Below are 117,052 nucleotides of genomic sequence, written 5' to 3'. Positions count from 1 at the left end.
TGGCGGCATTTAATGGATCATCTGACAATTATTTATGATTTGCTGCGTGGTACAGCTAGTCCAAGAACTTTGCACTAGTATTTTCATATCTCCATGTTTTATATTCTTTGTTTTACACCCTTACCATCTGTAGTACAACCCCAATTGCACAAGAAAAAAAAAAAAAAAATAAAATAAAAAATGGGACACTGTGTAAAATATGGATGAAAAACAGAAGTCAATAATTTGCAGATCATCACCTCCAAATTCTGAGAAACAAGAGAAATCACTGTGTGCATGGAACAAGACCAAAAGTCAAAGTTGATCTTAAAGGCCACAGGCAGCACTGCATTAAAACAGGCATGATTCTGTCATTGAAATCACTTCATGGACCCAGAAACACTTACAGAAACCATTGTCTTTGAACACAGTTGGCATCCAAAAAATCAATTAAAGCAAAGAAGAAGCCACTGAAAGCGAAATTCTTTGTGGAAAGCATCCCTCAGACTAAAGAGGAGAAGGACCTCCAATAGTATGGAGTAACACATGTGGAATTACACATCTAGAAAGGCATCATCAGTGCTGAAAGGCAGGTTTCACAGCACCATCCAGATGATATTTTTTTAAGGGAAGGCCTTGTATGTTTCAGCAAAACAATGCTAAACCGCGCACTGCATCTATTTCAGCAGCATGGGTTCTTAGTAGAAGAGTATGGGTGTTGAACTGGTCTGTCTGCTGTTCAGATCAGCAGAAACATCGGGAACATTAAACAAGAAACACAACAAAGAAGATCCAGGACTGTTGCATAGCTAGAGTCTTATTTTAAACAAGAATGGGACAACATTCCTCATCTGGAAGTCTAGCAGCGGATCTTTCAGTTCCCAGATGTTTATGGGGTGTTTTTAAAGAAGAGGTGGTAAACACGGCCCTGTCCCAACCTTTTTTCAAATTCTACATTCGAAATTGCCCTATTGTTTTTGTTAAAATGGTACATGAGATTTTTTTTTATAAGATTTGCAAATCATTGGATTCACATTTCATTTACATTTTACACGGAGTCCCAACTTTGTTTTGGAGTCACGGTTGTAGAATTTTGGGCCTGATTATTAAAAATGACGAATCTTTACTGCCCTCTAGTGTTCAAAGCAACTTTTAAACCCGCGAGTTATGTCAATGTAGGCAAAACTTCCGGTAAATTCTTTTCAAAATAAAGAACCAAGTGAACCGTTAATAAAGGCGCTGACTGAGTGTTTTAAATTATTAAAAGATGACGATGAAAATCGCTTGGGGAGATTATTTCAGCTCCGTTGGAAACAGAATGATTTTGTAATTCTAAAAATAAAAAATGCAGAACCCAATTCTTTCAATAAAGCAAAAATAAATACGTTATTACGTAGAATCGTTGATTTTTTATTTACAAGCGCTTTAGAGGAAGCGACACCGCACACACAAACAGGCGTGGACAGGCCCTGCCTGATCCATCATGCTCACATCCCTTGTCTGTGACGTCCATGTTTCCCCCTCACTCTCCCACTGAGTGCATCTGCTGTCCTATCTAATCTTTGCCTAAAATCACAGCGATAATCCTGCATCCATCTGTTCCGAGAGAAAGAGAGAGAGAGTGAAAGACAAAGCACCGACAATCTGAAAACCAACACCATTTTAATGCGTCATCATGCTGTAGGTGATAAAATCCTGATGACACAATTGCGCTTAAATAGTGACATCATCTTAAATTGCTTGAATTTTATTATACACAAGGTTATCTCACATGTACACTTTTATACATAAAATATTTTCCATATATTTGCATTTTTAAATACGGATCTTTTCTCGTCTTTTTCAAATTTTTTTTTACACCAATTCCCACCAGATAACCACACATTTCATCGAGGATGGGAAGGAAAACATTGGAGCAGCCATAAACTGAGACAAAGAAGAAGAAAGCAGATCAAAGATACACTGATACAACACACACAAAATGAACTTGTTCACAGTTATCGTCATTCACGTCTTTAAGACTTTTCTCTCAAAAAATGGCAATTGACCTTTTGCACTTTTTTCTTGCAATTATTCGACATAGCAACACATTTAAAAACTAAACCCCCAAGTCAATCAAACATGTCCTTTTTAAACATTCCAGCACTGCAGTTTTATCTCGCAAACGTGACCCACTGAGTACCATCAGCAGATGTACTGTCTGTCAGCACGAACAGATGTGTGAGTTGTGTGTGTGTGTGTCTGTGTGTACACAAGTCCAATACTACTGCAGATTACCTCGCCTGTATGTGACTGTACTCCATTTCCCAGATGCCAGTGCGCTTGACAGGCAGGAAGCTGAGGTTCTCTACTCTTACAGGATATAAGTGAAGCTGAACTTCACACATTCTCTAATAATGTTCGCCTATCAAACTCTGCACGATTCACTGTGCACTCGCATGAAATTAGCCCCCCTGTGTGTGTTTGTGTGTAAAAGGGAAAAATAAGAGGGCTGGCACAGTACTGCACCACTGTGTCCATTAAATATGCTCACTGCACAACGTTTCAGCACCTGCACCCAACACAACGGCACACTTGCTGTCACTCACACACACACACACACACACACACACACACACACACACACACACACACACAGTCGATCTGAAAAGCTTGGATTTACCCACACAAACATGACTGATGTTGAGAGAAAGAATAAGACAGAGAGGAAAAATGGAGGGAGAAGCCGCCAGAGAAACAAGAAAAGGCATAAACAGAAAGCGCTACGAGGCCTAGGAGTGTTACAACTATGTTCCAAGCTGAGGAACAACTATACACACTGAATGGAAAGTGGGAATTTTCAGATGATTACTGGCGACTGTGACCTGTAAGCCTGGCTGGATGTGAGATGCAGTGAGACACTGTAGGCGGCGAAGTCAAGCACACAGGTGAAGGGAAGTTTGACAGCTTTACACACATGTATGTATGACTTTGCAACACCTAAGCACCTTTTTTCTTTTCACTTTGAGTAGGAAGTTTGAAAGTTAAACTCAGTGGTGCCGTGGCTGGTGGCGTCTGTTTAGTTTATCTGGGAGCTTTGAGAGCTTGGATTTGGAAGTGTGAGGTTTTTAAAACTGAGGCTCTGAAGGTGCTTTCCCAGCAAAATAAAAGTAAATGCATGACTCACACATAAAAAATTAAAAACAACAGAATCCCAGTGGCTTCAGCAAGTTGCTATACAGGCAAAAGCACACAACTCTCTCTCTCTCACACACACACACACACACACACACACACACACACACACACACACACACACACAAGATCTCCTAGTTGCGGATACAGAACTCCTGACCAATCACAATGAGCATCAGGATCGGGATGTAAGATGAGTTCTGATGAAAATGAAATCTGTTTGTTTGTGTATATTTAGCACTCTGCATGCACGTGCTTGCGCGCGCACACACACACACACACACACACACACACACACACACACACACACACACACACACACACACACACACACACACCTCTACAGTGGAATGAATCGGATCCACTCTTTTGATATGTGCTGTTATAAATTTTAAGAAGCACACAGCAGGTCTGTTCAGTGACTCTCTTGCAGTCGTTCTCCAGAAACACCCTTCCTTTTTCATTTTTTTTATCTTGTTAATATTATTTTTTTTAAACTTGTGTCACATCAGTCTTCTATGTGAGCTCCTTCTCCACTTCTCCCCCGTACATGTAGGAGTTATATCCGGGCGGCTGCACATACTCCTCAGACTTGTCCCAGTCTGTCACCCATCCTGCCCCTGCTCCTCCTCCTCCTCCTCCGCCGTTGAAACCAGCCCCTGATTGGCTTATGGCTCCGTACTGCCCCCCTCCGCGGTACATCTCTTCTGTTTCATTGGCCAGTTCATCCTCATCAATTATACCGCACTTCTCCTCACTTGTGTCCTCTATGTCTGCCCAAGGCTGCTTTTCTCCTGATGCAAAGATTCCTAGTGAAAAAAAAAAAAAACAGAACAGCAATGAAACTGCACTATTTTGAAGATGCCTTGCAAAACTGTAGAGCCAAAGTCCTACCATAGAAAACCACTCCTCCATAATGAACAAGTGAGGCTATAAGGAAGACGTACTGCCACTCCTCACGCGTCTGAAATGATTCAAAAGGTATTTTAGCACAAGAAAGACCAAGAACAAGTCTCCCTAGTGTGTCTTTATTCATTAAATATCATGAGCTTTGTGGTCAGCTTTGTTGATACACGTGAATGAGTCACCTTGTGTTTGGTCATGGCACCAACTATGAGAGGACACACCATTCCAGATAACGTTCCCACTCCGTTTGAAATGCCCATCAGTATGCTGGCATATCGAGGCGCGATATCCAAGTGATTGACATTAAACCCTGAGTGAAAGAGCAAAAACAAAGAGTGATTTTTACACTTAGGGGATAGAAAAAATGATATTCTGTATATGTTAAACACATTTTCATCTTAACAACGTTCACTTCAAACAGTTTTACAAGATAACGATCTAATATCTGTCTGTGTGTGAAATATGAAGCCATTTCCAGGGAGTAGCGGGCACAGCTTGTCATCCACAAACCAACTGGGGATGCCACGGCAGTTATGTCCATCTTTTATATACAGTCTATGCTGCCAATGAAAACATTACAGCTTATTAACAGACTCATGTTTGCAAATTAGGTCATATTTTAAAGTCCTATCCATGTCAAGTTTTATTCTCATTATGTAGCTTTATTGTAATCAAACTGTCAAAACTCATTAATTTTGATTGGTAAATTTACCATTACACAAACTTAATACCCTTCCCTGTACCCTAGCTAACTAGTATGGCTAATTCATTTACAGTCATGTAAATTGGAACGTTTTTAACAGGATTTTAAAATACTGTGAAAAACTCCATCATCAGTAGCTTGTTGAACAACCTTCAGAAGCAATAACCTGAAATAACAATTTTCTTATGACTTCATCAGTCACTCACATCAATGTGGAGGAATTTTGGCCCACTATTCTTTACAACTTTACAAAGTTAATTGTGATTTGCATCAGCTGATTCATACGCACCTCTCCTAATGTCTCACCACAACAATGCTTTCAGGTTGAGGCGTGGACTTTGACTGAACCATTCAAGCACATTTCTTTCTTTCTTTTTCAGCCATTTTGTTGCAGATTTTCTGTTGTGCTTGAGTTCATTGTCCTGTTGCATGACACAATTTTAGCCAAGCTTCATCTATCAAACAGATGGCCCCAAAATTCACTCTGTATACTTTGGTATGCAGAGGAGCTTGTGGTTGACTCTATGACTGCAAAGTGCCCAGGTGCTGTGACTATAAAACAATGGCTGGGACGACTAAAGGGGAGATCACACACAACAAACTTAAATAAACCATTGTGCAGATTTCTTTGTTTTTAAATATTGTTGGAAACATTTGGGAAAATGTAAGTAGAAAGTAGAAAATGTGTCATTTTCATACTTTTAAGTTAAAACTTTAACGGGAACTAGTTTAGCTCAGTGGTTGAGCGGGTTATCACACCCCGCGAGGCCTCGGTTCGATTCTGACCCTTGGTCCTTTGCAGTGTGTCTGCCCTGTTCTCTTTGTCCCTGCTTTCCAGTCTCCTCCTCACTTATAACTATCCAAAACATTTGATTTACCGCTGTCCTGCTCACATTTAAAGCAATACTTAAAATTCCATTGCCTCTCATTAAAACCTTACTTTCACCTTCATGTAGCAACAGTAACACGACAGGTCAGGTTTTCACCTTACATGTTTGGAACATAGATTACCTGAGATAGCAAATCCACTGAATCCCACCGCCAGGACCAAGAAGGAGATGGCAATACCCTTTGTGTGAGAGTAGCCCACCACCAGCAGAAGGGTGGCTTCCATCCCAAAACCTGCGGAAATTCCAAAGAAATCCACATCAACACAAAGGAATTACGGACACTAATAACAAACCCTGTTGTAACGATCAAGGCAGTGCCGATATGCCGTAATTTTCAGTGTTTGAAGCTGTACACGTGTTTATGCACACGCTGATATGACCTTTAAGTTGTGCTAAAATATTAATTTGCTTCTAATGCTGGCAGCTGCTGTGCTTTAAATATTCTAATTGCAAGCTGCAAAAGCCCCACAACTGACAGCATAGTTTCATATGTTTAATTTCAGGAGAACTACAGCATCATTAATAAGTTCATCTTTACACATTTATTTATTTATTTTTGCAATGCTTCTAATTTAGCTTTAATCACTGTGATGTGTCAGAATATTATGGAAAGTACTGAAATAATTGTTTAATTTTTTGCAGCCATTTCTGCAGCAAAAATGAAACGCTATCATAATTTCCAGCTGATGATAGGATGAAGTTTTAGTGAAATAATAATTTGTCAATTTTCTGAGCCGTGGTCTAAAGATCTTTAAGAGCAGTTGGTTCGTAGACCTCAGTGCTCTGGGAGGAGTGTCAGATGACAGTTGTGGTCTCAGAGACCAATGGTGCTGTCATACCCATTTAATAGGCTGTGTTGGCCAACTAAGACGGTTTACCAGAGCTGAATAGAGTTATCCAGTTTCTGCTTATACACCATAAGCCACGCTCTTATGTTTGACAGCCTCACCTCCACAGTTCATGAGCTTCCTGACGTTGGTGGTGGACATCAGGTTGTGGGTTCTCAGGTAGTCAGCCAACTGGCCCCCAATAGGCACGATGATTGTCATCACCAGATGGGGCAAAGCTGACACTATGCCCACCTGAAAGTCATGTATAGGAGAGGCAGACAGTGTGCACATGTGTGCGAAAAAGACAAAAATTGTGTTTTTGGGGGGAAAATGAAGGGAGGATGATGGGAGGTTCAAATTTGTTCTGACCAAGTGGGAAAATTACAGTTGTACATTCTTGGACCCTACAGCTTGGATGCCATGCTAACTCACCTTGCTGATCTCAAAGCCAAAGACTTCTTCAAAGTAGGCTGGCTGGCTGATGAGCAGCAGGTAGAAGGTCCAGCTCCTGCAGAAGTTGGCCACAATAATGGCATAGACTGGCATGGAGGTGAAGAAGTGTCTCCACGGGGTTTTAAATTTCTACCACAAAAAGTAATAAGATATTAATGATATGCACCAACTCCACCAATTAAGAACTGCAGACTCAGCCGAGTGCATGGGTCTAAATACACGTACTTGAAGGGGATTGAGAAATGATGCAGACTCTCCGATCGCATCTTCAATGTATTTCCTCTCTTCTGGTGAGATGGTGGGATGGGCTGCAGGACTCTCGTATGACACCAGAATCCAAAACAAATACCAGAATATCCCAAAGCTGCCTGGGAGAGGGAGAGAGAGAAAGAAAGACACAGACATAGGAGACAAAGAGAAAGTTTAAGAAAAAAGAAGGAGAATGAAAAGGAGTTGTGGAAATTTAAAGAGAATCAAATAGTGGACATTTAGGAAAACGTGCATGAGCACTCTTGGTGAGGAACATAGTAATAAAAGTAACATAACACATATTTGTGGATGAGGGTACTAACCATAGACATAAAATACAGAAGGCCACCCAGTGTATTGCACCAGTATCCCAGCTAAAGGCATGGCCACCACAGCCCCAGCATAGGATCCTGTGAAGACACACACACACAAAGAAGGCACAAACCCTCTTTGTATATTTCTTTCTTGCACTCAACATGTTTTAGATGCACTCATAGTCTTTTTAAACTCTTAAACGTTGGATGAACTTCTACCAGTTTCATCACAAACTTGTCTTCAAACCCACAGAACCTGTGCAGACATTGTAGATACTGATCTGTGAGGAGACAGGAAGCTGACATTACCACAAAAAGCTGTTGTGGCTAATCGACTTCGCTCAAGAGGAGGCGCCCACTTGGCCCAGATCCCATGGCAGGCTGGGTATGATACGCCCTAAAGGACAGAATACGGTCAGGGAAACACCTGTGCATGTGGGAACAGTGCTACACAGAGTCCAGATGTGGACAAAAACTCATATTTACCTCTACAAGGCCCTGGCATATCCTGACAAGTATGACGCAGCTGTAATGGCAGCGAGCGGCAGATGGAATCAGCATGTTGAGCGTGGATGTGGCCACGATGGCAAAGCCAAACACTCTTAAAAACACAAAGGACAGTAACACTGACATCAGAACATGAAAAAAACCCCAATACATAGTAACAAAGGACTGGCATTTTCTATGAATGCTGGTTCAGCTGCTTTGCCTCTTACTGTTCTGATTACAGATTTGACACCATAAATGTGGAGATATTAACCTGTTTGCTGCAAATTTTTGACATATAAAGCCACCCGGGATTTGTGTGACGATGTAGCCCCAGAAGAAAGAGCCGTGAATCATCCCCACTGTCTCTGGATCCCAGGTGAACTGTGCAGCCTGGAGAGAAGAAAAAAAATTACATGACTTTAGCTCACTTCAAAACAGAGGAGATTACCTTAAAAACTTAAGGTCAAGGGCAACTCTGGTCCATCATCCCCAACCACAAAGCCCAGCAGTTGGCTGTCCCTGCTATATACATTAAAAAGAACCAGTGGTTCAGTATCTTGCTCAAGGATACTTCGACGTGCAGACCTGAGTAGCTGGGGAATCAACTCACAACCTTTCGAGTCGTAGATGAACTGCTCTAACTCCTGAACCACAGTCAAGGCAAGGTGGCACAGAAATTTTATAACACTACACAAAGTAAAGTTTGTTTATCAGCAGTGAAGATGACACCAACATCAAAACGCTCAATGTCCCATCTAAAGATGCCTTATATAACTTTTCAGCTTTACACCCCAGTTTAAAGCATGCCCTAGAATAGTCTAAGAGTCTAATACATGACACTACTTATTATGACTTATTAAGTCATTTAAAAAGTTACAAAATTACAACATTTTATTATTCTCCAACCAACTACATTGTAAAAGGGATAGCCTCAACACAACACACTGCATACTGTGATTAATATAAACCACTAGATATATTCCAAATGAAGATGTAAAGTGATCCCATAGAAAAAGACATAACTTTGATTGGTACTGTGAAAATACTACATGTTGCCTGTGTTCCAACACAATTATTGCAGATGTGGTTTAATATCAAATTCATAAAGTAGGTCTATAAAAGCTTTTCATTTCTCTTCTGCTACTCACCACAAGTACTTCCTTGTTGCCTTTGTAGACAGTATGATCATTGACCATGCTTACAATGGCCACACCCAGGTTGCACCTGATGCCAAAGGAGATGCAGAAGCCCAGGCCAGACAGGATGGCGATGATGTACCGCCGGGGCAGGCCGAAGCAGGTGCAGTCCACCACAGGCAGCTCCTTCTCCTCCACCAGCTCAGGACGACCCTCCGCCGACAGCTCAATAGTTTCTCCATTTGGCTGCCGTTTCTCAATCAGCCTGATGGGAGTCAGAAGAATATGTCAAGCTTTTGGGGTAGAAGTGAACAAAATGATGCAAAAGACAAAATTCTGTGTATTATAATGTGTTGCAATGAAATCGATGCCTTTTGATCTTTAAACGCTTATCTTTATACCTAGCCTCACAGATGATCTAACAAATCCAAGTAAAACAGCAAAAAAAAAAAAAAAAGCAGGAACGTGTGAGCTTCCTTTAGAAAGGAGCTATGAAAGGTTCAGTCTCCAGCTTCCATGCTGACATCACCTGGAGTTACCAGATTATTTTGAGCCCGTGACAAAGAGTTTGAATCTTTTCTTCATGCATGTTTTAAACTGCAAAGATTTTGCACTCTCTCTCTCTCTCTTTCCTCCTACAAACGCACTCCTCCAGGGTGACATCATGCTCCACACCGGGGTCACGCCTGACTCAGCGCGTCCCAGTGTGTGGAAGCAGCTGTCACAAGCCGAGGAGCTACGACAGCCGCGTCGTCTCTGCTTCAGGATCCAAGGAACCTACTGGTGCTGCTAGTCCTCTCACTCTGATAGTGTCCTCACCACTAAATGCCTTCACTTTTTATGACATCATTCAACCGAATCTGCTTAACAAAAAGGAACTTTTGTAGAAAATCAGCTTTTAAGGAGTTACAATTTACTGAGCTGCAAAGACAGGGGTGTAATGAAAATTTAAGCAAACCTATTTAAGCAAAAGTGTCTAAAATGTGTTTGTTTGTTTTTTAACTGCTTGGTTTTAGCCCATGTGAGGTGATCTGTTTGTTTTCCAGGCTATTGTTCAGTTTGTGTGACCATTTTTGTAAAACAACATGTCGAGCATCCCCCCAGACAGAAGTCATACAGTGAAGTCAGAGAGCAGCCATCTGTGTATTACAACCTCCATACTCACAACAAAAACACACACTTCCATCAGATTTAAGTAAACAACACCTACAGATATACATTAGACAAAGTGGCACCATTTTTTTCAGTGAATGTATATATCAGTGTTCACTGTGTGTTATATCTGAGTTTGCAGCAGAGCACACTCATGTGTCAGCAATCCACTTTCCATTGAGGTGATCCAGTTAGCCAGTGAGCTGGAGAATCGTGCACAGAAAAAGGCACAATCAACACGCGGGTCAGATTGGCGAGGTGACGATGGTTGTGTTTTAAAGAAAGCGTTTCATCGGTGTTCGGGGCTTACACAAGGTTAGAAAGCAAGTGTGCAAAGTCAAGACAAGTCAGCCTCTGATGCTGATTAATTATTGACCTTTTTTTTTGAGGGAGATAAATTATTTACTCCAGCTTTTACACCACAATCCGCCACCATTTATCCATCTATCGTCATCCACCGCTGTCATTATATTTCTTTTAGTTATGCCTGTGAATTCCACTCCCTCCCCCATTTGCACACAGCGCACTCTGTATAATCTCGATATGCATCCATGCAATCTGTCAAAAACAAACTAAAATGCGACACAAGAAGACAGGTCAGTGCAATTACGACTATAATTAAAACTGCCTACATAAAGAAATATTCTACTCTTCAGTAGATAACAGAAAACACAATGGAAAGCAACATTTATGGAATTTGTGAGAGATTAGAGAGGCTGCATCCCATCTCCCTCCCTCCCTCTTAATCTGTCACTACACTAAGATTAGGATTACAAAAATGATTTACTTCCGGAAATGAATATGGATGGACAGACTGACTCTGCTGGGCACGATTCAGCACGTTTCTCCCTCTATCACGGCACGCTGTTGAGTTCATGCTGGTCATGTTTTTTAGTCCTTCTGTAACTCAGAAAGCCTTTTTTCAGCTTTTGCGTCAAGCAGCAAAATTTCAGGCTGTGCCTCACCTGTTAGTTAATAGTCTATTTTTATAGAATGGCCCATCTGACTGACTTGGAAATGGGACCATCATGTGTTCATCGCTGATCTTTCACACAAAGAGCCCTGACCTAAGGACGTGATTTACCGTCTAAATCCCAGTGGATCAAATACAAGAAAATAAAAAACTGCAACCAAATCCTGGAAGCATTGAAAAGGGCGACACACGACAGAAGCAAAGTCGCGTACATAAATTTGTTGAATCAGTTGTTCACGCTCCTGCTGCTAAACAAATGTGCTGACTTGTCCCCCTGTGTGGAGCTCCTCCCTCATAGTTGTTGAAGGCTGCAGGATCCTCATTAAACCTCAAGACAGATTGCAGCTTGACACCTGCCCATATGCTAAGAGCTAACGAGGCTACCCCACAGCAAAAAATGGTCGTTAATTACAGATGCTTTCCACTAAAAGGCAGCCTCACCCCTGTGTGCGTGTACAAAGCTGAAGCGAGGGAATTTCCAGCTTAGAAGCAAAGACTTAAAAGATTCTTATACACAAACTTCTTACTTCTTAACATGCTGACTGGTAAAATTTACCAGCTCTGTGTTGAAGAGGAGACACAGGCTTACAATACTGCGAGCTTCCACTCATCTGATGGAGCTGATTGGTCTCAGCTGTCAACAATTAATGAGCAAGCGAGCATGAGCAGGCGGGAGTCCTGCGACCTGGGGCTCTCTGAAATATCATAATTACAATAGTAGCAGGCTCAGTGGAGGCACACGCTTCAAACCGAGCTCATGATTTTCACCTAGACAAAAGAAGCAGAGTCCTAAAACCTGTTTAACCCCAGCGTGAAGACTTCAGTACCTCCTGAGTTTAACTGGTGTAAGGTGTTACGCAAATTTGATTATTTTTGATGTCAAGAAATATTAAGAATGTTATATGAAACTCCTTAAAACAAAATAAAAATAAAACACAGTTGTTGCTAAACTGTGTTTGCAAACACTCTTTGATTCTGTAATATTCTGTCAGCTTTGATAAAATCACAGCGACTCTCAGGTGACTCGGGGCCTTTATTAGACTCTGTATTAAAATCACCAATTCACAGAGTATTCGGTGTAATCCTCTCATATGAGGATGATCGAGACTGAGAGTGAGACAGCGAGGGAGTAAAAATATTATATAACACCAGACACCCTGGTCGTTATTTCTCCATATTTGTGAGTTTGAATTGATCCTTGATTTTATTCCTTTTCTTTTCTTTTTCTTCTTTTTTTTTTGCCACATTTCAGCATTTTGGGGGATGCAAAGTAGCTTAAAAATTCAATTTTTACTTTTTCTCTGAGCACTTTGTAGTTTTAATAGTGATTTTGTTGTTGCCCCCCTCCTCTCCCATCCTTTGCGAGCCTCTCGCTCTCCCTGAAGTGAACAGATTGGGTCTCGGTGGGACTCTGTCACCCAGGGAGACACCCTCCTCCCATCCTGTCACACCACTTTTTTCTCTCTCTCTCTCCTGCTGACACACACACACACACACACACACACACACACACACACACACACGTTTAACAGTTACACGTGTGACCTTCATAGACGTATTATCTAAATACTTACACAGTATAACTCAATCACAGTATGAGTGCTGTCTGCACACGCACTAACGAACACACACACAACACTTCTCGCTACGTTCACCAGAGAACAACAATTCAACAATGAGCTGCACGGGGCCGTAATATGATAATCGAACCACGTATTAGCTTACATTAAAATATTTCTTCACAAACTGAACAAGTGAAGCAGACACTAAATGCTGAAACCGACAGCATGGACAGCATCGCTGCCAAAAACCAGGCATGCTGAGTCGTTGCAGCTGACTCTCCAAAGTGGCACAGCTATTGTAGATGAATCTCTGGTCATCTGTGAAGACTGTTTCACAAACCTGTGCTCGTGTTCCACACAAAACAACAGAGACAGATGAACGGATAAAAGATAAGAATAGGAAACATAGAAGTGTCTCAAATGTGGACTTGGTGTCTTGTAAGATTTTGCCTTTTGTGCTCAAGCTTGAACCTCTTAAACTTGCTTCTTTCCTTAGACATAGCTTTACAGTGATATCAAGACTAACAGGAAATCCATGACAAAGACATCCTACATATGATACAAAAACTAATGCTAAACGCTGGGATTAAATGATGGCATGCTTTCCTCCCTGTGCTTCACCACAAGCAAACATCAAATAATTATCTTTTCGCTTCACCGTTATTTGAAAATTTTATTCAGAGCTCTTCTGCAATGACACTGAACTGTAGTAGCTGAAAAATGCACTCCACTGCAAGTAAGATGGATTAAAAATGGATTACCTGTCATATTCTGTATTGCCTCGCATGTAGTACAGCACAACCTCTCATTGTGTAGCCAAGCAATCCTGCAGATGCATTTAAAAGTCTTTTAATAAATCGAGGCGGGGCATTTTTATGATAGCGTCTTTGGGGTACTATTAGTAAGTTTTGCACACAACCCAAATTAAAACCAAGAAGCAGTTGTGTGATTATATTTCATGCAGAGCTATGAGAACAGCCAGATTCGGGAGATCCATCTGAAAACGTTATAAAAGAGCAAATAATGTAAGCAGAGATGTGGAGTGACCTTACAGCGCTGAAGTTTGTGCTTACCTAGTGGAGTTTAATATAGAAACAGGAGATGCATTCTGATGGAGAAAATGTTTAAATAATAGATGAACTCCTGGCTGCTTTCATCAGGAGGGATCACGGTTTTGTCTGTGAGGTGGTGAGATTGCACGCAGACACACTCGTCTGCTTACACAGTGCAGGGATGCCCAAGTTTCACCACGCATTCACACATAGCTTTATATACACACACGCATACACAAAACCATAACACACTGCTCTCTTATTCTTTGGCTGCACTTGACACATGCAACCGCATAAAACCACGAGGTCACGCTAAGCTGAGGAAACGCCCACTAAAGTCAACCTGAATCCAATCCAACACATCACATCTCTCATGGAATCAACTGTGGCGGTGATGCGCATGTGTGGACCAGTAAGAGAGAAACGAGACTGGCATGTGTGTGTTAATCTAAGAGACCCCAGTAGGCTGAAAGTTGCTGGTGTCTCAATGGATGGAGGATGAGGAAGAAGGTGGAGGAAGGAGGAGGAGGAGGAGGAGGCAGTGGCTGGAGGAAGTGACATGGCTTGCATGGGATGGAATGAGTGGGAGGGGAGAGTTTAGGGATTTGCATGGCTCGACAGCTGGACTGAAAAACAGGCTATTTCAGGACAGGATTTATACGTTTGGTTGCTACCTCAAATCCTGGGAGAGCCAAAGCTTAAAGCAATGGTTATTGCATGAGGTTCTATGATTGTCTTTAATCTGCCTTTTTTTATTTATTTATTTTTTAAACTGAAATATTGTCAGTACATCAATCTGTGTAGCAACTTTCACACTCATGTGTATTTTATTTACACATATGCAGCACTTTGAAATGTTCATAATCAGGGAGGATTATGAAGTTTTCTTTTCTTTAAAAAAAAAAAAAAAAAGTACCTGCATGCACCTCCAAAGACATAAAGTATGTATGATACAGGCTGCAGCAGTGACATAGTTGTCTTTTTTATACCTTTCTTATTTATTGGTGCAACTAACAATTATTTTCAGTCTCAATTAGCCTACATATAATTTTCTTAATTGATGGCAACGATCAGTAATCATTTGGTTTGTATTGTCAGGTAGGAAAAAAATAGGTAGGTAGGGGAAACAGTTTCAAGGAAACGTGTCCACTAGGTTTTGTGTTTTTTATCACGCAGGTGATTATTAAAATAACAGATTATATTTCTGTCACTCAAAACTCAAAACACAGCCTGAAATATTAAAAAGCTTTAGAAATTCACATCGTATAGTTCAGTCGTTTCTATTCATTCCATTCATTCAGTATAATCCAAGACACGTTTTCATAACAATTCAAATGAAATCCTTCTTTCGCTTTAAGACAATCAAACAAACAAAACACTGCTAATCATTGTTTTAAAAGTCACATTATTTGAAAAAAAAAAAAAAACATACGGCAAAAACAATTTGGAGCGCAAGAAATGTAGTTTATACCGGGAAACTAAAGATTTAGACTTTCCGGTTTTATCTGGCCAGCGCTTTCATTCAGCCAGGTCGTGCCAATAACGCACGGAAACATTATGTAACCAGACTTTCTTCTTCTCTCCAACACCACTTTGAGCCGGATCGAATCTCACAACATCGAACAAAAGCGCAAACAATAAAAAAGCATAAATGCAATAAAGCATCAAACCACAAAAAAAGAAAGAAAGAAAGAAAAAAAACACTCGTTTTCTTTCACTGCCAACTTCTGTCACACTATGGAGTACCCGTGATGGGCTTCTGTTACAGCGACGACAGTGTGTCATGTTTTTTCCTCCTAATAAACCAAATTATTCAAAATATTATGGATTTCATCCATTATAAAACACTTCTCCTCTCACTTGTGACAATCAAAATTCCCTACTGCGCAAAACGCGGACTTCTGTTGCTATTTTTTGTGAAGGGTTAAACCCAACACATTCCTCTACAATTAAAATAAATAAAGAACCAACTTTTTTAGTGTTAAAAATTACTGCTTGGAGAGAGATGACGGGTGCACCAACAGCACCGCCACCAACAGCACTGATCTGTGTTGCAAGAAAAAACGCGTAAAAACGCGCACAAATCCGGGGTGAGTTGGGAAGATTTGAAATATCAGTGTACCTGTGAATTTTCCCCAAAGTTTTGCCCGCGACCGCCTTAAACCTGTCTGGTCGGATCTCCATCTTTGCAGCTCCTTGACCCGGCCGGTGTGCTGATGTCCCGCGCGCCCTCCTGTCCTGCCCGAGCGCGCGTCTCCCTCTCTCTCTCTCTATCGAGCACAAATCCCTCCTTCACTGCACTGCCCCCTCCGCTCCGACAGGTGTAGGCCTTTCAGGCTCCGGGCTTTCTTGTAAAGGGATCGAAAGCATCTGGTCGATATGGACTCTCGAGTTGGGTAAGATTTCGTTTATGCTTATTCCAAACAGTAGATATACTCACTGTTGCCCTTAGCGATAGTGCAGGAAAACATGAATAAATAAGATGGTGGAAAATGATGTCTTCTCTGTTTTGTGTGTGTGGTGTTAAAAAAAAAAAAAAAAAAAAGTAGCAGGGCTGATACTTCAGTAGTCTTTCAGCAGGTTTCTCACACGTGGATTAAGTTCCTAGTCCCAAAATCTATGAAAATCTGAATTCATGTTCATCTGGGGTTTTTGTCACCGCCACAGGGAGACACTGAAGGTGGAGCCTCAAGCTCAAGAACCCTTGTTTAGGACAAGGCTGAATCCATGTCCAGGAGAAATGCCACCTAGCATGTTAACATCTGAATGACCTATTCTAATCTTAATTTGTCTGTATGCCTGTGATTGTTATGTTCAACATGAAGTCAGTTTATAACACTGATAGATCCACAATTAAGTGCTTTTGTGTCGGATATATGTTCATATATGAAGTATAGATAGATTTGTAAATTTTAATATTATATTTAACATTTCAAGGTTAAAGGGCAAAAAATGTTACTAAGGTGTGCAAAATATTTGTGGATTGGCCCTATTAAAAACCTAAACAAAAGTGCTTGTATGAATGAGGCAAGTTGTGTAAAGTGCTTTGAGTACTCAGAGTAAAAAAGTGCTATATAAGAACCAGTCCATTTACAACCCACCCATGTTTAGGTATTCTTTTCTTGACCAAAACAAATGAATGTTTGTGGATCATAATAGAGCAGAGAATCAGGCTGCTGCCACCTAGAGGTTTATTAAAATACAGTAAAAATACTGCAACACTGCACATTTTTTGTGAACACATGTAAAAACATTGCTGTGGTCTTATGAGGTAAAATGATAGAAATACAAAAATAACCAAAACCAAACAAAGAAAAAAAACCCTGTCACATTTCAAAACCAGCCTAAATCATTACAGAAACATTCAAACTACAGCACACACACACACACACACACACACACACCACAGTTACTCAAGGCAGAATGTTTTCATGCAAATACATATTAGTCCTTCAGCTAAAAAAAGATCCAATAAGCATTTTTATGAGCTGCTGCATTCACCAGACATGAAAGTAGTGACTGTCATCAGCATGTTGCATACGTTTCCTGCTTTAAATCCTTTCAAAAACACAACTTTATCGTTTTATTGTTTATGTACAACTGTTTCTATCTTCTGAACAGCAAAGCTGGTTCAGAAAACAAATATAGGGAGGCACTAGGAGGATGATACAATATAAATACATAGTTAAAACAACTTTTCAAAGGTTTACTGAATATAAAGACATAAAATCCAAGGATAATGCTGTTCATGGCTCTGCTTGCTTTAGTTTTTTGTCTTTCTACTTTTCTTTCTATTTGTATTTTGTCCTTTCTCAAACAACTTCCTTCTGACCACCATGCTCACACCCCCGTGTCTTGTTCCTCCTCCTCCTCGTCCTCCTCCTGGGAAAGGAGCCGGTAATGTTCGTTGCCCACCGACAGGAAGGCAGGCCTGGGATGAACCTCGTCTTCCCCGAAGTGGACTGGATGGAAATGGGAATCTGGCTGCTCGGTAGAGCTGCACTTGGTGTACAACTCACGACACATTTCCTGGCCGACTTCAACCTGGGAGGGAGTGCTACGGCCCCAGCGGTTCTTCACTAAGGAATAGATGTAGCCGACAGGTACAGGCAAGCTGGCAAATACTATAAGCATGATGATCATAGCCAGGGCCCAGCCAGGGTACTCGAGAGTCATCTCAGAAGCCTGAAGAGAGAGACACAGAACACCGGCAGAATTACCTTTGGCTGTTAGATAAATGTTTTACTTGTGGGATTTTAAAGGAGCTATAAGATTAAAAAGATAAGAGATGGTTAAGCAAGTCGTTACCAAAAGCATAAAAGTGCAGTTAACAGAGAAGCAGGTTGACGCTACAACAAATGGCTAACAGGATTTTCTCTAGAAACAAATGAATAGCTGCAAAATTCTGACTATTCGCAATTTTTATGAAGAATAAATACAGAGATATTGTTATGCTATGTCACTGCAGATGAATCCAGACATAAGTATTTGGATTCATCTTGGTGTGAGTATAACCACTGCACAGCTGTGCCAATGAAACCACACGTTCTCGTTTACTGATGATTTTGTTACGAATGAAAGCTTCAGAATGAACGCTTACTGGGAAATATGTCACCAGTCAGCAGGACAACAATCCTAAACATACAGGGAGTCAATATGATGCAGAGGGAGAGGTGATGATGAGGTTTAACGCTATAATGTCAGATGAGTTTTTCAGACGTCCACATCATCAGTGTATTTGTTCTTCCCTGCGTAACCTGAATAAACTGCACAAAAATGCCATATGTAGAATAAATATAAACACTCCAGTTCAGGATTCCTAAGGTCAATATTATTGTCTGGCCAAGTGAATCTCCTAATATTAGTATAAATTAGCCACTTTCCTTTTGTCGAGCATCACAATAAAGGAAATGAGAATCCAAAACATGGAGATTGTGGTTGCACTGAAGGTCTGGGAGATCATCAGAGTTGATACAAAAAAAAGTTTCTTTTCTACTTTTTTGGACACTCTGTGCTAAAACCACAACATCTTCCAGCAAGCCCAGCACTATATGCACGTGTTACACACACTGTGGGTCAGGAGGTTGTCTACTGAAGTGGAGTGGGATGTTTGATCCCAGTTTGTCCAGTCTTCAGGACAAATACAATGAATTCTGACTTTCTCCTGATGTATTCATTAGAATGAGTGTGAGTGTTTTGGTGAATAAGTCTTGTGTTAAAAATCACAGTGAGTGCTCAGAGTAGAAAAGAGCTATGCAAACACCACCTGATATTTTAAAACAGTAATTGGCTATTTGAAGTTTAAAATCATGTGATTTGATGGAAAGTTGAAGTCGAACATCTCACCGTGCTTTGATTCCAGGCGGTGTACGTGGGCCCTTTGAAGACCATGCGGAGCAAACTGGCTGCCAGAAGACTGACCATCGCCAGCAAACACACATATTTCCAAAGGTACTTGTACACCACCGGAGGGCGCCATCTGAGCATTACTTCAATATCATCCAGAAAGCTGCAATAATCAAAATGCTTTTCTTAAAATGCATCTTTTCAAACCAACATATAAAGACATAAAAAACTGTAAAAATCAAAGATAATGTTGCTTACCGATCTGTTCCATAAACCCACGCCACACTAATGGTTTCAAAAATGACCACAATGACCAAAGGCAGGGTTGCAGAGTAGTCATCAAACATGGTCACAAAATAGTTGCCAGAACGCTGAGTGAACAGTAATCCAATAATGAACCCCAAAGCACAGCTGGACACTAAAAGACAGAAAACATTTGAAGGTCCTTCAAAGACAACGCAGACTACATTTATCTCACATAGTGCACCACTGCAGTACGAGAATCATGCACTTTTTCGTTTTTTCTGTAGTTTTATTTAAGAAAAAAATAACAATAAAATACAGTAGCTGAGTTTGAACACATGTCAACTGATGTTCAGTACCCGTGAGTAGGGTTCGGTGACGCCCCAAGAGGCTGAAATTGTCCATGAGAGGTGTGAGGATTCCCTGCATTGTTCCAAACATGGTGCTGAGGCCCAGGTTGAGCAGCATGAGGAAAAACAGGGTGGACCAGAAGGGGCTGGCTGGGAAGAAGGCCATCACCTCAGTGAATGCTATGAATGCAAGGCCTGTCCCTTCGACACCCTGAACGCACACAAAGGGAAGATAGTAAGATAGTGGAAATACGTGGGAAAAAGCAGATCCACTCAGTCTAACAGACAACAAATGTGTGTTAACTGTGATGCTGTTTCTAAAGCTAACCTATACCAGTAAATTACCTGCGCACCTTTTGCATAACATGCTCTTTAACACAGAGAATAGGTCTTTTCTTTTTAAATAAAATAAACACTGTGAGATAACATGACTCTTTGTATGTCTTGTCCTGTTTCTTTAGTTTCTCCTTTCTTTCCACGATCACAGCTTGCTTTCATTTTTCCAAGAAAACCAGCAAGATACAATGTCCAATACATTTTCATCGTCTTGCCTGCTGGATACTTTATAGCACCTCCCAGATTCCTCGTAGGTCCTGGGAACATCGGCGCTCGCCTACATACAGTTGTTACTGAAATGTTCAACTTTGATTTTTTTAACCGATCCAGTATCTTGTGCCTCGTAGGGCACCTGCAGTAAAGTTGTCTTTAAAACACTTTGTAATCCTGGATGAGTGAAGCAGCACATTAGAAACTCGGTTTAATACCAGTGACTGCTCTTTATTATTGGACATACCTCTTCCTAAAATGTATTATAATACAGAACATATATACATAAGAAATCTCAGCTGTTGTCCTAATTTTCACGCATGCTTATAGATGTGTATTTCCATCTTGTTACCGTTTACACGCTACTTGTTCCAGTTTCATAGATCCCTTAAACTACTGCAAAAGTCAGATCTGTTTTTTTTTTTACCTTTGACATGTTGACGTTTTAAACTTTGTGCCTCAAGTTGCTTGTTTTTAATCATGTTGTGAAGCAAAGCTGCTGTTGTTAATATCTCAAGATTACCTTGTTCATCTCCTGCTCCAGACTGCAATCGGTGATTTTAGGACCCACCATGGAGCTGTAGAGATGGTACCACTCTCTGTATTCAGCTAAAGTCACAGAGCTTACATCTGTCATGTTGAACCATGGCCACCAGTGCTGGTTCGATCCACTGGACGCCAATGAGTTTAATACACTGAGATTTCTGAAAAGGTTAAATACAAAAATAATAAATAAATCTAAGATAAGCAATCAAACAAGCAGTCCACCATGGTAAATGGCCTGCATTTGTATAGCGCTTTACTTAGTCCCTAAGGACCCCAAAGCGCTTCACACTACATTCAGTCATTCACCCATTCACACACACATTCACACACACATTCACACACACATTCACACACCGGTGATGGCAAGCTACATTGTAGCCACAGCTGCCCTGGGGCACACTGACAGAGGCGAGGCTGCCGGACACTGGCGCCGCCACCGGGTCCTCTGACCACCACCAGTAGGCAAACATGGGGTTAGTATCATTAAGATTGTTATGAAAGTTTGCCAATATAAAAGTGCTCGCTAGTTGGATTTGAATTACCATTTCAATCATGCACACACATACGTACTCAGCCACGCAGCGTAGTGCAATGTTCTTGGCACGGAAACCGAGCACGACGAAAACCACTAGAGAGGCCAGCACGGATGTCATGAAGTTGATGCAGGAGACCATCAGCGCATCCCTGTGGCAGTTGTTGTGGACTGGATTGTAGGAGGAGTACGCGATAACAGAACCATAGCCCAGGCCCAGGGCGAAAAACACTTGTGTAGCAGCCTGTCGCCACACCTGCACGTTACCCCAGATCTCCAGCTGCAAATATGACAAAATAAAAGCATCTTTAGGTTTACATGCTTTCTTCAAAGCTTAAAATGTTTTATTATGGTTTTTTTGCAATCACTGAGGTGTTTGTCTTTTGTTAGTTAAATGAAAATAAAGAAAAGATGTCAAGAAAAAGCAAGAGAGAGAATATTGCTTACCTTAGGATAAAACATGTAGGTGATTCCTTCCAAGGCACCGTCCAACAGTAATCCTCTGATCAGGAAAATAAAAAGCACCACATAGGGAAAAATGGAGGAAAAGTACATCACCTAAGATTGGAAAAAGAAATGGATAATGATTTCAACAGTGCAGCATTTTGTAAAATGTGATAATTTGCTTTTCTCAATCTCACTTCACTATTAAAAATTAAAGTTTAGCAGTTTATCTGCCAAGCACCAAGCCTCAAGTTCTTCAAATTGCATACTTTGATTTTTAAGCTTAGTAATTCGAGTGCATACCCAGCAAACATGATGGTCATGGTACAGCACCAAAAAAACTAAACCGTACTTGTTAGGATGTTTATGGTGTTTTCATGTAAAGATTGCATCAGTCCATCTCTTACAAGGTGGAAAACACAAATCAGAGTATTGCAAAAAACCAAAAACTAATATTCATTTTTTAGAAATTTATTCACATTAACAGTCGCTTCAAGGTGTTTTATATTGCAATGCAAGGACAACACAATATTAGAAATAAGCCCGACAATCACACAGCATGTATGTGGTTAGTACCTTCCCATGAACAATGACCATAGTTATAGGAGACCTATGTTAAATGAATAAACAACAATACTTTTAAGTTATTTAAAAATTTTGTGCATCTGTTGCATGGTGAACTTAAAGTATTGGACAGTTATTCCCTCTCTGTTCATGATGTCAGCATCAGAGTCAGGAATGCTGTTCACAGGATAACTGGAGGAATCAAATGTGGGGGTTGTGAGTTTGACTCACTGCAGAGTTGTGTTTTCTTTTTTAAATTTGTTTATTTTATTCCTTCTATAAAGTGAAAGTAGATAATAATTCTTGAACACAAACTTGGTACTACTGCAAAGTTAAGGCTGTCTAGGCAGTCCTAAAGATGTAACTTGAACCATTGTTGTGGTAAACGTCCACGATGCAGTTTCAACTTTCATTTTGGAGCAATTTTTCCACCATGACTAGACACTGAGAAAAGGCTGTCAGCCAACAGTTATCCAATGTCAACATATTTGCTGGGTAAGTGCAATATTTGGCTCAAGATTATACAACCAAATGTAAAACTGTGGTTGCCATCTTAGCCATTTATGGCACCTTTCTACCCAAGTTGATCACACAAAGCGCCTCCTACTGCAACTTTTTCTAACATTCACAGAGATACATCAGGAGCAACTCTGGGTTCATAATCCTGCCAAGATTACCTTGACATGAAGCCTGGAAGAGCTACCAACATTTCGATTTGCAGACATCCTGCTCCATCCTGCTGAGCCACTGTGAGAAGATCCCGCTAAAAATGTTTCTGCCCATTTTCGAAGATGTGTTGTCAGCACAGGTGTCCATGTTTAAGATGGCTAGCTAACAGCAGCAGCTTTTCCCCAGCCATTGATTTTGCATGTCTGTTTCTTAGTGTTAATGTGTACTAAAATGTTATAATCACTGTAGAAGATTATAGTATTGTCAGATACACATAAAGTTTAGAATATTTGAAAATGCAATTATTAATTTCCATCAAATACATTTAAGACAAGCTGTCAAGTAAGCACAGTGAATATATGGAAATGTACTAATGTAAATATCTGAACTGAGAGGCAGAAAAGGGGCGAGCTGCAGCTTATATTTAACTGAGAGATAACACTAACATTAACACTAACACTTTATATGTGTTAAGGTGGGACTGGTGTTCATGTACCTTTGCAGAAGACTTGATGCCCTTTATCATTGCCAAGGAAACAATTGCCCAAGCAGCCAATAAACAGCCTGTCATGATGGGGTTAAACTCTCCAGATTCTTCAATGGAATTTGTGATGTTAAGAGCTTTCCGAAACCAGAAATACGACGTCGGGGAGCTGCCTGCGCATTCTTTCACTGTTGATTGAGAAAAGAAAACACTGTAGGCTTCATCAGGCATCACTTCATTTCACTCAGTCATGTGATTACCTGTGTCATTGGAGGTTACATTCGTTGGACACTTCTCCCATGGCAGAGGATACTGAAAGGAGTTACCCATGTAGAACAGGCTCCATGCAATGATAACGTTATAGTACAAAGCCACATAAAAACAGACCTGGGGAAGAAGAAAGCATTTATATCAATAAATAATCAGTATTATGAGATATTAGTTAAAGTATGCCGCAAATTGTTTGCAGCTTCAGTGTAATGCTGTGATTTCTTTTATATGTGTAGCCTACAAGTAATGGCTAACCCAGGGAATGTAGCCATAAGGTTTGACATTGACCTTGACTATGACAAACAGAGGTTAGGTCTCTTTAAAGAAAAATAAACACGTTTTATAAAAAGCACAGGCTATCTAGTCGTACATTTCTGTTGTGTGTACGGACAAAAACGTTCTTGGGTACTCTGTGTTTGTCCCAACTTGTTACGCAACCAACTGCCAGCACAGACGTACAGCACACTACCTTTCTCATGTTACAGCATGGGTGTGTCTGAGTATATACACACACATGCAGCATGGCTGAGTTGTTTACAGAAAGGTGATAAAGGCGGTGACACGTGACGCAGGATTGTGCCCAGATAAGTGAAGGTGAAGAGATTAAAAATACTGACCCCGGCGCTACTTTTGAAACCCAGACTTGGAAAAAGCAAGTCAGCTGTCAAACAACAGCAGCTCTATCAGAATACACAGATACATGAACGTAAACAGAAAATGGTCTCAGACAGAAAAAGAAAGAAAAAAAGAAAATGCTCACCATGCAGCTGGAGTAGCCGATCCCTTCCAGCTTTGGAGAGATGTGCTTCCATACACCGATGCTGCCCTGTCGAATGCTTTGGCCAGCAGCCAGCTCCATAAAAAACAGTGGAACTCCCACAACCACCAAAAGAAAAACATACAGCAGCATGAAGGCGCCTGGAAGGATCGAAGGAGGACATATATTTTAAAGGCAAACCCAAAGTCACCTGTAGTTCCAGGGGGGAAAAAACTTTGCATTTGCACATGTTACAGGCAAACACAATCTAACTAAGCACCAAAAAACCCCAAAAACAGTTCTTGACTTTTTTTGAACACAAACTCATAATTTGCTATTAAAGCTGGGAAAAAAAGCAAATTTATGTGCCAGCAACCTCGCTCTAAAAGATGCTTGGAGTCTCATGTTCTAACCAAACATGCTGCACGCATGTGTTGTAAAGCTCTAAATAAAATATGGTTTAGAATTCTACTCTTCTCCAGAAAGAAAAGTCAGTTTCACACAGTGACATTCGCAGGATCTCAGAAATCAAAAATACAAAAAAGCAGCATAATGATGCATAAAGCCATATACTACAGCACTGCTGGGACAACGTTGTGTAGATAGATAAACCAAAGGTTTACACTGTTTGCACTCTTTGGAGGTAAAAAGCACTGAAAACTGACACTGATCCTCATCTCAACTTTGAAGCACGGTGGAGGTAGCATCATGGTTTGGGCTGCTTTGATACTTCAGGTGTTGAATGCCTTGTAATCACTGACAGAGCAATTAATTTAATATGTATCAGGGCACTAGCCCATGTTTTGGAGCTTAAGACAGCTTGAGTGAGTCAATAATAACAATAACAATAAGTCCACACATCAGCCTCACATATATTATAAATAAAATAAACTCAAATTCATTTTAAGTCATTGTTATTAGTATAAACAGCTTAGGTGAACTACCATGTGGTCAGGATGTTAAAGTATAGCCATTTATTGTTTTTGCTTCCCTTCATCGTGTGATTAGTTCATGTTTACGAAGCAACAGCGTCTTGCTCATCAATAAATCCTTTGTGAACTATGGTTTGACATTAGATCATCATTCAGCCTGTATTGCTATATATAAACTGTTTACTTTCCAGTATTGTAATATAAATAACAGTTATGCATATGAAAATTCAAAAGAAGATTTTACCATTTTATTACTAGCAGGATATCATATTGTTACTAATATATTACTGTGCTAATTATTAATTAGTTTTACCTCATACGCATACATTTGTTTCCAAGTTTTTACCCCTAGTTTCTGGTCTGTTATTACCCAATTGTATACGTTTCAGTGTAATATTATGCAGCTATATATACTTTTGATACAAAATAATTACTTTGGTGTTTGTAATTTAGTGGCAATAACATATTTGAGCCCGTTTCCACCTTATTACCCCAATATTACTGCTTTATTACCAAGTTGTAACACAATGTGTCATCCATCTGTTTATAGTATTAGGAAGTCCTGCAGTTCATTTATATTAAATTCCCTTTCATTCAAGTATTTATTTCTTTTCATGTGTTGCATCGCTTTGGCACCAAAACAGCTACTAAGTTAATCACTTAAACCTGTGAGTTTATCTTCTCTTAACACTCACCTCCTCCATTTTGATGGCAGAGGTATGGAAACCTCCACACATTCCCTAAGCCCACGCTGAAGCCCACCTGGGCTAACACATACTGGATCTTAGAATCCCATGCTGGACGGTCTCCGTCGTCTGTCGCAGCTCCATCGGGACCATCCACAGCTGTGAGCTGAGTTTGAGACTGGCCTTCTTCCATCCAGGTTCTGCCCTCGCTGCTGTCCAGCGGAGGCTTTTCTGTCTTGTTATAAAGAGAAGAAGTAATATGATAAACTAAACCGATTATCAGTTGAAGCTTCATCCTGACATGTGAGTCTGCACAAAGTCAAAGTAGTTATGCTGAGCAAATATGTGTGGAAACACACTACTCTGTGCACAAAATTATGTAAGGAAAGAATTAAATTAGGCTAGGAAAAAACTTAATTTATCAGGGACAACAAAGAGGGAAAGCACTTGTTGTTATGTTGTTATGTTGTTATGTTGTCATGTTGATGAAGGTTATATCACTACTCCTTATCAGTCATTGAAAACACAGCAGTGAGACAATGCATTATGTAATCCAACATTAAGGCATTATCTTTGCTCTCACTCGTCTTTCTCCCATCACTACATCAGATGTATAAAGAAATGCTAATGCAGACACTGAATCTCCTACTGATGCTCTTTTACGTTAAAGTCATTCAACTGGCATATTTAGCACTGAGGTGAAGGCCAACTGTGACTGACCTTTCAAAATGCTTCATCAGTACGTCCAGGTGTTAGTAATTCATTAGCAAGACTGACGTAATGGCAGGTTTAAATGCACACAGAATGCATAAATAATGGATGTGTGTTACTTACTGTGCTTTGTTATTATGAAATTATCCAGATAAAAAACTTTGTTGCATCACCTCAATTCTCTTTCATTTAATGTACAGATAGGCATAAACACCAGGGTCATGGTGTGCATTTTAGAAAAAAAAGAAGCATGCAGCAACACGGCAGATCACCAGCTGAATACTAGAAGTCAGCTCAGATGAAAGGGACGGATCCAAAATGGCTTAACACAAGCCAAGCTGGCTTCAGAACATGACCTCTCCTGGTATCAGCTGGTTAGAATGGAAAATTACAAGACCCAGAAAGAGTTCATGGCTGTTGAAGACACACGGCCGGATAGGGCAGGTGATTTCAGAAATATCCATGCCCACATGCGTAGAGTGTGAGACTGTGACAAATATATGCATGCACAAATAGAAAGGAGGGAAAAGTGGGGCGGACAGAAGCCATACAGTGATGTGTGGTTGGGAATGGGAGGGAGAAATCCACTGGGAGGTGTTAGGCTTGCATTGGTTCATACTGTGGGTGGTGCTGAGGTGCATGGGTAAACCACGAAGTGGGTACAGTTGGTAATAATACAGGAAAAAAGTTATTAGAATTCAGTTATCAGGGTATGCTGAACAAATAATTAAAAAGTCAACAGCTTTATTAAGCTTTAAGGATTCATGTGTTTGAGCTACAAACTATAACAAGATTTCCAGTGGACTATACTGAAAAAGTCTACTTCACACACTCCTGTGAGTTCATTTGATCACTTACCTTAGAGCAAACACACTTTTCTATAGAGCTGAAGTGACTAGTAGATTATTTGACTGGTTAGCTCCTTGGAAAATTTAAAGAAATTACAAATACGGTTAAATATGAGAACTCAGACTGCGTTGATGAATAAAGATGGTCGTTGACTGTTACGCTCATTGGAATTGTACAAACTCTGTTTTTGCCTTGTAAACTGTACTTCCGTGTATGTTTGCATGGTTCAATAAATCACTGCAAATACTTTTTTCTAGTGAAACATAAAGAAATGAAGGTTGGCTCAAGACTTTTACACATTACTACATCTCTCTAACATCAAAAGAAGTCATCGGCATGGGCCTGCAAGTACAAGTTGATACTGTTCAACTCTTCAGTGTTTCACTGTCTTTGCTATTACGAAACCACAAGAACATAACAAGTCTGTATTAGGTTTTGTAGTTTACTGAAAAAGATTATCAATATATACACATTTGACATATGTTTTAAAATGAGAGGGCTTTGTATTTGTATTCAGTGTTTATTTCCACTTCTTGCTGATATGTTTTTAACTTTGAACACATTTTCCCACTTCAAAATACATCATGCAGTGTTTCTCAAAATAACTACTGGGTTTGCCCCCCTTTCCTTCTCTTTTGCTATACTTGGTTAACCCTAATTGTCCTCCTTCCACCAACAAACCCCAACACACACACACACACACACACACACACACACACACACACACACACACACACACACACACACACACACACACACACACACACACACACACACACACACACACACACACACACACAGACTGGCACACACACAAGCACACATGCACTGGTTGTAAATTTGTGTCTCCTGGTCAGTGAGCATCTGTCCCAGGAACTGTTTGGAAAACAAGGAACCACTCTTCTATGTTTCTACTCTGCACAAAATTATGCAACAGTGGTTCAGCTGACCTTAAGGTGTAAAATTACTCAGTGAGTAAATATATGAATACAGCACAGTGAATCCTATGCATAGGACTTACACAGATATTCACACATTACTGCACACATGTAAATCTGGAACATGTGGTTTAGTTCTTTAGGTATATGGATCTGAAGTAAAGTCATTACACTTTATGTGGCTTAATGTGTCAAAGGACATGAGGTCACCATGTAGGTTTCAGTTTACAGACTCCCCAACCCCCCCGTGCAAACAGCTTGAATAAAACTCTTTTCACACCTTACACTTTACATTTAGACTTCATGTTTAAAGAAGAGTGGAAGGTTTGTTTTCTCATGCAAAAATCTCTCCAGCTCTTAAGAGTAAAATAAACATTATGCTCATCAGATCAACAGCTAGCTGGCAATACAAATTAAATTGTTTTGCTTGCCAGCTGCTGCAAAAATGAAGAAAGAGCAAAACTGTCCTGAGAGCTAAAAGGGAGTTAACAAAAGAGCCATAACCTCATGTAATATTGCTTTGTCAATACTTGATCTGTTGCAATGCTGATGTTGGTCTTTTGTAGTAAAAATGAACATGTATAAACATGTATGCAACCACCTGTAAAAGGATACATCTGTGTTAATCACATCAATCAATCTTCAGTCATTACATAATATCACATTACACTGTATCTAAAGTCCTTTAGCATCCTGGCATTGCACAACTGAAAAAGCTCGATCATGACAGCTACTTGCTGCTATACCCATGATGTAATATGAGCATGGAAAATTTCCCTGAATGCAGCTGGTTTTACCACACAGCTTAACACAAAAAGGGTTGTTCATTGCTGTTTAAAATCCAATTTGAGTAACATGGGGCTACAGATGCTCGTGGCTCCGTTGTAAACGTCCCATTTAAAAACTGATGAAACTGGTGATTATGATGCTAGAGAGCAGCCTTTCATCCCTGAGGGTGTTTGCATCCACAGATCTGATAAATGTTTAACAGCTGTGCCAGATTTTATCATCTGTGCTCAAGGTTTAAATGACTAAAACAGACACAACCTCCAAAACAAAACAAAAAGAAGATAAAGAGAGACTTTTAAAAAAGTTAACGACTGTATATTTGGCTGCAGCTTGCTTTATACAGCCATCCAAACTGTATGTCACTGAGTTTAAGTTTGGTTGTGTAGGTACTGCTCAGCATATAAACAATGAGTGCATTCTTGTGTAAGAATGCATAGCGGAGCTTAACTATAATGAGGCAGCATACAGCCCTAACGCTGACTGATTACATAACTGACAAAGGAACCAGCCAGCGGTATACAGTGCAAATAATAATAATAACAAGAAGCCTTTTTTCGCTGGAAAAAGAAAGCACGACCAAGACATACACGGGGAGTTCTGAGATTAGAGCTCACAAAGCCACACCATTAAAGAATAACAGTCAAACAACGATGTGCTGTGGACATACCATGCTGACAGCACGGTCCCACTGAGGAGTAGAGTTTCCAGTAGTCCTGGTGTTAGTTTCTCTGCTCGTCTTCCCACAGGGCTTCTTTTAAAAGCTTTGCTTTTTTGTTTCTGATAACAATCGGGGTAGCAGATAAAATTTATACGGGGACAAAAGCCTTGACCAGGTTTGACAACTTGTGAACACGTTTTCGAGAGCTGGAACAAACCGTGGTCGTGAAGTCAAGAAGAAACGAAGGAGAGGAGCTGAGCCAATGGGAAGACCGAAGGGGCTGAGCTGCCCTTCCCCAAAATGGGAAGCGGGGCACACTGCTGCTGGATTACTGTGTGGAACCTGCACGGCTTGACTGTGAGCATACTGAACTGCTCACACTAGACTTAATTATAGGCTGCAGTCATACGTAGAAATAAAAGCCATTAGTAGATTAATTAAAGCTCAGCCAGAGATCGCAGAAAAGTGCGCCGTCTGTGCCTAACTTTACGCACAGAAATGCACAGAAATCAACAAATGGCTCATAGTCTGTGTGCATTGGGAATAACTCAAATACTAAACTGTAATACACGGGGTCGTGTAACGAAGCTATTTTACGTAAAGTCATTCGAATTTGTAGTTTAAAAAACAAGCGGGGGTATAGGATTAACATGCTTTAACTGTGCTACTTCAAATGCAATTAGATTATCACTACAAATAAACAAAATTGTGGGCTCTTTGCATAGAAATGGGTACTGATATTAAATATATATGACATGGATTACTAGGATTAAAAAACAAAAACAAAACCTGGTTGTGTCCACAAAGCTGAATCCAGCCACTTACAGTATAGTATTATGAATTATTTTTAGTAGTAGAGTAGCTGCACTCCCCCTGGTGGAGAAAATGTGTCACAACGACAACTTCTTGTGGTTCCGGTAGTGTGATCAGAGGAGCAATGAATCAGAGCGGTAATTCAAGTGACTGAGCATATTCATGAACATTTAAAAGGAGATAAAGCTAATATCTGCCTGTTCACATGTTGTGATGAGAAAAACAGCCTAATTGACATTCTTTTTTTTCTTTTTTTAAAGGGTCAGTTTCATTAAAAAAATGTGGGTGTTGGGACAGAGATTTGCACACTGGACATCTTTGTACTGAAGTAGTAACCATGCAGCTAGAATGCACATTATAAGTGCTCTTCGGTGAGGCAAAGCTCACAGCAGGATAGTAAATCCCAAACTAATTGTACAGCTGAAAATGTCTTGTATTAATCACTGTCACATGCAATAATAGATGGAAAGTAAATCTTTCTTAGAACAGCCCAAATGTGGAAAATGTCCTGTTGGTACACATGATTGAAACTGAAAGTCATTGTTGTTTTCTGGCATGAATTCACATTCAGTGAAAAAAAAAAAAACCAAGCAAACAGACAAAAACAACAACTTCGTTCTATAGGTTGATCTAATCATCACATCAGCTGACACCCAGTCAGGAAAAGACCACAGGATAGTTTGTTGTGGAAACCATATGGGACACAGTGTCTTTAATCACTAATGTCAGACCACAGAAAGCATCAAACACAGAGTTGATTCTCTGCAACCTCATGCAGTATCAACACGCTGTGCAACAGCCAGGTCAGACATGATGAAATTAGCTGAAATGACCAGCTGGTGTCACTACTTTACAGCTTAAAAGGCCTCTGTTCATTTTCTGCTGCATGCCTACCTGCATAAAGTCAATGTGGAATCCTTTTGTGCTCAGAAACAAAACATTAAGCTTAGGATTGTATCTGCCATCTTTCATTTTGTTGTAAACCATCAATATTCACCCTAAGATTGATAAAGAACCCTCAGCCAAGGTGTGTGTTAAACAAGGCCTGGCTGAGTTAAGCATCAAAAGTTGTTTTCTAAAATTTAAGTGCCACATTATTCTGTAATTTATAGATTTCTTATCTTTTTCAGGCATTAATTCTTTCAGTTATCACACACCAGGTTAAAAAATGTGTATAGCGAATGGTTAATAAATGGTTTACCCTTTAACTATTCCCTTTGGCTTCCATTGGGTAACAAGAACCCAAGAAAGAGACAACTAGAATAAATCAATAGCATCCTGGATATTTAATTTATTATTATATTTTTTGTGTGACTGTGCAATTAGCAGGTACATATGTGAAATAAAGGCAAGTTCATGAATACAAAGTAAAAGACAAATAAATTAGATCTTTACCAACAGCTTTTATGGTGGCTTTGGCCTCGGCTCAAATGAAACTTAATTTCTCTGACTTAGTGGAGGTGGTGCGCTTGAGTAAGACTGTGCCACATTGCTGAGAAAGAATGCAGTGCAGATCACGATATGCTCCGGGCATTAGCCACAGGCAGTTGTTGATTGAAATAGCTGTGATAAGGAAGGAGAAGTCCACAAAGATACAGAGAAAGATTCTCAGGGAGTGAGGGACAGAGCCAATCTCTGTATCTGAGAGTTATAGGAGGGAATAAAACAATGCAGCGTAACTACGAAAGGACGCCAGACTTGTTTTTCTTGTTTCGCCACATCCCAAGGAGGATAGACATCCTCTCACAAAACAGCCAAACTCACTACAGTCACTTGAGCAGGAGGAGTGGTGTCTTTGCCCCGGATTTAAACACGCGAGACGCACCAAAAGGTACGGTGATGTATGTCGGTTTAAAGATTTAACTTGTGTAAACTGTGTGTGTGTGAGTGAGAGAGAGGGTGAGAAAGAGACAGCGAGGGGAAAAAACAGAGCGAGGAACTAAGAGAGGTAGATACACCTGTCAGATCTAGGACGCCTATCTTGTGTCAGTAATGTGTTTCTCAGAGGAGTACATTTGGGACGGTGTACAAACAGGTGCTCGAAACACCAGGGCGTGTACTTGCTTGCTGTTAATTGCACGAACTGCTGAAGGAGAACAGCAGAAAGATGAGATGTCAGTATAGAAAGCTACTGTAGAACCTGTAAAGGACAACCTTTTAAGAAAAATTGAGCTGTGGTGCAGTTTCTCTGTCGTGCTTTGATGGTTGCATCATCTGCATACCATCTGGTGTCTGAGGTTTTTCCTGTAGTGTGTACCTGTCACTTACCTGCATGTGAACATGCCAGTATGCACAGTGCTGAATACTCGGCATTCTTACAATCAGCCTGTGGTATGTGCCATTGTTGTGCTCTTAATCCTCTTTTCTTTTTAGTGTAATGGGTTTAATTAATATGACGCCAAGATGTCAGGCAGGCAAAGTTTATGAGCATCTTTTATATCATCGGAGAATTTAATTGAAGACTAGTTATCTACATGTGAACATTTAAAAATGCAAAGCACGAGAGAACAAATCTAACAATTTAAGTGGGACAAGAAAGGAGACATAAAAAAGGGTAAATGTCATTGCTGTGCAACCCAAACATTATTCCCTGTTCTGTGTACGTTACATTGAATTCTGTTTATGTCCACATTAAACAGATGTCAACATCACCTCCATTGGTGCTGCCTAGAAGGACTTCAGGTGTCCGAGTTATGGTCCTGAAAGGACAGCAGGAGCTTCCTGATGGGGTTCCTAAGAAGTCTGGCAAAGGTACACTCCTCTCCAAGCATGTGGTGTTGGCAAAAACATGCATTTCCATCTTTTGCATATGCTTTTTGTAAATTTTGAATTAATGTTGTTCTATATCTGCTCAGAGAATGGTACCAGTGGGGAGTCGAATCAGATGCCTCCACTGAATGCAGACAGAGAAGTGGTACGTACTCATACACCCCGTTTTTTGTATATATGAGTTGGTACAAAGAAGACTTATTATTATCAACACAATCAGGAAATCACACACATATGAACAATAACCCCAGAAATCATTATCTAAACTTTAGAAATAGTAAACTGATGTGGTGTAGTGTTCTTATAAAATGACAAACAAGCGATATGATGAGAGCCTCATGTGTGAATCATTCCTCAGGAGATTATGAACCACTGCTTTGACGATGTGGAGCGATTCATGTCGCGCTTACAACAGGCGGCAGAAGCCCAGACTGTCCTCAACCAAAGGAAAAAGAAAAATGAGAGGAAGACCAGGAAGGATAAGAAGGCCCAAGAAGGTGAGGACTGTGCCTCGACAATTTCTGCTCAAAATAAATGACTTATATTGGCAACAAAACCTGTGCCGGTCCTGTTTCTTCGAGTGATACCATAGAGCCAGATATGTTTTGGATAAGGTTGAAATTTAAAATGTAGGTTAGCAGATGGAAGTGAGCTTCAGACATGTGGAGGAAGGAGCGACTCAATATTTGACACACTGAAACTCAACAGGCAGGATGCAAAACAAACAAACTTTCGGGTAACGCAGAAAATTCCTGCACATCGTGAGAATGTCTAAGACACAAGGCATGCAAGTACCTGAAGACTTTTATGCACTGCTGTTTCTTCATATGGCATGATATTATTATGCTTTATATTGGGCACTATTAACGTCTGAGTCAGGGTTTGTCACTAAGTATTTCTGTTTTGTCTAACTTGCCAAACTGATCTGGGTGTTTCCTAAATTAACACTGGGATGGACTAAAGGCAGACTCTTATTAGTCATTACTTTGTCTTAGAAGAGCACTTGCTGTGACAAGCCAGAACAAAAGTCATGGTATGTTGTGCTTCTAGTATTCCTTTTTTATTTCTTCTATCATTTGTTTTTCAAATTTTTCCCAAACTAAAGTGTTAGACAATGATTAGCATCCACATGACAGTCTGTATCATGTTCCAGATATACCCAGTTCAGTTCAATTCAATTTTATTTGCATAGTGCCCAATCATAACAACAGTGTCTCAAGACACTTTATATTATGTAGACTAAGGAGCCCACAATAATACAGAGAAAACAGAAAAAAGACAATAATCAAATGACCACCGCATGAACAAGCACTTTGGTGAAAGTGGGAAGGAAAAACTCCCTTTTAACAGGAAGAAACCTCGAGCAGAACCAGGCTCAAGGACAGGCTGAAGGCTGAAGGCTCTGCTTCCCATTCTACTTTTAAATACCTTAGAAACAACAAGTAACCGAGGATTGAGAGCAAAGTGCTCTATTGGGATGATATGTTACTATTTTGTCTTTAAGATAAGATGCGGTCTGATTACTCAAGATCTTGTATGAGAGTAGTAGGATGTTAAACTTGATTCTGTAAAACTAATAATTGTATGCTGAGGTTATAACAACCTTATGTTTTATATCTATGGTGTATATATTTTGCTGTTCTGTGTGCAGATAGTTTGTTGACCATGAAAGCCAGTCCTCCACCAGAAGAAGAGTTTGTGAACATCTTTCAGAAAATCAAGTACTCCTTCAGTCTGCTGGTATGATTAGACTACGTTATATTTAAGCATAAAAAGATTTGTTTGATAAATACAAACAACAAAACTGATTTTTTTCAGGACCGCCTGAAGTCATCCATCTCACAGCCCAATGCCCAAGAGCTGCTCCACCACATCTTTGTGCCTCTCAGACTAGTGAGACCTCATTTAGTGCTTTTTTCTTTGTTCCTCTTTCTTTGATCTTCACTGTAGAGACACTCTCTCTTACAGATGGTGAAAACCACTGGGGGACCAGCATTAGCTGCATCCATCATCAGTCCTGCTTTGACCAGTGGTGCCGTTAAACTGCTCCAGGAACATCTGACTTTAGAGGAAAATGAGCTGTGGACTTCACTGGGGACCAACTGGACTTCACCCTGGTCTGTGTGTGTGTGTGGATGTCAGTTTTACTAGAGACTGTGCATAACACGGTTTTAATGACAGGCTCATTCCACTTTCTTCAGCTCCCACCTCGGCGTGACTGTTCCTCCATATACACCTGTCTTTCTGGATGGGTGGAAGCCTCAGACTCATGACTCTACTGGCCAGCCTTTTCAAGATCCCATCGAGCTTCAGCACAAAGTAGATGCTTTCAATGAAACCAAGCAGAAACAAAGCCAGCAGGAACAAGCTCAACAGGCAGCACAGAGCCCCAGGTAAGCCACTGAAGAAGGGTAAATACATACAAATAGAGGAAGACATTATTATGGTTTTACAGCAGTTGTGATTATTTTTGTGGCAGCTGTATTCTTACTGGCTGGAATCAAATCAGTCTAGTGCTTTAATTGACAAACTATGATTACATTTACTGATATCTGGCTCCAATTTAATGTTTTTAAAAAAAATGTTTTGCATATCTTTTAAATATTATTTGTTTTTCAGAGACGGAAAAGGACATGCACACGGTGAGAGCCATTATCGATGCAGTTACGACTTTGTCGCCAGAAACAGCAGTGAACTCTCTGTGCTAAAAGGAGAAACACTTGAGGTACACACCCTTAATTATGGGTGGTGATCTGAATACAAAAGTAGATTTCAGATCCAGAAGTATGTCACACAACTTGGTTGATGAGAGTCATCTTTCCGTAGGTGATTGACTCATCAAAACGTTGGTGGAAGTGTCGGAACAGCTATGGCGAGATAGGATTTGTTCCCTTTAACATTTTGGAGCCTGTGTCTGCTCTGAATAACACGGGGAAAGACGGCTCAGTGGTGCACAGTGGGTCACAGGTATAAGACGACACACAGCTACACAAATACACAGAATTTTATTTGTGCCACTGCCTCAGAAACTGTACATACTGTGATTTCTTGGCTAATGTTGTCATGTAGTTTTTGTTCATTCCTGCTTTTTTTCACAACAAAAGGCAGGTCCTGTCCCTGGCTCAAAGCGCTACTCATACACCCCAACAAGCGGGGGTCCCACTTCAACAAATCCAGCAGTGCGACCTCAAAGCATGGTTTTACCATCTGCAGGGATGCAGGGAGATGAACCTGACAGAGGTAAATGAATATGGGCAGACAGAAATCTCATAAACACATATGAAAACTAATAAAATTGACACGTTTTGCTATTTCATGACTTTTGAATTTGATGGAAAAAAGTTGGTACAAGAAAAACAAATGCCTGGAAAAGTAAGCGGTACTTAAAAGAAACAGCTGGAGGAACATTTTGTAGGCAAGGCTAACTGGCACCAGAAATAAATCAACTATGAGAGGGCATAATATTATCAAAAGATTCAGAGAATCTGGAGAAATCTCAAGGGACAGGCTGAAAATCAAGTAAAATATAGATTTGTGAAGTTTGCAAATCACTGGAATATGTTCTTATTTAAAGTTTTCACAATATTAAAACTTTTTTAATGGTTTTAATATAAATTTAAAATGTTTTTTATTATAATAGAAGATGTATTTCTGCTTTGGAATTTAAGTTGCTTGGTATTACAAAAAGAACACTTTGTGAAGGGAAGGATACGTTCATATAAATATAATTTTTACTTTAGTTTGGTATGTGCAAAATATAATTCACCAATTTTTTTTTTCCCTAAAGTCTAGTTTAGATTTTTATTTCTGCTGACTAAAGTATTTTTCATATTCAAAATTGCATTATATGACATGAATTCATGCTTTCACATAAAACAAACAGGCAAGGCTCATAGTTATTGATGTTAAGCAATTAGTGCAACTTTAGTTTGGGCAGTTATGCCACTGCCAAGAGTTTTGGCTACAACTGTACAGTTGTATACAAATGGAGTTGTTTTTCCTCTTGTACAGTTCTGATAATGAATGATGAGCTTCTACAAAGGATAGCCCGGAGAAGAGGCTCATTTCAACAGACAGCTGATAACTCTACACCTCTGAACTATGACTCTCCATCTTCTGAGGTGGCAGCCTGGCTTACTGCCAAAGGCTTCAGCCCACTGTGAGTACTCCACAAACATATTTGTTCATGTTAGCTAGAGTTAGTACTCAGGCTCCACTAAGGAATAGCATGTTCAAACATATTTTTTAAAATGAAAAAATAAGTTGTTTTTATATTATATTGGTTTTGTGCATTAGCACTAGCACTCCTGCTAGCCAGGAGATATACTTGTGCAATACTGCAGATGTAGGTTTCAAAAACCCTGAAGTTGTGTAAGGATTAAAATAGCCAAAGTATTGTAGCTTTACTGTTTATCATAGCTTTACTGGGTAATGAATTGGACTTAAAAGTCAAGTTCTTCATTAGAAATTAAAAGGTGAATATTAAAAAAAAGGATCTTTTTCACAGTGAAAGCACAAAAATGCTGATTTTGTAATTCCTTCCTGCTCAGGACTGTTAAGAGCCTGGGAATTTTAAATGGAGCGCAGCTGTTCTCCCTAAATAAGCAGGAGTTTGTTGCGGTGTCACCAGAAGAGGGTGAAAACGTTTACAGCCACATAATGGCAGAGAAGACTCTGCTTGAGGTTTGTTCCCCATTTTTTTTTTCTTTTTTCTGGATGTACCAGTTTGTGTGTATGTGTGTATTTGCAAAGATATGCTTGGGTGAGTCTTGAGTCATTTGTTTGCTCGGCCTTGACTTATGCACAGACTTACGTCATTGCCACCGCCACAAACTGATTAAAGATTTACAATGGCAAAAATGTGAGCAATTTCAAATTGAATGCACTCATGTATAAATTAGTTTTTAAAATGTGGTCATGGCTTCATTTAAGTGGAAATAAATGCCAAACACAATCTATTTGAAGTATTTGCAACATTTAAATATTTACCAGTTAACATACCTATTGACAAATTTTGTCAAAACTTAATTGGGGTAAGAACATTTGTCAACTTGTCTATTTAAAAAAAAATTGGAAAATTGTAAGTCAGAGCAAATTTCACTAGTAAAAAAACCCAAACTATCCACAAGATAGTCCATGTTTATGTGTCACATGTTGCCTATACTTGGTGTGGGTGGGCAGCTTTTGTAATTGTTCTTGCTTTTAGTAAATAGACTTCAAAAACAAATAGTTTTTGGTGATGTGTTTAAATCTGATTTTCTTTTAAAAATATGACCAAGAACTTTAATTTCATTAAGAAGTGACAATAAATGACATCTTCTGTCCTCCCCAGAATGCACGAAAACTTTAGAACTGGATGCTTCGATGGATCAAAACAGTTAAAGATTAACTCACAAAAAAAAGAGTGATGTATTGTAACAGAGTCAAAATATCCTCTAATACAGATGTGACATCAATGCTTATTTGATATAAAGGTAATGCTCATATTTTAATCACAGCGTCTGTTAATTTATCAACAAAAACAACTGATTTTAAAAGAAATTCTATTTAAATACTCTGGGAACCATTTTTTGTTGTTGTTGTTGTTCTTTGGTTCTTTGTTTTACATGTTTTTAATCTTCTTGCAAGTTTAATTGTATTCCTTCCATGCAGTGCATGATTTTATTTTATTTTTTACAGTTAATGTATTTGTATGATAGTAACCCCTCCTTCCCTGTAACCTAAAAATATATGCTGTCTTTCAATGCTTATAGCCCTGAAATACCATAATTTACAACACTGATATATATATATATACATATATGAGTGTGTGTGTGTGTGTGTGTGTGTGTGTGTGAGTGTGTGCATAAAGATGGCAATATCTATATCTATCTATATATATATATGTATATATAAATATACATATATATATAAACTGTATTTTATTATTATGCTTGTTGTTATATATAAATTATACATAAAAAGATGGCAATTGTGTATAGACTCATCACTTTAATACTTTAGCAAATTTAGGAGCAGTGCAAAGAGTTAAAACATTATGATTAAAAATAACCAAGAGAAAGCGATACGGCAAATGTAAACTCACATAAAAACTCTGATACCTGATAGCAGTTAGTTAACATTATGGGGAAACTCTTGTTTTATTTCTTGAGAGGTAGAAAGATTATTTCATGTTTTCAGTTAAAAAAAAATGTATCACAAAATTGCAAATCACGTATAAAATTGCACTTAGGTTATCTGAGGACAGAGGTCAAGTAAACAGTTTAATTATGTATACATTAAATAATAATTATATTTGTTAATGAGAATAATCACATTACAGTGGGCCAGATGTGGGGGAGGGGAACTAACAGTATAAACAACACAGACAAACACACAGACATATATATATACAGTACATATGTACTCTTTGTTAGACCAAATGCATATAACTATTAACCAGAAAGAATGCACTCATCAGTCACAACAATCAAGACCGCCTGCCTAATATTGTAGCCCCATTATGGTACCAAAACAGCTCTGATCAGTCTTCTAACTGGACCCTGTAGTATCAAGCACCAAGATGTTAGCAGCAGATCCTTCAAGTCTTAACCTAAAAGATTGTATTTCTGTGCGTTAGACTCGTTTTTCTGGCACAGCCCACAGATACTCAATCAGATTATAATCTGAGGAATTTGGAAGCCAAGTCAACACTTTGAGCTTTCTGTCATGTTCTTCATACCATTACTGAATTACTTTTGCAAAGTGGGTAGCTGTATTACTCTGCTGGAGTAGGCAGGCACTCTGAAAGACTTGCAGATCAAAATTAAAAACAAAGGTAGAGAAACATTTTTGCATGTGATCGTTTTGTGTCTCTTTGTGATCCAAAACTCACATCTGTTTGTGTGGACTTTGTATCTCATTATGGCTGTTTGCAGACTTTACAGCCATTCTGCACCTAAACATGGCTCTCTATTTGCAGAGATTTTATAACTTTTTGGTTGTTGTTCCTTTTGCTTTCTTTGAAAAGATAGTTACCTTCATGAATGAAGCAGAAACTGACAAACAGAGGGTCTGGATCAGGAGCCACTGAGCCTTTGGGGTACCTTAAGTGCATGCCCAGTAGTCCCAGTCAGTATTTTTTCCATGGTTGTAGCTGGTTTGTGTATAGCAATAATAATCCAATGCTAAGAATAAGATGGCTACTGTATATATGTATATATGCATAGTTGGTAAAGTAGCTTGTATTCTAAAATCTCACATTTGCTTTAGCAAAAATCTTTTGATTCTTAGTGCACTTAATGAGGTAAATTACTTAGAGAGAGAAACTGTGGTGGCACTGTCATTCGGCAGCAGGAGAAGAGGTAGTTATTACTGATTCTCACTGCCTTGAACTGTCAAGCATCTTCAGTCCTCCATCATGTTGCCCTGGTCGCAGCATTCCCAGTTCAGGAGATCCTTTCCCTGAAACCACAGCTGGATCTCCCTTTGAGCACCCTCCAATGAATCACTGGCATGGACAACGTTCCTTTAAGTGACCATCACACATGGTTACTGTACTGCCACGTCATAAAAGCACATACCTTCATAGAATTTAATGTTAAAAAGCAGTTTTACATCACAAATATCAGCACACATAATGAAATGAAGTAAAGTCAGGTTACCTGCTGACATGGACGCTGAAATCTCCTCTGACTGTGCCCGCCTGGGCTTCAGTTGGGTTAGTGTGTCCTACCATTTTACGTGATGTCTGGACTACATTGGGCCCCTCCCATACCTAAATAAAAGTAAAGCATGTGTTGGTAAGACTGATAAACCTACTGAAAAAGTATAACAAGAATAAGCAGAAACGTAACAAGGAGAGAACCAGGAGTATCCTTGAAAGAGGCAGACAGAGGAGCACTCACCATGACCACCACAGGCCCTGAGGTCATGTAATGCAGCAGACTAGGATAGAAGGGCTTAGCTCTCAGCTCACAGTAGTGCTGAGACAGAAGATCCTCAGACACCTTTCAAACAGAGACAGATTCATCAAGAAGCTTGCAGATCTCTCTCTCACACACACACACGCGCACACACACACACACACACACACACACACACACACACACACACACACACACACACACACACTTCAAACTATTATACCTGCACCATCTTCAGGCCAACCAGCTTGAATCCCCGCTGCTCAAACCGGTGAATTATTTGCCCGACAAGACGGCGCTGAACTCCATCTGGTTTCACGGCTATGAGAGTCCTCTCCCTCACATCTGGAAGACCTGATGTGAGCAGACACAAAAGAGGAGCAATGGCTGTTAACCATAGTGCAGGGAAGACTATAAAAAAATTACCAAAGTAAAGTCTGCAGGTGTCTTAGTTTATAAATTATGTTGTGTGATATTTATCATATCAACATATATCATAACGAAATCAGTACACCAAAAATCATACCCCCCCCCCACCACCACCACCACCACCACCACACACACACACACACATTTACGCACAGACATGAATGTGTGTGTGTGTGTGTGTGTGTGTGTGTGTGTGTGTGTGTGTGTGTGTGTGAGAGAGAGAGAGAGAGACAACGTCCCCACAACTACTATAAATAAACTAACGCGCGCATGCGAGTTTGCACCCCAAAAACAGACCAACAACCCTCACTGAACAAAACTGCATATGAGAGGTATGACTTTTGTTTAGCTACAGAACACACAGAATAGAAGCTGCACACAGCCCCTTATGAATGACTGCACGCTATCAATTATTCACACATGACTATCCACGAGAACTGCAGCCTCCTTGCATCTTTAAGACCGGCTGTGACAGCGAAATACAGCGAACACCATAGCGGGCTGGATGGAAGTCTGGTTCTGACACAGAGGTTTGGGTGTGTTGTATGGGACTTGCGTTTTGTGTGTCGGTATTGCGCACCGTTTAACTTTTGTACCCCTAACCTAGTTCCAGTTCATGACCCCGAGCTTTTGGCAAGCAAGTTTGTTTTCCCAAATGTGTCCGTTAAGTTTGGGTCAAATAAACTTTGCGCCTTGGAGTTAGACTAAAGTTTGTTAGACTCGGTGCCAACAGAAATCTTTTAAAATCGGTTTTGACAGTGACAGTTTGGCACTGTGTCACAGTCACGTATTCAAAATACCGTGCAAATTTCTAATTCGTAATTCATGAACATTCACTTAAAAAATTAAAATTTGCATTCAAGTGCTTTAAATCGCCACTTCTTAACAAACGAATCGCATAATTTCTATCTGAAGGACTAATACTTATCTACTATGCAAAACATATGGCTTTACTTAGCAGCTGGTACGAAATGAGTCACTTACTTGATTTGTTTCTGTGCCAGGTAGATCTGTATCCACCCCACAGCTGAGAAGGAAAACCAGATAACAGACTTTTTGTGGATTCTTGAGTCCTCCAATAAAAGTATTGGAGAAGTCTGTTAAAAACGCGCAGCTGCAGCATGGCCGTAATGTGACGTGCGTTTTATCAGCCTCTACTGAGTGAAGTCAACCCTCATCAATAAAAACTCACGAGTCATCCCTCTGTGCGTCTCTCCTCATTGTCACTCAATCTGAAGCATTTAACTCCAGTGATGCCAGACCCGTGTTTGCTCTCTAGTTCTCCGTACACGTGTGCGTCACTCAAAATCTCCCCTGGCTTTCAATTTTAAAAGAAACACTTCCATGCATAAATCTTATTCAGTTGATATTTTCGCCTTTCTGCAGGTGAAATCCAGCTCAGTTTAAGAGCTGAACACTGATCCTGCTCTTCACTTTGCTCTTTTTTCTTTTTTTCTTTTTTTTAAAAATGTGTATTTCTAAATAATAACAAAACATTTAGGAGACGCAAAGCAGAAGCAAAGATATGTTAAAATGGCCATTTTATGATCACTCATTGCCTCCGAAACGCAACTTAAAATTGACAAAGAACATGTTTGTTGTTGTTTTAAAGTAATCTGTACTTACCAGATGTCTGTTAGTCATTCAGCCTCCACAACTCACATTTGCAAATCTGTGATTTTCTTAAATAAGATCTGGCACTTACCGCAATTTACAATTGCAACTGTTAGGTGGTATTTCAACAAAAATATTTAAAATACCTGTGGGTGTAACTAGAGCTTCACTGAAATAAGGTTGAGATCAGCATCAAATACAAGCTTAACAATTATATATACAGGACTGTATGAAAAAGTATTTGTCGCCTTCCTGGTTTCTTAGTTTTTTGAGTATTTGTCACTCTTTCATATTTCAGTTTATCAAACAAATTTTAATATTCGACAAAGATAGTTCAATCAATTACAGCAAGTCGTCCAGGTCTGAAGCAGCAAAGTAGCCTCAGACGGTCTCACTACCACCACCATGTTTGACTGTTGGTATGTTCTTTTTATAAAATGCTGTGCTAGTCTTTTGCAGATGTAACAGGACTCAAACCTTCCAAAAAAGTTCAGGTTTTTTCTTGAGTCCACAGAATATTTTCCCAGAAGTCTTGGGGATCATTAACGTGGTTTTTGGTAATTGTGAAACGAGCCTTTGAGTTCTTTTTGGTCAGCAGTGGTATTCTTCTTTGAACTCCTGTGGAGGCTTTTTTTGCCTGGTCTCTTTCTTATTGTTGAATCATGAACTAGATGTCGTTCTGGGTTTCATGTGAACACCTGGATGAGTCGGCAGTCACCATTCACCATTGTTTCAAATTTTCTCCATTTGTGGATAATGTTGTCATGTGCTGCTTTTTCTTTGTCTTTTAGCGTATCTTGTCAGACAGGTTCTGGTTAAGTGATTTCTTGCTCCAACAGGTCTGGCAGTAATCTGTCCTGGGTGTGGCGACTGAAACTGAACTCAGTTTTCCAAAAAAAAAAATGAGCCTGTGGTTATCGTGGCTCAAGAGTTGGCAGTTGTCTTGTAATCGGAAGGTTACCAGTTCGAGCCCCGGCTCCGACAGTCTCGGTCGTTGTGTCCTTGGGCAAGGCACTTCACCCGTTGCCTACTGGTGGTGGTCAGAGGGCCCAGTGGCGCCAGTGTCCGGCAGCCTCGCCTCTGTCAGTGCGCCCCAGGGCAGCTGTGGCTACAATGTAGCTTGCCATCACCGGTGTGTGAATGGGTGGATGACTGGATGTAGTGTAAAGCGCTATACAAATACAGGCCATTTACCATAATCACAATTAATTCATGAAGGTAGGTTTGGATAACTTTTTTCCATTAATAAGTTAACTCGTGATTTAAAAACTGAAATTGGGAAGGGGGAAGGGAAACAAAGTTTTTTTTTCATGTCACAGCATATCTCAGTGGCAACAGGTCTTATTCAGTGATGAACTCAATTTTGAAAACTTTGGTTCAAGTCATTTTCAGTATTATACAGGTCAGGATAAACGTACAACAGTGAATGTCTAGTCATTTGTAAAACATGGTGGAAGGGTTGATGAAATTATGACATCATTTTGAAAGAGGACAGAAGAAAATGCAGCCAACATCCAGAGAAGAGCTTTGAACGTGCTTCAAGAAGCCCAGAGAACTATTCTTGAAGACTAGTTAGGCACATTACAAGACAGTGTGACTAAGAGTTCATGGTAAATGGACTGGTTCTTATATAGCGCTTTTCTACTCTGAGGACTCAAAGCACTTTATACAACAAATTCATTCACCCAATCACTTTTTTCCCTAAAGTGTTAAGTGCTCCCTATCCAACATCTAGACACTTTCACACTCCGATGGATGCATCGGAGAGCAACATGGGGTTAGTATCCTGACTGGAGCAGAACCACCAACCTTCTGGTTAGTAGCTGACCTGCTCTACCACCTGAGCTACAGTCACCCCAATACAGACAGTGTAGAAGAATAAAGCTGGTCATGTTGACTTTCAGTTTTGTTAGAATTGCCTTATATACTGATTTATATTTGCAGCTGTTTCAATAAACCGCTGCATAAACTTTCCTAAGCAAAATCTTTTTTGCAGTCTAGACTTGACGCTGACTAGATGGCACAGTACTAATCAGATCACATTTTGTACCTAAAATCCTCTCTTATCAAACTGAGTGCAGTTGACAAGAGTCCGCTAAGCAGTCACATTTAATGTAAAAAGCTTAGGATACACAAAGCTAGACAACATTAGAGCTATGTCTTTGCTACTTGAGTTTGTGAAATGTTTTCATAATTTATGAAAATGTATCATTGTTCTTTTCCACCTTGTGCACGTGAGTCTGCACACATTTGTCATGTGATTGATTTTATGTGATGTCATGTCTCAAGGCTTCTGTCGTTTTTTTCTTAGAGTTAAGAAATGTTCTGCCTGATCCAGTGGATCAGAAAAGGAACATTTTTTGCATATTACAAACAAAACAAAAAATAAATAAGAAGGCTAAAACATATTCTACAGTAGATGACTGTGGTGAAGTACAGGAAAACATAATCTCTAATAAAAAAATTCTCATTATGAATACTGTAACATGACCAGCAGAGGGCACACAGACCAGCCAAAGGTTTTATTAAAAAAGCACTTTATTATTCAAGCAGGTTTTCTCTTTTCAGAATGGAATGATATGAAAGATCCTAAGTTGAGAGTCTCTCTCCTTTGGAGATTAAAAAGGCAAAATGAATAAAAGCAGACATTAAAGAAAACTAAAACAAAAACAAAACTCAAAATGAGTTGAAAGTGCTCTGTCCCAGCCCAGCTTTGTTGCAGAGGCGTGGGACAGAAGGCCTGGCTCAGACTGCTCCAGGTCTGGGCAAAAGCCAAATGCAGACCAGGTTTACATTTCTCACCAAACTCACTGGCAATTCACAAGGAGGGCACTGCCTTAAAAATAATAATGTGCCAACCTTCTACAGTAAAAATCAAATAAAAACATCAGCAGCATCCTCAACCTCCAATTACCTAACCGAACAATGTGTGTTGCTCCATCCTGTTACTTTGAAAAGGTGGAGCAAAGCTGAATTGGAGGAGTGTTGGGGAAAGTGGTCAGCACAGGCAGTCCTTGAAATCATAGTCGGTATGTGGAGTAGTTCAAACAGTCATCGTGCTATAGCTTGATTGTGCCAGTGGGCAGGCTGCTGTTGCACAGTCTGTAGTAGCGAAGATCGTTCACCAGCCGCTGCACGCTTTGAGTGAACGAAGGCAGGTCCTTAGGAAAGAGGAGAAGAAATAGACACTAATATTAATTTATGAAAGAAATGCACAAAAACACATCTCCAGTAAGTAGATACAGCCATGACTGATAGAATAGTGAACCTATAATATACCTATAATATACCAAAAAACTTCTCAACTCAAATTTACAGATGAATCTGCGATTCCACGAAAGGTGAACCACGATGTGGCGCAGAAATACTGTAGCCCAGATTTAATATTTCATTTCAAGGATGAAATAGCAGCAGCAAGCTGAGAGTGTGCATCATCGCAGAGACCACCACAACAAGCTACTCCTTATACACACAGTTAAAGATTAATTGCTTTTAGCTGGTGCCATCAAGTGGCTACATCTTGCTGCAAGTCTTTAAATAGACCAATCAGCAGACATTAGGTAAATGCACGCACAGACCGAATTGGCTTCCCTACCTTAAGCTAATTTTTGTAGAAATGGATGAACAGGAAGTTGGCTGGCTCCACTATGTTGGCTCTCGGTACACCCAGTATGTCAACATTAATATACAGCAGCAAGAAGGGTGTTTATTTACTTTGTTAGACTTAGGGGTTGGTGGATGTTCACTGTGACTGATGTGAGGGCTACAAACTCATGTAAGTTCGAAGAAAATTAAGGGTGTAGTTTCGCCTGCACAACCAGAAACAGTGAACTCTGAAAAATGTCATTTATGCACATCCACACACAAAAAAACAAAAAAACAAAACAAAAAACAAAATGAGTCCAGAGGAGTGGTCTTATCAGACAAATGAAAACACCTGCGTGTGTGTATAATGTTAACTACTTATTTACTGTGCAGAAAAAAAGACTAATTTGATTTCTATGTACAGCTGTTGGAGCAATCTAAGTACTGTTGCCAAATTATTTGTGCAACAAGTGGAAATTCCTGTGTGTGCTAACAGTCCCTGAGATACATTTACCCATATTAACCTATTGGGGGACAATAACTTCCAAGCACAGAGAACACCATGTGCAGCATTTTTTTTAGAAAGTGCCACTGAACTTACCTGTTCCAGCTTGAAATTCCGTGCGAGAACAGCTCGTTGGCTGCTGTCCACACCATGGCAGCCATTGAGGAATTCTGGCATGAAGGCCGAGTAAAAGGCATCGAAGTCGACAGAGGCCATGTTGTAAATGGCGAGGGTGATTTCCTCCTGAAGAAGGTCGTGACTTTTGTGGAGAAGGACTTGCAGCAGCACATTGATGAAGTGGAAGAGCATTGAGGTCCGGAAAAGCTTCTGAAGGACACACAAACACAAAAAAAAGAAAATGAGAATGACAGTAAAGTTAGTACATGTGTTATAGAACTCACACATGTGGACGAGGGAAATGTGTGCTGCCTTGGCTGCACTGTGCAAGAATTTTTATGTTGGGACCCATTCACTGCTGCTTTAATTACAGATAATCAAAATAAATAAATTAAATTATTTAAATTAATTTAAACCTATTTATTATTAGAGTCACACTAACTAGTTAGAAGGAATGCCAATTGGTTTGGCTTGAGATTTCTGTACATCAGAAACTGTGATCCAAAAAAATTACTGACATACTATTAACATCTAAAACAGAAACAAAAAATAGAGCACTAGTTCCACCTTTTGGAATTAACAGGATGTTACATGTTAAATAAGGAGCTACATTTCATTAGTCACATATAATCTCTTATTTGGTAAATGGACTGGTTCTTATATAGCGCTTTTCTACTCTGAGTACTCAAAGCGCTTTATACAACTAATTCATTCACCTAATCACATCCATTCACACAGGAGCCTGGGATCGAGCTGCAGCCACCCCATATTTGGCCGAAGGCAGAATCTGCAATGTTTTTGTATCCACTGTATAGATCATCGGACTAGCAGCAATTATTACTGTCCAGTATCAAGTCCAATAAATTTTATTTAGACCAATAGTTTCAATTCTAAAGCTGAACTTACACTGATGGCTCTAACAGTTAGTTTAACATGATTATGAATATGCTGCACTTGCAGATACACAAAAAGTGAAAGCTGCGCACCATTAAAGCCCTGAGACTGTGGCAGACTACTTAAAGAGAACGGGTTTGTTTATGACCTCGCTCCTAAAAATCAAAGATCCTGAAAGAGTTGAACTCACTCTGTGGTATAACTTGTGCTTGCTGTTGAGAGACTCCAGATAGCACAGATTCTGCTTGAAGATGTGGATATCAGCCTGCAGGAAAGACTGTCCAAAAGCCTGAAAAAGACATTTCAGCACAAGTCAGGAAATTTAGTGGGACTAGATTCAACAATGTCAACAATCACCTCTCCTACAGTTGACACTTTGTAAAAGTTATTTCCAATGATTTTTAGAACATATTACAATTCTAAGTTCCATAAACGTCACATTACAAGTGGTAGGGCTGTTCTACATCCATGAACGCACCTGCATGGCAGCTGTGAACTGGGCCTCATTTTCCATTGTGTCTTCTGAATCTCCTCTTTGGACACTTGTTAAGACTGAAGTTTTAAAGAAGTACCTCCAGTTTTGGTGAAGTATTTGGTATAGCAACTCAAACATCTCGGCCTTGATGTCTGGAGAGGATCGCTGTCAAACAAACCAGAGATTCGTTCATTTATATTTTAACAAGATGTAGTACTGTATTTTTCAGACCATAAGGCGCACCGGATTATAAGGTGCATTAAGCGAAACAAAACAGTCAGGTAAGTCAAACTTTACTCAACTCATTCTTCTTGCTTCCTCCACTTCCGTACCATTGATTCATTAATGTTGAATTCTCTCGCAGCTGCTCTATTCCCATGTTGTTGCAGTATATTAATGACTAACCTCGTATTGTGGATGGATTATCCCAGTTGTTCTCCTGACTGAAGTTTGATCTGTTTATAGCATCCTGCGTTGCGATTGTATTTGTCCCTAACCATCAGGAACCCTCCCTTGTGGAAAAAAGTTAGCGTTCGTCCTCGCACTTCACTGTGCTTATGTTATGCTAACATAGCTGTGTCGCTGGCAATCTATTAACACATCATTATATACCAGCTAGTCCAACTTCAGTAACCCTACAACAGTCACTGCTGTTTAGTCTTCAATTATGTTGTATGTTTTAACTTTTTCAGAAACCTCTCTGTCAGAACGGTATATCATGTTTAGGTGGAAACTAGCGAGCTATCTTCCTGCTAACTTCTAACGCCGTTAAATTTAATAAATTCTGTTTTCGTGGATGCCTGGATGTCAAACTTAATTGTTACACCTGGTAAAGCAGCAATGCTGATCATTTTATTAACAATGAAAGAATTCAGACAGAATTTAGACTTTGGGACCTGAAGCGGACGGAGTTTTGGACCCAGATTACTCCGCGACCCTCCTGACTAAGGTAGCCGTAATGCTCTGACAATGCATCAAGTGGTGCGGCTTCGTAGCTTACCAAAGTCGTGCTAAAACATTTTTTGACAGATTTCTGAGCGCCGTGTACCACTTAAAATCAGTTCGAGGTCAGTAAGCACAACCAGAATCATACATAAGGTGCACTGTTGATTTTTAAGAAAATTAAAGGATTTTAAGTGGGCCTTGTAGTGCAGAAAATACAGTATGTGTACTTTCTTGAAAAAGAAGGGACATCACAGATGACATATTAGAACATACCCACAAGTCAAACAAAACAATGATGCAACTGACCTCTGCCACAACTGGGTAGACCTGCTCCATGCACAAAGAAAGGATGCTGGGTAGGAAGGGCTTAAAAGCTTGACCGGGCTCTTGCACCACCACCTGCAGGATTTTCAGGAACTTCTGCACCACCCTACACCCTGCACTGCCCTCATGCAAAATACTGGCTGCCAGCTGCTCCCTAGAGCAAATGAAAACAACAGAAGTTACTCATTGTTAAGATGACGTAACATAAATGTGACTGCAACGGGTGGCTATTGTTTGACATGACGTCGTGAGCTAGAAGCTTTTTTTAACCTGGTGAACATGCTAAGAAACGTGTGGATGATCTGTCCTGTGAAAGCAACACCCATCTGGACTCGTAACGCCTGGAACAACGTCAAGAAGAAGGCCAACATCTCATCTGTCACATCTACAAAAGAGAAGTGACAATTAACAAAACTGAAGCGATTACCTAACATGTGGATTACGTGAAATTATCTTGCATGCAGTGGTTAAAGTTAGAGAAAACATCTTCTGCAGTATTCACAGTAATCAGTTTCACTGTGGACTTTAAATATATGTGAGTGAATCAAGCTTAAATTCTAGATCAGTGACACCTAAAGACTGTGCTGTGGCCACCAAAGCCTATTTTCCACTAGTACCTACTTGGCTCGACTCAGATTTTAGGGTTTTCCATTAGGTGGTAGGTACCTGGTACTTTTTCAGTACTTACTCAGCCAAGGTACCAAGTGAGTCGACTTGATTCGAAAATGTGACGTCAACATCCTGCATGCCGCTGACTGGCCATGGAGTGACATTGCTGAGTCACGAGAGTGACTCCTTAGCAGCAGGTATACCATCGCCTTGATGTCATCCATTGTTGTGTTGTGTTTGTGTCACATACAAATAACATTATGGGCCACGTTGCTATGATCCCAGCCACACTCATGTGATACTAAATTATAATGGAAAATGGCTAAAAAAGAGAAGAGTCGAGTCGAGTGGGTGCCAGCGGAAAAGAGGCATAAGTGGACCATAAAGATGGGCTGGGCTGAGACAATAGCCTGAGTCAAGGTGTAAAAGATTTTCATTCTTAATTTTGTAATTATGTTTGAAATCATCATAAATATTTTAGATTAAGTATTTACATTTAAAAAGCGATCGAAACCATGAAAGAAAAAAAAAGCCACAAGCTTAATTAAAGTCCATTTTTGATTCAGACTGTGTTTTCGATCTCAGTACTGGGTGTAAAATAGTGGTGTTGGCTATCAGGTTGTGAAACGAACATATTTAATGAAAAATTAATGTCAGTCACCAGTAGAATACAAATTAATCTGTAAAAACAAAAAGGAGGAAATACTGCATCTTATCACCATGTGCTGATTAAAAAGTGTTTGGAAGGAAAAAGTAAGTTCAAAGACTTGTGGATATGCTGTGGGATTAAGACTGAGAATAACCCAAAACCAGATATTAAACTGACCTGGCTGCTGAATAAACACTGGGAAATGGCTGAGGGACACTTGGACAGACTCCTGAAGACTCTGATAACAGATCTGACGTGACTTGGTCGATTCACTGGAGACGCTGTCCACTATGTCTCGGAGCACAGGCAGAGTCTGCTGTATGACTGTTTTGACTACACAAGAAAAAACATAATTAGGAGGAAGACAAAGTGTGACTCAACATAATAAAATTAAAAGAGATAAGGAGTTATGTAACCTAAGTAAATACTGACTGTCATTTAGGCCAGGCTGCCGTGAAGTAATGTTCACTGTGCCTCTTAAGATACGATATTCTCGAGTGAGCGCAGCCAGCAGGCTGGCGTGGTTGCTTGAGCGCGTTTGCCACTGTTGATCACTCTCTGGTAAATTTGGCCAAGGGAGCAGCAGCATATTGGATAAAGCCCTGCACACCAACATGTGAGCCTGTACAAGAAGATTACTTCATTTACTTCATGTTCAAGGTCATACAGAAAATGTAAATTGCTGACACCATTTTAAACAAATGTACATATTCACATTCTTATGCTGTGATTGAAACATGATACTATATAATGATTGATGGAAAATAAAAGTACACCATTTACCTCCTGGGGAAGTCTGCGTGTCTGATTTTCTGTAGTAATCAGGTTGAAGATGTTTTGAACAGCTGGCAAAGTGACCAAGAACACAGGCCTCACTGTAGACGTTATGGAGACCATCAGATGGCATGCTGACAGCAGCAACTTTTCAGGTACCTGAAGATTTAAGTGTAAAAATGTTTAATCAGATTGGAAGTGGAAAAATATATTTTACAGCTCTTTAAGTTTGCAACATTTTGTTATAAATACAAGCTAGGGCAAGATAAACTGTATGAACTGTATAAACTGATGTTTCAGATAAACTTAAGACACATATGAATGTGGACTGCATGTTTTAAGCTTTGGTTAACAGTTTCTAAATTATACTTCTTCCTTAATTTTTAAACCACTGTTGCAACATGAAACTTAATGTGTCTGTGACATGCAGTTTCTTATATACTCAGGTTTATTTAAGTCAAAGATTCTGAATGAATTATTTCTAAACCTCTTTCCTGAATTTAAATAGATCATGAATAAAGGCTGGATTTGTAATATGCTTGAAACTGAAGCTACCTTGGCTGTGATGAGCGGGCTACTGGCGTCGACTGCAGATGTAATGAGGTTGATGAACTGGCTCTGGTTTTGACTGTGGACTTCACTGTAAAACTGTGCAAGCCAGTGAGAATAAGCTTGCAAAGCAGCGAGAGCCTGTGCATGTCTGTAACAATTGAAACCACACACATACACATACACACACGCACAGTTAAAACCCATTTCTTACCTAATTTGCGTAACTTTGACATGTCTAAAGTGTTTGTTTGTGGTAGCATTACTTGTATTTGGCACACAAAAACTCATATAAACTCATATCTTCTAAACATAAAACACTGAAGTCATAGTAAAAATATTCTGCAATTTTATCATGTAAAACATGAGGTTGCTCTGAATGCACAGCAACTGCACAGCGAGGGCGGCTGTTCAATGGCAGTGAAGTGTCCACAACATTTCACACAAACCCTATAGCTATTCACACTCTCAGTTCCCTGTTCTCTTCTACATGACACTGTCTTTGACTCTATAAGAGTATGATCTTTTCATTTCTAATGGTTGGATCACATATAAAATGTTACTGTTCAACATTTCTTTAAACATGATACTCACACATCAATGAGGTCTGGTTTGAGCACAGAAGGCACAACAGTCTCCAGGTCATAGAGGCTGGTCTGGGAGCCATAACAAGTGACTTCAACCAATCTTTAAAAAGAGCCAAATGGTTCTTTTTAAAATTTTACTCATTCTTTAAAACCATCAGTTAAAATATGAAGAACTCAGAATTCATACAACTAAAAAGTAACTTAAATAAAACACAAACACAAAAAAGAGAAGGCAATGTCAACTTAAGATTCTGTAATGCCGGGGACAAAAATCTGCATCAGTAACAGCGTTCATTTTTAAATACAAACATAGGATTCAGAGGGGTTTGCTATGAAGAAAGGTTAATGGTTTAATGACCCTTAGCTTAAAGTCAGTTTTCTGCATCCTTGTTAAACCACAGTTGGAGGAGGCTACATATGAACTTTTGCTAGTTAAGCTATAACACATCAAAGCTTTCTTTATATTTGACAGTGACCTTTAATATTTAAATGTATCCAGTTTAAGGTGGATCTATCATCCTATTTGCAACACTGCATTATCTTACTCATCATCTGATAACATTTTTGATTTGGCAGTAGGCAACAATCACAGGAAACCTTTTTTCTTTTTTTCTCTTGTTTTGCAGAAATGTCATATAGTGTGTAAAACCCCCCTTTTTAATATGAGCGTGCACAGAATCTGAAGCAGAAAGCCCAGCTTAACAGAGAAAGTTGATAACCATTACCTCAAACTGGAGTTTTAGGTTTTGTTGAGCCAGGTAAAGCAAAGAAAGTCTGGCTATGTTGATCTTCACTTGTAATACATGCTTACCTCTCTACCACAGCCAGGGCGTCACTGAAACGTGCAGCAAAAACCTCCCCGATGAAATACTCCGCCAAGCGCCCAACAGCCTGAAGTAGGGAGCTGAGGTCCCTGAGAGAGCAGTGAAGTCGGCGACAGTCGTTCTCAGCAGTGATATTTAGCCGTCGACCTGGATAAAAACAACAACAAGAAAAATCAAATGTTACAGGATCGATCTAATATTTTACTCTACAGAAGTGATGTCATTATAGAGTTGACATAAGAGCAATGTTTTTTTTCCCCATCAACAAATTGTACTTACTTGTGCCACTAGTCACAATAAACTGCTGCAAACCGAGGTATACGTCCAAATTTTCTTGAAGAACTGGAAACTTTAGAGCAAAAAGAAGAATAAGGAGATTGTTACATGTACTAAAAAACCCCACCTTATTATAACCTCAGAACTCAAAGGCAATTTATATCATTAATAAAAGACCTACTCAATTTTAAGGAAGCAAGTTCAAAATAAAATTAAATTCAGTTTTATAAAAAGAGTTCTAAACAAATATAATAAAGCTGCAATTACCTTCTTTGAAGTGTTAAAAGGGAAACTATAAATAACAAACAAATACAAGTTCTATACTTTACAAAAATGAAGCTCATTATGTGACATTTGAAGAAGAAACAACTGGGAATTCAGTTAAGCTCACAGTTCTACATGTTAAATTGAAAAGGTCAGATCTTTTCACAATTAACACTCAAGTGCATCACCGTGCCGCTGCCTCAACCTCCAATTGATTAAAAAAACAATAAAATGTGTTAAAACACTTTTCTGCACTCAAAACATTAAAAGCCCCTTTTCCATTAGTACATACTCGGATTGACTTGCCGCGACTCAACTTGGATCAACTTCCCATTACAATAAAATACCTCCTAATGTGTGTGGTCAATGTCATAGCAACATGTCCGAGCGTCCAGCGACATAATTAGTATGCAACACAAACACTACAACAAAGGTGGACGTCGAGGCAGGAATAGTGTTGCTCGGTCTGTGGCTTTTTGTCAGACTCTGAGGGCCACGGCTTGGTTTTTTTGTAGCCATTTCCCTGCTGATAGGTATCAAAAATGGTGGTTTTAATTTTCGTGAACGAGTTGCTCTCATGACTCCTTGAGTGATGCTACTACCAGCCAATGACACTACTACATTATAAACCCTGAAAACCCTGGCGAGTCGATACGAGCTTAAGACACCATGGTGTGTATTTGATGACAGTTTAACCTTTTAATGTACTCCTTTACAACAAAATTTACAATGCAGAACAGAAGATACCTCTTGCCATGATTGACAAGTGATTTCACTGTTTAACCCTAGAACACTATCGCCGGGTGATTTACACCCGAGCAAATACATTTACATGAATTCTCTCTCCTGCAGCTGTTTGCGTGTCGAGGAGCCTGTGCCTTCACCAGGGAAGTCTCAAATTTCCCAGGAATGGGTGGACCAAAGACCAGCTTTCCAGAGTCATTATTTTGTTTTAGGAGGGTTTTTTTTCATTTTGTTAGACATGGCACAGTTGAAAGTAAAAGAAGACCACTCTAATTTGTCATGTGTTGTCATATTTTGATATATTTGATTACTTTTTATTGGTTATATTATATCGGGTAAAAATCACCCGGCATTAGTGATTGTGTTACTATTTATAGCGATAGTGTTCTAGGGTTAAGGAAACTACACTGTGCCGATAAATGGTCATTATAAGGTTATGAGCATTTCTGCTACTAGATTTTTGCTCAAAACCTAAAATGATAAAACTGCCTAAAGCGCCTTACGAAATACAAAGGGTGACACCAACAGTGATCTCTTACCAAAGTAGAGAATGCATGGGATGGGAGCAGCTCCATCACCTTGGCAACCACCTCCAGACTCTGACGCAGGTACCTTTGCCACTCAGTCTGTTGCTATGGTTACAAAATGAAGGAGAGCAGTCAGACAGTGAAGATAAAGCCATTTCTTTCACCTGTACTTATGCTTAAAGTATTGCAAACTTAATGCTTCATGTGGCTACAGGATAGACAGATAATATGAAACAGTGCAGATGATATTTGTGATATTAATAACCTCCTAGGACCTGGCGTCCACATATGTGGACATCAATTTTGAGTTATCTAGACCAAAATACAAAATTTTGCTCTACAAGGGCCTGATATCCACTTACGAGGACATTATACTGCCACTGTTCTATCAAAATTTAAAACGAATGTCATCATATGTTGATCTCATTTTCCTCAGAAATACAAAAAAAATCAGGTAAAACAGTTTTTTTTTTAAAATCTGGTAATTCTTTGTTTTTAAATTCATTAGGTCCCAAATACCAAAGAGAAATTAAAAATGCATACCATGAAAGAGTTTGGGTCTTAGGAGATTAAATAATTATTTAATTATTAAATGTTCTTACATCATCATCCAGAGTCTCGTCGTCCAGCTCTTCTAACTGGGCTTGATTGCATCTGAACTGTATGCGATTCAGAACTTCCCTTAACAGAAGACCCAAGGCATCTTTGTACCTGCCCAGTTGGCACATAAATACATTTCACAACAGCAATTTCACACTCAAGAATCAATGACAAAATAGGACATCCTTAAATCAACTTTAGCTCATTTGTAGATGTAAATATCTCTTTTGAGCGACTTACCTATTCAGGACACTTTCTCTGTCTGGTAGCCTGCTTTTGATTTTCGTTGTTAAAAAATCCAAAAATACACTCCAAATGTCCAAACAGGCAAAATAGCCTTCATGGGTGGGCTAAAATAAAAATAAAAAATGTGTATGAGAAGGAAGTTTGCATAGACTCTTTTACTGCATTGCATAAACATGGAAAAGGTAATCATTACCTGGTTGAATGTGTACTTAAAAAGCAGGGCAAGAAACTCTACAATAGGAAACTGAGGACTTGACTCAATTCGCCTCAAGTGAACACTGACAAACAGACGCAGGAAGTCTGTAAACTTTTCCAGGTAACTGCAAGAAAAGAAAGAAATAACTGAAGCAAAAGGCTGGGACATACATCTTACATTTAAAACATGAACTATTAAATACAAAATACTTTAGATGGTCTAAATGATCAACAATATTATTACTTATCAGATTAAGTGCAGCATGTAACTTGATCATAATGTTTCATAATCCTGCGGACACAATGTTTAAGGGCATAACAATGTGGCCTATGTGTCTGAACACTCATGAAAATTCACAATGTCACAGATGAGGTGTTTAAATAAAGCTTAATGAAAGAGACACAGGAAAAGCGGAATTTGTAAAAATTACTATATCTGGTATAGTCTTCGAAATAAAATATCTAAAACTTATCACCCTGCAAGCAGACTGTTCAAATAAATATATAAAATACATAAGAAACTAATAGAATATTGGCAAAAGAAACATTCTTAGCAAAGACCAACAGGGGTGGGAGAAAAAAAAATCAATACATAAAAATAGGACAGACAAAAAAGAAAAAGAAAAAAACAAACTTAATAAAATAGCTGCCTGGTCTTTGCATTCAGTCTCTTCATATTCTGCAACCCATCTGAAACTTGTGATGCAGACTGCCAATATGTTATCATCAGTCTAACTGAGTCCATGTCAATAAGAACAACTCAACTGGCTGCCAGCTGGTTGCATTCTAGTTACAAACATAAAACAAGAAGGTTGCTAAATGCAAATTTAATAGTTAAATATGAATTTCTGTCTACGCAGACAACAACAGATATGTGATTTTGAAGGATTTATCACAGTTAATTGCTGTATTATCAGAAACAGATTGCACGTAATTGCCAACTTGACCCCATTCAGTTGCAGACTGACTCCCAACTTTTATGGCAGGTTTTAGTGACAGTGTTGGTATGACTGACTGAGCTCATAACAAAAGTGAGATAACTTTTTCCTGATTGGGTATTGACAAAGTTAACTTTCGGGACATAATGAAGTTGAAAAAAGGTAATAAATCACAATATATGCAATACTATTGATAGATGTTAAAAATTGCAATCGTATCATATGGCAAGTGAAGTTACGTGATAATGCCATATTGTGGGGTGTGACCAAAATACCACTTGGTCAGTAGCAATGACATAACATGGAGGGAGAATACCACTGATACCTGTGTCATACGTTAAGTACATGGCAGTACAGAGCGAGTTTGCTCATGCACCAGTGCTCTGGTAAAATTAAGAATTGAGCCATACCTCTCATCAAGTTCCTGTAAGCGGCTCTTGATCGTATGAGCATTATTTTCTCGTGTAAGCCTTTGAAGAAGAAAGAAGGTCTGCTGAAACATTCGCAGCAAGTACTCCTCAAAATCCATTGGCACACAGTTCTTTGACACCAGTTCATTGACACAGGTCATGGCAAGTAAACCAAGCTGGGCCCGGTCCACCTTGTTAGCCTCGTTTTGCTGTCCGTTTAGCTCTCCTCCATTTGATGTTGGTGGCACTGTTCCAGGATTACGCTGTCCATTTGAGGAGGAGGAGTTGGAAGAAATGAAGGAGTCCGTCTTGGCCTTTGGCTGAAGATCACAGCCAAATCGTGCAAAATGGAAAATGGATGCCAACAAGGTGGGCGTAATACTTGTGGACAAAGGGATCCAACTGAACAGGTGGGCCAAGCACTCCAAAACAAGGCAACAGAGCTGATGACTCTCATTGTCCAATGCTGCCATGGGCTGACAAAGCAGTTTTGAGTACTGGCTACCTTGAAACAAGCTGCCCAGCAATTCCACTGAATTAAGAAACACAAAACGTTATGGTTAATAAAGAAGAAACAAACTCCTGTTTCACAATTTTAAGTCTTTCGCATTTTAACCATTGAAAGGGACAAATAACTCACTGCTTTCCCCTGAGGTGGGTGAGGGAGGTGGTGTAGAAGCTATGACACTGTGCTTGTCCCAGTATGTCTCCAGAATTCCTGAAAACAAGTACCCAGTTACTAACACATACTGAAGGATTTGTCTGATTTGTCATGTTTTATCTTAAATAAAGTTAGCAAACCTTATTATAATTTTTATATAGCATCGCTTTACTCTTAACAGTACACCTGCATTTAAGACTGTCACATCCTTTCCAACGTGACATATTAGGATCCCTCAAAATTATATTTCAGTAAACAAAAATGTTGCGAAATGGTTTGTTTGCTAGAATACAGGGACACCTCTAAATCTTCACACAAACCCCCCCCCCAAAATATTAATTTGTTGTAGAGGGATAGGGAGAGACCCCTGTTAAGTACCACTAAGAGCTCACAAAGCATTAAAGGTTGTCCTCACCAGTCAACAGTCCAAGCACTGTTGGCACCTGCTCCAGCAGCAGTTTGCGGAGCTCCTCTTTCCTGGCAACACTCAGGTCTTCCCTAGGACATGCAAGCTCCTCTGATGTGGTTTTTAACATAACCAACCCCAGTGGAGCCAGAGCCGGGGACTGGATCAACTATAGACCGGAGATTGACAGACAGACACACACAGTTCAAAAAGTTAATTTTATCATCTACCTAGTGACCTACCTAGTTCTCCAAAATACTTTCCAAGCTGTTAAGTTAAAAGGCTGCTGACAGACTTTGTAGAAGTTGGTTAACAGATCAGGTTATTTCGTTGAGTACAATCAAAGCCTAACACAACTGTTTTAGAATAAAACAAAAGGGACCTTTACTGAATGTAATTTCCCTTTACAGAACAAATTCATTACACATACTAAGTTTGGCTGTTTAAGGCAGCATTTATTACTAAAACACACCACAAGACAAGATGATATCAAACTCTAGTTCATGTGGCTTACCACTCTAAATGAACAATTTAATGCAGAAATCATTTGGGTTTATTTCAGATATCTCATGAGATTAACAGAAAAATGTATTTGTCTTCGATTATAACTGAATTTCTCTATTTAAGACTGTGTCACTTCCTCAAAACATCTTTGTGCAAACTTAAAATGCCGACGTAAGTACAGCAAATTGATTAAACACAGAACAACAACAAAACAAAAACAAAAGACAAGCTCAAAGGAAATTGGAATAAATGTGATGAATGCAACAGAGAAAGGAAGGAGATATTTTTTAGGACTACTTCAAATTACACAAGAACATATATATTCCATACAACAGAACTCTGGTTTTGTAATGCAACTTCTGTGTCTTCATCAGCTTCATTTCATTACTTAACTCTTTCACCCATAAAGACGACCTCCCCTGTACCGATAATGACAAGTTTAGACACTTCAATAAATATCAATATCAAAGATGTGGTTTTTCCAGCTGTAACTGCATAGGCAGAGACCACCCTCACTAACTTTTGTTGCAAACCCAGTCATTTTGTTCAATAAGCAGGCCTGAAATATGACAGAAACCAGTCAGGTCAGAAAAACAGCTTCAAGGGTTACTCCTTACCTGAAGGGTGTTTGTAAAGAAATCATGGTAGAACATCGGCCAATCCTGGCGACCAATGTCTACAATGACTTTACAAAGCTTGTTACGGATGAAATAGGGCACAGATTTGTGCTGAGCAAGGAGGAGCTTGGGAAGACAGCTGCGAATCTCCATCTTGTCCTGGGAAGCAACTCCAATCCACAGCTTGTTTACCAGGTTCTGAAAATACAATTAGCAATCAACTGTAAAACATGTGTACAGATGACAACAACATATTTATACAAACATATGCAGTGCACTTCCACACTGGGTCATATCTTAGGCCCATCTTATAAGCGATTATTTTTTTCCCCCACCCAATCTGTGCACAGAACTCCACAACGGTCAAGCAAAAATATTTGTCTGTCAATTTATTGGAACGACCCTTCACTTGGGTAAAGCACATTTGCCAGGTATAGCATCCTCAAATGCTCTAGGGGAAGATCCTGCAAGCCTTTTACGTTTTAAAACACTTCTTTCGTTACTGGAGGAAATTTTCATTGTTGAACTAATGAGAGGGAGCATCAGTGTGCAGGATTTTCAGGTCTGCTGCATTTCCCAAAGCTTCTGCTCTTTTTCCCCCCTGCTCAATTACATTTTTAAATGACCTTACCAGCCTAAAAGCCAACTACACTCTGGAAAAAAGGCTTTCACTGAACAGGGCTGCTCATCATTTTCCAGTATCCATCTGTCCTTCAGTCCTGACCATTCACCATCTAAGAAAAACACCATCCCATCATGCTGCTGCTGCTACTAACAACTGCCTGTCTTTGGTTCCCTCCACACAGTGTTGGACAGTGAGGCAAAACACACTTTTTGTGTTCCATGAACCAGCAACCTGTCCAGGGTGTACCCTGTGCCTTGCCTTATGAAAGCTGGGACAGGCTCCATCTCACTGCAGCCAAAAACTGAACAGGCAATTAGGAACGAATGGATCAGACCACAGGATTTTGCTTTCCTTGTTCTGAGTTGTTCAGGTGTCTTTGGGAAAATTCTCAGCCTTTTAGTTAGAAATAGTGGCCACTCTAGTGATAAACCGGTAAAATGCTGTACTGAGAGGTGTCTCTCTAAAAATGTCCCACATCATCTCGACAAAACCACTTTTGATCTCATTCATAGTCTCATTTGAGTACTAAGTTACTTATCTGAGGACTCTTTGTTCATGAATGGCTTGTCCCTCCCTGAATTAGTTTTGCATCCATATTTAGAACAATTGTTGGTGGTTCCTAACAGCTTTCACTTGAGAATTGGAGGTTTCAGTGCTCTTGACTCCGGAATGAAACTAAAGTAATTTTATTTCTTCTTTTAATTGCAACCCCCTCCAGCTCCAACTAGACTTGAATCACAGCTTGCAGGAAATTCTCTAAATCTCATAGCTTGGTTTTAACTCTGACATACACCACGGATAGTGAGAGAATGTTCAGTCTGATGTTTTCATTTCTAAATTATGTTGAATTAAGGTACAAGTTGATCCCAATCAGCTGTACAACAACCCCACAACCCACTGATAAAAGTAGGATGTCATATGCAAGAAAGGGAATACTTCAGTAAAGGTTTTATATTAAATAAAAGATGTAATCATTTAAAATGAGTCTGAAGCCTAACATAATGAGGTATTTAAAAAAATTAAGCTTATTTATCTCAGATATACATTTTAAGTTAAAGGCAGTTTTTAAAGGGCACTTTATCCTCATACTTTCATTCTGTGGAAAATTTGTTACACTTTTAACTAACTTCACTTGCAGAATTATAAAAAATGAGGAAACAGGAAAAGGCCATGAAACACATTCTTGTTAACATACGCCTGTTCTTGCAATATGCATGTATTAAGTATGTAAAATTATCTTAAAATAAAATGTTAAAAAAAAGAAGAGAGAAAGTTCTTGCTAGTACTTTGAACTGAGAACATGCATCTTCCACCTACAGGACTTACTTCAAATACTGTGAGACTGTACATCATTACATACTCATTCCGAGTATTGGAGAGGAAGAACAAGCAATGGCGCCACGCTCCAGTCTGCTGTGCAAAGTTATTCAGCAGCTCTTCTGCAGAAAAAAGGAAGTAAGCATGAGCCCTCACAGAACTAGTTCAATACTAGCACCTCGCTAGCAATCAGACTGAAAGTAATGCGTCACAACACAGGAAGTGGATTTAAAAAAGCAAAAATGCAAAAGATTAATGTTTTTTATAGAAACAAAACTATTTTAGACCACCTTAAACATGATCCTGACACTCAACAGTATCATTGTATATATATATCCAGACTATTCAATGCAGAAATATGCTATCTTTTAAGGATTTTAAGGATAAGGGCAAGAGAGAATAGAGGAAACTCTACCGTTCATCTACATCAAAAGACAAAGGCTCCTTTATCTTTTTTTTTTTACCAAGAACTGAGCTCTACAAAGGTTTTTCTTTCACCCTTAATAAAGCACATAACAATTTTAAAGTTAATGCATGTGCTAAGAGACATTTTAAATTGTATAGAAAATTAACATATTCACAGTTTAATATATTGAAGACGTTTACATTTTTGCTCAAACTATTTACTCGCTTTTAAATTACCCCATCATTTTTTTCTGCACAGTCAGATTAGTTTACAGTCTTTCAGTGCTAGCCAGTAGCAGGTTGACATCCACACATCCACTAAATGTGTGTGGTTTTTTATTTTATTTTGTTTTTTAACTCAACACAGCTGACATTAAACTTATTTTTTTCCATTACATTACTCCAGATCATAGATTAGAGAGTGGGACAGACTAGTACTTCAGGTAACAATTAGCAAGGGCTGGGACCAATTAGAAATGTTTAAACTTAAGAATCAACTAGTCGCGCACAACCTCAGCACGCTGTGGTCAACCTATCCACAGATATACATGACAGGCCAACATTCACCAAGAAATGCATTGATCAGGTTGCTTTTTTTCACATTTAATTAACAATTTTTAGCTCTTCTTTAATGAGATATTTTGAATTTATTCAAGAGCAAAAACAGGTAATCACACAGGAAATGAGGAGGAGGAGGGGTCAACGTGCATGAAACCTTTGTACGTTACTGTGGATGATTATGTGGTATGCACATTAACCCTCAATTACGCATTCTTACACTGCTCTGTGTCGTTTCCATTTCAGACCAGCCTGATGGGAACCTTAAAATACTGCATCATGACTTCTTAAGTGTACTGTTTTGCAAGACCTTACTTACCGATTTCTCTTTTTCGCTCATTAGTTGTGCAGCTATGAAAGAACTCTGTCATCAGGCCCTCTAGTGCACGCAGCGATGCCTCCTCTGAAGCCTAACAGGTAATAGAAAGTAAATTACAAACAACATCAGCGATCCGTCACCATATAGAGCATAGAATCACTAAGTCTTTAAAAGAATTCCTTTTTTTTGTGTATAATTGTGGTATAACCACATGCTTAAATACAGAAAGAGAGGCCTCAAACACATGTTCACACACAGTAAAGAGAACAATACACTGGCATACAAGTATCTTGTTCTTATAGCTAATTATTATACCAGCTTGCTGTCTGGTTATAGCACTTAGTTATAAAAGCCAACAGCACAGGCTTAATCGTAATATAGTTTGTCAAATGTAGAGCACTACCCTTGTTTTCTCGTGTGGAGGAAGTTGGGCCCTGCCTACTAAACGCAAGATAGCATATCGAGATTTTAGTCCCTGTGGCAGGCAAGTCTGAACTCCACAAATAAGCCACAACTTGCCGAGACTCAACACTAGTCAAACAAAATATTCGGTTTTGCAAGATGGGCGTCCTGTGCCGTAAAATGGCTTTAAGAGCTGTCACATCCTGTGAAATACCTGGCCTCAGAACCGTTAGATAACAAAAAAGGTATACAGGTATAAGTCCATACAACATATCCCCATACGCTGCCAGCTATATGCTAATGTATTTATCTTTACTAATGACAGATCTTTATGTTCAGAAGTAGAATACAGATTTAAGCTTATCTATTGCGTTAGCCATCAGCAGGAAGGGAGGAAGAAACATTAACAACTGGATAAATACCAGAGTTTAAATTATACTTACCATGTTTAGCTGGCTCTGATGCTTTCTTCAGTTGACTTAGTCGCCGGTTAATTACAGTAATAAGCCAACATTAGTTACCTAGTTAGCCAATCGTGCAGCTAACATTAGCTATGGTACTGCTGGCTAACGTAACCGCAAAGGGAGCTCATCATGCTCAGCTCGACTGTTTAAACTGATATCTACATAAAACTAGCTAGCAAAGGCTGGCCTCGCTGACTGTGCCTTGAATGTATATATATATATATATATTAACCTTGCTCGAATAAAGCGGTTTTCGACTACCAGGCATAAAGACTTAACATGAAATTAGCTATGCGGAGCCCAAAGGTTAGCCGCATTGCAGCTCAACGCTAATTCCACCGTTAGGTTGAATACAGAAATATAGTTTTGTCGGCATCTAGCCGACACTTGCTCCAACACCACGGAAGTGTGCAGCTTTAATTAGCGTTTTGTGTCAAGCATTTTGATGCTAAATTACACAGTTGCTAACGCTGCAGCGGATGGCTAGCCAGTTAGCTTTTCTAGAAGGATGAAGGCATAATTTTCGTTCGCTAACTGTCAACCCCAGACATGCTCCTGTGTCCGGTCACGACAGTCTCGATTTCTAAATTCAAAGCGGGCTTTAAAAACACACAAACCTAAACTTTTACAAATCCGCAACAACAATAATTATAAAATGCTATCAGCGACAGTTCCTGTCATTCCCCTTCTCGGTGCTTAGGGCGGCTCAAGAATAAAGCTAGCTTGCAGGTTTCAGGGTCTGCATTGCAACTTCCTCTTTTGCTGCAAACAACCCAATCAGCTCTGTCAAGTTACGCAGATTCAGAAAAGAACAGTCTCCGGTTATACCTTTCAAATTAAAACACTTTACTATTAAATAATTCAAAGTTATGAACAAAGTTAAAATAAAACGAATGAATTTACTCCAAAAGAGACCTTCATATGTTTCATGTTGTCATTTCCCCTAAAAAGCCTTATGCAAAATGCTATTATAATACTGTGCTTCTGCTGAAACCTGGCTCGCCTACACAAACAAATACAGGAATTTGCCTGTCTTTCAAAGAAGTAAGGTTACATAAACAGAAGAGGACCATTGATAAAGTTTGGACTATATCTTATATATATATATATAACAGATAGTTATTAGCACTTAAAACTCAAGATTGTCAAACACAGAAGAATTTTATTCACTATACAGGTAAAGGTGAAAGATTTATAATTTACAGAAGAATAGCTATACATGCCACAACCAGACTATTTAACACTATATTGGAAAGTGAGAGGATGTCCGAGGAATGGATGTGTACTGGTATAGATATTCAAGACCAATGGTGAGTACAGAGCTGTAGTAACTAAATAGAGATAAAGCTGATTAGCCATGCCATTAAGCTATGGAAAAGAGTTGATGGAGCTAGGTTAATTAGAGCAGCAGTATGGCTCCATGCCGAGGAAGAGCACTACAAATGCGACTTTTGCTTTGAGTGTTGATGGAGAAGTATAGAGAAGGTCAGAAGGAATTGCATTGTGTCTGTGTGGATGTGGGTTAAAAGTGAAAGCACATGATAGGGTGCCAAGAGAAGAACTGTGGTACTGTATGAGGAAGTCAGGAGTGCCAGGGAAGTATGTGAGAGTGCTGCAGGACACTGAGGACTGAGGACAATGACACTGAGACAGTGGTGAGATGTGCGGCTGGAGTGAGTGATGGGTTCAAGGTGGGGGTGGGATTACATCAGGGATCTTCTTTGAGCCACTTGCTGTTTACAGTTGTGGTGAACAGGCTAACAGATGAGGTCAGGCAGGACAGGTGGTATGTTCTGGAATACACAAAATTAAAGTGAAATGAAAGGCAGTAGAAGCAAGACAGGACACGTGTCTGAATGAGAGGGAGACAAGTAACAGTTAAACTGCAGCAACGGTAGTAAAGGTAGACAAGTAGTACATACGTGCATTCAACCATCTAAAGCAATGGACAGCGCACAACAGAGGCAAAGAAGAGATTACAGGCATAGTAGAAGTGGGTGGAGACAAGGGTAACGGGTGATGTGTGACAGAAGGATAGAAGCAATAGTGAAATTGAAAGTATACAAGATAATAGTTAGATCTGCTATGGTGTGTGATTTGGAGGAAAAGGCCCTGACAAAAAAACTGAAGGAAGAGCTGAAGACTTTATGCTTTTCATTGGAAGCGACCAGGATAAAGCTCAAGTTGAGATGTTTAGTAAGAATGTTAGAGGCAAGGCTGAGATGGAGGAGAAGAGGAAGACCACAGTGAAGATTCATAGATGTGGTGAAGAAGGACATGCAGACGGTTGATGTGACAGAGGAGGATGCTGGGGACAGAGCAGTAGCATCGTTTGTTTTGGCGACCCCTAAAGTGAGCAGCTGAAAGGAGAACAAAACACTAGAGAATGGAGCAATGTATGATTATTTACAACACAGGATAGATACATGCATGTATACATAGATAACATTTATAAAGCTTACTGTGTCATACAAGAATAGAGCAATGCATATAGTACAAGAACTGTGCTGTTGTTACTGCATGGACACTTTAGATACCATGGGCTCAGTTACTTGAAGCCACACTTGCCCACAGAACATTTTTGCCAGTGCTAAGCAGCTTTAACCCACATCCACAGAGCATTTACATTTTTTGCTACTTCTGAAAAACCTGCTGCATTCTGGAATTGAAAAATTTCACTTAAGTCAAATATTACACATACAACAAATACTACAAAAAAAAAAAAAAAAAAAAAGTTAAAATAATGGCATCAAAAACAGAAAGTTACTTACAGCTCTTTATTATATGGGTGGCAAAGCAAACTCCAGAGCAGATGAATATTTTAAAGTCTTCCCTCCTTAGATGACTAACTGACTAATAATTAGCCAGTCTGTCGCAGTGCTAACACAGAGACACAGACAATCATTCACACTCACATTCACACTATGAATTAATTATATTACTTAGTTTTTATAAGTACACCATTATTCAAGCTCTCTGACAGGATTCTCTCTCTGTTTGTGAACACAGTCCCCGGGCCACAGAGGAGTAGCAAGCAACAGCAGCATGTGTGAAATATCCTGCTGCAGATGTTGTAAAAACCCAAACATCTTATCAGGTTAAAAATCTGTCACATTCCAGTGAATGATTTATGTCATAAAAGCATCAAATTAATAGAAGTCCATGTTCATGAAGTCCAAAAACTATATATGTGTATATAGCTTCAAGTGGATCCTTTCTTTTTGGTTAGTTCACTGTAAAAGACTCTCTGTTGTTGTGAGGTTGTTATTTTTGTTGACAGTGTGCTGTCTTTGTGCTTGCACGCTGTATGCCCAAGCTCTGTCCACACCATGTCCCTCAATTATGCAAGGTTTCCAGTCAGGAAAGGGAAAACGGCCTGCCACCACTAAGGCATCATCAGGCAGCTCGGCCTCTAACTTCTCCTGCAACAACGAAAGCTGCAAACACAAGACAAACGTTAAAATTATAGCAATACTAAATGATAATGTTCATAAAAATTATCTAATGCCTGCCAAAACCTATTTTTATCCTGTGCTGGATGAACCTAAATTATTATTTCCCCATTATAAACAGTACATAGCTCATGTATATGTTCAGAATATTACTCACCACACTAGGAGCCAAAAACACAGTGATATTCTTGCATTTTGTCAAGTCCACCTGTGATGAGAAAAAAGGAAGGATATAAATAAGCGAACAGCTTTTTACAGCAATGTTATTTTAAGCAAAATAAATCATTTAAAACAAACAAACAAAGCCTTTGGCTTTCCTGAAGTATTACATGTCACATTAATATGAGGATAAAAAAACTTGGAAACGCTCATAAACATGCTTGGTTATTTCACGCCTGCATTTCCAAGAGATTTTTTTTTTTTTTTTGTGAAGCAATTCTGCAAATTTGCATGCGAGCGTCACTAATACCACACGCAAGTGACACACCTTCCAGAGGTCTTCTCGTCTGTACGATACTTTTCCATGATGTCCTGCTCTCCATGCATAAAATCGGGCCAGGCGAACAAGCCAGGGGTTGAGCTCATAACCAACAGCAGGACTGAAGCCACGCCGATGGGCTTCCAAGACCTTAGGAACACATCAAAGCCCTGTTATTTATCAGTGCAAGAAAAAAAGCAGCCCAAATATTTTGTTTATACTTACTATACGACCATCACCAGATCCTAAATCCACAAGGCCTCCCTGTCGACCTCTGAGAAGGGTCATTACATTTTGTACTTGGGCTCTGCTGGCAGGAATGTAGGGAACCTGGGAGAAATTTCAAAGAGCTGATGTAAAAATGAGTAACGCAAGAGCACCGCCATATAAAAAGTTGTTACAGACAACGTAGACAAACCTGTAGCTTCAAGGGGACTTTTCGGAAGCCTGGCTGGAGGATTCCTGCCCACATGGCATATACAGCAAGCCCAGTGCCAGCGGCTATCTGAGCAACACCCCATCCTCCAATGGGCCTGGACTTCAACTCAGCAAAGACCTCATCTGGTGTGTCATCATCCATTCCTCCATGCAAGGTTTACATAAACTCAATTAAAAGAACATACTAAAACTCAAAGGCACAACATCGTGAAATATTTCTTCTTTTTGTTCTACCAAACAAATACTTTTTAAAATTATTATTATTATTTTTTACAAAAATCCTGTCTGGCAGCTTTTGGAATCAGAATTATGATCTGAATGTGCTGTTATACCAAACGCATTTTGCTTTTTCAAGGTGTGCACTATAAAGGCTCCTCTGTTAATGTGTTTGTTTTATGTTTATTTCATCATTTTTACTAGTGTTATTTCAGTTATTATATTATATGTAATATAGACTAGTGTAGTATGACCATGTGTAAGCTTACAGACAGAAGGAAAAAAGGCAAGGGGGAAATAGGAGAAAATGTAATGAAAGGATAGAGCTCAAATAGAAATGCACAATGTATTGCTTAGATGAGGATGCAATGACTCAGATGATAGACAGAGTAGACGGTGTATGGATAAAGAAAAAAATCCTAGAAGCACATCAATGGACATCATGTTACTTTCAATAAACAGAAGATAATTACCAAACAAACACACGGTTATGATTCAGTGTACTACAAGTCTTAAATTTCTTGGGTGTCCTGCACCAGCAGCATCCTCAGTTCTGCATGAAGAGCGCTCCATTTCTCCCATGTTCTAAGAAAGATTTCATCTCTGGATCTCAGACTAGAGGTTACAGATCTGTTATTAACAAACTCCCCTCACTGTTTAAGGCAGCCTTTTTCAGGTTTATACAAATACTTTGCAATTGTTTGTTGCAGGCTACTAACAATGTTTTACAAAGGCACCAGTTTTTGTTTTTTGTTTTTTATTACATGTAGATTTGTTTTCATTGTGTTTTATTTTTTTACGCTTGTCTTTAGAATTAAGGTTTTCAGAAGGACTTGTTTGTTTTAATTTAGTTTTTATTGTTTGAAAGTGTTTCTCTCTTAAATTGTCACAATATGGAGGATATCTGTCAGACGCAATGTTTAAAAAGTTCAGAATGGGTATTACAATACAAACACACCACTTTGTGAAGGCAGTCATCCCAATGTGCCGTAAAGACATGAACCAAAACCTCATAGTTTCATAGGAAATATAGTTTTTAAAGAGATTATTACATGTAGCTACATATTTATAAACCTTAAGTGCAAAGTTTTGCTAGGACTTAACAGTCGTACATTTACTGACTTATTTTACATACATGGTTTAAATAAACAGTCACACTGAAAATATTTTAAAAAATTATTTTAGATGATGCGGAGTTTTCGCGAACAGCTGTGATTTTCTGCTGTCTGCAGCAGTCTTCGGGTCAAATCCACGCCGTCTTTACCGTTTATAAGGCTACGCTGTCTGCTGGGAATAAATATTGATGTAGTAATTGGAGGAAATCATTTTGCCGTGCTCCCATATATTCAAAACAGAAAAATCGCAACAAAATTGGAATAATTAATGTGAAATACCTTCTTGACCTGTAGAAATGAGAGCGGTCAAATTACACCGTGGGACCAGTCCGTCTGCAAAATAGTCCGTATAGCGAAGAGTTTACGACAGTTCCGGTGCAGTCACACTGATAACATATTACTGGGGAAGCTAATCAAAAACAATGACTGGAGCCATTCAAAACTCTTACAATTGCTCATGACTACAGAAGGATTTAGCACGGTTACAGAAAAGGAAAATTTATTTATTTGTTTGCAAGGTGATAAGTTTACAAATTTATTTCTAAAATAAATTATTGTCAAATATTGCTACAATTGATCCCTAATATTTTTAAAATCTCAATAACTTAGCTATCTTTTCTCTGAAATTACATTCCTTTCTTTTGTCTGTCTCATAAAAAGTATTTCAGTCATAAAAGTAAATTATTACTCCACATGAATCCATTTTGATCATAGTATTTTTATTTGAAATAAGATAACAAAGATATACATTTTTAAAAATTAACAAATGCCATTCACAATATTTTAACACTCAAACACCATTAAGATCCTTTTTGATCACTGTTATCGCCATATTTTAAAAAAAAAAAAAGCCATTTTAATTTTGTTATGCTTAGTATCAAAACATAAAAAAAACAAATCGAACACTTCTTGGGGGAAAACCAGACTCATCAGTCACTGTCTGCGTCATCACTGATGATCCCCTGCAGGTTGGCCCATTCTGACATTTTCCTGCGCCCTCTGTGGGTGTTGTTTTCCTGATCACTGTCTGAGTCTGAGTTTAGAGTGCGCTGATATTCAGAGGACGGACAGTCCTGTTGTTTCTGACTTGCTGAGGCTCCTCTGCGTGTAGGTCGACCTTGGAAGAAACCACATTAAAGGTTCTGAATCATTTCACAAGATGACTGACGCTACTGTCTACACCACTTCAGTATTATCACCACAACATGAGCATTGTGCATTTCTCCATATAAGCAGGTAATAAACCACACCTACAAGTCCTAGAAGAATTCCCATCTAAAAACAAGGCAACATGTAAAATTATTCAAGATATTTTTGCAGTTGTTTGCATATCTGCTCAAAAAATATATTTAAATTGTTATTAAAATCATGATTAAATCAGATTAGCAATAAGCACAAACAACAATGTCAATTTGTTTTGTGTTAGTTTCACTCTTTGAAACATGGTGTCTGCAGCGCTGTATTTGAAACAGCTCTGAAGGAGTCATAGTATGACGAGAGCTGGTTACCTTGTGTGGTAATGATGTTGTTGACATCAAGAGCAGCCAGTTCTTGAGCTTGCTCTCTCTTCATTCTGACCTTTTTACATTTCTGAATAGTTGGCTGACCTGTGTGGAAAGACAATAAGCTAGTTACTTTAAGTCATCAAACTGCATAATAAAAAAAATAAAAAATGCAAACTGTTAACAATTAATTTTCATGCTGGGTTCAATATGGAAACAACTTGGCTACCATGTGATGACCCTGCCTTTGAGGGAAACAGCCAATGTTGTGGCATTTCCTTAAAGCCTCAAAGCCTACTTAAATGTAACCACATGGACTACAAACTGAAAACGGATAGTTTCCATCTGCAGAATCCATGTGAAAACAGGAGGTGTGCTAAAAATTTTCTAGAGTTAAGAGTATAAAAAAACAAAACAAAGTTCTGTTAAGATGATTTGCCCATGTGGTTAAATTCAAAAATGAGGTTTAGTTTTTTTCAGTTTATGGACCAAACCTGGGAGCTTTTTATACGTTCATAGAGACAGGGTGTTAACTTTTAGTTTTTTGTTTTGGGGCTCCTCTATCAAGCTCGAACAAACCCCTGGCAGTGTTTGGTCAGTGGCTAGCTTTAAGCATCTATGTGTGCTGTGATTGACGTACACTCACTGGCAACTTTATTAGATAAAACTGCTTGCTGACAAATCATATAATCAGCAAATACACTCAATGCATTTAGGCATGTAGACATGGTCAGGAAGACCTGCTGAAGTTCAAACTGAGCATCAGAATAGGGAAGAAACATGATTTAAATGACTGGTTGCTGGTGTCAGGCTGGCTGGTCTAAGTATTTCAGAAGCTGCTGATCTACTGGGATTTTCCTACACAACCATCCGTAAGGTTTCCAGAGAATTATCCGTAACAGAGAAAATATCAAGACAGGAAATTCTTTGGGCGAAGAGGACTTATTGATATCAGAGGCGAGAGGAGAACGGCCCGATTGTTTAAAGTTGACAGGAAAGCAATGGTAACTAGAATATCCACTTGTTACAAACACCACAGCCTACCCATTATGACCACAGTGTACCCATCTTCTGAAGACTGCTTACAGCAAGACAATGCACCACGTTACAAAGCTCAAATCATCTCAAACTGAGCATGATTAACTATAGGATATATTTGAGTAGAAGCTAGAACCAGCTAAACCTGGTTTCACTCTTCAGGGTTGGGTAATTGCTAAAGAATTAAAATCTGCAAATAAGGCCAGAATGTATTTCTTCATTTTTATTTGACAAAAAAAGGGTTCCTACTCACCATGTACACCAAGCTCTTCAAGCTCCTTCTTCAGAACAGCCACTTGGGAGCGGATGGAGCGACATTCCTCCAGCAGTTTCTTGTAATTTCTCCTCACGCCGCAGAGGGCAATGTAACGTTTGAGCCTCGCCACTGATTTGTCATCAGACTGCAGGATGAAGCCAAGGACAAACAAGATGTGAAAAGAAAAAGACATTTTTAAAGATCTTCATTACAGCTTCACATTATATAGTTTTCAGGGTTCTCTCTCATTTAGTCTAGTTTTGCCGATTTGATTGAAAGCAGCCAAATAAACACAATATAAAACTTTACTGAGTATAGTGCTTAAATAAAGGATCAGATACATCCAGAAACAAAATAATTCAGGTTCTCCTTTGTAAGAAATGAAAGAATGCTTCTGTTGTGTGCACCACCAAGTACAACACAGACTAAATGTGTGTTAAAGGCGTACCAATATTTAAATGAATTTCGACTTTGTTAGTTAGTTTCGTCTGACTCTCACCTTTGGTTTTCTGGTGCTCTCATCTTTCTTCACACTCTTCTTCATCTTCTTTTTATCTTTTGTTTTATCAGTCGTATTTTCCTTTTCATCGTCCAAAGAAGGTAGTGATGAATCTGAGTCTGAGTCACTGGTTTTCTTTTCCACTTTTTCTTTTGTATCTTCTGTAACACATCAGTAAACCATAATGTAAGTGGACTTCATTCCTCCCGCTGCCTCAGCAGAGCAGCAAACATTATCAAGGACAGCTCCCACCCTGGTTTCAACATGTTCAGCCTGCTTCCCTCAGGGAAGTGCTACAGGTGCATCAGCACAAAAACCCACAGACTCAAAAACCGGCTTGTATATTTGTACATTTTTTTTATATATCTATATCTCTCTCTTTTTCCCTATGTTAATACTGCCCATATGTATATAGCGCTGCAGAACTGTACCCCCCCAGCATGTTTGCACTGAGTAGGAGATGCTCTGTATGTCATTGTACAACTGTATAGTGACAATAAAGGCATTCTGTTCTATTCTACTACTTGTATAATGCTTTTCTACTCTATTTGAGCACTCAAAGTGCTTTCTTACCACAAACCTCACTCACCCAATCATAAACAGTCGCTTTTTTCCTGTCCCTAAGTGCTTTTAATCTAATGTTTACACACTCACACTCCAATAGATACACTTGGGACCACTCGGGGTTCATTATCTTGCACTGAACCCCACAATACCTCAACATGCAGACTGTACAAGCTGGGGATTAAACCACCATTTTTCCAATTAACAGACGATCCCAACTCAGCCACCCCGCATATCAAGCAATATAAAATATTGTGCCAACAAACGTAATAAATAATGATCACCTTTTTCACTGTCAGAAGACTCATCACTCTTAATTTTCTCACTCGTTTCTGACTTGCAGTCTCCATCTGATTCGTTTTCTGCATCACTCTGTGGTGTTTTCCTTCCTTCATCTTTACTGCTGGTTCTCGTCTCGCCTTTCTTTCTCACCATTTTCTTTGGACTTTCACTGCAGTTGCTTTCCTTCTCTTTTCTTTCAGACTCACTGAGTTCCTCATCAGAAGACTCGTCACTGTCAAGTTGACAATTTTCATTTCTCTTTCGCTGTGATTGTTTCACCTCTTGCTCTTCACCATCAGCTTGAGATTTGGCATTTTCTTCATTGTTGCCGCTTTCTTCACTTTCTGTTTTGTTGTCCTCTTGATCCTCAGATTCTGTCATTATCAACCCACAAAAAGACAACATTGTATAATTTACAAAGAAAATTTATTTGAATTACAATCTTAAAATGGTCAAATACACTTGCCTTTACTTCTAATAATAAGTACAAATACTGCATAACCATACAAATCACTTAAGGCTCTTAATTCATTTTGGCCCAGTTTTGGCCTCCTGCTGGGTTACAAGTTGGCTAACATACAATACTTTTTGACCAAAAAGAAAGTTGATGCTGAAGGTAGACAATTTCTAATTAGATAGGAGAGTCAGTAGCCTAGATCTTTACTGAACACAAGCAGAGGTCTGTGTACCCATTTATCAAAGGATAATTTCTATTTTCATGTTACATCATTTGTGCCATCTTTTTGAAATAAATTGTAAAACAGGCTATTACAAGTTGGCTGCAGGGTATCCTTTCTGCAGGTCTGTAATCAGAATACACTCGCAAGGTTTGGGTGCTTTAGTTGGACCAAACTGCATGTTAAAAAGCTTCATTTGCTAAAGGATGTGCACAAACTGTATATGTCTATAGGCTTTCATTTCCCAGTGTTGTCCTTAGTTAAAATGAATTAGATACTGCTGACCTACCTGATGATGAGCTTGAATGATTATTTCGTGATTTCTTTGCCCTGGATTCATCTTCACTCTCACTCATGACCTCATCGTTTCCGTTTTCTCTCTTCCTTTTGTTCTGGGTCTTCTTAGTCTCTGAGTCACTTTCACTTTTATCATTATCCTATGAGGAAAATCAACAATTATAAAGATGATAACTATGGAACTAAAATGTAAATGTAAAAGACTGACAGACGATTATTTTATGTATTATGTATACACAAATTCTGATCCGCCACAAAATTAAAACCACCTGCAAAACAACAGATAGATCCCTCTCATACTACCAAGTATGAGACAGGACATCTGTTACACAGGGCTATTCTGTTGTGTCTTGCACAGGGATGCTGGGATTGCTTTTGGTCCTATAGATTGCAGAGGTGAGGCTCTCTGTATGGGCTTGTTCCGGTGAATATGGGTGCTTCCCATATGCAGGTAAGTAAATCCCAAAACCTTGATTCTTTGATTCTCTTCACCTGGACGTAGCAGACATCCAGATGAACAGAATCAACCTTTTGGGATTTACTTACTTGGATGATTGAGCATGCATCAATGTGAACATGAAACAAGTCTGATTCTTCTGCCGAAGTGTGGGCAGGATCTTTTATATTTGCACACACATGATTTCATTTTGAATTTCACTGAACCCGTGTTCTTTGAATGTGGCACAGCTCGAAAATTAAGCAAATGCTTGATCATCTCTGCTTGATGGAATCGGGATATGAGGAGTTTGGAGGTAGCCAAGTTTGAGGGATTGTACTCATAGAGAAGAGCTCTGCAGTTGGAGAGAGCTGTATCCATTGGGAGATGGAGTAATGGTTACATGAATGATAAATGTCAAAGTAAAAGCCACAAGAGGACCTAAGGTTTCTCAAGCAGAAGTTTGCACTGTCTGTGAACGCCTTAATGATGTGGCTGATCAATGCATATCATTATCTATATGGAAAAGCAACAACAGGTACCTGCATTTTCATCAGTTCCTCTTGCACCACCTGTTTCATGAAAGTTTTTACTTCTGGACTTAATGAGTCACATTTCTTGTGTGCCTGATATCTCTTTTTTAAAATTCCCAAGGTCAGCGTGCTGGAATAAAACAGCAGAAAGATGACATCTGTGAGTGACAGGGAGGCTGTCATTTACAGTAACTGCCACATTTGAGGTTTAGGCTTTTGAACACACTGAAAAATACATCTAAAAACTGTAATATCCTTCATAACAGCCTGGAACTAATCGATACCTGCGAGAGGAGCTACTTGCACTTTTTGCAAAACCATAATATTTAGGTTTTAAAAACCAAAAATTTCACTGAAAGCTCGATACGCTAGCATCAGAAAACGCCTCGCTGGTAATGAAATGAATGATAAACACAGACCTCGTTAATATAATACTTTCAAAATATGTCCCATCTTCTCAGTAGTAAATGGCACATTTAGGATTGAGTCTTACTTTTAGAACGGACAACATGCTGCTGGTTTGAGTATTCAAACGACTCAGCTACGTTAACCGAACCGCATTGATTTCAATTTAAGTAACTGAATGCTACATAAAAAAGTTATACACACACGTGACGACAGACGCATGTCGTTTATTGTTAGCACAAACACGTCTTTAATGCTTCAACTGTACCTTAGGTCTGCCTCGTCGTCACGGAGTTGACCACACACAAACCTGCGGATACCTGCTGCCTCCTTCTCCGACACCATCCTGACACACACTAGCAGATTATTTTTGGCGGCGACTCCTGGACCTCCGCGCGTAACGGGAAGTGACGTCAGATACACCACGCCCCTTTAGTGTAGTAAACAATGACTGTTTTCTACAGTCATTGGTTCGGAGAGTGTGTGGTTTGTTTGTTTATTTGTTTTAAATTTAATCAGAGATGAATAGCATAGCACGCCTCTCACAGTGGTACAGCCGCACCGCGATCTCAGGTAAGAATGTATTTATCCGTAATTTGAATCACGTATAATAACATTTAGATATTTAATAAATCAAATTAAACAAAAATAATACATGCATCTTCCCGTGACACACTAGAGCCGTCAGAAGCATCTTTTGGGCATCTGACGGCTCTCTTTTGTTTCTCATCCGTAAACTCTCTCCATACTCTTTCACGTGATTCTTGCGTAGGTGGTGGAAGAGGTTTGTCGTGTTTGAGTCTAAAGTGGGGACCGGTTTCCTGCATAATTTTCATAGTACAGTTTTCTGGCCCGTGTCAGACTTATATGGGGTAATTTGTTAGATGCATATTCTGAAATCGAATGTTTTTTGTCGTCATTTCAGTTTATTTTGAAAGACCTAAACAGGATCTTCAGCTTTATTGTGAAAGGTTTATGTGGAAAGTAAACAAGCAAACAGCGGAGCCACACGCTGGGTTTTCTGTCGTTGTTGCCAACGACAAGGCGTAAACAGCCGCTTGTCTCTCCGTAGTGTGGTTATTTTAAATAGAAGCAATGCACCTGAGCAACTCTCAGTAAAATCACACTGCAGCTTTGTCTGAACTGTCAGAAATGCCAGGGATCAAAAATTGTGACATGAAATTTCTGTATTGAGCCCAAAACACTGGAAACGAGCTGATCTGTCAGTCTGTCTATCTGGGCTCGCATCCAAATTTACTGATCAAGATACGAAATCCTGACCAGCTCCAGAAAGATATTTTTGTATTTGAAACTGATTTTGTAGTCCATCTTATGAACAGATATTAATATTCTTAATGCGCAGCAAGTCCTTTTAGGTTCTTTGTGATATCTTTCCTTGACCTCTTCCATCTAGGTGAAGGAAAAAAGATTAGGAATAGGAATCAGGAAGTAATTATATGGACTATTTGACCACACCCCTTGTGTCGCCTGCTAGTCTTCCTCATCCATCTGTTCACTTATTTTGGGTTGTTGTTTGGCTGCCCATTAGATTTTGTTTTACAATAAATGGGGTCGTTACTCAAAATAGGTAATGCATTACACATTAGTTCTTACTTTTCTTAATAGATTTATGAAATTCTTTGCTGTGTGTGGTCTTTAGTTTGTCTTTATTGTCTTTGTGACTGAGCAAACAAGTTTTAATAAGACCCCAGAATTGATGCATGCTCTCCTCCCCCTTTCTCCACCAAACTGGGCATCAGGGCTACTTGCACTGTTCTCTCATGACTATGGGGTATTTTAAAGCAATTGCCTCACTGAATAACTGATGCATTAAGCTGAAGACCAATAGAATGATGTGTGTCATAAAGCAGTTCATTAAGCACTTCCCCTGCAACAATGTTACATGGATATGGAGATGTGTGCTTTCTTTCCTGTCTCTCTCTCAGATGTTCCCCCAGTCATTGTGAACATGGAGGCAGCTGCAGTCAGTCACGGAACACCTTCCGCTGTAACTGCTCTGGGACCGGGTACAGCAGAGCCACCTGTCACAGCTTGTAAGGCCATGATGCTTTTTTTGAGTGGTGTCATTCAAAGGTCACAGATCTGTATTTCAACTCATGTTTGTCAGTTTCTGTTAATTAGACAGCCTGCTGCTTTAACTTCATTTCCCTTCAGACGTTTTTGTGGTAGAAGGTCAAGCAGAGATCCAACTTCTTTCCAGGAGTCATGATTGTAAGCACTCATGGGATAACTCTTAGCGCAAAGACAGAGTGATTTAGAGGTCACACAAGAAATAATGAAAGAAATCGCACGCAACTCTACTGGAAAATACATCCTTTATAAGCACTTCAATTTAAGCCATGAAGCAGTTTCTTAGACGGACATGTAACATGTGCTTCTTTTGAGCAAATTAATGAATTTCCTTTGTAAAAGCTTTGCTTTTTTTCTTCTTCTTCTTTTAAGGGCTTTGTAAAGTGCTCTTTTTCAATCACCTAACAAAACTGAAAATCACTGGATATTTTACAGGACTTCAAGCATGGCTATGCAGTCTTTGTTCAGCAGTGGCAACAGCAGCCTCTGTAAACCGTAAGTGGTAATTACAAGATTTTAATGCATTAAATTAAATGATAAAGGGACTGGTGCTTGTATAGAGCTTTATGTAGCACTCCTTTAACTGGGCACTCAAATTGCTCTTTACACCCATTCACTAGATTCACCCATTCACACTGTGCTTTATTCCATGCTTTTAAGTGGTTTCAAGCAAGCACAAGAACACAAGATATCCAAATCTATTCATCTGCTGCTGAATATTTTTGTTAATCAATGTGCACCAACCTGTGGACATTTGTGTTTAGAGAATATATCTTCAGCTTTTATTGAGGTTTCCATTTTTTTTTCATTAATTTGACCACTATAAACAGAGTAAATTACAATTATAATTCATATTAATATAATAATTACAATTATTATGCAAGAATTGATTTTTTTTGTTGTTGTTTTGCACTAATATAAGAGTTAAAAAAAGATCAGGAAAATTAACCAGATATATGGCATAAACTTTATACAATAAACCTTGAAGATATATAGATACACTCACAGCCATTAGGTGCACCTTTCTTGTACCTGGTTGGACTTGAAAAAATGTTCTCTATTCTGATGATTGTCAGTCTTCTGTTGCCCAGCCTTAGTGAGCTGTGAATTGTAGCCTCAGGTTTCTTTTCTTCCTCAGTGGCAGCCAGTGTGGTCTTCTGCTGCTGTATCCCATCAAGATGTGACATGCACCTCTGCATGCCTTAGCTCCACTGGTAACTTCCTATCAGCTCAAAGCAGCCTGACCTTTCTTGTCTGACCTCTGGAAGTTACTTAAGTTACTTGCAATATGTTGAACAAGACCAGACTAAATGAGCAACCGCTGTGGAGTTGCATAGACAGAAAAACAAATTTAAATGGCTGCAGTGATGGTGATGAGGATGTCTTTCTCTCTCTCTCTCTCCTCAGCAATATACGAGCAGTCCTGCAAGGCTTACAAACACAAAGGCAACGTTTCGGGTTATTATTACATTGATGTGGACAGCAGCGGACCCATCAAGCCACAGCTGTTATACTGCAACATGACAGGTAGCTGAGCTGATCCACACACATCAAAAGACACACGCGTCAACATGCCGGGTGCACAATCTCTTCCTCTCTCTCTTTCATCCTGCCTTATTCTCAGTCTTTCAGTTTTAACTGAAACTGAAGCACCCCATTAAAACTCTTGGACAAACCTTTTCTGGTGAAAAGACTCTGTGCCAAGACTGCGAGCAGCTTGGTTGATGTGTTGCTGCTGCTGTGCTGTTACTGCACCTGTGTAACATTTTTATCTTTGCTGTAGTTTTAAACAGGAAGTTTATGTTTCATCGCATGTCTAAATAAAGGACACGTCTGCTGAAATTCTGCACTTTTCTGACTTGCAATAAAAAAGATGATCAACGCCAATAATTAACCACCACCATGGTTAATTATTGGTGTTGATCGACTTGGTAGGAATGATGGGACTGACCTACAAACAGGTCAGTGTTTTGGAAGGTTACTAGAACATAACAAATTAAATTCATGTTCAGTTTTGGGTCCATTGTACTCACTGAATTTTGTCCGATTTCTTCCATATTTAGATAAAGGATTGTTTTCAAAAGAGACGGCAGGTTTTGGAGGAGTTCACATCCATAGCATGTGATTAGGGGCGTCCCACGTCTAAGTATCTCCTATTATTAAACAGAATTGATCTGATCTGGGAAGTTGATTGTATTTGATGAAATGTAGTGCCTATAATTTAAAACTCTGTATTGTGGTTTTACTTACAGTCCACCTTTTTGTGATGAAGTTTCAGGCAGAGGGACAGCCCCAGCTCACTACAACTAGCATGTGGAGACAAACTTTATGAAAATGTACAATCAGACCCTCTATTTGCATAAATCACATTTGACATTCCCCAACTCCCCCCAGATGTTTGGCTGGTCCATGCCACCAAACAGCAGCCATCATGAATTCAACTCTAGTCTTCAGCGCTGCTTTCAATGTAAACAACCCCAGATTTCACAGTGCAACTTTTGACAGAAAGTGGAGAGCCTTGCTAACTCCTAATGCTCCTTTAATCACAGATATTGTCAATGCTACCATCTATTGACCAATAATGGATCTGACAGCAATATTGTGTTTTAGCCAAGACACCATAAAGATGGCTGTATCTACTGTTACATCCCCCATTTCTGAAGTATCATTCTGAAGCCTGAAAATGAGGATTTCTGCCATTTTGGTTTTAAAAACAAAGATGTCAGAAATATGAGCATGGGTGGGTCTGACTGTCAAACCACATGTTCGTGGCTTTCAGGTAGATTTAAATCATCTGCGTTTTTACAGCATGAAAGCTGCATGCATGTTTTATACCGTCCCATTTTTTTCTGTAAATGTTAGAATGAAAAAGTCCCCTTTTTTAAATATATATATGTATTGTAAATGTTTCACAGTCTGTGCAATCAATGATTTTTCTGCCTCCATGTTTTCTTCTGCTTTCATTGAGTCTCTAACATAATAATCTGCAATATTTGATAATATGTTAAAAAGTACATGCATTTTTCAGAAGTCGTGAAATCTTCTTTAGCCTCTCATCACAGGTGGGTGTGTGCTTACTCCTGCAGACATCAGCCAGAGATTGTAAATTCTAGCTAGTATCAATAATTGGCTGAAGGCATATCAGGATTCTGTGCATTTTTAATACTAAATTCTAATTTTCTTCTCCTCTGTAAGAATAGGTGAACTAATATTCTAATCTACAATATTTGATCATGTTGATGAAAATCAGATTTGCTCTCTCTTAGTAAAGGAAAAACATGGGGTGAATTTTAGGCCTAATCTTAAAACCTGTGGATTTTAGAAATATTAGAATTTATTCAGATCTGGAGATACTGTAAATTAGATTCTATTAAGAACTCATGCTTGGAAATGAGAACATATCACACATTTTGTGTCACAGATTATTAGGCAGAGGACTCACTCGCAGGACTCTGAAGTTTAGAGAGAAGGTGAAGGTTCATTTACGATGTGGCACCAAGTGAGAATATATACATATATACAGTGAGACCAATAACACAGAGTTCCAGGGAGTGGAGGGGGTCCCAAGGAAGGTCCAAGGCGGGGGTACACACGCTCCTCTTCAACAATCCACAACTCACTCTGAATGTCCACTCCAAAATACTCACGCTCACTCACACACATCCACAGAAATCCAGATGGCAGGGAATCTAGAAGGCCTGTACACAGAGAAAAACAATGTTAGGAGGAAACTCTAGGGGATCACAAGGAATACTTTGAAAGGCTAGGCTACACTGACGCTAGGCAGTGTGACAATCAGCGAGGAAGCAGCCTCTCTTGCCATCTTAAGTAGTCTGCCAGGATCAGTGTGAATGAGCCACAGGTGTGTGTTCAGGGCGGGTTCAGAGGCGGGGAATCAAGGTCCAGTTCCGCCCTGGTGGGAGAGGCGAAGACGAAAAACACACACCACGACCTCTCCAGATCTTGAGAACCATGACATTTTCTATATAATATTAAGAGAAACTTTAAGAAAATAAAATAACTTTGTAATTGGTACGTATCACACTGAAGTGATGTAAATGTGTTTTGGTTTTTTTTGGTTTTTTCTAGTGCTGTCAGCGTTAATCTCGTTAAAATGACGTTAACACCATAACTGCATCAGCAAATCTCCGTTAGCGAGTTAATGCGGATCGCCCCGTGCGAGGCTGCACGGCGTCAACGTGTTAGCGCTGTGCAGCCCCATGCACGGGCGATCCGCGTCGTCATCATAGTATGAAATGGTTCATCTAAAGGACCTGACCTTTTCAAATAGCCCTCAACGGTAATCCTAGAAAAACCTCAAAGAATAACCTTACCTTCATCCTTTGAAGCCTTTCGTGAGAAAATAGTTCTGCAGCCCAAAACATTCAGTCCTGACTCATCATGATACAAGCAGATTTCTTCGGAGTTAGACAGCACAGTAGTTGAACATACCATTTTGCTGTAACATTTAGATGATAAACTCAAAGTATTTAAGCAGGCATGAATGACTTCCTGCCTGTCGTAGTTTCAGATATAGTGTTAGATTGGGTTGGCCACCTCTGGTGTATTATCATCACCTAATAGCTGAATGTACAATATCAATCCACGTTCACTCAGTTAATAATTTATTCATTAATCTCCACCTAAACGAGGTGCTACGTTTGTAGCATGGGCATGGTTTCGTTTTGAAAAGTCTGACATGGACCTTTTGTTTAATTTGAATTATGAAATATCTAAATGTTATTTTTACTTGATTCTAATCTGCTGCTGAGTCTCTTACACTGATGGGAATGCAAATAACAGAAAACATTTATGTTCCTCACATTGTTCAGTTGGGAAGCAGACATTGAATGCTTTCCACATATTGGCAGAAGTGTTGCTAATAATATAATCTAGTTTATCTTTGATGTTGTATTCGTCACATATAGCTTCAAATTTCTCACAGATTCTGTAAACAGTGTGTAATCTTTTGAAGTGGTCAAAGGCCAGCAGTTTGAATTTCAGCTGTATCCTCTCTGTCTCTTTAATTTTAAAACTAGCCAATTTAAAGTCTACAATTTGTTTTCTAGAAGCTTTTTCATACGATTTATCTTGGGGGTGCCTTATATGCATCCACAGGTGTGCCACCAATTTACTCAAATGGACTCTACTAACCTAGCAGAAGCTTCTTAAGCTCAGAATGGAATCGTCTGGAGTTTTCTTATTAATTAAAGACAGAATAAACTTAGTGTATATGTACTATATGATGAAAGTGATCAAAAATAGACAGTGCTTTCTCTCTTTATTGTGACATTTAACTAATTCAAAAGATACCAACAGCCTTCCATTTCGGTTTCTGGACACTTGTGCCGGGCAGTACAGCATGAATTGTCCACAGCAGAAAGCCATCACAAATGCATTATTAAGTGACTTGATTATTGGTTGCAACCTGCTCCTGTCTGTTGTGGAAAACAAGAGCAAATACAGCCCAGTATGTCTCAGAACAGTTACATCAAAAACAGAGAACCTGTTAAAAACTCAGTTGAGTGAGGCTGATCGTGTTTCAGTCACTGTGGACATTTGGTTGGACCAAAAGATGAGGGGTTTCCTTGGTATCACTGTGCACTGGATACAGAAAGAGACAGAGAGAATACAATAATTTTAATAATAATAATTTTATAGCCTATACGTTATCTTTAAAGTTCCAACCTTTCTAATGCCATTACAGTATAACTTTATGTTGTGGTCACATGACGGTACAGCATTGTCTCTGCATTTTCTACCCACAGTTTGAACTAAATAACAAATAACACGTGTATTTATTCAACTTACAGACAATGAAAACAAACAGAAATCAGAGTGTAAAATTTGAAGGCTTTTATTGATGTTAACTTTTTTTAAAGTTATTAAAAAGGAAACCCAAACAGACAAACCCCTCTGAGCAAGCACTAGGCGACAGTGGGGAAGAAAAACTCCTTTTAAGAGGGAGAAACTTCCGGCAGAACCAGGCTCAGTGAGGGACAGCCATCTGCATGCGACTGGTGAATGGGTTCCCAAAAGTCCATCAATTAAAAAGAGCCATTATAATTTTAAAACTAGCCAATTTAAAGTCTACAATTTGTTTTCTGGAAACATTTTCAGTCGATATCATGATGTTTCTTCTACATTACATCAACCTTGTTTTGTCTCCTGGTGCAACAAAACAGTCGGCCTATAAATGAGAAAAAAAGCGACGTATGCAACCTGGTTTCTTCGATAGTTTGGCTGCCTCCTCTATGAAAATGTCAACAATTTTATCGTCGAATCTTGGGATATCTGATTCCATGATTTCCAGAATTAATTCTGGATCTTTCCACCTTTACACAGGGCTTTGAAAATGACCTTGTGGAAGTTTTTAACTTCTTTAAGGGATTTTATCAATGTCACCCCTTATTTCAGCCCAAATTTTGTTGGTAAGCCTGTTGTAGATGGCAAAAATCCTTTCCGGACTGATGACTATGCCTGATTTTTTTTTACAAACTTTTCAACCAGCTGTTCCAAACAGATTTCCAATGAAAATCTGTATTTTTCCTCATCCTCGGAGTGTTCAGAGGCGCTTTGCGTGGAGTCACAGTCTTTTTCGTGTTCTTCCTGATCCTCTAAATTTTCACAGTCTTTTTCGTGTTCTTCCTGATTCTCTAAATTTTCACAGTCTTTTTCGTGTTCTTCCTGATCCTCTAAATTTTCACAGTCTTTTTCGTGTTCTTCCTGATCCTCTAAATTTTCACAGTCTTTTTCGTGTTCTTCCTGATCCTCTAAATTTTCACAGTCTTTTTCGTGTTCTTCCTGATCCTCTAAATTTTCAGTGCTGCTTTATGTGGAGTCACAGTCTTTATTGTCTATTGCAGTTCTGGGCTTGTCAGTTATTGTTTCGTGATTTCGTATGAAAGGGAATTGCCGGTTATTAATCAAGTCAAACTGATTATTCCTGACATCAATCATACCATTAGTGATATTGAGTGTTAAATTACCCACGTTGTGCATTGTTATGTGACTTGAGAGTTATTGCAAAACGTTTTTTTCTGAAAAGAAATAAGGCGCATAGTTTAGTTCTTCCATGACAACTGTGTTGGAAGTCTGCGACCAACATTCAAATTCATGAGCTGCCTCTGTTTTCTCTGGGGCCTCTGTTTTTGTGCTAGTGTACTTTTTCTTGGAGCTTTTTCTTTCTGGATTGTCCTTAATTTTTTACTGCCCATTGTAAAAGATTAATGTGTATTTATGTGCTGACAATTTGTTGTCCCTTTGTTAAAGCTGGCTTTCGAAAATCCATTGGTACAGGGGGTATTTATACCCTCGGTTTTAAACTGAAATCCTTTTAAGTCAGTGACGTACTTGATGTCTTTGAACTTAGCTCCGCCCACTTCGGGTAAAACGGAAGCGTTGCTTAGCAACCGGTGCACGCGCCTCTGGCTGAATCCGTTCGAGCAATGACTGTAAAAAAACATGGACGACGCGACAGCTCCCAAAAAGGAAGCCAAAACGTCTCTATCGCCCCTGGTGTCTGGCTGCAGTATAGGTCATAAACCCCGCCTCCTCCATGTTATCGGATGGGACTGGTGTCAGACTAAAATAAATTTATTCTCCTCAGGTAATTTTTTCCAAAGATTCTTTCTTTTGTTTTCAATAGTTCTCATCATGCTGATTGATGTCCAAGGGTCTCCTCTCCCATATGATGTTAAATTGGGGTGAAACGTCATCATAACACTGGCAGCTGCAGTCACGGAGAAACTTGCGTATCTCTGTTCGGGAATAGCAGATAGAGCATAGGCTCTGAGAACGTTTACGTTACTGAAAACACTGACGGACTGTAACCTGACAGCCTGAGGTGCTCTTCAGTAAACTGGACTACCCGACAGAAGGACCCGAGGCCCGCTGCACTTTTTCGGTAAATTAAACGTGTTTGTAAGCTAATCCGTAACTACCGTCCTTAGCTGGGTCCTGAGACCTAGCTAGCTAAAATGAGCACTTTCGGCTGTCGGGGTTCGTTTAGCTAATCTGTGCAGGTGAATGAATTTACCCTGACTAAAGAAATCAAGAGAAACGCCCCGGGCTACTCAGTCACTAATTACTGTTACTGTACTTTTATGACAAGTATTATACTGTAAAAGCAACAGGCTGCACCCTGCTTCAGCTCCTGTGCAGAGCTGAATATTAACCCTTTAGAGCCGAGCGTAGCGCCCCCGCTACAATTTGCGTATCTATTTTTAAATCCCTGTATCACTGCAACCACGTAAGCTAGCGCAATAATTTTTTTTGCATATGAAACCGGATAAGTTGTACTTACATCTTATGCCATCAGCTTGTCCTAGGTCACGGTTTTCTTCCACATATAGCTTTGCAAAAACTGCATAAAAAGCGCTTGCAGCAACAAAAACATAATACTCCAGAAACACGCTTTGCCGATCCGATCAGCTGTTCATAACACTTCCTACGTTGGAATAGACGTCAGCGCGAACTTTCGCATGTCCGCCATTACCTGACCGAAACCGGAAGTGACGTCATTTCGCGGAAATGTAGTTTTTTTTTACTGTCAGGGCCTCAGAGCCTATACTGGTGTTTTTAAAAGTTATCTTTGACTTTATGACTTTCTGTGTCGTTTCTGGGATGCTTAGAACTCAAATTGCACTGCTGGAAATGGTTTATTTTGATGCATATGCTGCTTTTTTGCAAATTTGCACTATAATATTTATTTTCGTTTTTCCTGCAGTATATAAAAATTGGTGTATTTCAAAAGTAAAACTATGAAGACACTTCAAATAAATTTCCTGTGGTGGGAAACTAGTTTGTGCAACTTTTTTGTATTTACAGTTTTGAGGGATAAGCCTCTTAAATTTCTCTAACTAGAAATATATGTTAAAAAAACAAAAACGATTTTAAATTTTTTTTGTAGTTTATTGCACTTTTTGCAATTTATGTAATTACTATGCACTTAATGCATACATATTATTAAAATTTGGGCTGTAATGGTTGTATTGATGTATATCAACTTGAAATGCTCCCAAAATTGGCACTACAGCATGTAAAAATATAATATAAGCTCTTATGGACTTGGTTCTATGGTAGGTCTTAAAGGGTTAAATATGTGCAAACAGCAGCATGTTTTCAGTCTCTTGCCACATCTGTAAAGACAGTAACATTTTTTTTTTTTTTAAAAAGCTTGTACTTCAGTAACTCCTCATTAATCAGTAACTATGGATTAAAGTACTGTAGTGTACTGTAATACTGAAAAAATGTAAGAGAAGAACTCAGATCCTGAGTGTGTGAGAACAGAGAAAGATCAGCTTTATTTCAGTTTTGAGGGATACAATTTATATTTGAGTTTGATGGTTCTGTTCTCTTTGTGATTACAGGAGCTGCCCTCAGATTCAGACCTCAGCACCACCCAGTGACAGCAGACAGATCATCCAACATGTTAACTGAAAAATGAACTGATGAAAACAGTACAAAGGTTAAAGTACCACATGTGCTGTAGTGAAAGCTGCAGCTGTTTTATTGATAAAGACAAAAAGGAGTAATCACCCATGTAACTGTGTCACTATATATCAGCATTAACAGGACCACAGTTTGGTGTTTCACAAAGCTGCTGATCTCAGACCTGCACAGCTTCTGTTTTAAACACTTGATGTACTCAGCTGCATGAAGAGCATATGAGATTTTCTCTAACACAATTAAATAAAACCTGATGAAGGTCAAAGGTCGTCACTTGTATGTTGAACTACAAACTTATGATCTGGAATTCTTTCACAGTTTTTTGCAGATAGTGTGTTATTTACCATAAAATGATTCAGAGTTATTCATACCACAGTAACCAGAGAGGATCATATGTTTTTAAATATATAACTTTCTACAGGACTGAATATAATATCTTTATATAAAGTCCGGAGCCTCTGGGGAGTATCCGAGTATTTATAACATTACACAAACCTAAGGTCTCCATCACAGTGTTCATGAACTGCTGGGTTTATCCATCTCCTGGATCGGGCCTTCGGAGGAGTGCTGAAGATTTCCTGTGAGGGAGCTGCTGGTGAAGATCATGAGTCCTGCTTGATCAATGCGATGAGCTTCAGTCTTCCTGGTGTTTCTTAAATGATGCCTCTTTCAGTGGGTCAACAGAACTTATCCTTATCCTTGTTTCCTATATAAGATAACTCTTTATTGTCATTGCACAGTCATACATAGTACAATAGTACAATGAAATTGGAAAACTGTCCTACATTGGCACTACATATAACACAACACGACACGATCACGACACATCACAACGCATACACAAACAACACAACACAGTATAATAACTTAGTAATACAAAAGAATAAGTGTATTGTATTGCACACTGTTATTATTGCACATTAATTATTATTTAACTTTGTTATAAATATAAATATTATTATTGTTACTGTTTTTACCATTGTTACCTCCCCTCCCAAAAAGTCCAGGCAGGTAGCCAGTCAGGTCAGCTATTTGCATTGATTAGGGCTATTGCCTTGTTGTAAAAGCTGTCCTTTAGTCTATTTGTTCGGGACCTCAGCAGCCTGAACCTCCTGCCAGACGGCAGCAGCTTAAACACCCGGTGTCCTGGGTGTGTACAATCCCGTAGGATGCTGCGGCCCTCTTGAGACAGCGAGTGCTGTACAGGTCCTTCAGGGAGGGAAGAGGATGTCCAATGATTTTTTGGGCCATATTGATGACCCTCTGGAGTGCCTTTCTGTGTGCTGTGGTGCAGCTGGAGAACCACACGCCGATGCAATATGTCAGCACACTTTCAATGGAGCAGTGGTAGAAGATGGTCAGCAGCTCCTTCTTCAGGTCCATTTTTCTGAGGATTCTCAGAAAGTGGAGACGCTGTTGGGCCTTCTTTAAAACCGCAGAGATGTTAGAGCTCCATTGGAGGTCTGTGTCTATGTTCACACCAGAAACTTGAAACTGGAGACCCTTTCCACACACTATATGTGATGAATGAGCTACAGTGCTATCTTAATGTAATATAAAAACAAAACAGCTGTAATAAGGTATACAATCCTTACTTTGTTGACTGAATATATTATATAAATAATACCCTGGCAATATGAAATGTATATGTAACCAATTTTGTTGAATCATGTCTTTCAGTTTTTATTCAGTTAGATTTTTCTGTTTTTTTTGTGTTAGTTATCGTCTCTCTTTTCTTGTCTATGCGTGGAGCTGTTTGCACATTGTTGGGAAGGATAATACTAAATACTGGGGGCTGCTAATAGTTAATAAAACTTGAACTTTCCATTATAATTTCACTTTATTCTAATATATATATATTAGAATAATATATCCCAAATACTTAGCAATAGAAGGTACTAGATAATAAGATAATTCATTATTATTTGCTTTTATAAATTAAAATTATCTAAAAGATTTTTTCCCCCTTTTTAATTTTATGTCTTTATATGAGAGTTGACTGGAGCTGTTTTTGCAGTGTTTTCAATACAGTAATGACCAGTCAGACTGTACTGGTGTTTTTTAAACTAGAAATAGAAAACCTTAGAGATGTTCCAGAGATGTAGTAAAGGAGGACATAAGAGGGGACATGAGTATGTGACACTGGAAGTGAGCAGCCCAAAGAAGATGATGACCACCCACCCAAGGCTAGAAGGGTAGTGGTCATTGCTGAAACCATTGCCCAAGTGAGAGAAAGCAATTCACTCCGAATCTAATGGGTTCTGCTTTTGCACATACTTCCCCTATGTTTAATTAATTTCAGCATGGTAGGTTTTATGTAATATTGCAGAAAGAAAAAGCACATCACCAAAAATTGTAAGGCCGTCTGTTTTGTAAAGTATAATAGAAATAAAGGGGAAAAAAACCAAAAAACCCCCAAAACAGTCCAAGCTAGATTTCAGTCATTTATTCAAAATATTTCCATGACAACTATTGGACAGAAATTACATTAGTGCATATTCAAGGTTATTTTATAAAGGATCTCAGATACATATTGCTCTCATTCAGATTTTTCCAGTATTCAGAGTGATTAGGGTTACACACTAGTGAAGATTAGAAAGAAAATCCTCTCCCTGAGAGAACTAAAAATACAACCCAGTACACACACCACTTTTGTCATCATCATATGGCCAAAGAAAAACAACATAAAACAAAACAACCCCCCCCCCCCAAAAAAAAAAAAAAATTCTGTAGTTTAGTTTAAGACAGAGAAGAAGTGAAAGTCTATGGCTCAGAACAAAATGCAAAATCCAAGAAATGGTTTCGGTTCCTCTTGAAAAATTAAACTGAAATGTAAGCTTACAATTTATTCATTTACAGGGGTAAATTCAAATTTTGAGTGCAGAGAGAGTGCAACGTACCTTTTCTGAAATTAAAACTCCTTTAAGCACGAGTGAACACAAAGACTCAATACAAAAGTTAAATACCAAACAATAAATTAGGTTCATAAATTAATAAAAACATCTTGAAGCAACAGCTGTAATAACATAAATAAAGAAAACTGAGCTGCTCATCATTCACAAAGACCCCCGGGCCCCCGGAAAAAAAAAAAATAGCTACTGTGTTTTATTCCAGTGTTGCAATATCTAGGCTCAACTTCACTATCCTCTGTCCATCAATGTTCGGCAGCATCTCACTCCAGAAGAGAAAGGGGAATAAAGTTTCACAGCCTGCATAACCTGACACAGTGTTTCCTACAAGTCACACACAGAAAAGGCTGCCTGTGCGTGTCATTAAAACCCACATGGACATTAGGTTGTCTGCTCTAAGATAAAGATGTGTGGACGTTGGGTTTGAGGACCATTCAGTAGCTTGCAGGAGGTTCATTAACCTCTGAAAAGTAATGTCAATGCCAGTATCACTACCAGTATTTCCCATCTAAAGACTGTACACACATTGTTTTCATGTAAACAGATGCATTTTCCTTTCCACACACACTCAGACCTAATTTACAAATCAGTCATCAACCAACATTTCTGAAAAGTCTGAGGACATTTAATGAAATTACGTACCAAACTATTGCTGTCATCGAAGACGTGTTTTCATTCCCTTAGCATTCAAAAACAAAAAAACAACAAACAAAAAAAACTATGTTGGGATTTTTTTTTTAAGTCCCTTTCCCTGCCTTGTTTTCACATTATTAGTCCTTATACACAGTTTGCTGACCGTGGCCTCTTTCATCATGCATTATGTGTCTCCTTACGTGGATCCGTCGTACTCGTCTATCCCTCCCACGGCACCCTCTTCCTCTGACTGACCAGTTCCCAGCGATGAACCGGAGCCTCTTGAATCTAAAAGGTGCAAGCCTCCTGGTCCAGATCCTCTGTTGTTCTCATAGATGAGGATATTGAGGGTTTCTTCGAATATTCGGGCTTCGGGAAACTCAACCTAGAAGCACAGGTGTTTGGGAAAGGGAAAGGTCGCTGAATATTTATTTGCTGTGTACAGCAACCTGAAAATGTGCTTATTTGTAATAAGTATATGTTCAGGGCATAAGCCCAATACTGGTACAGGAATAAGTTTAAAAATCATAATTGCACATCACTTTCAATTAGCCACATGCTTCCTGCCTCTTAATGTAGAAAGCTCAATAAATGACTCCAGTGGGAGGGTTTTCTCTTTGGATTTACTGTAGGTTAATTAAAAGGCTGCCATCATTACCAGTGTAAGTGTATTTCTCAAAAATGTTGAACAAATGCTTTAATATTTATTAAACAATGCTTACTTTGGTCTGCTTCTTCTCTGTAGCATAGACAATGGAAGTGCAGCACACTTCAGCAATCTTGCGGCCTTCGCCATAAAAAGACCAGCAGCAGATCTCATCCCCCAGCACGTCTTTGACAAACAGGACGCGGCCATTAAATCGCAGGACGAGTTTGTCAAACAGTTCAATGTTCTTCAGCAGGTTATCGTCAGAGTTGCTGGTCACAGTAGAGCAAGAAAAAGTAAGCATCTATGAACTTTGTGGATTCATTATCATTTTACAAATCCAAAGATCTTACCTGGTGTATGAGTATTTGTTGTTTCCTCTGTTGTTCTGCAACTTTACTACTGGCTGTAAGAGCAAGAAAGAGCAACATTAATAAGAGGGTACGTTTAATATAACCTAAAACGAGACAAACACTTAAACTGTTTCTTTCCAGTTAACAGTAAGTGAGGAGCCTTAAACCAAATGGGTCAGTTAAGTAGAAAACACACTGCTGGTGAACAACACAATAAAAACAAAAATAAAATTGCAAGCATCTAGTGCTACACTATTAATTTCCTACAAACGTGTTGAGAAAGTTTCTGGACACAGAAACGCTTTAGGGCTTTATTTTGAAATGCACAAGGAAAATGCTGAGTTTCTGTTGACAGGGTAATGCTGTAATTTGTGAAATGGGAACCACACTCTTTACACAGATGTTTTAAGAAAAACAGGTCTGTCTGTAATATACAGGGAGTGCAGAATTATTAGGCAAGTTGTATTTTTGAGGAATAATTTTATTATTGAACAACAACCATTTTCTCAATGAACCCAAAAAACTCATTAATAGCAAAGCTGAATGTTTTTGGAAGTAGTTTTTAGTTTGTTTTTAGTTTTAGCTATTTTAGGGGGGGATATCTGTGTGTGCAGGTGACTATTACTGTGCATAATTATTAGGCAACTTAACAAAAACAAATATATACCCATTTCAATTATTTATTTTACCAGTGAAACCAATATAACATCTCCACATTCACAAATATACATTTCTGACATTCAAAACAAAACAAAAACAAATCAGCGACCAATATAGCCACCTTTCATTGCAAGGACACTCAAAAGCCTGCCATCCATGGATCCTGTCAGTGTTTTGATCTGTTCACCATCAACATTGCGTGCAGCAGCAACCACAGCCTCCCAGACACTGTTCAGAGAGGTGTACTGTTTTCCCTCCTTGTAAATCTCACATTTGATGATGGACCACAGGTTCTCAATGGGGTTCAGATCAGGTGAACAAGGAGGCCATGTCATTAGTTTTTCACCACCATGGTTAATTATTGGCGTTGATCGACTTGGTAGGAATGATGGGACTGACCTACAAACAGGTCAGTGTTTTGGAAGGTTACTAGAACATAACAAATTAAATTCATGTTCAGTTTTGGGTCCATTGTACTCACTGAATTTTGTCCGATTTCTTCCATATTTAGATAAAGGATTGTTTTAAAAAGAGACGGCAGGTTTTGGAGGAGTTCACATCCATGGCACGTGATTAGGGGCGTCCCACGTCTAAGTATCTCCTATTATTAAACAGAATTGATCTGATCTGGGAAGTTGATTGTATTTGATGAAATGTAGTGCCTATAATTTAAAACTCTGTATTGTGGTTTTACTTACAGTCCACCTTTTTGTGCTGAAGTTTCAGGCAGAGGGACAGCCCCAGCTCACTACAACTAGCACGTGGAGACAAACTTTATGAAAATGTACAATCAGACCCTCTATTTGCATAAATCACATTTGACATTCCCCAACTCCCCCCAGATGTTTGGCTGGTCCATGCCACCAAACAGCAGCCATCATGAATTCAACTCTAGTCTTCAGCGCTGCTTTCAATGTAAACAACCCCAGATTTCACAGTGCAACTTTTGACAGAAAGTGGAGAGCCTTGCTAACTCCTAATGCTCCTTTAATCACAGATATTGTCAATGCTGCCATCTATTGACCAATAATGGATCTGACAGCAATATTGTGTTTTAGCCAAGACACCATAAAATGGCTGTATCTACTGTTACATCCCCATTTCTGAAGTATCATTCTGAAGCCTGAAAATGAGGATTTCTGCCATTTTGGTTTCAAAAACAAAGATGTCAGTAATATGAGCACGGGTGGGTCTGACTGTCAAACCACATGTTCGTGGCTTTCAGGTAGATTTAAATCATCTGCGTTTTTACAGCATGAAAGCTGCATGCATGTTTAATACCATCCCATTTTTTTCTGGAAATGTTAGAATGAATGAAAGTCCCCTTTTTAAATATATATGTGTATTGTAAATGTTTCACAGTCTGTGCAATCAATGATTTTTCTGCCTCCATGTTTTCTTCTGCTTTCATTGAGTCTCTAACATAATAATCTGCAATATTTGATAGTATGTTAAAAGTACATGCATTTTTCAGAAGTCGTGAAATCTTCTTTAGCACATCACAGGTGGGTGTGTGCTTACTCCTGCAGACATCAGCCAGAGATTGTAAATTCTAGCTAGTATCAATAATTGGCTGAAGGCATATCAGGATTCTGTGCATTTTAATACTAAATTCTAATTTTCTTCTCCTCTGTAAGAATAGGTGAACTAATATTCTAATCTACAATATTTGATCATGTTGATGAAAATCAGATTTGCTCTCTCTTAGTAAAGGAAAAACATGGGGTGAATTTTAGGCCTAATCTTAAAACCTGTGGATTTTAGAAATATTAGAATTTATTCAGATCTGGAGATACTGTAAATTAGATTCTATTAAGAACTCATGCTTGGAAATGAGAACATATCACACATTTTGTGTCACAGATTATTAGGCAGAGGACTCACTCGCAGGGACTCTGAAGTTTAGAGAGAAGGTGAAGGTTCATTTACGATGTGGCACCAAGTGAGAATATATACATATATACAGTGAGACCGATAACACAGAGTTCCAGGGAGTGGAGGGGGTCCCAGGGAAGGTCCAAGGCGGGGGTACACACGCCCTCTTCAACTTAATCCACAACTCACTCTGAATGTCCACTCCAAAATACTCACGCTCACTCACACACATCCACAGAACTCCAGATGGCAGGGAATCTAGAAGGCCTGTACACAGAGAAAAACAATGTTAGGAGGAAACTCTAGGGGATCACAAGGAATACTTTGAAAGGCTAGGCTACACTGACGCTAGGCAGTGTGACAATCAGCGAGGAAGCAGCCTCTCTTGCCATCTTAAGTAGTCTGCCAGGATCAGTGTGAATGAGCCACAGGTGTGTGTTCAGGGCGGGTTCAGAGGCGGGGAATCAAGGTCCAGTTCCGCCCTGGTGGGAGAGGCGAAGACGAAAAACACACACCACGACCTCTCCAGATCTTGAGAACCATGACATTTTCTATATAATATTAAGAGAAACTTTAAGAAAATAAAATAACTTTGTAATTGGTACGTATCACACTGAAGTGATGTAAATGTGTTTTGGTTTTTTTGGTTTTTCTAGTGCTGTCAGCGTTAATCTCGTTAAAATGACGTTAACACCATAACTGCATCAGCAAATCTCCGTTAGCGAGTTAATGCGGATCGCCCGTCACGAGGGCTGCACGGCGTCAACGTGTTAGCGCTGTGCAGCCCCATGCACGGGGCGATCCGCGTCGTCGTCATAGTATGAAATGGTTCATCTAAAGGACCTGACCTTTTCAAATAGCCCTCAACGGTAATCCTAGAAAAACCTCAAAGAATAACCTTACCTTCATCCTTTGAAGCCTTTCGTGAGAAAATAGTTCTGCAGCCCAAAACATTCAGTCCTGACTCATCATGATACAAGCAGATTTCTTCGAGTTAGACAGCACAGTAGTTGAACATACCATTTTGCTGTAACATTTAGATGATAAACTCAAAGTATTTAAGCAGGCATGAATGACTTCCTGCCTGTCGTAGTTTCAGATATAGTGTTAGATTGGGTGGGCCACCTCTGGTGTATTATCATCACCTAATAGCTGAATGTACAATATCAATCCACGTTCACTCAGTTAATAATTTATTCATTAATCTCCACCTAAACGAGGTGCTACGTTTGTAGCATGGGCATGGTTTCGTTTTGAAAAGTCTGACATGGACCTTTTGTTTAATTTGAATTATGAAATATCTAAATGTTATTTTTACTTGATTCTAATCTGCTGCTGAGTCTCTTACACTGATGGGAATGCAAATAACAGAAAACATTTATGTTCCTCACATTGTTCAGTTGGGAAGCAGACATTGAATGCTTTCCACATATTGGCAGAAGTGTTGCTAATAATATAATCTAGTTTATCTTTGATGTTGTATTCGTCACATATAGCTTCAAATTTCTCACAGATTCTGTAACCAGTGTGTAATCTTTTGAAGTGGTCAAAGGCCAGCAGTTTGAATTTCAGCTGTATCCTCTCTGTCTCTTTAATTTTAAAACTAGCCAATTTAAAGTCTACAATTTGTTTTCTAGAAGCTTTTTCATACGATTTATCTTGGGGTGCCTTATATGCATCCACAGGTGTGCCACCAATTTACTCAAATGGACTCTACTAACCTAGCAGAAGCTTCTTAAGCTCAGAATGGAATCGTCTGGAGTTTTCTTATTAATTAAAGACAGAATAAACTTAGTGTACATGTACTATATGATGAAAGTGATCAAAAATAGACAGTGCTTTCTCTCTTTATTGTGACATTTAACTAATTCAAAAGATACCAACAGCCTTCCATTTCGGTTTCTGGACACTTGTGCCGGGCAGTACAGCATGAATTGTCCACAGCAGAAAGCCATCACAAATGCATTATTAAGTGACTTGATTATTGGTTGCAACCTGCTCCTGTCTGTTGTGGAAAACAAGAGCAAATACAGCCCAGTATGTCTCAGAACAGTTACATCAAAAACAGAGAACCTGTTAAAAACTCAGTTGAGTGAGGCTGATCGTGTTTCAGTCACTGTGGACATTTGGTTGGACCAAAAGATGAAGGGTTTCCTTGGTATCACTGTGCACTGGATACAGAAAGAGACAGAGAGAATACAATAATTTTAATAATAATAATTTTATAGCCTATACGTTATCTTTAAAGTTCCAACCTTTCTAATGCCATTACAGTATAACTTTATGTTGTGGTCACATGACGGTACAGCATTGTCTCTGCATTTTCTACCCACAGTTTGAACTAAATAACAAATAACACGTGTATTTATTCAACTTACAGACAATGAAAACAAACAGAAATCAGAGTGTAAAATTTGAAGGCTTTTATTGATGTTAACTTTTTTTAAAGTTATTAAAAAGGAAACCCAAACAGACAAACCCCTCTGAGCAAGCACTAGGCGACAGTGGGAAGAAAAACTCCTTTAAGAGGGAGAAACTTCCGGCAGAACCAGGCTCAGTGAGGGGACAGCCATCTGCCATGACTGGTGAATGGGTTCCCAAAAGTCCATCAATTAAAAAGAGCCATTATAATTTTAAAACTAGCCAATTTAAAGTCTACAATTTGTTTTCTGGAAACATTTTCAGTCGATATCATGATGTTTCTTCTACATTACATCAACCTTGTTTTGTCTCCTGGTGCAACAAAACAGTCGGCCTATAAATGAGAAAAAAACGTATGCAACCTGGTTTCTTCGATAGTTTGGCTGCCTCCTCTATGAAAATGTCAACAATTTTATCGTCGAATCTTGGGATATCTGATTCCATGATTTCCAGAATTAATTCTGGATCTTTCCACCTTTACACAGGGCTTTGAAAATGACCTTGTGGAAGTTTTTTAACTTCTTTAAGGGATTTTATCAATGTCACCCTTATTTCAGCCCAAATTTTGTTGGTAAGCCTGTTGTAGATGGCAAAAATCTTTCCGGACTGATGACTATGCCTGATTTTTTACAAACTTTTCAACCAGCTGTTCCAAACAGATTTCCAATGAAAATCTGTATTTTCCTCATCCTCGGAGTGTTCAGAGGCGCTTTGCGTGGAGTCACAGTTTTTTTCGTGTTCTTCCTCCACAGAAAGCACCTCTGAGTTTTCAGAGGTGCTTTGCGTGAGTCACAGTCTTTTTCGTGTTCTTCCTGATCCTCTAAATTTTCACAGTCTTTTTCGTGTTCTTCCTGATTCTCTAAATTTTCACAGTCTTTTTCGTGTTCTTCCTGATCCTCTAAATTTTCACAGTCTTTTTCGTGTTCTTCCTGATCCTTTAAATTTTCACAGTCTTTTTCGTGTTCTTCCTGATCCTCTAAATTTTCACAGTCTTTTTCGTGTTCTTCCTGATCCTTTAAATTTTCACAGTCTTTTTCGTGTTCTTCCTGATCCTCTAAATTTTCACAGTCTTTTTCGTGTTCTTCCTGATCCTTTAAATTTTCACAGTCTTTTTCGTGTTCTTCCTGATCCTCTAAATTTTCACAGTCTTTTTCGTGTTCTTCCTGATCCTCTAAATTTTCAGTGCTGCTTTGCGTGGAGTCACAGTCTTTATTGTCTATTGCAGTTCTGGGCTTGTCAGTTATTGTTTCGTGATTTCGTATGAAAGGGAATTGCCGGTTATTAATCAAGTCAAACTGATTATTCCTGACATCAATCATACCATTAGTGATATTGAGTGTTAAATTACCCACGTTGTGCATTGTTATGTGACTTGAGAGTTATTGCAAAACGCTTTTTTCTGTGAAAAGAAATAAGGCGCATAGTTTAGTTCTTCCATGACAACTGTGTTGGAAGTCTGCGACCAACATTCAAATTCATGAGCTGCCTCTGTTTTCTCTGGGGCCTCTGTTTTTGTGCTAGTGTACTTTTCTTGGAGCTTTTTCTTTCTGGATTGTCCTTAATTTTTTACTGCCCATTGTAAAAGATTAATGTGTATTTATGTGCTGACAATTTGTTGTCCCTTTGTTAAAGCTGGCTTTCGAAAATCCATTGGTACAGGGGGTATTTATACCCTCGGTTTTAAACTGAAATCCTTTTAAGTCAGTGACGTACTTGATGTCTTTGAACTTAGCTCCGCCCACTTCGGGTAAAACGGAAGCGTTGCTTAGCAACCGGTGCACGCGCCTCTGGCTGAATCCGTTCGGAGCAATGACTGTAAAAAACATGGACGACGCGACAGCTCCCCAAAAAGGAAGCCAAAACGTCTCTATCGCCCCCTGGTGTCTGGCTGCAGTATAGGTCATAAACCCCGCCTCCTCCATGTTATCGGATGGGACTGGTGTCAGACTAAAATAAATTTATTCTCCTCAGGTAATTTTTTCCAAAGATTCTTTCTTTTGTTTTCAATAGTTCTCATCATGCTGATTGATGTCCAAGGGTCTCCTCTCCCATATGATGTTAAATTGGGGTGAAACGTCATCATAACAGCTTTGGCTACGTCCCACACGCATTCGGTATTTTTGAAAACGCAGATTTTTCTATGCGTTTGCACCTTTCGTCCACACGTAAACGGCGTTTTCGGTCACTGAAAACGGAGATTTTTAAAAACGCCTGCCAGGGTGGATATTTTCGAAAACTCCGTTTTTGCATTTACGTGTGGACAAGAAAAACGGAGAAAACGCAGCGTCAAAGGTGTGCGCCTCTTTTGACGTCACACTGTGCGCCACGTTTTGTTTCGGTAAAATGAATTTCTACAATACCGTTACTGTTAATTGTACTCTCTGCAGTGTTTAAATGCTTACATATACACACACAGTTACTGTCCCTCCACACATACGACTCGGTTCTGCTTCTACCCCATCTTTGTTTACTATTTCCCACCGAGGCTTCTAGACTTCTGATTGGCCAACATTTCTACACGGTTTGGAATATATCGCCACCTGTTGCTTTGGCATGCTCCTAGCAGCGTTTTCCTTCATTTCTGCGTTTACGTGTGGACGGGATTATTTTTTAAAACGAAAACGGAAAATCTCCGTTTTCAAAAATACCCGTGTGCGTGTGGGCGTAGCCTTTGACTGGCAGCTGCAGTCACGGAGAAACTTATGTATCTCTGTTCGGGAATAGCAGATAGAGCATAGGCTCTGAGAACGCTTCGTTACGAAAACACGACGGACTGTAACCTGACAGCCTGAGGTGCTCTTCAGTAAACTGGACTACCCGACAGAAGGACCCGAGGCCCCGCTGCACTTTTTCGGTAAATTAAACGTGTTTGTAAGCTAATCCGTAACTACCGTCCTTAGCTAGGTCCTGAGACCTAGCTAGCTAAAATGAGCACTCGGCTGTCGGGGTTCGTTTAGCTAATCTGTGCAGGTGAATGAATTTACCCTGACTAAAGAAATCAAGAGAAACGCCCGGGCTACTCAGTCACTAATTACTGTTACTGTACTTTTATGACAAGTATTATACTGTAAAAGCAACAGGCTGCACCTGCTTCAGCTCCTGTGCAGAGCTGAATATTAACCCTTTAGAGCCGAGCGTGGCGCCCCGCCACAATTTGCGTATCTATTTTTAAATCCCTGTATCACTGCAACCACGTAAGCTAGCGCAATAATTTTTTTGCATATGAAACCGGATAAGTTGTACTTACATCTTATGCCATCAGCTTGTCCTAGGTCACGGTTTTCTTCCACATATAGCTTTGCAAAAACTGCATAAAAAGCGCTTGCAGCAACAAAAACATAATACTCCAGAAACACGCTTTGCCGATCCGATCAGCTGTTCATAACACTTCCTACGTTGGAATAGACGTCAGCGCGAACTTTCGCATGTCCGCCATTACCTGACCGAAACCGGAAGTGACGTCATTTCGCGGAAATGTAGTTTTTTTTTACTGTCAGGGCCTCAGAGCCTATACTGGTGTTTTTAAAAGTTATCTTTGACTTTATGACTTTCTGTGTCGTTTCTGGGATGCTTAGAACTCAAATTGCACTGCTGAAATGGTTTATTTTGATGCATATGCTGCTTTTTTTGCAAATTTGCACTATAATATTTATTTTCGTTTTTCCTGCAGTATATAAAAATTGGTGTATTTCAAAAGTAAAACTATGAAGACACTTCAAATAAATTTCCTGTGGTGGGAAACTAGTTTGTGCAACTTTTTTGTATTTACAGTTTTGAGGGATAAGCCTCTTAAATTTCTCTAACTAGAAATATATGTTAAAAAAACAAAAAAACGATTTTAAATTTTTTTGTAGTTTATTGCACTTTTTGCAATTTATGTAATTACTATGCACTTAATGCATACATATTATTAAAATTTGGGCTGTAATGGTTGTATTGATGTATATCAACTTGAAATGCTCCCAAAATTGGCACTACAGCATGTAAAAATATAATATAAGCTCTTGCGGACTTGGTTCTATGGTAGGTCTTAAAGGGTTAAATATGTGCAAACAGCAGCATGTTTTCAGTCTCTTGCCACATCTGTAAAGACAGTAACATTTTTTTTTTTTTTTAAAAGCTTGTACTTCAGTAACTCCTCATTAATCAGTAACTATGGATTAAAGTACTGTAGTGTACTGTAATACTGAAAAAATGTAAGAGAAGAACTCAGATCCTGAGTGTGTGAGAACAGAGAAAGATCAGCTTTATTTCAGTTTTGAGGGATACAATTTATATTTGAGTTTGATGGTTCTGTTCTCTTTGTGATTACAGGAGCTGCCCTCAGATTCAGACCTCAGCACCACCCAGTGACAGCAGACAGATCATCCAACATGTTAACTGAAAAATGAACTGATGAAAACAGTACAAAGGTTAAAGTACCACATGTGCTGTAGTGAAAGCTGCAGCTGTTTTATTGATAAAGACAAAAAGGAGTAATCACCCATGTAACTGTGTCACTATATATCAGCATTAACAGGACCACAGTTTGGTGTTTCACAAAGCTGCTGATCTCAGACCTGCACAGCTTCTGTTTTAAACACTTGATGTACTCAGCTGCATGAAGAGCATATGAGATTTTCTCTAACACAATTAAATAAAACCTGATGAAGGTCAAAGGTCGTCACTTGTATGTTGAACTACAAACTTATGATCTGGAATTCTTTCACAGTTTTTTGCAGATAGTGTGTTATTTACCATAAAATGATTCAGAGTTATTCATACCACAGTAACCAGAGAGGATCATATGTTTTTAAATATAACTTTCTACAGGACTGAATATAATATCTTTATATAAAAGTCCGAGCCTCTGGGGAGTATCCGAGTATTTATAACATTACACAAACCTAAGGTCTCCATCACAGTGTTCATGAACTGCTGGGTTTATCCATCTCCTGGATCGGGCCTTCGGAGGAGTGCTGAAGATTTCCCTGTGAGGGAGCTGCTGGTGAAGATCATGAGTCCTGCTTGATCAATGCGATGAGCTTCAGTCTTCCTGGTGTTTCTTAAATGATGCCTCTTTCAGTGGGTCAACAGAACTTATCCTTATCCTTGTTTCCTATATAAGATAACTCTTTATTGTCATTGCACAGTCATACATAGTACAATAGTACAATGAAATTGGAAAACTGTCCTACATTGGCACTACATATAACACAACACGACACGATACGACACATCACAACGCAACACAAACAACACAACACAGTATAATAACTTAGTAATACAAAAGAATAAGTGTATTGTATTGCACACTGTTATTATTGCACATTAATTATTATTTAACTTTGTTATAAATATAAATATTATTATTGTTACTGTTTTTACCATTGTTACCTCCCCTCCCAAAAAGTCCAGGCAGGTAGCCAGTCAGGTCAGCTATTTGCATTGATTAGGGCTATTGCCTTGTTGTAAAAGCTGTCCTTTAGTCTATTTGTTCGGGACCTCAGCAGCCTGAACCTCCTGCCAGACGGCAGCAGCTTAAACACCCGGTGTCCTGGGTGTGTACAATCCCGTGGGATGCTGCGGCCCTCTTGAGACAGCGAGTGCTGTACAGGTCCTTCAGGGAGGGAAGAGGATGTCCAATGATTTTTGGGCCATATTGATGACCCTCTGGAGTGCCTTTCTGTGTGCTGTGGTGCAGCTGGAGAACCACACGCCGATGCAATATGTCAGCACACTTTCAATGGAGCAGTGGTAGAAGATGGTCAGCAGCTCCTTCTTCAGGTCCATTTTTCTGAGGATTCTCAGAAAGTGGAGACGCTGTTGGGCCTTCTTTAAAACCGCAGAGATGTTAGAGCTCCATTGGAGGTCTGTGTCTATGTTCACACCCAGAAACTTGAAACTGGAGACCCTTTCCACACACTATATGTGATGAATGAGCTACAGTGCTATCTTAATGTAATATAAAAACAAAACAGCTGTAATAAGGTATACAATCCTTACTTTGTTGACTGAATATATTATATAAATAATACCCTGGCAATATGAAATGTATATGTAACCAATTTTGTTGAATCATGTCTTTCAGTTTTTATTCAGTTAGATTTTTCTGTTTTTTTTGTGTTAGTTATCGTCTCTCTTTTCTTGTCTATGCGTGGAGCTGTTTGCACATTGTTGGGAAGGATAATACTAAATACTGGGGGCTGCTAATAGTTAATAAAACTTGAACTTTCCATTATAATTTCACTTTATTCTAATATATATATATTAGAATAATATATCCCAAATACTTAGCAATAGAAGGTACTAGATAATAAGATAATTCATTATTATTTGCTTTTATAAATTAAAATTATCTAAAAGATTTTTTCCCCTTTTTAATTTTATGTCTTTATATGAGAGTTGACTGGAGCTGTTTTTGCAGTGTTTTCAATACAGTAATGACCAGTCAGACTGTACTGGTGTTTTTAAACTAGAAATAGAAAACCTTAGAGATGTTCCAGAGATGTAGTAAAGGAGGACATAAAGAGGGGACATGAGTATGTGACACTGGAAGTGAGCAGCCCAAAGAAGATGATGACCACCCACCCAAGGCTAGAAGGGTAGTGGTCATTGCTGAGGCCATTGCCCAAGTGAGAGAAAGCAATTCACTCCGAATCTAATGGGTTCTGCTTTTGCACATACTTCCCCTATGTTTAATTAATTTCAGCATGGTAGGTTTTATGTAATATTGCAGAAAGAAAAAGCACATCACCAAAAATTGTAAGGCCGTCTGTTTTGTAAAGTATAATAGAAATAAAGGGAAAAAAACCAAAAACCCCAAAACAGTCCAAGCTAGATTTCAGTCATTTATTCAAAATATTTCCATGACAACTATTGGACAGAAATTACATTAGTGCATATTCAAGGTTATTTTATAAAGGATCTCAGATACATATTGCTCTCATTCAGATTTTCCAGTATTCAGAGTGATTAGGGTTACACACTAGTGAAGATTAGAAAGAAAATCCTCTCCTGAGAGAACTAAAAATACAACCCAGCACACACACCACTTTTGTCATCATCATATGGCCAAAGAAAGACAACATAAAACAAAAGAAAACACCCCCCCCAAAAAAAAAAAAAATTCTGTAGTTTAGTTTAAGACAGAGAAGAAGTGAAAGTCTATGGCTCAGAACAAAATGCAAAATCCAAGAAATGGTTTCGGTTCCTCTTGAAAAATTAAACTGAAATGTAAGCTTACAATTTATTCATTTACAGGGGTAAATTCAAATTTTGAGTGCAGAGAGAGTGCAACGTACCTTTTCTGAAATTAAAACTCCTTTAAGCACGAGTGAACACAAAGACTCAATACAAAAGTTAAATACCAAACAATAAATTAGGTTCATAAATTAATAAAAACATCTTGAAGCAACAGCTGTAATAACATAAATAAAGAAAACTGAGCTGCTCATCATTCACAAAGACCCCCCGGGCCCCCCGGGAAAAAAAAATGGCTACTGTGTTTTATTCCAGTGTTGCAATATCTAGGCTCAACTTCACTATCCTCTGTCCATCAATGTTCGGCAGCATCTCACTCCAGAAGAGAAAGGGGAATAAAGTTTCACAGCCTGCATAACCTGACACAGTGTTTCCTACAAGTCACACACAGAAAAGGCTGCCTGTGCGTGTCATTAAAACCCACATGGACATTAGGTTGTCTGCTCTAAGATAAAGATGTGTGGACGTTGGGTTTTGAGGACCATTCAGTAGCTTGCAGGAGGTTCATTAACCTCTGAAAAGTAATGTCAATGCCAGTATCACTACCAGTATTTCCCATCTAAAGACTGTACACACATTGTTTTCATGTAAACAGATGCATTTTCCTTTCCACACACACTCAGACCTAATTTACAAATCAGTCATCAACCAACATTTCTGAAAAGTCTGAGGACATTTAATGAAATTACGTACCAAACTATTGCTGTCATCGAAGACGTGTTTTTCATTCCCTTAGCATTCAAAAACAAAAAAAAAACAACAAACAAAAAAAAACTATGTTGGGATTTTTTTTTTAAGTCCCTTTCCCTGCCTTGTTTTCACATTATTAGTCCTTATACACAGTTTGCTGACCGTGGCCTCTTTCATCATGCATTATGTGTCTCCTTACGTGGATCCGTCGTACTCGTCTATCCCCTCCCACGGCACCCTCTTCCTCTGACTGACCAGTTCCCAGCGATGAACCGGAGCCTCTTGAATCTAAAAGGTGCAAGCCTCCTGGTCCAGATCCTCTGTTGTTCTCATAGATGAGGATATTGAGGGTTTCTTTGAATATTCGGGCTTCGGGAAACTCAACCTAGAAGCACAGGTGTTTGGGAAAGGGAAAGGTCGCTGAATATTTATTTGCTGTGTACAGCAACCTGAAAATGTGCTTATTTGTAATAAGTATATGTTCAGGGCATAAGCCCAATACTGGTACAGGAATAAGTTTAAAAATCATAATTGCACATCACTTTCAATTAGCCACATGCTTCCTGCCTCTTAATGTAGAAAGCTCAATAAATGACTCCAGTGGGAGGGTTTTCTCTTTGGATTTACTGTAGGTTAATTAAAAGGCTGCCATCATTACCAGTGTAAGTGTATTTCTCAAAATGTTGAACAAATGCTTTAATATTTATTAAACAATGCTTACTTTGGTCTGCTTCTTCTCTGTAGCATAGACAATGGAAGTGCAGCACACTTCAGCAATCTTGCGACCTTCGCCATAAAAAAAGACCAGCAGCAGATCTCATCCCCAGCACGTCTTTGACAAACAGGACGCGCCATTAAATCGCAGGACGAGTTTGTCAAACAGTTCAATGTTCTTCAGCAGGTTATCGTCAGAGTTGCTGGTCACAGTAGAGCAAGAAAAAGTAAGCATCTATGAACTTTGTGGATTCATTATCATTTTACAAATCCAAAGATCTTACCTGGTGTATGAGTATTTGTTGTTTCCTCTGTTGTTCTGCAACTTTACTACTGGCTGTAAGAGCAAGAAAGAGCAACATTAATAAGAGGGTACGTTTAATATAACCTAAAACGAGACAAACACTTAAACTGTTTCTTTCCAGTTAACAGTAAGTGAGGAGCCTTAAACCAAATGGGTCAGTTAAGTAGAAAACACACTGCTGGTGAACAACACAATAAAAACAAAAATAAAATTGCAAGCATCTAGTGCTACACTATTAATTTCCTACAAACGTGTTGAGAAAGTTTCTGGACACAGAAAAGCTTTAGGGCTTTTATTTTGAAATGCACAAGGGAAATGCTGAGTTTCTGTTGACAGGGTAATGCTGTAATTTGTGAAATGGGAACCACACTCTTTACACAGATGTTTTAAGAAAAAACAGGTCTGTCTGTAATATACAGGGAGTGCAGAATTATTAGGCAAGTTGTATTTTTGAGGAATAATTTTATTATTGAACAACAACCATTTTCTCAATGAACCCAAAAAACTCATTAATAGCAAAGCTGAATGTTTTTGGAAGTAGTTTTAGTTTGTTTTAGTTTTAGCTATTTTAGGGGGATATCTGTGTGTGCAGGTGACTATTACTGTGCATAATTATTAGGCAACTTAACAAAAACAAATATATACCCATTTCAATTATTTATTTTTACCAGTGAAACCAATATAACATCTCCACATTCACAAATATACATTTCTGACATTCAAAAACAAAACAAAAACAAATCAGCGACCAATATAGCCACCTTTCTTTGCAAGGACACTCAAAAGCCTGCCATCCATGGATTCTGTCAGTGTTTTGATCTGTTCACCATCAACATTGCGTGCAGCAGCAACCACAGCCTCCCAGACACTGTTCAGAGAGGTGTACTGTTTTCCCTCCTTGTAAATCTCACATTTGATGATGGACCACAGGTTCTCAATGGGGTTCAGATCAGGTGAACAAGGAGGCCATGTCATTAGTTTTTCACCACCATGGTTAATTATTGGCGTTGATCGACTTGGTAGGAATGATGGGACTGACCTACAAACAGGTCAGTGTTTTGGAAGGTTACTAGAACATAACAAATTAAATTCATGTTCAGTTTTGGGTCCATTGTACTCACTGAATTTTGTCCGATTTCTTCCATATTTAGATAAAGGATTGTTTTCAAAAGAGACGGCAGGTTTTGGAGGAGTTCACATCCATGGCATGTGATTAGGGGCGTCCCACGTCTAAGTATCTCCTATTATTAAACAGAATTGATCTGATCTGGGAAGTTGATTGTATTTGATGAAATGTAGTGCCTATAATTTAAAACAAGAACTCTGTATTGTGGTTTTACTTACAGTCCACCTTTTTGTGATGAAGTTTCAGGCAGAGGGACAGCCCCAGCTCACTACAACTAGCACGTGGAGACAAACTTTATGAAAATGTACAATCAGACCCTCTATTTGCATAAATCACATTTGACATTCCCCAAATCCCCCCAGATGTTTGGCTGGTCCATGCCACCAAACAGCAGCCATCATGAATTCAACTCTAGTCTTCAGCGCTGCTTTCAATGTAAACAACCCCAGATTTCACAGTGCAACTTTTGACAGAAAGTGGAGAGCCTTGCTAACTCCTAATGCTCCTTTAATCACAGATATTGTCAATGCTGCCATCTATTGACCAATAATGGACCTAACAGCAATATTGTGTTTTAGCCAAGACACCATAAAGATGGCTGTATCTACTGTTACATCCCCATTTCTGAAGTATCATTCTGAAGCCTGAAAATGAGGATTTCTGCCATTTTGGTTTCAAAACAAAGATGTCAGTAATATGAGCACGGGTGGGTCTGACTGTCAAACCACATGTTCGTGGCTTACAGGTAGATTTAAATCATCTGCGTTTTTACAGCATGAAAGCTGCATGCATGTTTAATACCGTCCCATTTTTTTCTGTAAATGTTAGAATGAAAAAGTCCCCTTTTTTAAATATATATATGTATTGTAAATGTTTCACAGTCTGTGCAATCAATGATTTTTCTGCCTCCATGTTTTCTTCTGCTTTCATTGAGTCTCTAACATAATAATCTGCAATATTTGATAGTATGTTAAAAAGTACATGCATTTTTCAGAAGTCGTGAAATCTTCTTTAGCCTCTCATCACAGGTGGGTGTGTGCTTACTCCTGCAGACATCAGCCAGAGATTGTAAATTCTAGCTAGTATCAATAATTGGCTGAAGGCATATCAGGATTCTGTGCATTTTAATACTAAATTCTAATTTTCTTCTCCTCTGTAAGAATAGGTGAACTAATATTCTAATCTACAATATTTGATCATGTTGATGAAAATCAGATTTGCTCTCTCTTAGTAAAGGAAAAACATGGGGTGAATTTTAGGCCTAATCTTAAAACCTGTGGATTTTAGAAATATTAGAATTTATTCAAATCTGGAGATACTGTAAATTAGATTCTATTAAGAACTCATGCTTGGAAATGAGAACATATCACACATTTTGTGTCACAGATTATTAGGCAGAGGACTCACTGCAGGACTCTGAAGTTTAGAGAGAAGGGTGAAGGTTCATTTACGATGTGGCACCAAGTGAGAATATATACATATATACAGTGAGACCGATAACACAGAGTTCCAGGGAGTGGAGGGGGGTCCGAAGGGAAGGTCCAAGGCGGGGGGTACACACGCTCCTCTTCAACTTAATCCACAACTCACTCTGAATGTCCACTCCAAAATACTCACGCTCACTCACACACATCCACAGAACTCCAGATGGCAGGGAATCTAGAAGGCCTGTACACAGAGAAAAACAATGTTAGGAGGAAACTCTAGGGATCACAAGGAATACTTTGAAAGGCTAGGCTACACTGACGCTAGGCAGTGTGACAATCAGCGAGGAAGCAGCCTCTCTTGCCATCTTAAGTAGTCTGCCAGGATCAGTGTGAATGAGCCACAGGTGTGTGTTCAGGGCGGGTTCAGAGGCGGGGAATCAAGGTCCAGTTCCGCCCTGGTGGGAGAGGCGAAGACGAAAAACACACACCACGACCTCTCCAGATCTTGAGAACCATGACATTTTCTATATAATATTAAGAGAAACTTTAAGAAAATAAAATAACTTTGTAATTGGTACGTATCACACTGAAGTGATGTAAATGTGTTTTGGTTTTTTTGGTTTTTCTAGTGCTGTCAGCGTTAATCTCGTTAAAATGACGTTAACACCATAACTGCATCAGCAAATCTCCGTTAGCGAGTTAATGCGGATCGCCCGTCGCGAGGGCTGCACGGCGTCAACGTGTTAGCGCTGTGCAGCCCCATGCACGGGCGATCCGCGTCGTCATAGTATGAAATGGTTCATCTAAAGGACCTGACCTTTTCAAATAGCCCTCAACGGTAATCCTAGAAAACCTCAAAGAATAACCTTACCTTCATCCTTTGAAGCCTTTCGTGAGAAAATAGTTCTGCAGCCCAAAACATTCAGTCCTGACTCATCATGATACAAGCAGATTTCTTCGAGTTAGACAGCACAGTAGTTGAACATACCATTTTGCTGTAACATTTAGATGATAAACTCAAAGTATTTAAGCAGGCATGAATGACTTCCTGCCTGTCGTAGTTTCAGATATAGTGTTAGATTGGGTGGGCCACCTCTGGTGTATTATCATCACCTAATAGCTGAATGTACAATATCAATCCACGTTCACTCAGTTAATAATTTATTCATTAATCTCCACCTAAACGAGGTGCTACGTTTGTAGCATGGGCATGGTTTCGTTTTGAAAAGTCTGACATGGACCTTTTGTTTAATTTGAATTATGAAATATCTAAATGTTATTTTTACTTGATTCTAATCTGCTGCTGAGTCTCTTACACTGATGGGAATGCAAATAACAGAAAACATTTATGTTCCTCACATTGTTCAGTTGGGAAGCAGACATTGAATGCTTTCCACATATTGGCAGAAGTGTTGCTAATAATATAATCTAGTTTATCTTTGATGTTGTATTCGTCACATATAGCTTCAAATTTCTCACAGATTCTGTAACCAGTGTGTAATCTTTTGAAGTGGTCAAAGGCCAGCAGTTTGAATTTCAGCTGTATCCTCTCGGTCTCTTTAATTTTAAAACTAGCCAATTTAAAGTCTACAATTTGTTTTCTAGAAGCTTTTTCATACGATTTATCTTGGGGTGCCTTATATGCATCCACAGGTGTGCCACCAATTTACTCAAATGGACTCTACTAACCTAGCAGAAGCTTCTTAAGCTCAGAATGGAATCGTCTGGAGTTTTCTTATTAATTAAAGACAGAATAAACTTAGTGTACATGTACTATATGATGAAAGTGATCAAAAATAGACAGTGCTTTCTCTCTTTATTGTGACATTTAACTAATTCAAAAGATACCAACAGCCTTCCATTTCGGTTTCTGGACACTTGTGCCGGGCAGTACAGCATGAATTGTCCACAGCAGAAAGCCATCACAAATGCATTATTAAGTGACTTGATTATTGGTTGCAACCTGCTCCTGTCTGTTGTGGAAAACAAGAGCAAATACAGCCCAGTATGTCTCAGAACAGTTACATCAAAAACAGAGAACCTGTTAAAAACTCAGTTGAGTGAGGCTGATCGTGTTTCAGTCACTGTGGACATTTGGTTGGACCAAAAGATGAAGGGTTTCCTTGGTATCACTGTGCACTGGATACAGAAAGAGACAGAGAGAATACAATAATTTTAATAATAATAATTTTATAGCCTATCGTTATCTTTAAAGTTCCAACCTTTCTAATGCCATTACAGTATAACTTTATGTTGTGGTCACATGACGGTACAGCATTGTCTCTGCATTTTCTACCCACAGTTTGAACTAAATAACAAATAACACGTGTATTTATTCAACTTACAGACAATGAAAACAAACAGAAATCAGAGTGTAAAATTTGAAGGCTTTTATTGATGTTAACTTTTTTTTAAGTTATTAAAAGGAAACCCAAACAGACAAACCCCTCTGAGCAAGCACTAGGCGACAGTGGGGAAGAAAAACTCCCTTTAAGAGGGAGAAACTTCCGGCAGAACCAGGCTCAGTGAGGGACAGCCATCTGCATGACTGGTGAATGGGTTCCCAAAAGTCCATCAATTAAAAAGAGCCATTATAATTTTAAAACTAGCCAATTTAAAGTCTACAATTTGTTTTCTGGAAACATTTTCAGTCGATATCATGATGTTTCTTCTACATTACATCAACCTTGTTTTGTCTCCTGGTGCAACAAAACAGTCGGCCTATAAATGAGAAAAAACGACGTATGCAACCTGGTTTCTTCGATAGTTTGGCTGCCTCCTCTATGAAAATGTCAACAATTTTATCGTCGAATCTTGGGATATCTGATTCCATGATTTCCAGAATTAATTCTGGATCTTTCCACCTTTACACAGGGCTTTGAAAATGACCTTGTGGAAGTTTTTTAACTTCTTTAAGGGATTTTATCAATGTCACCCCTTATTTCAGCCCAAATTTTGTTGGTAAGCCTGTTGTAGATGGCAAAAATCCTTTCCGGACTGATGACTATGCCTGATTTTTTACAAACTTTTCAACCAGTTGTTCCAAACAGATTTCCAGTGAAAATCTGTATTTTTCCTCATCCTCGGAGTGTTCAGAGGTGCTTTGCGTGGAGTCACAGTTTTTTTTTCGTTCTTCCTCCACAGAAAGCACCTCTGAGTTTTCAGAGGTGCTTTGCGTGGAGTCACAGTCTTTTCGTGTTCTTCCTGATCCTCTAAATTTTCACAGTCTTTTTCGTGTTCTTCCTGATTCTCTAAATTTTCACAGTCTTTTTCGTGTTCTTCCTGATCCTCTAAATTTTCACAGTCTTTTCGTGTTCTTCCTGATCCTTTAAATTTTCACAGTCTTTTTCGTGTTCTTCCTGATCCTCTAAATTTTCACAGTCTTTTTCGTGTTCTTCCTGATCCTTTAAATTTTCACAGTCTTTTTCGTGTTCTTCCTGATCCTCTAAATTTTCACAGTCTTTTTCGTGTTCTTCCTGATCCTTTAAATTTTCACAGTCTTTTTCGTGTTCTTCCTGATCCTCTAAATTTTCACAGTCTTTTTCGTGTTCTTCCTGATCCTCTAAATTTTCAGTGCTGCTTTGCGTGGAGTCACAGTCTTTATTGTCTATTGCAGTTCTGGGCTTGTCAGTTATTGTTTCGTGATTTCGTATGAAAGGGAATTGCCGGTTATTAATCAAGTCAAACTGATTATTCCTGACATCAATCATACCATTAGTGATATTGAGTGTTAAATTACCCACGTTGTGCATTGTTATGTGACTTCGAGAGTTATTGCAAAACGTTTTTTCTGTGAAAAGAAATAAGGCGCATAGTTTAGTTCTTCCATGACAACTGTGTTGGAAGTCTGCGACCAACATTCAAATTCATGAGCTGCCTCTGTTTTCTCTGGGGCCTCTGTTTTTGTGCTAGTGTACTTTTTCTTGGAGCTTTTTCTTTCTGGATTGTCCTTAATTTTTTACTGCCCATTGTAAAAGATTAATGTGTATTTATGTGCTGACAATTTGTTGTCCCTTTGTTAAAGCTGGCTTTCGAAAATCCATTGGTACAGGGGGTATTTATACCCTCGGTTTTAAACTGAAATCCTTTTAAGTCAGTGACGTACTTGATGTCTTTGAACTTAGCTCCGCCCACTTCGGGTAAAACGGAAGCGTTGCTTAGCAACCGGTGCACGCGCCTCTGGCTGAATCCGTTCGAGCAATGACTGTAAAAACATGGACGACGCGACAGCTCCCCAAAAGGAAGCCAAAACGTCTCTATCGCCCCTGGTGTCTGGCTGCAGTATAGGTCATAAACCCCGCCTCCTCCATGTTATCGGATGGGACTGGTGTCAGACTAAAATAAATTTATTCTCCTCAGGTAATTTTTTCCAAAGATTCTTTCTTTTGTTTTCAATAGTTCTCATCATGCTGATTGATGTCCAAGGGTCTCCTCTCCCATATGATGTTAAATTGGGGTGAAACGTCATCATAACAGCTTTGGCTACGTCCACACGTACCCGGGTATTTTTGAAAACGCAGATTTTTCTATGCGTTTGCACCTTTCGTCCACACGTAAACGGCGTTTTCGGTCACTGAAAACGGAGATTTTTAAAAACGCCTGCCAGGGTGGATATTTTCGAAAACTCCGTTTTTGCATTTACGTGTGGACAAGAAAAACGGAGAAAACGCAGCGTCAAAGGTGTGCGCCTCTTTTGACGTCACACTGTGCGCCACGTTTTGTTTCGGTAAAATGAATTTCTACAATACTGTTACTGTTAATTGTACTCTCTGCAGTGTTTAAATGCTTACATATACACACACAGTTACTGTCCCTCCACACATACGACTCGGTTCTGCTTCTACTCCCCATCTTTGTTTACTATTTCCCACCGAGGCTTCTAGACTTCTGATTGGCCAACATTTCTACACGGTTTGGAATATATCGCCACCTGTTGCTTTGGCATGCTCCTAGCAGCGTTTTCCTTCATTTCTGCGTTTACGTGTGGGCGGATTATTTTTAAAACGAAAACGGAAAATCTCCGTTTTCAAAAATACCCGTGTACGTGTGGACGTAGCCTTTGACTGGCAGCTGCAGTCACGGAGAAACTTGCGTATCTCTGTTCGGGAATAGCAGATAGAGCATAGGCTCTGAGAACGTTTACGTTACGAAAACACGACGGACTGTAACCTGACAGCCTGAGGTGCTCTTCAGTAAACTGGACTACCCGACAGAAGGACCCGAGGCCCCGCTGCACTTTTTCGGTAAATTAAACGTGTTTGTAAGCTAATCCGTAACTACCGTCCTTAGCTAGGTCCTGAGACCTAGCTAGCTAAAATGAGCACTCGGCTGTCGGGGTTCGTTTAGCTAATCTGTGCAGGTGAATGAATTTACCCTGACTAAAGAAATCAAGAGAAACGCCCCGGGCTACTCAGTCACTAATTACTGTTACTGTACTTTTATGACAAGTATTATACTGTAAAAGCAACAGGCTGCACCCTGCTTCAGCTCCTGTGCAGAGCTGAATATTAAATATGTGCAAACAGCAGCATGTTTTCAGTCTCTTGCCACATCTGTAAAGACAGTAACATTTTTTTTTTTTTTAAAAGCTTGTACTTCAGTAACTCCTCATTAATCAGTAACTATGGATTAAAGTACTGTAGTGTACTGTAATACTGAAAAAATGTAAGAGAAGAACTCAGATCCTGAGTGTGTGAGAACAGAGAAAGATCAGCTTTATTTCAGTTTTGAGGGATACAATTTATATTTGAGTTTGATGGTTCTGTTCTCTTTGTGATTACAGGAGCTGCCCTCAGATTCAGACCTCAGCACCACCCAGTGACAGCAGACAGATCATCCAACATGTTAACTGCAAAATGAACTGATGAAAACAGTACAAAGGTTAAAGTACCACATGTGCTGTAGTGAAAGCTGCAGCTGTTTTATTGATAAAGACAAAAAAGGAGTAATCACCCATGTAACTGTGTCACTATATATCAGCATTAACAGGACCACAGTTTGGTGTTTCACAAAGCTGCTGATCTCAGACCTGCACAGCTTCTGTTTTAAACACTTGATGTACTCAGCTGCATGAAGAGCATATGAGATTTTCTCTAACACAATTAAATAAAACCTGATGAAGGTCAAAGGTCGTCACTTGTATGTTGAACTACAAACTTATGATCTGGAATTCTTTCACAGTTTTTGCAGATAGTGTGTTATTTACCATAAAATGATTCAGAGTTATTCATACCACAGTAACCAGAGAGGATCATATGTTTTTAAATATATAACTTTCTACAGGACTGAATATAATATCTTTATATAAAAGTCCGGAGCCTCTGGGAGTATCCAGTATTTATAACATTACACAAACCTAAGGTCTCCATCACAGTGTTCATGAACTGCTGGGTTTATCCATCTCCTGGATCGGGCCTTCGGAGGAGTGCTGAAGATTTCCTGTGAGGGAGCTGCTGGTGAAGATCATGAGTCCTGCTTGATCAATGCGATGAGCTTCAGTCTTCCTGGTGTTTCTTAAATGATGCCTCTTTCAGTGGGTCAACAGAACTTATCCTTATCCTTGTTTCCTATATAAGATAACTCTTTATTGTCATTGCACAGTCATACATAGTACAATAGTACAATGAAATTGGAAAACTGTCCTACATTGGCACTACATATAACACAACACGACACGATACGACACATCACAACGCAACACAAACAACACAACACAGTATAATAACTTAGTAATACAAAAGAATAAGTGTATTGTATTGCACACTGTTATTATTGCACATTAATTATTATTTAACTTTGTTATAAATATAAATATTATTATTGTTACTGTTTTACCATTGTTACCTCCTCCCAAAAAGTCCAGGCAGGTAGCCAGTCAGGTCAGCTATTTGCATTGATTAGGGCTATTGCCTTGTTGTAAAAGCTGTCCTTTAGTCTATTTGTTCGGGACCTCAGCAGCCTGAACCTCCTGCCAGACGGCAGCAGCTTAAACACCCGGTGTCCTGGGTGTGTACAGTCCCGTAGGATGCTGCGGCCCTCTTGAGACAGCGAGTGCTGTACAGGTCCTTCAGGGAGGGAAGAGGATGTCCAATGATTTTTGGGCCATATTGATGACCCTCTGAGTGCCTTTCTGTGTGCTGTGGTGCAGCTGGAGAACCACACGCCGATGCAATATGTCAGCACACTTTCAATGGAGCAGTGGTAGAAGATGGTCAGCAGCTCCTTCTTCAGGTCCATTTTTCTGAGGATTCTCAGAAAGTGGAGACGCTGTTGGGCCTTCTTTAAAACCGCAGAGATGTTAGAG

The 117,052-nt window shown here is 39.2% G+C and overlaps 9 protein-coding genes, 1 long non-coding RNA gene and 1 pseudogene across 12 annotated transcripts; 2 read left to right on the top strand and 9 right to left on the bottom strand.

The window, feature by feature from the left end:
- Nucleotides 1-1,693: 1,693 nt before the first annotated feature.
- On the bottom strand, nucleotides 1,694-16,046 carry slc17a7a (solute carrier family 17 member 7a). The gene is made up of 13 exons (XM_031732698.2): nucleotides 15,985-16,046; nucleotides 9,136-9,388; nucleotides 8,259-8,377; nucleotides 7,985-8,099; nucleotides 7,808-7,895; nucleotides 7,508-7,594; nucleotides 7,161-7,303; nucleotides 6,915-7,064; nucleotides 6,602-6,734; nucleotides 5,774-5,884; nucleotides 4,242-4,369; nucleotides 4,048-4,117; nucleotides 1,694-3,962 (listed from the first exon to the last, which is right to left on the bottom strand). Exons 1-13 carry the CDS (start codon nucleotides 16,044-16,046, stop codon nucleotides 3,670-3,672), a joined length of 1,752 nt encoding a protein of 583 aa, XP_031588558.1. The 3' UTR covers nucleotides 1,694-3,669.
- A 990-nt stretch (nucleotides 16,047-17,036) lies between these two features.
- slc6a16a (solute carrier family 6 member 16a) lies at nucleotides 17,037-30,431 on the bottom strand. The gene is made up of 12 exons (XM_031732666.2): nucleotides 30,186-30,431; nucleotides 26,241-26,466; nucleotides 24,617-24,774; nucleotides 23,847-23,973; nucleotides 23,599-23,774; nucleotides 21,873-21,983; nucleotides 21,464-21,705; nucleotides 20,871-21,051; nucleotides 19,811-20,012; nucleotides 19,467-19,626; nucleotides 19,209-19,371; nucleotides 17,037-18,047 (listed from the first exon to the last, which is right to left on the bottom strand). The coding sequence occupies exons 1-12, from the start codon at nucleotides 30,186-30,188 to the stop codon at nucleotides 17,703-17,705; spliced, it is 2,094 nt and encodes a 697-aa protein (XP_031588526.1). The 5' UTR covers nucleotides 30,189-30,431; the 3' UTR covers nucleotides 17,037-17,702.
- Nucleotides 30,432-32,568: 2,137 nt separating this feature from the next.
- eps8l1a (eps8 like 1a) lies at nucleotides 32,569-39,151 on the top strand. Its single transcript, XM_039610640.1, has 14 exons — nucleotides 32,569-32,820; nucleotides 33,629-33,740; nucleotides 33,845-33,903; nucleotides 34,117-34,255; nucleotides 35,410-35,498; nucleotides 35,577-35,651; nucleotides 35,727-35,875; nucleotides 35,960-36,151; nucleotides 36,378-36,483; nucleotides 36,585-36,725; nucleotides 36,863-36,998; nucleotides 37,770-37,917; nucleotides 38,309-38,441; nucleotides 39,091-39,151. Exons 2-14 carry the CDS (start codon nucleotides 33,629-33,631, stop codon nucleotides 39,106-39,108), a joined length of 1,497 nt encoding a protein of 498 aa, XP_039466574.1. The 5' UTR covers nucleotides 32,569-32,820; the 3' UTR covers nucleotides 39,109-39,151.
- A 578-nt stretch (nucleotides 39,152-39,729) lies between these two features.
- On the bottom strand, nucleotides 39,730-43,350 carry nme4 (NME/NM23 nucleoside diphosphate kinase 4). Its single transcript, XM_031732668.2, has 5 exons — nucleotides 43,076-43,350; nucleotides 41,886-42,016; nucleotides 41,645-41,746; nucleotides 41,402-41,514; nucleotides 39,730-41,265 (listed from the first exon to the last, which is right to left on the bottom strand). The coding sequence occupies exons 1-5, from the start codon at nucleotides 43,212-43,214 to the stop codon at nucleotides 41,145-41,147; spliced, it is 606 nt and encodes a 201-aa protein (XP_031588528.1). The 5' UTR covers nucleotides 43,215-43,350; the 3' UTR covers nucleotides 39,730-41,144.
- Nucleotides 43,351-46,224: 2,874 nt separating this feature from the next.
- On the bottom strand, nucleotides 46,225-65,808 carry xpo6 (exportin 6). Its single transcript, XM_031732671.2, has 24 exons — nucleotides 65,000-65,808; nucleotides 64,155-64,245; nucleotides 62,882-62,994; nucleotides 60,931-61,128; nucleotides 59,819-59,978; nucleotides 59,383-59,460; nucleotides 58,743-59,274; nucleotides 57,393-57,519; nucleotides 57,194-57,303; nucleotides 56,956-57,064; nucleotides 56,366-56,458; nucleotides 54,822-54,891; nucleotides 54,530-54,689; nucleotides 53,726-53,818; nucleotides 53,138-53,282; nucleotides 52,592-52,741; nucleotides 52,241-52,430; nucleotides 51,986-52,141; nucleotides 50,821-50,935; nucleotides 50,533-50,704; nucleotides 49,285-49,446; nucleotides 48,997-49,095; nucleotides 47,892-48,122; nucleotides 46,225-46,866 (listed from the first exon to the last, which is right to left on the bottom strand). Exons 1-24 carry the CDS (start codon nucleotides 65,000-65,002, stop codon nucleotides 46,765-46,767), a joined length of 3,459 nt encoding a protein of 1,152 aa, XP_031588531.1. The 5' UTR covers nucleotides 65,003-65,808; the 3' UTR covers nucleotides 46,225-46,764.
- Nucleotides 65,809-67,405: 1,597 nt separating this feature from the next.
- On the bottom strand, nucleotides 67,406-71,049 carry antkmt (adenine nucleotide translocase lysine methyltransferase). Its single transcript, XM_031732683.2, has 6 exons — nucleotides 70,999-71,049; nucleotides 69,369-69,532; nucleotides 69,176-69,280; nucleotides 68,960-69,100; nucleotides 68,630-68,680; nucleotides 67,406-68,457 (listed from the first exon to the last, which is right to left on the bottom strand). Exons 2-6 carry the CDS (start codon nucleotides 69,528-69,530, stop codon nucleotides 68,251-68,253), a joined length of 666 nt encoding a protein of 221 aa, XP_031588543.1. The 5' UTR covers nucleotides 69,531-69,532; nucleotides 70,999-71,049; the 3' UTR covers nucleotides 67,406-68,250.
- Nucleotides 71,050-71,562: 513 nt separating this feature from the next.
- Nucleotides 71,563-77,623, bottom strand: hirip3 (HIRA interacting protein 3). The gene is made up of 8 exons (XM_031732685.2): nucleotides 77,477-77,623; nucleotides 76,813-76,933; nucleotides 75,827-75,974; nucleotides 74,863-75,234; nucleotides 74,015-74,175; nucleotides 73,513-73,660; nucleotides 72,228-72,326; nucleotides 71,563-71,836 (listed from the first exon to the last, which is right to left on the bottom strand). Exons 1-8 carry the CDS (start codon nucleotides 77,551-77,553, stop codon nucleotides 71,649-71,651), a joined length of 1,314 nt encoding a protein of 437 aa, XP_031588545.1. The 5' UTR covers nucleotides 77,554-77,623; the 3' UTR covers nucleotides 71,563-71,648.
- Nucleotides 77,618-88,966, top strand: LOC116314590 (contactin-associated protein-like 3B). 2 transcript variants are annotated; one of them, XR_005612757.1, is made up of 5 exons: nucleotides 77,636-77,781; nucleotides 79,155-79,262; nucleotides 79,735-79,794; nucleotides 80,707-80,826; nucleotides 88,671-88,966. XR_005612757.1 is itself a non-coding variant. In XM_039610840.1 (4 exons), exons 1-4 carry the CDS (start codon nucleotides 77,730-77,732, stop codon nucleotides 88,745-88,747), a joined length of 357 nt encoding a protein of 118 aa, XP_039466774.1. In that variant the 5' UTR covers nucleotides 77,618-77,729; the 3' UTR covers nucleotides 88,748-88,966. The 2 variants fall into 2 exon arrangements, 1 of the variants encoding a protein (XP_039466774.1); XM_039610840.1 differs by lacking the exon at nucleotides 79,735-79,794 and having other exon boundaries at nucleotides 77,618-77,781.
- LOC120439784 (protein starmaker-like) lies at nucleotides 85,692-99,612 on the bottom strand. Its single transcript, XM_039610839.1, has 2 exons — nucleotides 99,098-99,612; nucleotides 85,692-86,064 (listed from the first exon to the last, which is right to left on the bottom strand). The coding sequence occupies exons 1-2, from the start codon at nucleotides 99,605-99,607 to the stop codon at nucleotides 85,774-85,776; spliced, it is 801 nt and encodes a 266-aa protein (XP_039466773.1). The 5' UTR covers nucleotides 99,608-99,612; the 3' UTR covers nucleotides 85,692-85,773.
- On the bottom strand, nucleotides 92,521-96,437 carry LOC120439785. Of its 2 annotated transcripts, XR_005612759.1 has the most exons (5): nucleotides 96,173-96,437; nucleotides 96,042-96,092; nucleotides 93,291-93,343; nucleotides 93,014-93,209; nucleotides 92,521-92,676 (listed from the first exon to the last, which is right to left on the bottom strand). It is a non-coding gene; the product is annotated as an uncharacterized LOC120439785 (long non-coding RNA). The 2 variants fall into 2 exon arrangements; XR_005612758.1 differs by having other exon boundaries at nucleotides 96,042-96,433.
- A 6,686-nt stretch (nucleotides 99,613-106,298) lies between the features above and the next one.
- On the bottom strand, nucleotides 106,299-107,241 carry LOC120440018 (annotated as a pseudogene).
- Between the last annotated feature and the right edge of the window lie 9,811 nt (nucleotides 107,242-117,052).

This window comes from Oreochromis aureus, linkage group 4, assembly GCF_013358895.1.
Source record: "Oreochromis aureus strain Israel breed Guangdong linkage group 4, ZZ_aureus, whole genome shotgun sequence".
NCBI lineage: Eukaryota > Metazoa > Chordata > Actinopteri > Cichliformes > Cichlidae > Oreochromis > Oreochromis aureus.
Note: the sequence above shows the minus strand (reverse complement) of the source record. Positions and strands in the feature narration are given on the sequence as shown.

Excerpts from the sequence above, each read along its gene's own strand:
- antkmt (XM_031732683.2), bottom strand. The coding sequence starts at position 69,530 with ATGGATGATGACACACCAGATGAGGTCTTTGCTGAGTTGAAGTCCAGG. Across the intron at positions 69,101-69,175 it reads GATCTGGTGATGGTCGTATA|GTCTTGGAAGCCCATCGGCG; the intron begins GTAAGTATAAAC and ends TGTGTTCCTAAG. Across the intron at positions 68,681-68,959 it reads GACGAGAAGACCTCTGGAAG|GTGGACTTGACAAAATGCAA; the intron begins GTGTGTCACTTG and ends TTCTCATCACAG.
- eps8l1a (XM_039610640.1), top strand. The coding sequence starts at position 33,629 with ATGTCAACATCACCTCCATTGGTGCTGCCTAGAAGGACTTCAGGTGTC. Across the intron at positions 33,741-33,844 it reads TCCTAAGAAGTCTGGCAAAG|AGAATGGTACCAGTGGGGAG; the intron begins GTACACTCCTCT and ends ATATCTGCTCAG. Across the intron at positions 37,918-38,308 it reads GCCAAAGGCTTCAGCCCACT|GACTGTTAAGAGCCTGGGAA; the intron begins GTGAGTACTCCA and ends CTTCCTGCTCAG.
- slc17a7a (XM_031732698.2), bottom strand. The coding sequence starts at position 16,046 with ATGGAGATCCGACCAGACAGGTTTAAGGCGGTCGCGGGCAAAACTTTG. Across the intron at positions 5,885-6,601 it reads GAAGCTCATGAACTGTGGAG|GTTTTGGGATGGAAGCCACC; the intron begins GTGAGGCTGTCA and ends GAATTTCCGCAG. Across the intron at positions 4,118-4,241 it reads GTGCCATGACCAAACACAAG|ACGCGTGAGGAGTGGCAGTA; the intron begins GTGACTCATTCA and ends GAATCATTTCAG.
- hirip3 (XM_031732685.2), bottom strand. The coding sequence starts at position 77,553 with ATGGTGTCGGAGAAGGAGGCAGCAGGTATCCGCAGGTTTGTGTGTGGT. Across the intron at positions 74,176-74,862 it reads GTCTTCTGACAGTGAAAAAG|AAGATACAAAAGAAAAAGTG; the intron begins GTGATCATTATT and ends GATGTGTTACAG. Across the intron at positions 72,327-73,512 it reads TGAAGAGCTTGGTGTACATG|GTCAGCCAACTATTCAGAAA; the intron begins GTGAGTAGGAAC and ends CTTTCCACACAG.
- slc6a16a (XM_031732666.2), bottom strand. Across the intron at positions 21,706-21,872 it reads CCTACATGTTTTATCCTAAG|CTGGAGATCTGGGGTAACGT; the intron begins GTAAGCAATATT and ends TCATATTTGCAG. Across the intron at positions 19,372-19,466 it reads TGGGTTTATGGAACAGATCG|CTTTCTGGATGATATTGAAG; the intron begins GTAAGCAACATT and ends TGATTATTGCAG.
- LOC120439784 (XM_039610839.1), bottom strand. The coding sequence starts at position 99,607 with ATGCACAACGTGGGTAATTTAACACTCAATATCACTAATGGTATGATT. Across the intron at positions 86,065-99,097 it reads GTGAAAATTTAGAGAATCAG|GAAGAACACGAAAAAGACTG; the intron begins GAAGAACACGAA and ends TTAGAGGATCAG.
- nme4 (XM_031732668.2), bottom strand. The coding sequence starts at position 43,214 with ATGCTGCAGCTGCGCGTTTTTAACAGACTTCTCCAATACTTTTATTGG. Across the intron at positions 42,017-43,075 it reads CTGGCACAGAAACAAATCAA|GTCTTCCAGATGTGAGGGAG; the intron begins GTAAGTGACTCA and ends TGCTCACATCAG. Across the intron at positions 41,266-41,401 it reads TTCAGCGTCCATGTCAGCAG|GAACGTTGTCCATGCCAGTG; the intron begins GTAACCTGACTT and ends GGTCACTTAAAG.
- LOC116314590 (XM_039610840.1), top strand. The coding sequence starts at position 77,730 with ATGAATAGCATAGCACGCCTCTCACAGTGGTACAGCCGCACCGCGATC. Across the intron at positions 77,782-79,154 it reads CAGCCGCACCGCGATCTCAG|ATGTTCCCCCAGTCATTGTG; the intron begins GTAAGAATGTAT and ends TCTCTCTCTCAG. Across the intron at positions 80,827-88,670 it reads GTTATACTGCAACATGACAG|GAGCTGCCCTCAGATTCAGA; the intron begins GTAGCTGAGCTG and ends TTGTGATTACAG.
- xpo6 (XM_031732671.2), bottom strand. Across the intron at positions 61,129-62,881 it reads ACAGTCTCACAGTATTTGAA|AACCTGGTAAACAAGCTGTG; the intron begins GTAAGTCCTGTA and ends TTGTATTTTCAG. Across the intron at positions 49,096-49,284 it reads AGTTCACAGCTGCCATGCAG|GCTTTTGGACAGTCTTTCCT; the intron begins GTGCGTTCATGG and ends TGTCTTTTTCAG.